The sequence below is a fragment of the Ambystoma mexicanum genome, chromosome 9 (assembly GCF_040938575.1).
Source record: "Ambystoma mexicanum isolate Mex_15411 chromosome 9, UKY_AmexF1_1, whole genome shotgun sequence".
Lineage (NCBI taxonomy): Eukaryota > Metazoa > Chordata > Amphibia > Caudata > Ambystomatidae > Ambystoma > Ambystoma mexicanum.
In genome coordinates, this window is record NC_090931.1 from 85,051,927 (window position 1) to 85,196,105 (window position 144,179).

Sequence of the window (144,179 nt, forward strand, 5' to 3'; positions counted from 1 at the left end):
TACACACTATCAATTTTACTAATGAAAATATCCAAAAGCAAGAAGGTTTCCAGGGGAGTTTCACACTCAATCCATACATGTGGGGAACATAGTAGGATTGAAGTTGAAGTAAGCAACGTCCCCACTCTATCCTGAAGCAGAAGATATCAACTCTCGCAGGCCAACCATAGTACAAAATGCAAAACAGTGTCTGGCTTTCTTAAAAACCTCAGGCCCAGACCCTAACGAACCACATAACCCTAAGCACATGGGACACTGTTGAAGAAGGAGCTGGGGACAGGGGTTTGAATGAGCGTGGTGATCGAGTGGCCTTTTTGGAAGGCAGGAGTTCAGAGGTGAGAGTTGGATGTTGGGAGGTGCAAGTTATGTTGAAGGAGGAGTTTTATCGGGTAAAAATAAGTTACAGATTGAGGAGGGTTGACATCGGCAAAGGGGGTTCCAGTAGATGGGGTTGATGGTGCTACTCAACCACTAGGAGGCAGCTTTTGGAGAGCAGTATCTCCCAGAGGGGAAGACCATTACATCAAGCCTAAGGAGGTGGGTCGAGGACAAGCAAACCAATAATCCTAATGAATAGGGAGGTTTCAGCTGCGAGATTAGCCCAGGATAGACATTAGTATTGGATAGAGGGATGAGTCAGTGTCGTACCAAGGAGGGGTATTTATTTTTTCGTAGCCCATCGCAGTTGATGGTAACTACGGGGAGGACAGGAAGAGCAGGGTTATAGTGACATATTCCCTGTGGCCACTCGGAATTCATGGCTATTTGAGAGGGTGAGCAACTGCCTGGAGTGGTTGGACATCAGCTTATTGCTGTGCCTGCTGCTGGAGCACGAAGCCCAGAAAAACCCCAGAGCATCCTTGTTAGGCAGAATCATATGCAGTACCCTTTGGGAAGGAACACCACACACAATTAACACTACAAGTCCAAGTGACAGTAATAATTCACCTTTGGAACAAGCCTGTACTACACAGTAAAGTGGTTGCGATGGCTGAGCAGACAGACTTATCTCAAGAGTAAAGTGAGCAGTATCAGAAGTGACACAAAGAACAGCAATTGCTATGGTTCAAAAAAACACTGACTCAAGGTTTCTGAGTAAAAGAATATACATTTATTTGCACCATCACTAAAGTAAAGCAGCAGAAAATCACAATCTTAATATACTACACCACACCCAATGAATTCTGGACAAGTTAAGCCCAAAATGAAGTGTGAGCAAAATGGCACTCCAGCATTTTAAAATGGGAGGGAAAGACAAGGTTATTCACAATCAAGCAGCACCAACAAGTAAGTAACCAGGGCAATCTAGAAAAGGCTTGCTACAATGAGGATTCAAATCAATAGGCCTGGGCCAATGTTAATGGTTCACAGTCTTTGTAGAGGATCACACATTTCAGAGTAGTTCGCGGTTAAGTCTTTGCCAAGAGTTTGAAACGAAGTGGGTCGGAAGAAAAGTTACTTAAAAGAGTAGAGAAGGACAAGCCCTCGGATTGGTGAAAGATTTCAAACACTTTCACTGCGGTCAGACAGAACGAACAACTGGGTTTGAACAGTACCTTACTAAAAGAAGAATGCTGTAGCTGAGGCAGAAGTTCCTGGCAGATCCTGCAGGCTCACATTTCCTGAAGCGACTGTCGGACTGACACGAAGAAGGAAGACTGGAGGGTCCTGCACTGCCCATGGAAGAAACAAGCATCAGAGCAAAGCGACAAATAAAAGGTGTGCTCCTTAAAACCCAAACAGGGTCCGGTCCTCCTGGCTATCTGTTTCACTGCAGCACTGCACAGCAAATTGGACCAGGGGAGGGAGGCCTTGCTTGGTGGTTTGCGAACTGGTTGTTCCCATCAGCTCAAAGGAAGAAGATTTCTTGCAGATCTTCTCTGTCGTCGAAGTGTAGGCGATTCAGACCCGCAGCAAGGCTTCACTGGTAGGATCAGTAGTTGCAGCAGTCCTCTTCCTTCAGCTTCTCTTTGGTTTTCTCAATCCAGTGGCGACTCTGCCTTCCAAGTCCCAGAGACCTGCTTTTTATGCAGTTTTCCCCCATTCACACAGCCTGGCTGTCAATCACACAGCAGGGTGGCTGTCCTGGCAGGACAGTCACCTAGCCAATCAAACAAGAGTGCGACTTGGGTCTCCAAGGAGACCATGTGCAGGGGTCCTAAAACCCCTCCCTCACATCCTGTCTACCTAGATTCTCAGGCGCCTAAGGAGGGCTTCTGGGCACAAGCACGCCAAAGTACGGCGAACAAAGGAACCAGACCTTTACAAAAAGAAATGGCGAATAAACCCAGCCAATCCAAATAAAATTAAATGGAGTCCAGCGGATTACGATTTGAGGCTACTAACTTAGCCTAAAACAGTACCAAGGTCTATTTTCATAGACTGCGGTAGGAAAAATATAGTAGATACCACTGCCACCAGCCAAATCTTAAAGAAAGGGGAACGAAATAATGTTCCATGAGACACCGCCAAAAAGGGATAACTATTAACCGTTTCCAGTACTCTATGGAAGATAGTTTGCACTGGGTCTGTGAATTTAAAAAGACTAATAAAGTCAATGGCAACTTTACATGGTCTGGGGGACAGTAGTCACTGTACTAAAGGTGCTGTGTGATACACAGTAAAAAGATGATGCCTATGGAGTAGGTGAGGCTCCACAGTCTATGAACACAAAAAGAAAACACACAGCAAAACACATGCAAGAGTGGGAAAAAAAGGCTCACACTCTTACCAGGTGAAAAAATAAATCCTAGAAATCCATCAAAGCTGCTGAGGGACTCAGTGGGTAAGGGAAATTAGCCATTCTGGAGAATTCTCCCTAACAATCCTTACCCACTGAAGCAGGCTTGGGAACCCCTGGACACTTGAAGAGGTTCAGGAACACCTGGAAAACTGAACCCCACATGCAAAAAACAGGTTTCTTCAGTGGATGTTCAACCAGGCTCAAATGAAAAGCCACAGAGCTAAATGATATGATGTGATATTTATATCAAGGGAGGACAAAACAATGATCTTACTAGGCCCAGTGACATTGAGAATGGGCAAGTGCATGGGAGAGGGGAGTGGGGGAAGTGCAAGGGGCAGGGGAGGAGTGGAAAGTGCTGAACACGTGATCAAACAACAACAGGTAGTGCGGCCAGCAGGTGGCAAGTGCAAGAATAAGGCACATACAATGGGTGTCTAATAAGTGCAGGAGGGAGATTGTAGGATTTCAGAGACAGACCCAAGTGCAGGGGTTGCCAGGAGGCAGTTTGGGTATGCGGTTGGGTGGATAGGGATCTGGGCCCGAAATCAGAGGGTAGCCAGGTTCCCAGTGCCAAAACAGACAGAGATCAGCAACGGAGAGGAAGAGTGAAGGCAGAAGCAAAGATGAAGATCTTGAGGTGCTTCCGAAACCAAAGGAGGAGTGAAGAGCTCGAGTAGGAAGGTATTTCCGAAAGGAGAGTTGAAGGTATTGCGGCCCAGACCCCAGAAGGTTTAGTGGACAATGCAAAAGGTCTTGAACTTAATCATTGCAGCCACTGAGAGCCAATCCAGAGATTTCAGGGCTGGAGAGATACGAGCACTGGGTTTGAAGCCAAGGACAAGTCTCGCAGTCCTGTTCTGGATGAGTTGCAGAGGGCAGAGAGTAGTAGCAGGCAGATTTAGAAAGAGGCTGTTGCAGTAGTCCAGCCTAGAGAGAACCAGAGCTCTAGAGACAGTGAGCTTCTGGAGGAAGAAGAGGAACGGAAGAATACCTATGAGGAGGTGCAGTTGGTAGTTTGACCCCTTAGATGTGTAGAGAAAAGGAAAGCGTGGTGTCGAAGATGACGCTGAGGTTCTTAGCTTCACAGGGGAGCAGGGAGAGGGCCAAGGTAGGCCAGCCAGAGAGTGACAGGAAAGGAAGGTACAGGAGTGCCGATGAGGAGGATCTCTGTTTTACTGGCAATAAGGCAGACGTTGCTGGCGGCACACCACTCCTGGATTGCAGACAGACAGTCAGAGATGAGAGAGGGAGAAGAGGAGGCAGAGGGGAGCCTGTAAACGAGCTTAGTGTCATCCGCATAGCACTGAAAATTGGAGCAGAGAGCAGCAATACAGTGGGAAAGGGGTGCCAGGTATTGTTTGAAAAGCCAGAGAGAGAGGTTAGACTCCTGGGGAACACCACCAGTAGAGAATGAGATGGAGGAAAGGAAGAACCCAAGTTGGACCTGGGAGGGTCGGTTGGAGAGGAAGGAGGTCAGCCAGGGCCAGATCAGTGATACCGAGGTTATCTCGGAGGCGGTTGAATAGGATGGCATGGTTGACCGTGTCAAAGTCAGAAGAGAGATCGAGTAGGATGATGACAGAGGGGAGATTAGAATCAAGGTGGGAGAGGAGGTCTTCACGGATGTTCAGTAGAGCAGTTTCTGTGCTTTTGGCTGCTCTGAAGCCAGACTGAAGGTCATGGAGACAACCAACAGAATCAGTGTGAATATTAAGCTGGGAGATGGCCAGCTTTTCCTAGAGTTTGCCCAAGAAAGGAGTGATAGAGATCGGGCGATAGTTAGCCAGGCAGGAGAGGTCGGCTTTGGGTTTCTTGATAAGAGGATGCACAAGAGAGCGCTTCAGGGGGGGAATGCTCCTGAGGTGAATGAGTGGTTGCAGAAGTTGACCAGGGCAGGAGCAAGGGTGTCAATATAGTCCTTGATGGTTTTGGACGAACAGGGAAGAACCTGTTTTGATGAGACTTCCATAGATCTCACTTGTCTGGAAATATCGTCAGTGGAGAACAGAGGAAAGGAAGATAAGGGGAGAGGAGAGGCGGCTGCAGGGGGGCCAGAGTTAGCGGGGAGAGAAGAGAGAGGAGGAGAGGACGAGAGAGTGGATATGATGTCCTGGGTTTAAGAGATTAAATGAGAGGCCAGGGCCATGCAGAGGGCCTGGGAGGGGACAGGCGATGTAGAGACTGCAGCATGATTGGCCAGCTCCTTGCAGATTTGAAAGGGTTCGGCCGAGTTGTTGGATGCCACCGAGACACAGGCTTGGATGTGGGCTCTCTTCTTAGTGCGAACAGCGAGCCAGTGTTGCCTTTGGAGCAGCCTGCAGGCCAGTTTGTCAGAGGATGCACAAGATGCCTGCCATTTCTTCTCAGCCACCCTATACCTGCGTTTAAGGGTGACTAGGTCACAGTCGTACCAAGATTTGCACTTGGCTTTGGGCTTCAGGCGGATCCTCATAAAACGGGCAAGAACATCAAGAGTATCAGAGATAGCAGAGTGGAGATTGGAAAGGGCAGTGTCAGGATGAGAGTCAGCCGGAGATGGAGTAGGGGGAGAGAAAGTGGCTTTGTAAGCCTCAACTGACACAAGCTTCATGGGCCGGATGACAGAGAAGGTAGGTGGCAGTACTAGAGTAGGCTTGGCCTGCGTGGTCGAGAGGGAGAGATGGGAGGAAAGGAGAAAGTGATCGCTCCAGGAGAGAGAAGTGGTGAGGGGGTTAGAGACGGGGTGGTCAGAGGAGAAGAGAAAATCTAGGGTGTGCCCTTCAGAGTGAGTTGGGCCGGAGGGAAGAATAGAAAGAGAGAAAGAGTCGCAGAAGTCCCAAAAGAGTATAGATGAGGGACAGAAAGCATCCAGGTGGATATTGAGGTCTCCAAGGAGGAGGAGTTGAGTGGCCGGGGCCAGGAGGGAGGAGAAGAGGTCAGCCCACTTGGAGAGGAAAGAGGTAGTCGGACCAGGTGGTCAACAGATAGTAGCTATGGTGAGAGATTGGCTGGGAGAGAGAGAAAGCCTACAGACAAGGCATTCAAAGGAGGAGTAGGTGTGCATAGATATGATATGATATGGCATTTGTAACGCGCCTCTACACAAGTGTTTCAAGGCGCGACGAGGCAGGGAGGGGGGAACAAAGGGAGACAGACAACGATCCTACTAGGCCAGGTGTCATTCAGATCGTGCAAGTGCAAGGTTAAGGGGACGGGAAAAGTGCAAGGGGGAAAGGGAGAGGGGAAAGTGCAGTACACGGTTAGTAACAAACAAGATAAATAATAAGGGCCAGCTGGTGGCAAGTGCAAGATAAGTGCAGACAAGTGCTGGGAAGAGGGGCTGTAGGGATACAGAGACAGTCCCGCAGTGCAGGGGTTGCCGGGAAGGCAGTGCAGGGGAGAGTGGCTGGGCCAAGGACCGAGATTGGTGAGTGGCCCAGTTGCTGATTTAGTACAATTTCAGTGATTTAGCAGGGGAGAGGGGGAGAGAAAGCAGAAGCAAAGAGGAGGGTTTTGAGGCGCTTCCGGAACCGGAGATGGTTCTCCTCAAGTTTTAGGGAGGCAGGAAGGCTGTTCCAGAGGGAGGCCCCTGCAGCGCAGAGAGATTTCCCACCAACTCGTTGCTTAGAGAAGCGGTTGACCCTGAGGGAGTTGGAGGCGGATGAGCAAAGTGCTCGAGAAGGAAGATATTTAGGAAGGGAGAGTTGAAGGTATTTTGGCCCCAGGCCCCAGAAGGCCTTGTGGACAATGCAGAGGGTTTTGAACTTAATCCTCGCAGCCACAGGGAGCCAGTGTAGTGATTTCAGTCCTGGAGAGATACGGTCCCGGGGCTTGAGGCCAAGGACAAGTCTCGCAGTCCTGTTCTGGATGAGTTGCAGAGGGCGGAGAGTAGAGGCAGGCAGATTTAGGTAGAGGCTGTTACAGTAGTCCAGCTACGAGAGAACCAGGGCTCTGGAGACAGTGAGCTTCTGGGGGAAGGAGAGAAAAGGAAGGATACCTCTGAGGAGGTGCAGCTGGTAGTGTGACTTCTTAGAAATGTCAGAAATGTGAGGCGAGAAGGAGAGTGTGGAGTCGAAGATGACCCTGAGGTTTTTAGCCTTGCAGGTAGGAGCAGGAAGAGGGCCAAGAGAGGCCGGCCAGAGAGCTGCAGGGAAGGAGGGAGTGGGTGTGCCGATGAGTAGAATCTTGGTCTTATTGGCATTAAGGCAGAGGTCATTGGCAGTACACCATTCCTGGATAGCAGAAAGACAGTCAGAGATGAGGGAAGGAGAAGAGGAGGCCGAGGGTAGCCTGAAAATGAGCTGGGTATCGTCAGCATAGCACTGAAAGTAGGGGCAGAGAGCAGCGATGCGGTGGGCGAGAAGTGCCAGGTACTGGTTGAACAGCCAGGGAGAGAGGTTTGAACCCTGGGGGACACCACAGGTAGAGAAAAAGATGTCAGACAGGAAAGACCCCAGTTGGACCTAGGAGGGTCGATTTGAGAGGAAAGAGGTCCGCCAAGCCAGAGCCTGACCAGTGATACCCAGGTTGTCACGGAGACGGTTGAGCAGGATGGTATGGTTGACAGTATCAAAGGCAGAAGAGAGATCAAGCAAAATGAGAACACAAGGAATGTTAGAGTCAAGGTTCGAGAGCAGGTCCTCACGGATGTTCAGGAGAGCAGTTTCCGTGCTTCTGGCAGCTCTGAAGCCAGACTGATGGTCATGAAGACTACCAACAGATTCAGCATGGAGATTAAGCTGGGAGATGGCAAGTTTCTCCAGGAGCTTGCCCAGGAAAGGAGTGATAGAGAAAGGGCGATAGTTAGCTGGGCAGGACGGGTCGGAGGAGGGTTTCTTAAGAAGGGGGTGCACAAGGGAGTGCTTGAGAGGGGATGGGAAGACTCCAGAGGCGAAGGAGTGATTGCAGAAGTCAGCAAGGGCAGGAGCCAAGGAGTCGATGTGGTCCTTAATAGTTTTGGAGGAGCAGGGGTGGACCTGTGTTGATGAGACTTTAATAGATCGGACTTGTCTCGAAACCTCATCAGCAGAAAAAAGGGGAAAGGCAGAAAAGGAGAGAGGAGGGGTGGCTGCAGAAGGGCCAGAGGACGGGCAGGGAATAGAGGGGGGGAGGTGATGGGAGGAGAGTGAGGACAGGATGTCCTGAGTTTTTGAAATGAAGTGAGAGGCCAGTGCCATACAGAGGGCCTGGGAGGGGACAGGAGAGGTAGAGACTGCAGCAGGGTTGGCCAGCTCCTTGCAGATTTTAAAGAGTTCAGCCGAATTGTTAGATGCCGCAGTGATGCTGGCTTGGATAAGGGCTCTCTTTTTGGTGAGAACGGAGAGCCGGTAATGCCTTTGGAGCAGGCGACATGCCAGTTTGTCAGAGGATGAACATGAAGCACGCCATTTCCTCTCTGCACACCCTGCACTTGCGTTTGAGGGTGACGAGATCCGAGTCAAACCAGGAGTTACATTAGGGTTCCTCATGCAGAACCCTAATGTGCTCACAAAGGCAGGAATCCACTCAGGGAAGATCAAGCCTACACCCCCACCGGAACAGGTCGATCTGGGCGCGGAGAGGATCTTGTAGCCGTCAGGAAGGAGAGTGTCAAAGCTCGTGACGGAGCTGGCCGTAAACCATGTCTCGATGAGACAGAGGAGGTCGAGTTCTTCCAGGAGGTGGCAGATGTCAGAGGAGTGTTTCACAGCTGAGCGAGAGTTGAGAGTGGAAATATGGAGAAGGTTAAGGAAGAGGATAGACCTTGGCCACAAAGCCAGCAGTGTGGGCTGCACTCCCAAAATCCATGTAGGGGTTTAGAAGGTTCTATATAATTAAGGAACAGGAATCCAAGTGGAAAGACTTCAATTTGATTTATTCATTAATATTTATATTCTTAGTTGATTCATCTTTCATCAATGAGAGGCAGATGCATCATGGGGCCTATGCATTTCAGATTAAAATGTCCTTCGTCAGGGCCAGTACAATCTTTACATAAGGTCAGGTCATTGCAATTCATTATCCAATACCAGGTGAGTATGTGTCAGGTACAGCATGTTCCACATAAGCAAATTGTACAAAAATTGAAAGTCATGTAAATTAAGCATATATTACGCATCAGAGAGAATGTATAGAAATCCATTATATATAGATAACATAAAAGCACAAACATGATCAAGATATGCAAACTGTGCGTCGCAGAAATCAATCGCCACAATAAAAATAATATATATGTAGGTTTGAAAGGCAGTGTGTGGGAAGGGAATAGAGACAAGAAGAAAAGAAACCAGATTCATGTGTTAGCTTAGAAGAAATTAGAAGATTCTATATTTATCAAAGAGACACAGCTTTAAGAGTGTACTGACCTGCTGGTGCTTACTAAGCGCAAACATGTCTGTAAAAATAGATAAATAAACAAACAGAGTCTCATTCCTCGAACGTTCATATTGGTGCATAAAAACCACGTGTGTGTCCTCATGCAGAACCCTAATGTGCTCACAATATTTTACCGAAAAGCAAGAATGCGTTCTGACAGTGGCAGTCACTGGTGACTCGCAGGGTTCTTTCAGTTTGGGTGGGAATTTCAATGGCAGCAAATACTGCGGTGTAAAAAAATGTATGTTACTGAGGATCAAAACCAACCACATTCTGTGTGGTATCTTGTATGTGCTCGGATGAAGCACTCACCAGGAGTTCAATAGCGTATCGGATAGTGAATGCCGCAGGACGCGTTGCGGCGAACAGTGGATAGATATGACAACAAAACGTTGTCATGGAAACTGGAGAAGACTAGGACATGGAAAGCCACCGGACATCTTGAAATGGCTAGGTCGCTATCGGAATCACTATGAGTCATGGAAAATTATGTGAATAATCATACTAACTGAAATAGAGAATTCAAAATACTACTGGTGAAAGAATACCACTTCTGGAACAAAAATAAAAAAAAACATGGCACAATTGTTTGTGGCCGAATTGACTCTTACAGGCCGATTCATGTAATTCCTCTCAAAAGTGTCGCACGCGGCTGGCGCACAGCGTGCCCGTGCGAATGTCTGCACCAGCCGCGTGCGATAAAATCAATTTCCGCGCACAGCGTATTCATGGATTCTCACCTCCAAAAGCAGACGTGGCGCAGAGTGGCGCAGCGACCCTGCAGCAGCACCAGTTACGGCCCCAAGAATGCCCTCGTGCAAGGAAAAGCCATCAAGATCGCAAAACCATCGCAAAGGGCTGCGCCAACACTGTACCAGTTTACCGGACTGGCAAAAGCGGGGAACGCATATTACGGGTGTCGGGAACACGCGTGCGTGAGAAGATTCACACGCGATTGGGCCAGGGGGAGCGTGTGCGTGTATTTCAGGGGTGCTCGAGAAGTTCAACACGCGAATGGCCTGGGTGCGTGTATTTCAGGGGTGCGCGGGAAGTTCCACACGAGATTGCCCTGGGCGTGTGTATTTCAGGGGTGCGCGGGAAGTTCCACAAGCGATTGGCCTGGGCGCGTGTATTTCAGGGGTGCGCGGGAAGTTTCACACGCGATTGGGCTGCGTGCGTGTATTTCAGGGGTGCGCGGGAAGTTTCACACGCGATTGGGCTGCGTGCGTGTATTCCAGGGGTGCGCGGGAAGTTTCACACGCGATTGGTCTGCGTGCGTGTATTCCAGGGGTGCGCGGGAAGTTTCACACGCGATTGGGCTGCGTGCGCGTATTTTAGGGATGCGCGGGAAGTTTCACACGCGATTGGGCTGCGTGCGTGTATTTCAGGGGTGCGCGGGAAGTTTCACACGCGATTGCCCTGGGCGTGTGTATTTCAGGGGTGCGTGGGAAGTTTCACACGCGATTGCCCTGGGCGCGTGTATTACAGGGGTGCATGGGAAGTTTCACACGCGATTGCCCTGGGCGCGTGTATTACAGGGGTGCGCGGGAAGTTTCACACGCGATTGCCCTGGGCGCGTGTATTACAGGGGTGCGCGGGAAGTTTCACACGCGATTGCCCTGGGCACATGTATTACAGGGGTGAGCGGGAAGTTTCACACGCGATTGGGCTGCGTGCGTGTATTTCAGGGGTGCGCAGGAAGTTCCACACGCGATTTCATCAGGGTACGTGTATTACAGGGGTGCGCGTGGAGCACCACACGCGATTTCATCAGGGTACGTGTATTACAGGGGTGCGCGGGAAGTTCCACACGTGATTTCATCAGGGTACGTGTATTACAGGGGTGCGCGTGGAGCACCACACGCGATTTCATCAGGGTACGTGTATTACAGGGGTGCGCGGGGAGCACCACACATGAATTGCACGTGTGGGTCCTCCCAGGTGTTCCCTCTACACCCTCCATGGCCCCTGCAGGTGGCTCACACCACAGGGGCCTACCCTGCACATGTCCTGCAGGCACCCCATCCACCATGGCCATGCCCCCCAGCCAACCCACATGTCAACTTGCACTACTGCCCACCAACGCATGTCCCCCTGCACCCCCAGCCACCAGGGGCACCCTCCACCAGGCCCCCACCCATGTCTCCACCCCCCCACCCCCCAGCACTGCGGGGCACCTGCCAGCAGGCCCCCACCCATGTCCAACTCATGTTTCCCACCACCCCCACCCCCCAGCACTGTGGGGCAACTGCCAGCAGGCCCCCACCCATGTCCAACTCATGTCTCCCACCCCCCCCAGCACTGTGGGGCACCTGCCAGCAGGCCCCCACCCATGTCCAACTCATGTCTCCCACCCCCCCACCCCCCAGCACTGTGGGGCACCTGCCAGCAGGCCCCCACCTATGTCCAACTCATGTTCCCCACCCCCCCCACCCCCCAGCAGTGCAGGGGCACCCTCCACCAGGCCCTCGCCCATGTCCCATCCATGCCCCCCTGCACCTGTGTCCCAACAATCCCCAATCATGTCCGTAATGGCCATCCTCCCCTGCCAAAAGGCCCAACCAACTATCACATCCACCCACATATCAAAGGCAATTACATGTTACACACCCAATGTAAATAATGCAAATGAACACATGTCTGTCACACACAATGGCTGCAAGTGAATGTTAAAACACCCAACATGACATGCATGAAAGCAATGAGATGATACGACACATTGAAGGATGAAAATAAAAACGTATTGAAAATCAACTTGAATGGAAATGAAATGAGAAAAACCACAAAGCAAAACAACCAAAAGAAGATGAATGTCCATGAAAAAAATCAAAAACACACAGCACAATCAAAATGAATGTTGTCCAAAGTCACAGTCAGAAAAGTAATCCAAGTGTAAATGATAAACAAAAATCATTGCTCCATGGCGATGAAAAAAATCCAAAAAATAAAAGAATCCATTGAAGAACTATTTACACGATAATCCCAGGTCCATGAGCCCAACCAAATGAAACCTAACTATGACAACTAACTAAAAACTGAACTATATACAAAAATGTGGCGCATTGTCCAATCGCAACCAAATAAAAAAAAAAAAATTAAAGGAAACCTAACACTAACTATATAACTATATACAAAGGCGGCGGGCAAGTCCAACGGCTCACTCCGTGGTGTTCCGGGCCAGGGCATCATCGAACTCTTGTTCGATGTCCCGGAGGCGGTCCTGTTCCATGGCCCCGAGGGTCCGCAGGGACGACGCCGTCTCCTCCTCCAACCCCCTGCGGATTGCCTCGAGGCACTTGGCCCGCCTCAGGGTCCTCTGCATGGAGTTCTCCGCCCTGACCATTTTGAGCCGCGCCTTTTCTGCCCGCTGCCGCTCCGCACCTATATGCTGGCCCAACCGCTGCCACACGGAAGACACTTCCCGTCCTGGGTCCTCCTGCCCTCCGGCCGATGCCTGCCCCTCCGATGTTGATGGCCACGAGCCATGATGCCTCCACGTTGACTCCGCTGCTGCCTCCGACGCCACTGCCTCTGCCAGCACGACGGCATCCAGGCTGATGGAATCCACCGACGCCGTTGTGCACGTGCCCTGCCTGATGATGCCGGCACATCCTCCATCTGCTGGGGTACACTTGCTGTGGTGTCCAACCCTGCTGGACCTCTGACTCCCGACTGTGGCAGGGATGGGATCCCCACCAAGCTGGCTGCATTGGTCAGGGCAGGTCCACAGGGGGCCCTGGTGGCATCTGGGCAAGAAGACGGCAAGGAGAACGACTGACGTATAGTCTCCACAGAGGAGGAGAGGGCCGCCAGATTGGCTGACACATGCAGGAAACCCCCGAACATGGATGATCCCAATTGGGCCACGTTGGCACGGTGCTCTTTGTGATGACGTGCGTGCTCCTCCTGGGAAGCACGCACGGCATCACGAATCACAGCCATGCGCATCGCGACCCCAATCAGGACCTTCTCCATACGGCCAGGGGTCCCCTCGTCCGCAGGTGGAGGGGAGTCAGATGACATGGACATCCCCTCTACCTGCGGACGGGCCTCGGACGGGGCATCCCTGCTGGTGCATGGTGGTGCACCCATAGGGTCCGGGACAGCGACATGCACAGGCCCCTCCATGGTGACCTGTGCTGCCTCCTGCCCCTGCCCCTGGACTGCACCACTTGCACCAGCAGGGATGCCCCCACCAGGCCCCATGTGCGCCTCAGTGGTGGCCTCCTCCTCCTCTGTGGAAACCACCAACCTGGATGGCTCCTCACCATCTTCCGTCGTAGCAGGCCCCTGTGGGGGCTCACCCACCCCTTCCGCTGCAGCCGTGGGGGCATCCCCGCCACCTTGCTCCACAGCACCGTCTCCGCCCTCTGCTTCACTAGCCGCTGCGTAGAGGGAGACATAGAACACAAGCATCAGGGTAGTGTACAATGGTCCCCTAGACAGGAAGCAATAGCAGATGAGTGCCACTGTCAAAGTACACTTCCATCATGTCCCTCCACAGCACATGTGTCAGTCCAGGCAAAACACACACAGTGACAGTCATGGTGCATGCCATGGACATTTACATACATGTCCAATGGACTCTCGAAACATACAATGTAATGGAACTCACATGCATCATGGGTCATGCCTATCACATGCACACACTTCACCTCAGTCACATCCATCTGGTCCCGTACACCCCAATCACAGTGGATACAAGGATGACTAGGCTGCATCAGTGAATCTGTAAATTGTCACAGACATGTGTCATGCATCCATGGCATTCACAAGTCACAGACACGCAGGTCAGGCACACAGACATGGATACCATATTTGTACCTGGCATCAGCACCCATCCCTCACCCCCACCCATGTCCAGGAACAGAGACTGCCATGCTCTCATGTGTACAATCTGCACAGGGCTCCCCATGTCGCATTTAAACACATGCAACAACCATGTGGTTCACAAATTATTGGTCGCACATGCATTACCATGATGTCCCTGCACACATACATGCGTACATGGCCTATGTCACACATACAGACAAGTATCAGACAACCAGCACACTGCAACATGCCCTGTCTCACACAGCAATGCTTGGCCACTTACCGCTCAACTCCAGACGGGTCTGCCTCTCAAGGACCTGGGCGTGGAGCGCTGGGTGTACGCGTTCCAGGACCCTCATCTGGATGGAACTCATGCGGCCCCAGCCCCCCTCCACAAGGCGCTGGGCCTTTATGAGGGTCCTGGACCTCAAGTCCTCCCAGCGCTTCTTGACCTTCTGGATGGTGCGGGTTGCCCCCCCCTCCACGTTGATGGCAACCACACAGTCGGCCCAGATCCTCTCCCGTCCTTCCTTGTTGGCGCGGGACGATCCGAAGAGGACATCATACTGCCCCAGGACTTGCTCCACCAGGACACCAACTTCGGTGGCAGTGAAGCTGGTGCCCCTCTGCCCCTCTGGCCGGGGGTTGCCACTGGTGCCAGATGTTGATGTGCCCGACATGGCAACCCCAGGGGCAGGAGTGGGTGGGCAACTGGGTCCTGGGGCTGGGCTGTGGAGCGATGTTATCCGAGTCGGGATTCTTCTGTTCCAGCAGGGGTGGACACAGCAACTGGACCCCTGCAGATGGCTGATGTGCAGGCACCAAATGGCAGGGCACGGTGGCAGCAGGCAGGCAGGCAGGCAGGCAGCAGCAGATGGCACGTGGGAGGCTGCTCGGGGAACTGGGGGGCAGTAATTCGGCCTTCTGGGCAGGAGCGTGGTCTTCCGTGTGTTTTCGCGTGGCCAGCTTGATATGGACTGATTTGGCACGTGAAAATCCTGCACGTCAGCGTGAAATTCGAGGAAAGGGCCTTAGCGCGTAAGCGCGTCAGCACGCGTACGCGATTTCATTGGACCAAAGGCCCTTACAGCGTAAGCGCGTCTGTGACGTTTCGCGCACGGGCGTTGCCCTGGCAGGGCTTGGAGATCCCACGTGCCTTTACACTGCTCTGTACGTGTATTTCGTGCAGTGCGTGTGTTTTCCATCCGTTGGGGTTCACACGCTATTACTTCACAGCGGGTGTTGGCTACGTGTTATTCTACACGCAAGGCAGACGGTGAGTGGTACCCCGCTCCCCCCCAGGCCCGATCGCGTGAAAAACTTCACGCGAACCCCTGGAATACACGTAGCACGCTCCCGCAGGCCCGATCGCGTGTGAAAACACCCACGAGCCCCTGAAATACACGCGCCCAGGCCAATCGCGTGTGAGAAACTTCTCGCGCACCCCTGAAATACACGCGCCCAGGCCAATCGCGTGTGGAACTTCACGCGCACCCCTGAAATACACGCACACGCTCCCCCAGGCCAGATCGCGTGTGGAACTTCACGCGCACCCCTGAAATGCCCGCACGCAGCCCAATCGCGTGTGGAACTTCTTGCGCACCTCTGAAATACACGCACACGCTCCCCCAGGCCCGATCGCGTGTGAAAACACCCATGAGCCCCTGAAATACACGTACCCCGCTCCCCCAGGCCCGATCGCGTGTGAAAACACCCGCGAGCCCCTGAAATACACGCGCCCAGGCCAATCGCATGTGAGAAACTTCTCGCGCACCCCTGAAATACACGCGCCCAGGCCAATCGCGTGTGGAACTTCACGCGCACCCCTGAAATACACGCACACGCTCCCCCAGGCCAGATCGCGTGTGGAACTTCACGCGCACCCCTGAAATGCCCGCACACAGCCCAATCGCGTGTGGAACTTCTTGCGCACCTCTGAAATACACGCACACGCTCCCCCAGGCCCGATCGCGTGTGAAAACACCCATGAGCCCCTGAAATACACGTACCCCGCTCCCCGAGGCCCGATCGCGTGTGAAAACACCCGCGAGCCCCTGAAATACACGCGCCCAGGCCAATCGCATGTGAGAAACTTCTCGCGCACCCCTGAAATACACGCGCCCAGGCCAATCGCGTGTGGAACTTCACGCGCACCCCTGAAATACACGCACACGCTCCCCCAGGCCAGATCGCGTGTGGAACTTCACGCGCACCCCTGAAATGCCCGCACGCAGCCCAATCGCGTGTGGAACTTCTCGCGCACCCCTGAAATACACGTACCCCGCTCCCCTAGGCCCGATCGCGTGTAAAAACACCCGCAAGCCCCTGGAATACACGTACCCCGCTCCCCCCGGCCCGATCACGTGTGAAAACACCCGCGAGCCCCTGAAATACACGCGCCCAGGCCAATCGCGTGTGAGAAACTTCTCGCGCACCCCTGAAATACACGCGCCCAGGCCAGTCGCGTGTGGAACTTCACGCGCACCCCTGAAATACACGCACATGCTCCCCAGGCCTGATCTCGTGTGGAACTTCTCGCGCACCCCTGAAATACACGCACACGCTCCCCCAGGCCCGATCGCGTGTGGGCCTTCTCGCGCCTGTAGGACTTTGGCGCACATTTTTTTCCTGCACAGGGACGCTACCGCCTGCTTTCGTGTGGCGGACATGTATGGGCCTGTGCGCGTCCTTGGCCGTGCGCTGTTTTTCCCTATTCGATTCCATGAATACGTGTTGTAGGCGAGCGTGTGGGCATTCTGCGCACTTGACTCCTGTACTTCCCCGTGACGCCCACATTTTCACAAGTTGTTCCCCATTCAGCGTGTGACGCCCCGTGTTACGCCTACTTTTGTTATGTGCGCCGCGCTATGTGCGAATTCGCTGTGGCCTTATCGCACGGCGTTCGATGAACCGTGCGCCACCGTGCGCCGCGCACTTTTTCAGCGCACATCCCACATTTCGCGCGTGCACGGACTTCCATGAATTGATGTGCGATGTTTTCTGTGCGATAATCGCACTTGCACTGCGATTTTCGCTATCTCTCTGCGAATCGCACGTTTTCGCACGCGTGCACCGTTTTTTCGGCGCACATTAATTCCATGAATCGGCCTGTTAGCCTCTTCTTGTGCATACCTCTCGTGATCATCCTGTGACACAGACCTCATGTTGAAAATTAAACAGAGATTTACACATCTCTGTGAAATGCAGCTTTTCGTCAACTTTGACAGGTGTATACTTGGCAATTAAAAAAAGCACACAAATAGAAAAAAAACGAAAAAGGGATCATCTGATCAGAAGCCACAGTAGACAAACATTGTCTTAGACTGCTGAAAGGAATTGAGAATCAGGCTGAAATCACAGCCATAAAAAGACATCGTAAAGATGTCAATTCTAATACAGCTTTCCTTGCCAGGCAAGGGTAGGCATCAGAGATCTCAGGATGGAGAACACAGTCCAAGAGCAAGAGATCACTAACTTGAGCCTACAAGAACTGCACGAAAAAAATCTGGATGCAAAGGGGATGTGGGAAACATACTATAGGAAAGGAGCTGGATTTCGTGAGGACAATTTACACCAGATAATGACCTGTTTGATGAAAATCTTCTCATCGGGTATGTATGATTGACATTTCCCTTGACATTTACATGCTGTAGCCTGTTATTTCTAGGTCTGGCTTTACAAATCCAGAGCCGCCAACAGCAGTGATAGCGTCTCCGTGCTTGACCAACAGGAACTCCTGATTATATGTGACCACCAGATTTTTCTTGGTAACGGTCATGTTAAACCTGTTCTAGTTTACAGAAAACCCTGTCAGTGCAATCTGGGAGGCGGGAGAAGTGGTGTTAAAGTTTGCTGTATGCCTTAACAGTCCTGAAACAAAATGACTGTTGTCATTACCATTATAATGTCTGTTTTTCTGTTCATGATGAATGGCGTCATTGCTGTGATGTATTTTCATCAATGTTCACATAATAGGGACATTCTAGCTGGGTTTAATTTGACCCAAACTTTCACTAAACTGTGCTCTAGTCCAGGGTGCACCTCCGGAGATGGGGTTAGGTTTCAAAAGTGACTCTGCAACCCCTGGATGGGATGGAAGACCCGTGAATCTTGGTTGGTCACTTCTGGCTCAGAGGTTCCACCAGAGATCCACATTTGTGTTCTGGAGTCCGCTAACTCCAAATGGATCCACACTACAAATTGTATTTCTATGAAGTTAAGAGATAGGTAAAATGAAAGAAAAAATAAACTGTGCCCCACGGTAGTTACAGGTGCCGGGTTAAAGTAATACTTCACTCACAAAGTATTTATTTTCTGTCTAGAGGTGGAAGAGTTCAGATTAACTTTTCAGGGTTGAATCAGTTATTCAGAAAGCACAGAACCATCCGGTAATTCAGGTAATTCCACTTTTCCAGAAATAACTTAACCCTGTCCTGCAGTGCAGGGATTTATAAACGTATTTCTGTACAGTACTGTTTTACTTCCTGTGTTGCTTGCAACATTTATAAGCTTAAACTGTTGCAATAGAGTACAGATAGGGTGGATTGGTATGTGAGGAGGGACACAGAGGACTGACATATGAGGAGCGACACGCAGTCTGTAGGTGTTGTTTGGTTATCAGCTCACCCATTTACTTCCCACGGCCATACTGGAAGATAGCTCAGCGGCAACGTGCGCGCCTTGGAAGCAAGGCGACATGAAGAAGCACAGGTTCGATCCTCGGGTCAGTGCTTAGAAACCTCTGGGTGTTTAAGCGCATTATAAATACAGCAACTAAGACAAAAAACTATTACGCAAATAAAAAAGAAAAACAATTCCTTTAACAGTACCTCGATGCCCGCGGGCTGTGTGAGCGCTTTAAAAATGTAAAATAAAAATAAATACTAAACACCCTCGCCTGATCAAAGCATCTCCTCATGGGAACTCCTTGAGCTCGCTTTAATTAAGCTTTACCATCAGAGTTTGCACTTAAATTGTCTGCCAGGGTTTTTTCAAAGCAGTCCTCTGAGAGTTGATAATTGGAGTTGTAAACACACGCTGCTGGTGCAATAAAAACATCCTACCAGGCCAGTCTTCTGACTTTCCTTATAAGCACTTAGCATGTCCTTAACTGAAATCCTATTATAAAGTCCAAACTATCCCAGGCTGGACAAGCATCGGCTGTATTATCGAGTGGAAGTTCCACAGGGAAGCTCAGCCTCCATGTCCCACCACTATTCCTCGGGCCATTCTTACACGTTGGGCGTGGGGGAGGAGTGGGGTATCAGAACATCATGGCTGGGGGCCCTCTTAGCTACAGCTGTGAAAACGTGCCTGTATAAATTCGTAATAAAAAGGATTGATCTGGTGTAGTCTTAGGATTTCAAATGCAAAGGCACAGTTGAAAAATGGTAAACACGTTTTTTGGGGCACTAGCAGTTTTTTAAAAAAAAGTCACTTTTTATTAACAGTTTATGGTAATACAAGAGCAAGCTCCCAGGCTGGGAAAGTCCCACTGTAGCTCAGAATACACACAAAAAAAACATCATAACACCCCTCCCTGCCCCGATCATCCCAGCCACCCTAGTATGAACGAACAGGTTCCTCCAGGCCCAGATAAAGTCCAGAAATGACAAGTGCAGTGCAACATAAATCATGGAAAAAACAAGCAAAACATTGCCCGGGCCATTTCCCCCCAAATTCCCAATCCCCTCCATCTAACCAACTGCAAACCAACCCCACAGACCCCGCATTCCAAGTGACTATATTCTCAAGGTGGCATGTATCTGGCACAAACTTCACTGTATTCCGGCTTAACACCTATACTGCTCCCATAGATGGCCGCTGTAATTCTTTCCAGCACGTCATGTTCTTGTCCCTTGCAACCCATTCAACTTTTCTCAGCAACAGCACCCTCTTCCAGTGCATGGCGAAGCATGCTCTCCCTGCCAACAATTGACAATGCACAAGATGTGTCATGCCACAATATTCTTCATCAGCCCTCTTCAAGCCAACAGTGGCGTCCGATCACGAGAGACTCTGTCCAGTTCCTTGATCCATCCAAGCACTTCATCCCAAAACACCTGCACTCTCTGAGATCCCCACCACAGATGTCAATAATCGGGAAGCATTTCACACACATACTCACTCACGCAAACATTTTGAACAGGCACACCGGGCCATACTGCCGCCGATGTAACAGCTCAATAACATGGAGTTTGTACTGGCATGCAATCACTACTTGAAATGCCCTATGGCACATCTTGTACCACAACAGTCTGTTCAGTTCCAATGCCCAGATCCCTTTCCCAGCAACTCCGTAGTCTTTCCTTGCTCCCTTTCCCAACTTCAACCAGACCTCATACAACAGAGGAATCAAGCCTTTCATTCTCGTCTGGGCATTCAACACTTTCTCCAGCGGGGTGAGATCCTGCAGCACCCTTTCTCTACCGAAAGCCGCAGTTCTTACCACATTTTCCATTTTTACACAAGGGTCCAATCCTTGCTAAGCCTGCCTCAAACCAACTCTGGAAACTTTCTAGGTTTGGGATATTCTCCCTTACTCCCAGGGCCCACAAGGGGCTTAACGGGGAAGGCCACGTCGCAATGCCCACAACTTCATGCCCTTTCCTCCAGATCCTCCACATTACTCCCAATATCGGGTGTTTCCTTATCTACCTCGTGATCTGGTCATTCGGCACTCACAGCCATTCCCCCACAGTCACCGGCCAAAGCGGATAATCATCCTATTCGATCCATTGGCGGTCCTGCTGTACTCTCAGATGAGGTACCAAAAGGTGGTTGGCCTTGTAATACAAATACATACAAGGTGCCCCTTTATATCTCTAAACATGGAATCTGGAATCTGAATAGGGAGCATCTGGAATAGGTATAATAGTCTGGGGAGGAAGTTCATTTGTATGGCATTAAGGTGTCCCATCCATGGTATAGTGAGTCTGTCCCACTTTATCTTATCCAAAAAAACAACTTCTGCACCGCGGGGGATAATTCACTTCATACAAGCCCTGCATGTCGCTTGTGATCATGACTGCCAGATCCTGCATTTAATCCTCTCTGACCTCCATTACCAGGCACTCCAATCCCCCTGCATCCCCCTCCCCAGCCCATCAAAGGGAAAGAGGATAGACATACCCTTACTAATTTTGAATCCGAGAACACACCATACTTTTCATTCAATTGACAGCCGCTTGGACCAACATTAACCGTTTCTACAGATGTAACAACACATCATCCTCATATAACCCCAAATTGTATTCCACCCCACCTATCGTGATGCATACCACCCGTGAATCATTCCGCATCGCTGGGCCAGCGGTTCCATAAAAAGTGCAAAAAGGAGCGGTGAGAGGGGACACCCCTGTCGTGTTCCATGGCCCAAATCGAACCAGCAGGAAAACCTTCCATTTTTTCCCACACACCCCATTGGTCCTGCGTACAAGCCATAATCCCATTCAATATCTCATACAAAGTTACGCAGGACCACTTCCAGGAAGCCCCAGTCAACCCGATGAAAAGCCTTCTCGGCAACAATCGACAACAACGTGGGATCTACTCCTTTACATTTCACCCAATCCATCAAGTGCAGGATTTTCTGCATCGTGCCAGGGCCCTTCCTTCATCTTAGAAAGCCTACCTGATCTGAATGGACCAGCAATTGCATATATGCGTCCAATCTCTACATTGAGAAGCAAGATGGGGAGATAAGACCCACAAACTTAAGGATCCTTACCCTCCTTGGGCACCATTGAATTAAGAGCTTGCAAAAACGACCCAGGCACTGGACGCAACACCAGAAAATGGTTAAACAGTCGGACCAAGTACAGCACCAGAATACCCACAAACGATGTATAAAAGTCATGGGTATAGCCATCATCACCTGGGGAATTTTCCAGTTGTAGGCGCCTGGTCGTAGCTATGACCCCCTCCCCCGTAATAGGGCCATTCATCCCCACCGCCTCGGATGTCAACGTCGGAAGGGACACCCCCATTAGTTAAGCCTCCAAACCCCCCACATCAGAAAACTCCTCTCCCATATAAAACCTCTCATAGAAGCAGGCAAAATTCTTTACAATCTCCACAGGCTAACTGTCAAGCCTGACCCTCTGGTCCCTCCAATGCCATTATCCATCAATCGGCACGCTGCCCACAAAGGCGTGCTGCTAGAAGAGCGTCCTCCTTATCCCCTTTTTAATAATATTTTTGCCTCAGAAACGGACGTTTCTGGACTATCTTCCCTTCCTCCAACAACCTCAATTCCTCCATTTTATGCCTTACTTCCTCAATCTTTTCTGTCACTTCCTGAACCGATACCTGAATCTGCTTTTCCAAGGCTCCGACCTCAGCACGCAATCTAGTTTCCACAGAGGATCTTTCCCTCTTCTTCCGATCACCTTCTTGGATCAACAGCTCCATCCATGTCACTTTAGCTGCATCCCAAACAGTACCCATATCCACCTCCCCCTGTCATTCAAAAGGAAGAATTCCCTAATGGCCCTCTCAAGTTCCTCTCTAAATACTTAGGGGGTAATTCATAGAATTTAGCGCACAAGTGGCGACACGCGGCTGGCACACAGTGTGTGCATGCGAATCTCTGCGCCAGCCGCGTGCGCTAAAATCCATTTCCGCGCACAGCGTATTTATTGATTTTAGCTACCAAAACCAGCCGTGGCGCACAGTGGCACAGCGACCCTGCAGCAGCGCCAGTTACGCCCCCAAGAACGCCCCTCGTGCAGGGAAAAGCCATCAAAATCCCCAATCCAGCGCAAAGGGTTGCTCTAACCCTGTACCAGTATACATGGCTGCAACACAGCACACGGCAAGCGGGGAACGTGTATTACTGGGGTGCGTGGGAAGTTCACACGCGATTGGCCCTGTGCGAGTGGGGTACGTGTATTACTGGGGTTCGCGGGAAGTTTCACACGCGATTGGTCCTGTGCGAGTAGGGTACGTGTATTACTGGGGTTCGCGGAAGTTTCACACGCGATTGGCCCTGTGCGAGTGGGGTACATGTATTACTGGGGTTCGCAGGAAGTTTCACACGCGATAGGCCCTGTGCAAGTGGGGTACGTGTATTACTGGGGTTCGCAGGAAGTTTCACACGCGAAAGGGCCTGTGCGAGTGGGGTACGTGTATTACTGGGATTTGCGGGAAGTTTCACACGCGATTGGCCCTGTGCGAGTGGGGTACGTGTATTACTGGGGTTCGCGGGAAGTTTCACACGCGATTGGCCCTGTGCGAGTGGGTACATGTATTACTGGGGTTCGCGGGAAGTTTCACACGCGATAGGCCCTGTGCGAGTGGGGTACGTGTATTACTGGGGTTCACAGGAAGTTTCACAGGCGAAAGGACCTGTGCAAGTGGGGTACGTGTATTACTGGGATTCGCGGGAAGTTTCACAAGCGATAGGCCCTGTGCGAGTGGGGTACGTCTATTACTGGGGTTTGCGGGAAGTTTCACACGCGGAAGGGCCTGTGCGAGTGGGGTACGTGTATTACTGGGGTTCGCGGGAAGTTTCACATGCGAAAGGGCCTGTGCGAGTGGGGTACGTGTATTACTGGGGTTCACAGGAAGTTTCACACGCGATTGGCCCTGTGCGAGTGGGGTACGTGCATTACTGGGGTTCGCGGGAAGTTTCACACGCGATTGGCCCTGTGCGAGTGGGGTATGTGCATTACTGGGGTTTGCGGGAAGTTTCACACGCGATTGGCCCTGTGCGAGTGGGGTACGTGTATTACTGGGGTTTGCGGGAAGTTTCACACGCGATTTCGCTGTCAGAGCAGGTACGTGTATCTAGTGGGGTGCACGGGGAGTCCCACACGTGAATTGGCAGTGTGGGTCCTCCCAGGTGTGCCCTCCACCCCATCCACGGCCCCTGCAGGCAACCCACAACACAGGGGACTACCCTGCACCCCTGGGCATGCCCCCCAGCCAGCACATATGTCACCTTCCACTAGTGATCACCAACTCATGTCCCCCTGCACCCCCACCCCCCAGCAGTGAGGGGCACCTGCCAGCAGGCCCCCACTCATGTCCCCCTGCACCCCCACCCCCCAGCAGTGAGGGGCACCTGCCAGCAGGCCCCCACTCATGTCCCACACATGTCCCCCTGCACCCCCACCCCCCAGCAGTGAGAGGCACCTGCCAGCAGGCCCCCACTCATGTCCCACTCGTGTCCCCCTGCACCCCCACTCCCCAGCAGTGAGGGGCACCTGCCAGCAGGCCCCCATTCATGTCCCACTCATGTCCCCCTGCCCCCCCACACCCCAGCAGTGAGGGGCACCTGCCAGCAGGCCCCCACTCATGTCCCCCTGCACCCTCACCCCCCAGCAGTGAGGGGAACCTGCCAGCAGGCCCCCACTCATGTCACACTCATGTCCCCCTGTACCCCCACCCCGCAGCAGTGAGGGGCACCTGCCAGCAGGCCCCCACACATGTCCCCCTGCACCCCCACCCCCCAGCAGTGAAGGGCACCTGCCAGCAGGCCCCCACTCATGCCCCACTCATGTCCCCCCTGCACCCGCACCCCCAAGCAGTGAGAGGCACCTGCCAGCAGGCCCCCACTCATGACCCACTCATGTCCCCCTGCACCCCCACCCCCCAGCAGTGACAGGCACCTGCCAGCAGGCCCCCACTCATGTCCCCCTGCACCCCCACCCCCCCAACAGTGAGGGGCACCTGCCAGCAGGCCCCCACTCATGTCCCACTCAAGTCCCCCTGCACCCCCACCCCCTAGCAGTGAGAGGCACCTGCCAGCAGGCCCCCACTCATGTCCCACTCATGTCCCCCTGGACCCCCACCCCCCAGCAGTGAGGGGCACCTGCCAGCAGGACCCCACTCATGTCCCACTCATGTCCCCCTGCACCCTCACCCCCCAGCAGTGAGGGGCACCTGCCAGCAGGCCCCCAATCATGTCCCACTCATGTCCCCCTGCACCCCGACACCCAGCAGTGAGGGGCACCTGCCAGCAGGCCCCCACTCATGTCCCCCCTACACAAAATAAAGAAGCACAATCATGGGCCACTTCTACACCAAAAAAACACACCACGCCACCCCATTCTTGAGACGCAATGATTTCCATATCCACCCCACGCTGACATGCCTATCTCAAGACACAAACCAAAAGTCAACTATGTACATCAACTCATGTCCCACTCATGTCCCCCTGCACCCCCACCCCCCAGCAGTGAGGGGAACCTGCCAGCAGGCCCCCACTCATGTCACACTCATGTCCCCGTGCACCCCCACCCCCCAGCAGTGAGGGGCACCTGCCGGCAGGCCCCCACTCATGCCCCACTCATGTCCCCCCTGCACCCCCACCCCCAAGCAGTGAGGGGCACCAGCCAGCAGGCCCCACTCATGTCCCATTCATGTCCCCCTGCACCCCCACCCCAGCAGTGATAAGCACCTGCCAGCAGGCCCCCACTCATGTCCCCTGCACCCCCACCCCCCCAGCAGTGAGGGGCACCTGCCAGCAGGCCCCCACTCATGTCCCCCTGCACCCCCACCCCCCAGCAGTGAGAGGCACCTGCCAGCAGGCCCCTACTCATGTCCCACTCATGTCCCCCTGCACCCCCACCCCCCAGCAGTGAGGGGCACCTGCCAGCAGGCCCCCACTTATGTCCCACTCATGTCCCCCTGCACCCCCACCCCCCAGCAGTGAGGGGCACCTGCCAGCAGGCCCCACTCATGTCCCCCTGCACCCCCAACCCCAGCAGTGAGGGACACCTGCCAGTAGGCCCCCACTCATGTCCCCCCTACACAAAATAAAGAAGCACAATCATGGGCCACTTCTACACCAAAAATCCACACCACGCCACCCCATTCTTGAGACGCAATGATTTCCCAATCCACCCCACACTGACATGCCTATCGCAAGACACAAACCAAAAGTCAACTATGTACATCAACACATGTCCGTCACACAGATAAACTGCTTGGCATTGATTGTGTAAACACACATTTTCACATACATCAACCCAATGACCGAATCCCACACATGGAAATAAAATATGAATATGTATTATGTACAAAAATAAATAAATGTAATGAAATCATACAAAAATAGCAAACATGAAATGAAAAGCATGTGCAAAAGATGAGTGAATGAAAATTAAAACCAATCCAAAAAAATTGAAAGAAAAACAGTCCAAGCTCTCCCTCCACCAACGCAAATCCAAAGGAAAGGTAAAAAAAATCCATTGCTTCATGTTCATAATGAAAAAAAAAATCAAATTATTCCATAGTCCAACTATTTACAATACATTGTCCCAAAAAAAAATCCATTACTCCATGTCCATAATGAAAAAAAATATTCTAATTAATCTATTATCAAACTATTCACAATCCATTGTCCAAAAGAAAAATCCATGAATCCATGTGCAAAATCCAAAAAATACATCAAATCAATCCATTGTCCAACTATGTAAAGGGTCCATGAGCCCAACCAAACAAATGAAACCTACCTAAGAAACTACATAAAAGTAAAACTATATACAAATGTGTGTGGCATTGTCCATTGACCACAAATAAAAGGTAAAGGAAAAGGAAACCTAACTCTAAAAACTATTTACAATGGCAGTGGGCTACTCCGACGGCTCACTTCCCGATTTCCCGGGCCAGGGCATCATCGAATTCCTGCTCGATGTCCCGGAGGTGGTCCTCTTCCATGGCCCAAGGGTTCGCAGGGATGATGACATGTGGACCTCCATGTCCCTGCAAATTGCTTCGAGGCACTCGGCCCGCCTCAGAGCCCTATTCATGGAGTTCTCCGCCCTGACTATTGTGAGCCGTGCCTCTTCTGCCCGCTGCCGCTCGGCATCTATAGCATGGCCTAACCGCTGCCACACGGAAGACACTTCCAGTCCTGGGTCCTCCTGCCCTCTGGCCGATGCCTGCCCCTCCGATGTTGAAGGCCCCGAGCCATCATGGCCCCCACCTTGTTGCTGCTGCTGCTGTGCCTCTGCCTGTGCCCTGGCTCTTTCTGCCTGCACATCCTCCTCCGGCTGGGATGCAGTTGTTGAGGTGGCCACCCCTGCTGGACGTCCGACTCCCGACTGTGGCAGGGATGTGTCCTCCACCAGACTGGCCGCAGGGTCAGAGGCAGCTCCACAGGGTACCCAGGTGATACATGGGTGGGAAGATGGCATGGAGGACGACTGGCGCATAGGGGGTTCAGGTGAGGAGGGGGTCGGAACAAGGTCCAGCAAACGGAGGAATCCGGCCCTGGTGACCCATCCCAATAGGTCAACGCGGTCAACGAGGCATTCGAGATGACGTGCAGTGTCCTCACGAAAACACTGCAGGTCACCTCTCATGCTCCGTTGATGCAACGCCATCCCACTCAGGACAGGATCAACCCGGTCCCGGATAGCCACGTCCGCAGGGAGAGGAAGGCCACTTGTTGTAAGCGGATCCCCTCCCTGAAAATGTGTCTGGACGTAGGCATCCTTGCTGGTGCAGGATGATGCAGTCACAGGATCGGGGACAGGATTACACGTAGGCACCTCCGCGGTGGCCTGTGCTGCCTCCTGTCCCTGCCCCTGCACTGCACCACTAGCACCAGTGGAATCCCCATCTCCAGACCCCGTGTTTGTCCCTTGCACGGCCTCCTCCTCCATCAAACCCTCCACCAACCTGGATGACCCCATGCCATCTTCATCTGTCGGACCCTGACCTACCCTCGTCAGCTGCGGCCTGGGACGTGGCACCGGACTCCTCACTCCCTGACGAGATGACAACCTGGGAGGGGAGCCGGGCCTTGCGTCTCCTCTGGCAGTGCGATCCCTGCCGCTGTACTCCACAGCACCCTCTCCGCCCTCTTCATCAGTTGACGATGCAGACAGGGAGAGATAGGACACAGGCATCAGGGCACTGTACAATGGACTGATACACACATGACAGTTGCACATGAGTGGCAGTGTCAAACTTCAGACATGGCAACACAATCCCCAACACACATGTCATTTCAAATCACACACATGAGCAATTCAACAGCCATATCACAACAGCCAGCACCATCCATACACATACAACAGCATGAGCATCCAAAGGTGAGCCAGACATCACATGAAAAACAGGAAGTGCAGTAGACATGCACACACGCCACCACACTTACATGCATGTCTACATCTCCTCCAACTGTTGCAGTGATGAGATCACCATACATGTGAGATTTGTCAATCAGCCTTCTACATATCAGTGTCACATGCATCCATGTTGCATCACAGTTGCACACTTGTCAAATACACACACATGCACATGTACACAGTGCAGATACATGCATTAGGAACCACCATCCATGCCACAACAATGCCAATGTACATACACAGAAATTCAAACATGTGTGCTCCCACACCTGCATTTGTCCAGCATGCTTACCAACACATACACCATCAATGTGTCTCACACCTGAGAGGACACACATGTGGCAGCCTCACGCCCATGTTCATACACATTCCTACATGGCCCTACAAAAACACATGTGCAACCTGCACACTACTGGCACACCACGACACGCACAGCGTCCAATCACCCTGCATGTACACTTACTGCTCGACTCCAGACGGGTTTGCCTCTCAAGGATCTGGATGTAGAGCGCTGGGCATATGCATTCCAGGACCCTCATTTGGTGGTCCGACAGCTGGCCCTGGTGCCCCTCAGCATCCACTGCCTTCGCGAGGTGCCGGGCCTTGTTGAGGGTCCTGGACCTGAAGTCCTCCCAGCGCTTCTTGACATGATGTAAGTCGCGGACTGCCATCCCCTCCGCGTTGATGGCAGTCACGATGTCCATCCAGATCCTGGTCTGTCCTTCATTGTCGGCGCGCAAACATCCAAAGAGGGCATCATACTGCTCCAGGACTTGCTCCACCAGGACACCAACTTCCCTGGCACTGAAGCTGGTCGTCCTCTGCCTCTCTGGCTGGGGGTTGCCAGTGCTGCCAGATGGTGTTGTGCTGGACATGGCAACCCCAGAGGCTGGAATGGGTGGGCAACTGGGTACTGGGGTTGGGCTGTGGAGCGATGGAATCCCAGTCGGGAGTCTTCGGTTCTAGCAGGGGTGGTCACAGCAACTGCACCCCTGGCTGACATGCAGGCAGCAAATGGCAGGGCACGTGGGCAGCAGGCAGTCAGGCAGCAGCAGATTGCAGGTGGGAGCGTGCTTGGGGCTCTGGGGGGCAGTCATTCGGCCTTCTGGGCAGGAGCTGGTTTTCCGTGTGTTTTCGCATGGCCAGCTTGATATGGAGTGATTTGGCACGTGAAAAAATTGCACGTCAGCGTGTAATTGGAGGAAAGGCCCTTAGCGTGTAAGCGCGTCCGCACACGTATGCGTTTTCATTGGACCAAAGGCCCTTAGCACGTAAGCGCTTCTCTGACGTTACGCGCGTGGGCGTTTCCCTCGTGACGTGGGCATAGTGGTTCAGCGCGTGTGAAAGAACTGCACGTCCGCCTGTGAATGCATGTAATCTGAGGACAGGGCCTACACGTGTAAGTGACGTGACGCGTGTGGGCGTTTCCCTCAGCACGGGTTAAAGGTGAGCGGGGCCAGCAGTTCGCTGTACGTGCCTTTCGTGGAGACCGACGTGTGTAGCTGCTTCGTGTTGTTTCGCGCGCCATCACATCTTCACAGCGATCGAGGACGTACCTCTTCTTTTGGCGGGGGTATTGGCTACGCGTGTTTTTCATTATCACGCTAGTCAGACGGTGAGTCGCGCACGCTTTTTTTCCCACTGCGGGTGTCCCTGTGTATCGCACCCATTTTCGAGGTCATAGTAGCCTGCGTGTCCCACGCGTACTCGTTTTTCCTGTTACTGGGTGCCACCGCGTACTGCGGGAGGTTGATGCCACGCATGTAGGGTGCAGGGTTGCGTGCACGGTTTTACTGCAGTTTTGGGGTGCCTGAGCATAGCGTGACCCGTCACTACATCACCGGGGTCACATACAGCCTTGCAGGTGCAGGGGGGCTGTTAACATCTTGCATCCCACCCTCTTCACCCCAATTGCCCAGGTCAATTGTGGTGTACACCTCCCATTGGCACTACTCCATCTGTGCCAGCACTACTCCATCTGTGCCATGGTTGGGAGGCCACCAAAGGTGAGGGGCGCCTCAGCTGGGCATACTCCTCGTGGCGGGCGTGTTCAGGGACGTGGCCGGGGTGACCAGGAAGTCGGGGGACTCCAGGGTGTCCAGGATGGCCACAGAGGGGGAAGAGGCAGGGGTGCGCCACTTGAGCACGATGTTGTGCCATGTGTCGGTGCAGTCATGCCACCACCCTCTGTGGTTCTGGGAGATGCAGCTTCTGCATCTGGCACTGGCGCCCGTGTGACCCGGCAGTCCGTTTCATCGACTGCCACGGGCACCAAGGGTAGTGGTAGCTGCAGGTGCAGCTGTGGACACCACCACCCAGGCTCAGGGTCTGCCAGCGCAGGCTGCGTTGGCGATTGAAGAGCCCTTGGAAGATTTCCAACAGGACCAGAGGGAAACCGTAGGGGCACGCAGGGCTGCCCTGACCAAGATACATGTCCCTGGGGCAGTAATGTCATCTGCTGCCCCGAACAGCCGGGTGTTGGCAAGTGCAGGGGCAGATGCAGCCAACAACACCCCGGTTGTGAGTCTGCCAACCAGGACAGTTGCAGTCAATGACCCTGCCACAGCGGATGTTGATGCGCAGGGTCCATTAGAGGGCATCCAGCTGCCACTGACACAAGTCAGCCCTTTGGTCGTCCCTCCACCTGCCACTCCCTTGGCTCAATCCACCAGTCCCACTGGCCAAAATGATCAGGGCGGCATCAGCCAGCCAGGGTCTGCGCCACAATCCAAGAGAAGGAAGGTTGCACCTGCAGCACAGGCTGGGACCCCACACACAGCCACGCCCTCCTGCAGGTCGAGGAAGAAGCCTTTCTGCAACCAGGAACTGGACTTCCTCGTGGGCTATGTGCGGAAACACAGCCGTGACATGCTAGTGGGTGCTAATTGTCAGACTACGGCTGCCCACCGTGATACCCACTGGAAGCAAGTTGCGGAACATGTGAGTGCATTCGGCCATGAGGTGCGCACGGCGCAAGAGTGCAAAAAGCGTTGGAATGACCTCAAACGCAGTGCTAAGGCTAAGCATGCCTCAAATTACAAATTCACTCTGGTGACTGGCGGTGGGCCTGCAAAGGAGGAGGAAGACCTCACTCCGCATGAGTCACTCGTTGCGGAGTTCATATCTTCTGAATCGGTTGAAGGAGTGGGAGAGATGCCGGACTTTGATGCCCAGTCCGGTGAGTGTTGATGTATGTTTGTCGAGAACGTGTGTGTTTTACTTGTGTGATGTGTTCTGCATGACTTCCACTACATGTCACGTGTACATGGTTATAATGTGTGAGTAATGCAATGCTTCCCTGATGCATGCCTACTCTGCTGGATGGTGGACATGTGGAGCAGATGGGGACTGTTCACATCACCACTTTTGCACCGTAGTCACATGTTGGTTACCAGTATGCCCGCTCCAGTCCATGTTCCAGCTCACTGGCACTTCTGCATGTAGCGTGGGGTGAGCTTCCTCTCAGCCCAGGAACTATGCATAGCATGACTGACGTGCATGTGTCCTCTGCCTGCAAGGGGGTAGCCAATGTAGGCATGCTCCCTTGCCCCTCAACCCCCTGCTCTGCACCCCAATTCCATCTTAGCACTGGTCTGCTACAATATTGCTGTTGGTTACTTCCCTGGGCATGCCTCCTGTGTACATTCTAACATCTAGCGGCCAATCTGCCAGACATATCCATTGTGATACAGGCTTAGTACTTGATGCAGGGTGTCTCACTTGGACTGTGCAGAGGTCAGATGCCCTGCAGGGACATGAGTGCCCATTCATGCTCCATGTGCATTCCACGCATGCCCATATGTGTCCATGACTGGATGATCACTGTTACACAAGTCCATGATGACCCAAATTGCATGGCATTTCATCTGCCTTCCCATGTCAACTGTGGCTCAGTACTGTGTTGCACACATGTTTACGGTCTGACAATCTGTGAGGGTCACAGGCCTCAGCCTGTTTAATGGCCAATGACTCTGTCCAACTGGCGTAGTGTCTTCTTCATACGTGGGTGGACTCCAGAGGTTTCATCATGTCCTGCTTACTGTCCCATCATCATTTGCAGTGTTGCCACTTGACTCACATGAAGCTGTTGATGCTAGTCAACACTGTCTGTTAATACACATGTCTATGGTGAGCCTTTTGATACCATGCTAGGCATCCCTGCTTTTGCACTTGGGTGGAGGGGTGCTTTGCTTGTAGATATGCTACCCATTGAATGCACATTGCACATGATGCCTGAAGTTGACCTTGCACTGCCTTCACATTTTCTGACACACACCATGGAGTCCTTGTACATGTAGGTAGTGAGTAGCATACACATTTGCTGCACTGCATAGACCCACTTCAATGCAGACTGCCACCTTTCAACAGGTCTGATCACAGAAGCAATTCCAAGTTGACCCAGCATACATGCCAGGTTCTATTTTGTGTGTCACATGTCTGCCTGATGTGTTTGTTGTCGGTGTGTGTGTGTTGTGTGCTTCTAACATGTGTAGTGACCTTTTCTCTCTCTATTCTTCAGATGATGACGCAATGGAGCCTGAGGATGATGTTGTCATGCCAGGCACAGGGTTGTTATCACTACATCAACCCAGCACAAGTGGGGGTAGTGGGGTGGTAGGCCACGAAAACCCCCAAGTGCTACAGTCCATCTTGTCTCTGGCTGCCTATGAGTCCAGCCCTGAAGAACACTCTGACGACCATGTCGAGTTGGATAAGCAGCAGGTCCATATGTCAGGGGAGAGTGATTCTGATGTGGACACTCCTCTGTCCGCGACACCTGCACTGAGGGGTCAGACAGTCTTGGAACCTCCGCCCGTGGTGGATCGGGATGCAGGGTCACCCTCCACACCAGTCACTGATGTGCCTGGGTCATCACGTCGACAGGGCATGTAGTCGTGCAGCGGCGGGCGGTGCCAACACATCGAGGACACACGGTCCTTGGGTCCCGCAGGGGTCAAGCCCAGCAACGTGGTCGCCGCGCACAACTACAGTATACTGAGTGGGAGCAAGACATGACTGCCAATTCTGAATGGCAGGGGGCAGCAATGGAGAACATCGCTGAGAACATGGAGCGTGTGGCCCAATCTGTAATCCCCCCTGCTAGGCAGGAGCTTCTCCAGCAGCAGGCGGCACAGTCCACGGCCCGCTCGCTCAGGCTGGGCATGGCAGCCTCAGACAGGGCACGCCAGGGTGAAATTTTGTCTCTGCGTCAAGCAATTTCTGCTCACTCAGTGCACACATGAAGGCCCTGAGGGAGGAGCATGCTTCCCTCAGATCCACTCTGGGTGTCCTTCTGATGTCCCAGAGGGAGCGGGCAGAGGAGAGGTTTGCACAGCTTGAGCGTACCATCTCGGATGAGCTACATGCTTGCCGGGAGGTGCAGCGGTTGTCCAGCCAGGCCTTGCAGGAGGAACTCTGTGTTACACGTGCTACCTTGCAAGAGGAAACACGTGTATCATGGGAGGTTCTGCATGCAGACCTACATGTCATCGCCACACAGAACCAGGCTCACTCGTCCGGCAGACCTGCTGCCGACGAGGGGCAAGCTGCGGCTAGGCATGGTCATGCTCCTGTGCCACGTCCTCCTTTCCAGGAAGAGCCAGACTCGGACGACAATCTATCTCCCACATATGTCGGGCTGTGCAGGCGTTGAGCCCATGGAGGTTTTTTTTCCTCAGCATCATCGCATGTGGGTGTTGAACAGCACCCTGTACCTCCCCCCTCCTGGTTGCCTCCCCCCCGGTCGTATGTGGCCATTTTTGATTTTTCTTTTAGTTTAGTTAGTTAGGTTTCTGTTTTATAGTTAGTTTAAATAGGTAATGTAGGTTTTTCATAGTTAGTGTAATTAGTTAATATAGTTTAAAATTGCTAGTCTATTGTGCTTTCATGTGACGTTGTGGTGCTTTGTGGCTTTTGAAAGCATCCACTGTCTGCTCCAGCTGGGCCCTTCAAGCTTGTCTTGTGTATGTATTTGCTGCTTGGGGTCCTTGACTCACATATGCCACTCCTGCTTCCCTTATCCATAGGCTCGCAAGGGCAATGGACTGTCATATCTGTGGCATGTCTGCTGCTGTGGAACTTGTGTTAACACCCCTAGTGGGGATGATTGGGGTGTAATTGACCACTGTTCTTCTTTTGCTAGATGAGGTGTTTAATGATTCATGTGTACATTCATTGCTATGCATTGTGTAGTATGATTCTTATCTTTAATGAACATGTGCTTGTTGAAAATCATGCTGGAGATAGTGTGTTCCACACTGTTGCTGTGAAAGACGGACTGATGGTGTGATTTCTGATGCAAGTCTCTGACATGGTCCACTCATGTAAAGCCTGAAGAGACACACACAGATGAATATTAAGCATTAATCATGTGTTTCATGGACTTTCTGCAGGGTGATGAGCCTCAAGACCACTTTTGCCAGCAGACATGGGCCATTGGACGTCTGGAATCCGGACACGTTTGGTGATGCCGACATGCGCATGTGTGCGCAAGCAGAGGCACAGGGATTGCGATCATACATCCAATAAATGATGACGTGTTTCAAGTGACTCCAGGCAAGGTGAGCAGCACAGGAGGGTCACAACACAGCAAACCTTCCACCTGGCCAGTTGAACATGCATGCTTAGTAGCAGCACTGATGGTGAGCTTGGACAAATATTGGTGTTGAAGCGCACAATACAGCTCAGATGTGTTGGTGGACTGATGGCTAGTTGATGGGAAAGTTGTCTGGGGTACCTGCATGGGCAGTGGCACATACCCTCCGTTCCACCATGTTCCATTGAGGCACTTGTATTAGCCATGTAGCGTTGCAAGACATGGAATGAAGCAGCTCACAGGGAGAGACAGCAAGGGACAGACTCAGGTGCAGTGCATTTCATTTCCAAGTAGAATTTGATACATGCACTGGCTACTTTATTTTGATCATGGTGGTACAGGACTTGTTCTGAAGTCAGACCTTGCTATATGCGTCTGTCTGCTTACCCAGGGAACATTGCATGTTGTGTGAATCGTGACACATTGGTGTTCCATTTGCCACGCACCCACCGGTTCCTGACTTAATGCATTGACTGTGTATGAACCATCACAGGGGTAATGTTACGTATGGGTATGAAGCATCCACACAAGATTGTCTTTATTTTGTTACTTTGGGGCATATTTGGTGGTGTGTTTGTGTGTTTTGGGCATGCACAGATTATTAACTGTGGCTTTCTTTGCAGCATTGAACTGCTCCTGTTACCGGACCGGAGAGTGCGCAGGCAGGAGGCCAGCACTCACCCCAGAGATAAGTTTCTCTTTGACTTCCATTTGAGTAATTTGCTGCTATGTGCATGTGAATAAGTTTGGTCTATTTGTGTATGTGTTAATGTGTGTACTACATTTTGGTGCATTCCCTACTTTCCCATGTCAATCCTACTCCCCTCTCCTGCCCCTCATTCCGGTTATCCAGTATGCCAATGCCTGTGCCACCTGCATATCCCTGACCCTCCTTCCCCACCAGGGTCTCAGAGGCCTGTGTGAGTTAGACCTTGCAGGCACCCAGACCACGGCTGCGCCTGTACACGGAAGCTGTGACAGTAGACATCCGTTTGTGTTGCATCATTCTATGTTATGTACCACACATGGTTCAGATCCTGTTGTGACATTGTTTTACTGTGCTACCTTGGTTGTTAACATCATTGTGGTAGTACTTGGCCTTTGTGGCGTACTGTTACTTGAAGTCATCTACTGGAGGCTGTTCTGGTTTGTTTTACTGCCTGCAGGGTATTTGCTTGGCTTCTGTGTTGACCTGCTTTGAGTTCTCTTGGATTTTGTGCTTTTGCAAATCTAGGTGGACTCTGAGAGTGCTGGTAACTTTTTACACACAAGGTGGGAGATGGTGACAAAGGGGAAGGGTGATCCTGTGGCCAGGTGTAATTCAAGGATGTCGGATGAATAACCCAGATGTAGTTGTTCAGTGGGTCGTGGTGATTTGTGAGGGAGGGGGGGTATTTTGTTGTTGATAGTTGCCTTGCCCTGCAGTGTGATGGGCACCCTGAAATTGTAATTGTGCTTTACTATGTATATGATGTATTCTGCTCATCAATGCCTGTTCATGTGTTGTTTTTACCTTTCAGGTGTGAGGGGATAGTTGTGGTTTGACATGCTGAGGTATACACATGGTGAATGTTCACATGTGATGTGTAGAGGACAGTGATGGTCACTTAATTTCACATGCATATGCTGAGTGCATGTCCCTACTGACCCACACACTCACACTATGATCCACTACATGTAAAACCACCCTTACATGTCCACGTGTACACTCTGTTTGCCTTCTGGTGCCCACTGTGTCTATGACCATTTATGGATCCTGTACATGCGTAATTTTGTTATTTTATGTAGTTTGTCGCTTAGATGTGATGCTCAGGGTGTGCATCACACACAATGGCTGTTCACTGTGCTATGCGCTGAGCAGTGTGTTGCAGGAGGTGGACATGGCACAGAGTAGCTGCAGTGTTGTTTATGCAATGCACATTGTGCATGTGGACAGGCATTCATTGTTATGTTTCAAATACGACTTTTGGAATTCATTTGGGTATGACTTATTTTAGGTGGGAGGTTGTTGGTCAGTCATTTCATCTGATTCCATGTCAGGCATCATTGTCTGATGCCCATTTACATTTTTCACATGGCAATGTGTACCTTATTGGTACTGTGTTGGTGTATGACTATTGCTTGCCATGTCATGTTGTGGTTTGGGAGGGTTTGAGTGACATACCATGATAGTCATGGCCTGTTTTGCAGGTCTTTGTGATCCACACCTTGCATGTGTGCCTTTTGTTCACACAGGATTGCTTGTGTTTAAGTAGCTAGGGATGCACACAATGTGGCAATTCCATGGCAACAATCTCAGGGTGGTAAGGTTGTGACAGTTGACTGTCTCTTTGTCATCATCGATTGTCACCTGGTATGTGCCAGGTCTGTGTGCACTCATGCACTCGCAGGGTTGGGAGTTTAGGTGAAAAATCTGGCCACAAGCTGGGACTGGGCTTCCTCGCCACATGCCCTATCCCCTCCCATGGGCAGCGGCTGTGCCTGTGGTTGGGGATGTGGGGGCACCACCATGTCCACCGGTACGCCCTGCCGTGTTGCAACATTGTGCAGGACACATGCTGCCACAATGATCCTGCACACTACTGGGGGTGCATAGAGTAGCTGCCCGCCAGAGCGGTCAAGGGAGCGGAAGCGTGACTTGAGCACTCCGAATGTGCGCTCCACTATGGCCCTGGTTGCAATATGGGCCACGTTGTATCTTACCTGGGGTGGTGTGGTGGGGGTTCCAGATTGGCGTCATCATTTGGTTGCTCAGAGGGTAGGCACTGTCCCCTGGAGAGGTGATAATGGTTGTGATTATTGGGGTTTGTGTATTTGTGTGTGTGTGTGACATGCATGCATGTGCACGGCCATTTGTACTCACCTAGGAGCCATGTGTCGCCATGCTGCCCAGCTTCCAGGGCCCGGCTCAGGGCAGACATTCTGTATATAAAACTGTCATGGGTCGAGCCAGGTAGCATAGACAGAGGTGATGATTCCCTTTGCATCGCATACCACCTGTACGTTGATGGAATGCCAGTGCTTGCAGTTTTGGTAGATGTGCTCAGTGGCCCTAGGTGGACGTAGGGCCACATGGGTGCAATCTATGGCACCGAGACTTTGGGGAAAAGTGCCACCCTGTAAAAGTCCTGGACAACGGCCTGCCTTTCTGCGGGTGTTCTGGGCATGTATATGTGCCTGCGGACTGAGGGGCGCGCTGTCATGATTGCCAATACCTGGTGTAGGCAGCGTGACTGCATGGCCTGTGAGACCCCACCCACTATGGCAGTAGTCCGCTGAAAAGACCCAGTGGCCAGAAAATGCAGGACATTGAGCACCTTCTCCAAGGGTCTCAATGCTTGGGAGCAGAGGGTGGGGGATGTAAGGTCATCTTCCCACTCCCTGACCAGGTTTAGGATGCTATGGGGTGGAAACCTATACCTGCCATAGACCTGGTCATCAGGCATCCCAAAAAGGCTTGTCCGTGGTGAAAAAATGCGTTCCCTGGCTATTCTCCTCCTCCTGCGTTGTCCCACGATCAGTGCTGCGACAAATGGGGCATTCATCGTAGCTGTATATACGTGTTTGTTGTTTGCACGCACTTTTATGCTGTGCGCGGGGACGCTTCCGCCTGCCTCGTGTGGCGGACGCGTTGACATCTGTGTGCGTCTTTTGCCGTGCACGGGTTTCCCATATTCGAAACCATGCATATGGGTTGTTCGCGTGCGTGTGGGCGTTCCGTGTAGTTCCCTGCAGTACTTCCCCAGTTACGCCATCCTTTTCACAAGTTGTTCCCCATTCCGCGTGTTACGCCCACTGTTTCGCCCACTTTTGTTGTGTGCGCTGCGCTATGTGCGCTTTTGCTGTGCGGGAAGCACTTGCCGTTTGATGACGTGTGTGCCCGCGTGCGCCATGCACGGATTTGCCGCACAACCAGTGGGAAATTAGCGCAGCGCCTTCCTTGAATCGCACGCGTGCGCTTGCTTTCTCACGCTTGCGCCTCCTTGCACCTGCTTGTGCTGGGATTTTCGGCGCACGTTTGTTCCATGAATCGGCCCCTTAATCTCTACAGAGCAACTAACTACATCTCCACAAAGAGCAACTGGCACTCAATCCTACCCATGATAATTCCAGTGACACCATATTGTGATCCGACCAACTAATTGGGAGAATCTCAGATCCCACAGCACTACCCCACTGGGCACCTGAGACACAAATATAATCAATGCGGGTATATGTCCTATGAGGCGGGGAATAAAAAGTGAAACCCCTATCCTGGGGATGGAAGAGACGCCAGGCATCACATAGGCCATGAATGTCGAAACAGACAGGTAAACCTGTGGAACCTACCAGGGGAACACAGACAACCGGGCCCACATATTGAAATCTCCACTGATTATCACATGTCCTTTGCAGGCACTCACCACCCTTGTCAATGTAGCCTCCAAAAACCTAAACTGCCCCTGATATTCCATCGCAAACATAACACACATTCACCTAATGAGCACCAAGCCTTAAGATCTCTACCATCCTTACATTTCCACGACTTCACCTCCTCCATCCTCAGATGCCTATGAAACAGGATGCCCACCCCCCTTTCTTAACATCACCTGTGGCCCAGTACACCTGACCAAGGAGCCCAGAGGGGATGCTCATCTCCTCTTCCTGCGAGAATCTCATCTCTTGTAGAAACCTGTCCTTCGAAACTCCCTGGCCACTAAGGACCGTTTAGTCTGCGAGTTTGTTAGGCAGAATTATATGCAGTACCCTTTGGGAACACCACACACAATTAAGACTACAAGTGTCAGTACAATTACACCTTTGGTACAAGCCTGTACTACACAGTAAAGTGGTAGTGATGGCTGAGCAGCTAGACTTACCTCAAGAGTAAATTAAGCAGTATCAGAAGTTTCACAAAGGACAGCAATTGCTATGGTTCAAACAAACACTGACTCAAGGTTTCTGAGAAAAAGAATATACATGTATTTACACCATCAGTTATAAAACAATTCACTAATATAAAGCAGTAGAAAATAACAAGCTTAACACACTCCACCGCACCCAATCAATTCTGGACAAGTTAAGATCAAAAGGAAGTGTGAGCAAAATGGCACTCCAGCAATTTAAAAAGGGAAGGAAAGAACAAGGTTATCAACAATCAACAATACCAACAAGTGATAGGCAGGGCTATCTCGGAAAGACTTACTACAACTAGGATTCAAATCAATGGTTCTGGGCCGATGTTAATAATTCAGAGTCTTTGCAAAGGATCACACAGTTCAATGTAGTTCGCGGTTAAGTCTTTGCCAAGAGTTGAAAACGAAGTTGGTCGAAGGAAAAGTTATTAAAAAAAGTAGTGAAGGGCAAGCCTTCGAAGAGGCGAAAGATTTAAACCAATTTCCCCGCAGTCGGACAGAACGAAGGACCGGATTTGAACAGTACCTTAGATGAAGAAGAATGCTGTAGCTGAGGCAGTAGTTCCTGGCAGTTCCTGCAGGCTCACGGTTCCTGAAGTGACTGTTGGACTGACAAGAAGGAGGAAGACTGGAGGGTCCTGCGCTGCCCAGGGAAGAAACCAACAGCAGAGCAAAGCATTGAATAAAAGATGCACTCCTTAAAAGAATGAAGAGACCCTCTCTCACTGGCTATCCGGTTTCCTGTAGCACAGCAAATTTGACCTGGCTGAGGAGGAGGTCCAAGGGCTGTGTGAGCTGGTTGGTCCCACCAAGCTCAATGGGAGGAGACTCTTTGCAGATCTCTGTCGTCGAAGTTTCAGGCGATTCGGACCTGCAGCAGGGCTTCACCGGGATGTCCAGTAGATGCAGCAGTCGTCTTCCTTCAGCTTCTCGTTGGCTCTTTCGATCCAGTGGTGACTCTGCCTTCCAGTCCCAGAGACTGGCTTTTTATGCACCAAATCCCCCATTCACACAGCCTGGCTGTCAATCACACAGCAGGGTGGCTGTCCTGCCGGACAGTCACCTAGCCAATCAAATTATAGTGCGACTTGGGTCTCCAAGGAGACCCTGTGCAGGGGGCCTAAAACCCCTCCCTGACATTCAGTCCACCCAGACACTCAGGCACCTAAGGAGGGCTTCTGGGCAGAAACCCACCAAAGGTCGGCGATCAAATGAACCAAACCTGGTTTGGCACGCAGAGTAAAACATGAGAAAGACCTTTACAAAAATAAATGGCGAATAAACCCAGCCGTAACTGAAATAAAATAAAAGGGGTCCAGCGGGTTTAGAGTTTGAGGCTACCACCATAGCCTCTAACTATACCGAGGCTATTCTCATAGCTCGCGGTAGAAAGAAAAGGGTAGATGCCACTGCCACCAGCCAAGTCTTAGAGAAAGGGGAACAAAACAATGTTCCATGAGAAACAGACAAAAAGGGATAACTATTAACCTTTCCAGTACTCTAAGGAAGATAGTTTGTACTGGGTCTGTACATTTAAAAAGACTAGTAAAGTCAATGGCAAAATTACATGTTCTGGAAGACAGTAGCCAGTCCCAGAAAATGGAGTTTAAAGTGGGAAGTCTGAAAAGACAACCCTGTGTCACTGCACTAAAGGTGCTGTGTAACACACAGTAAAAAGATGATGCCTATGGTGTTGGTGAAGCTCCATATCCATAAAAACCAAAATGTACCGCACACAGCAAAACACATGTAAGAGTGGGAAAAAAGGCTCACACTCTTACCAGGTGAAAAAAAACAAATCCTAGAAATCCAGCAAAGTTGCTGAGGGACTCAGTAGGTAAGGGAAATTAGCCATTCTGGAGTATTCTCCCTAACAGAGTTCAATCCCTTCACATTCAGTGTAGAAATCCACAGGCAGTCCATTCTCCCCCCCCTTGCCTTCATCTCAGCCACCCTGCCATAAAGACCAGTGATCCTGTCTGCACACTAGCACCACATCACCCAAGTCACCTCTCCGGGCCCCATCTTCCCCCTGAACCACTTCCTGTATATCAGACCCCCAAAACCCTGTTGTTAGGGAGAATTCTCTGAAAGGCAAATTTCCCAAACCTAGTGAGTCCCACAGCAGCTTTGCTGGATTTGTGGGGTTTATTTTTTTCTCTCCTGCTAAGAGTGAGATTCTTTTTGCTCCCACTCTTAGACATGATTTGAGGTGTTCCTTTAACTTTCCATGTGTTTTATGGGCCATGGGGTTTTTTACTCCATAGGGTCTCATGTGTTTTTTTGATGTGGGTTACATAGCACCCTCCGTGCCGTAGCCCAGGGGTGTCGTAGCGACCCCCCAACATAGACTCCATACCCTGGGACTGACTACTGTCTCCCAGGGCATGTAAAGTCACCATTGGCTTTGCTAGTCCCAAATTATGAACAGAAACCAGTACAAACCATCATATTGTGGATGTACTGGTTGGGGCAATTTGATTGCCCCGGGGTCTGTTGTTCGAGGGGGCACGTCTCCGTCCCCCCTGATCGAGTTTTGGCTGGTGGCAGTGGATACTACTGTTTATATTCGACCGCAAATATATCTCTATGGGATTTTCCCATTGTTCGAGGCTACCAACTTTAATTATTTAATTCTTATAGCCTCGAACATACCACCGGTTTATTTATTTAATATTAATTCACCGGTTGGTATTTTTTGCCAGAACTCGATTCTAAAATGGCGTTTGTGTTCTCTTCTGTGACTCCAACCCAAGTCGAGCCCTTTGTTCCACTTTTTGGCGGGCTTCTCCACAGAAGCCTCCAAAAGTGGTGCCACTCTGTATGGGTACCAGGGGGTGAGGGAGGGGGTTTAGGCACCCTGGACTGAGTTACCTTGGCCGGCTCACCACTTAGCAGGTTTGATTGACAGCTAGGCTGAGTGAATGGGGGTGTGCTGCATAAAAGCAGGGCTTTGGGGACTGGAACTTCAGAAGTCGCCACAGGACCTAAGAATCCGAGGAGGGAGAAGCTGAGCCGACCTGCAACGACGACACCACCGGTGGAGCCCTGCTGAACCGTCTCACCACTTTTCCCGACGACAGAGGAGATCTCCAGTCCGAGGAGTCAGCTTCCTTTGACTGGTGGGGATAACCAGTTTCGCCTTCTTTTCACCTTCCTGGAGCATCTCGTGGCCGCCTTGCCCGTGCCAAGCACCCGGCAACCAGAATACCACGATTTACCACTACCGCGAAGAGAAGTGTAGTACCTTTTAACCGGAGGACTCCGCGGCTGGTTTTTTCCCTGGCAGTGCAGCGACCTTCATCTTTCCTCCACGGCGAGACCTCTTCTTCCTCTGGACGAAACACCGACGTGCACCTGCTGCCAGGAACAACTGCCCCCGCTGGAGCTTCCTGCACACTTAAGGTACTGTGTCGCGCCTGGCTTCCCTTGCGACAGATCGTTCGGGGTGACAATAAAGCCTCGACTTTGTAACCTGGGCTAGCCTGGGACAACCTAGCTAACTCTTCCTGACTTGAATTTCATCCTTTTTGTGTGAACTATCTACAAGACTCTTTGGGCATAACCCCACTGTGTGAACCTGGACCCTTTCTGCTTGCTCTCTCCAAGAGTGGGTCTTGCAATTGACTTCCTTGCTCTCCAGTAGAACTCTGCCTATCCTGCCTTACTGTGGTTCTTTGTAAAAGTATTGAAACTTGTGTGCTTCCTTAACCCTGCCTTTTTCCGCCCTTTCTTTACAATTTATTAGAGTGTCATCTTATGTTAAGCGCTCACCTCTGTCTGAAAATAAGTGGTGTTTCTCACTAAGACTTGTCTAATAAGTGAATACGGTTGTATATATATGATAGTGACTGTGTGCTGAATTTACTCACCTCGTTTTTGCTAGTGTAAATTACAAGTGTGTTTTTAAATAAATAATTATATACTTTTACACCAAAGGTCTGGTCAGTGTTTGTTTGTACTAGTGTGTCCCTGTACCTATTGTGTATACCCTGCATACTGCCTAACTCTTCTTGAGGGAAGTCTGACTGCTCAGCCACAGCTACCAAGTGAATCTGTGTGGTACAGACTGCTACCAAGTGGGTTTACTGCCAAACACCTGTAGTCTTAAATCTTTTGCAGTGGTCCCTAAGGGAACTGCACAGGTTTCTGCCTAACACCTGTCAACCCAGACAAACCCCCCAACTCCCAACTCCGCCCCCCTTGCAGGCTCCAGCCCCATCCCAGTAGCATCACTGGACAAGAACAGGACGCACAGAGTTCCCAGTACACAAGGCCTCTTCAATATATACCTCTCATTCACAAGCTCCCCCTGCCCCTCATCTCCCATCCAGCACATCACACAGCCCATAAAGCCTCAATCTCCCATCTCCTGCCCCCACTTTACTTGGGTCCCACAGGTGCCACAGGTCCCAAGGAGAAGTTTCAACCTCCCCCAGGGGTACCCCCAGAACTTGGCCGCCCATCAAGTCACAGATGACAAGTGTTTGGCTTTCAAATGTTCCCTGCAGGCAAGGTATTTAGCTAGGTAAAGCCACCCACCTGGTCAAAACCATCTACAATAGAGAGCTCAGTTTCCTATTCACCACATTGGGAGAAAACTCTGCTCAAGAGATAGCGTGTTACACCCCCAGTGGTCGGTAAACCCTGCACTTCCCATTATTGTTACTGCATTTCTGTCTCTCTATGCAGATAAGTGGGTGTTAAAAAAACTACACAACACAAGACAACCTGGCCAGATGTAGACCACCGAGGCCCACACCAGTCCCAGCTCTGGTCCCTACCTGGTCCTCCACAGGCTCAGCACATCACAGACCAGTAGGCCACCAGGACACTTTCACACCAACCCCACTGGAAGGGGACCAGGAGAAACACCCCCAATGCATTGATGGCAGGGGGGCCACTGGGTCCAATGTACGAGCCCCCACACAGGCACCAATGACTTTCCACCGGGCACCTCACTCCAGCCCAGGCCCCGAATCACAGTGGGCCCGCTGCTGCAGGATTCGCTGTTACAGCAGAGTAAATCCCCAGTGCTAGACAATGCAGGTGGGCCCTGCATTGCTTCTCTCACCAAAACGAGTTCTCAGGCCTCCATGCTGGTTCCCAGCGCGGTCCGCCCGTCCAGGGCGGTACCCCATCGTCTGGAGGACCCCGGTAGGATGAAATCCACACCATACAATTTTCCCGATTAGGCCATCCCTAATTACGTGGATGGTGCACAGGGTCTTCCTCCAGGGCTCTTCCTGTGCCCCGGCGCTCCAGTGCTCTGGTGAACGGGCATCCTTGCTCGGAAACGAGCACAGCTGACGGCCTGAAAGTGTGTCGCTGGCCACCCCCAGGCATCAAGACCCAACTGGCACCGCCAATGTCATCTTGAGGATGTCCAAACGAGGGGCTGGCACAAGTCCCGATTCGACACAAGTCCGGGAGCAACGTGGTTATGCTGCTTTCGTATCCGCGCCTCCTAATGGCCTCGTCGAGTTTTTATTTTTTAAACTCCCCATAGCACATATCTGGTCACAAAATCCATGTATCATAAGGAATGGGAAGAGTAAATTCAGTGCAACCCAGGTAAGGGACTTCTGTTAGGGGAGGCAGCTGCGGGGTGCACAGATATAGTATGATATGATATGATTTAATATGATGAGTCATTTATAAAGAACCTGTACACAAGTATTTGTAGGCATGACAAGACAAGCTAGGGAAGACAGAGGGAGGACAAAACAAGCGATTTTACTAGGCCTTCTGTCATTCAGATTGTGCAAGTGCAGGGGGTAGAGGCAGAGGGAAAGTGCCGGGGGTATAGTAGGAGAATACGTTTCCTAATTCAAATTGAATGAGGGATTTCCTTGGTTATGGCTTTAAGGCTGGATAGCTAGATGAGTTTCACTCTTGAACTTTATTAATTTCACAGCATATTAGCTTCCCCACTCCAAAGAGCTAAAATAGGGGTGAAACATGTCTGTGATTACTGAACAGTTTTTGGAAAGGTCTGTCTTTGGCCAACAGTATTATTTCATTCATTTATTTGTAATTTCTATAAAGCGCTAGTCGCCCATGGGCCTCAAAGCGCACAAGTATACAATTCAAGTTCACCAGCCTTCAGTTTGTGAAGATTAATGTTTCTTTAGGACATATGTACATACCTTTGGCTCCACCTTGTGACCTCATCCTATGGTAAACCCTAGATGTAGCAATTGAGAGGATGGTAAAACTACAGATTATCGCAGGATAAATGTACAGGCTGTGGCATAGAAAAAGCAGAAAAAAGGCAGTCAGCAGGGATGCTTTAAACCCCAAAGGACTGCTTAAGAAAAGCTTATAACTTTCTTGTCGAATTCCAAGAGGGGGCCACAAAGACTAGAGTCCCATTCTAACTGATTAGCTTCAAAGGCCCTGATTCCAGGCCGGTTTCTGACAATTTTTGATGCACAGACCCAGAATCCCTAGGCTTCCTCTGGGTCAGAGTCATGCCTCATTACCACCATGTGAGTCACCTCACCAGGCTGGTTGCTTGCTGACTGAGCATCTCTGGAAGTCTTTCTAGTTTTTGAAGTACAGTAGTACAGTACAGAAGTGGATGAGGCTGGTGTAGTGGAGTCTCTAGGAAGAGCGGCAGACCCCTTCCATGGAACATGTCCTCACCCCCTTTAGCCTTCCCTGCACTGAGCAACAAGAGGCCTGGCGCTGGGGACATGCAGCACACAGAAACTGTGTTTGTTTCAGATTTGAATCAGGTAAAATGTGTGCACTTTGCATTTAATGCAGGTTCCAATTTGACATTAACACCACAATCCCCCCGCTAGGAATTCCGGCTATCGTTCCCTGGCCAGTGTGTGCAGATAATGTTTGTCTATTCAGGGCATGCAGACTGGATGCTCCACTTCAAGAGCTTCTTATAAAGAATCAGCCTTGCTGTCTTGTCTTTCTGTGGCCTATCATTTTGGGCATCCCAAAATACTCCATGTTGAAGCTACTGGGGTCTAGAGTGTCCCTAATGCTTCAAGAGTGCTATATTATATCACATGTTTATGTATAGCGCTTCACGCTTGAACCCTCACACTTCTAAGTGCTGTAACAATGGTGGAATTACTACAAAATGAAGGGCTAATTACATACTGCCAAGATGTGAACTTGGAGAGTGCACACAGGCACATGTTACAGTTGAGCATTTGAGTTATATACTTATTGCAGATGTAAATGAACATGTGTCATACTCTCTCCTGACCCCTGTTCCCCCAGTCCTCTTTGAATACAAAAACTATTAATACTATCACATTTATAAGAAGTGAGCCATGATATATCCGTCCTGCTTCTAAGCACTGTAGTAAAGAGTGAAATAATAGGTGTTATATTAAAAAGAAATGTAATCCCCACAGTCAAAGCATTACCAAAGGTTGTGGGTATGCACATAAAAAGGAGAAATTATATGATATGATATGATATTTTATTTGTATCGCGCTCATATACAAGTGTATCAGAGCGCGACAAGGCAAGGGAGGGGAACAAGGGAGAACAAATAACGATCCTACTAGGCCCAGTGACATTGAGAATGTGCAAGTGCAGGGGAGAGGGAAGGGGGAAAGTGCAGGGGCAGGGGAGAAGTGGAAAGTGCTGAGCAAAGGGTAAAACAACAACAAGTGGTAGTACAGCCAGCAAGGTGGCAAGTGCTAGGTTTAAGGCACAGAGGGTGTCTTGTAAGTGCAGATAAGGAGACTGTAGGGTTGCAGATACAGGCCCAAGTGCAAGGGTTGCCAGGAGGCAGTGCGGGTGTGTGGCTTTGGGAACAACACACACAATTAAGACTACAAGTGACAGTCCAAATTCACCTTTGGTACAAGCCTGTACTGCACGGTAAAGTGGTAGCAATGGCTGAGCAGCCAGACTTATCTCAAGAGGAAGTGAGCAGTATCAAATAGTTACACAAAGGACAGCAATTACTATGATTCAAACAAACACTGACTCAAGGTTTCTGAGTAAAAGAATATACATTTATTTACACATCAGTTGTATAACATTTCACTAAAGTAAAGCAGTCTAAAAATCACACTCGTAATACACCACACAACTCCCAATAGGTTCCAGACAAGTTAAGCTCACAAAATGGCACTCTAGAAATTTAAAAGGGAGGGAAAGACAAAGTTAGGCAGAAATTGAGCAGCACCAACAGGTAAGTAAGCAGGGCAATCTAGAAAGAGGAACTTCAATGATAGGATCAAACAAAATAGGCTTAGGGCCAAAGTCAATTGGACAAAAGTCTTTTGTTCAAGATCACACGGTTCAGGGGAGTTCGCGGTTAAGTCTTTGCCAAGAGTTCCGGACGAAGTTGGTCGGCAGAAAAGTTAGTTTGAAGAGGAGAGAAGGACAAGCCCTCGGATTGGCAAAAGGTTTCAAGAACCTTCACCGCGGCTGGACGAAACGCACAACCGGATTTGCACAGTACCTTTAAATGGAGAATAAGCTGTAGTTGAGGCGGACGTTCCTGGTAGTTCCTGCAGGCTCACGGTTCCTGAAGCGACTGTCGGACTGACACGATGTAGGAAGACTGGAGGGTCCTGCACTACCCAGGGAAGAAACCAGCAGCAGAGCAAAACAACGAATAAAAGGTGCACTCCTTAAAACCCAAGCAGGGTCTGACCTTCCTGGCTATCTGGCCCACTGTAGCTCTGTACAGCAAATTCGACCAGAGGAGGGAGTCTTGGCTTGCAGTTTGGGCGAACTGGTTGGTCCCACCAGCTCAGGGGTAGAAGATTCCTGGAGGATCTTCTCTGTCATTGGATTCTGAAGTTTCGGACCTGCAGCAGGGCTTCACCGGGCGGTTCAGTCGTTGTAGGGGTCCTCTTCTGTCAGCTCCTCTTCGGTTCTTTCGTTCCAGTGGCGACTCTGCCTTTCCAATCCCAGAGACCTGCTTTTTATGCAGTTTTCCCCCATTCACACAGCCTAGCTGTCAATCACACAGCAGAGTGGCTGTCCTGGCCGGACAATCACCTAGCCAATCAAACAGGAGTGCGACTTGGGTTACCAAGCAAACCCATGGCAGGGTCCTAAGACCCCTCCCTCACAGCCTGCCTACCCAGACTTTCAGGAGCCTAAAGGAGGGCTTCTGTGCAGAAGCCTGCGAAAAGATGCAAACAAAGGTACCAAACCTGGTTTGGCGCGCAGAGTAAAACACGAGAAAGACTTTTACAAAAAGAAATGGTGAATAAATCCAGCCGGAGCCATATACAAAAGTATATGGTCAAGCGTATTTAAGTTTGAGGCTACCAAGATAGCCTAAAACAATACCATGGGTATTTAAGATAACTGCGGTATAAAAAATAGGGTAGGTACCACTGCCACCAGCCAAGTCTTGATGAAAAGGGAGCGAAACAATGCTCCAAAAGAAAAAGACAAAAAGGAATAAGAATTAACCCTTTCTAGTACTCCATGTAAGATGAGGTGTACTGGGTCTGTGGTTTAAAGTGACTAAATAAAGTTAAAGGTAACTTTACCTGTTTCTGGGAGGCAGTAATAAGTCCCAGAAAATGGAGTCAGTGGGACGTCTAAAAGACAACCCTGTGTCACTGCACTGAGGGTGCTGTGTAACACACATTAAAAAGATGATGCCTATGGAGTAGGTGAGGCTCCTTAGTCCAAGATCACACAAATAGGAACAATACACACAGCAAACCACATGTAAGAGTGGAAAAAAAGCTCACATTCTTACCAGGTGAAAATAAATAAATCCTAGAAATCCAGCAAAGCTGCTGAGGGACACAGTAGGTAAAGGAAATTAGCCATTCTGGAGAATCCTCCCTAACACTGGGTGGACATGTACCTGGACCCGAAATCAGAGGGAAACCAGGTGCACAGTGCCGAAGCAGACAGATAAGCTTGGGAGAGGAGGAGAGAAGGCAGAAGCAAAGAGGAAGGTTTTGAGGTGCTTCTGGAACCAGAGATGGTTCTCCTCAAGTTTCAGAGTGGCAGGGAGGCTGTCCAGAGGGAGGCCCCAGCCGAAGACAAAGATCTACCCCCAACTCGTTGCTTGGAGAAACTAACCCTGAGGGAGTTCGAGGTGGAGGAGCGAAGAGCTTGAGTGGGAAGGTATTTACGGAGGGAGAGTTGGAGGGATTTTGGACCCAGGCCCCAGAAAGCCTTGTGGACAATGCAAAGGGTCTTGAATATAATCATTGAAGCCACTGGGAGCCAATGAAGAGATTTCAGGGCTACATAGATACGATCCCAGGGCTTTAGGCCAAGGACAAGTCTCGCAGTCCTGTTCTGGATGAGTTGCAAAGGGCGGAGAGTAGAAGCAGGTAGATTTAGAAAGAGGCGGTTGCAGTAAACCAGCCTAGAGAGAACTAGGGCTCTAGAGACAGTAAGGTCTGGGGGAAGGAGAGGAAAGGGAGAATAACTTTGAGTAGGAGCAGTTGAAAGTTTGACTTCTTGAAGACATCAGAGATGTGGGCAGAAAACGAAAGCGTGGAGTCGAAGATGATCCCAAGGTTCTTAGCCTCACAGGTGGGGGTAGGAAGATGGCCCAGGGAGGCTGGCCAGAGAGTGACAGGAAAGGAGGGTGCAGGTGTGCCGATAAGGAGAATCTCTGTCTTACTGGCATTAAGGCAGCGATCATTGGCGGCACACCACTCCTGCATAGCAAACAAACAGTCTGAGATGAGAGAGAAGGAGAAGAGGTGCCGAGGGAGCCTGAAAATGAGTTGAGTGTTATCCACATAGCACTGAAAATCTGAGCAGAGAGCGGCAATGCAGTGGGCGAGAGGTGCCAGGATTGACACTTGGGGAACACCACAGGTAGAGAGAGAGATCGAAGAAAGGAAGGACCCAAGTTGGACCTGGGAGGGTCGATCAGAGAGGAACGACGTCAGCCAGACCAGAGCCTGATTAGTGATACCCAGGTTATCACAGAGATGGTTAGCATCAATAATTCCATACAAAGGCTCAGAATGATGTCATATTCTTACAACAGTGCTGTCAGTGTTGATTTTAGTGTGACTGCTGTGATTCTTACTAAATATCAGAAACTCCCTACAAAAATCATATCCCAAGCAGTTGCTTTGCTTCCGTGGGATATGTACTAATCTAATTAGTTTAGGTTATTAGGTGGCACTTGCTCCACTTATAGGCTGAAACTACTGCATTAGAGTACAGATAGGCAGCAATGCATATGAGGAGGGATACACAGCGTGTAGGTTTTGTTTGCTTATGTGCCCACACATTGACTGCCCATGGTCATGCTAAACAACATGGCCATTCCCACACAGTTCCCCCACTCCCTGAATAAAACACCCTCTCATGGGAACTCTTTGTGCTCACTATAATCAAGCCTTACCATTAAACTTTGCACTTGGAGTGCCTGTCAATGTTTTTCCAAGGCACTCTGAGAGTTAATGGCTTAATTGGAGCTGTAATTGGAGATGTCATTTATCTGACAATGGAGATAAATTACATCTATTAAATGCCCAGGTACTTGCACCATGTTCTGTCTGCTACCATAAATGGCCAGTTAATACCACAATGGCAGTGCCTGGCAAGTGCATTTCCTATTCCGACACAAAAGCCCAAGCTGTTGGTATTGCCGAAGCTTGCCTTGTTTTGTAATGGACAGAATGAAGAAACATTCTGTTTCAGGGCACTTATGTTAAAAGTAAAGGGAATAGGGCATAAGGACAAAAAGGAGGAGTATGAGGAGGGCGGAAGGGTAACTTCATTCAATTAAACTCCAGAATTTGCATTGCTGAAAGTTACAGATATAACACAAACCGTTAAATGCATGCAGCCTGCATTTGTCGAGTGCGAATGCACGTGTACCACGACCAAAGAACGTTGGGCCGTGATTTGAATTCCGTCTATAGCATCTGGCTGAAAAAAGAGGTAGCCTCTAACAGGTCTTAGAGGTAAGCTTTGGCCACTTCTTTGGGGAGGGCCTCCATGCACAAGAAAACGTTAAGCATTTTCTTGAACCGCAAGTGACGGCCACAAACTCTTTTCCCCAGATCATTGACAGTGATAGTGGGCTTAAGGATAGACAGTTTGGGCCATGTGGTCATGTGTGACCACCATGTATTTCTAGATGAAAATCTGTCAATAAAATGGTGAAAAGAAAAACAGGGAATTAGTTTGCTATATAGTTATTTTAACAGTCCTGAAAAATACCAGCATTGTTATTACAATGTCAGTATGCACACTAATGAACGAACACTGTCAGTTGTGAAAAACATGAGGGTATTCTAATCTCCTATTCCCCATGAATCCTTTGCGTAGGAGGCCGGGGAAAAGCCATTGCTCTTGGATTCTGGCACTGTGGGTGGAAAAGCGAGGGGAGATCACCTGGGTGGAGCATCTTTGGGCACTGGGAGTGGGATGTCTTTAGGCGAGACATGGTATCCTTCTTTTCCTATTAAAGAACAACATAACCCCCCATAGCCTTTATGGGCTATTACAAGACTTCTCCCCTCATTTCGATATGAGGACAAAGCAATCAAGAGTAGTAAATACTAAAATCCAGTTCACCACTCTGGTACTAAGACGAAGAAGATGCTTGTAGGGATGTGAGAACCAGGCATGTCCAGCTAAACACTTTCCAGAGGGTCAGGCACTTAGGTTTAATGAGCAGCACCTGAAAGTGATTAAGAACTATATAGAGCCCACCTCAGAGTCAGACAGAGAGTCTAACCGGGAGTCCAAGTGGAAGTCAGAGTGGAGATTGGAGCAGAGGCCGAAGGGGAAGCCCTGATTGAGAGTAGCTGCAAAGATACCTTTGAAAGAGGGAGGAAAGCGAACCACTGCTGGAAGCTGCAGGAATCCGATCTGTGAAGCAGAACGCACCAAAACGCCGAAACCACATGTGTGTGAATCGGGTCTCATGTCTGGCGCAGGAGCTCCTTTCTGTATGGTCAGTGCAGTGGGGAGTGAAGCTGGTGAAGTCCGTCCAGAAAAGCCCTCAGAAGAAAGCTCATTCTCTTGGGGCCTGCTAGGAACCCCAGAGTATCCTCAGGGTGGAGTGAAGGGCCCTGAAGGTAGGAGTGGAGCACAGAGCAGCACACGTGGCATGGAGAGACATGTGCAAGTACTGGTAGGTTTTCCTGTGCTCAGAAACACTGGTGTGTCTAATACGCATATGACACTGAATGAAAGCCCATTTCTGATAGCGTTTACATGCAGAAACAGTAACCACGAACGGTTATTAAGTTGCAATCCATTATCGCAACAGTTAAAAGGTCCCGCTAAAGGAAACCCTTGTGCAAATTAAATGTTCTTTAATAATGAGCTGGGATCTTTGTATCTAACATCACTCAAAGATAATGAAAACACAAATAATGAATGTTTAACACACCAGAAGTCAAGAAAGCTGTTGGGTAAATTAAAGAGAGGCTGGAAAACCCACCTAAACAAATTACAGGCGAAAGAGTGAATATATGATTTAAATGTGTGGTGTAAAAAGCAACCCTCCCTCAAATGTACTGAGAAATCTGCATTGTCCAAGCCAAGAGCTAATCATGTGACTAGCAGAGGGGAAGGGACATGCTGTGAAAAAGCCAAAAGGCTATACAGGCGAAACAAAGACTGGTGAATCTATATCTAGGGTTCGTGGTTGCGTGACCTGTGATGGGTGGCCCATGCAGTCTGACAACTACGCCTAGACCAGGGAACCCAGAATTGTGAAAAACAAAGACAATGTGAATTTAGGCTTCTGGGTTGCGCCTACCTGTGATGTATGGACCATGTGATCTGACAATTCTGCCTCAACCAAGGAACTCTAAAATTGGAAACACACAATGAACAAAGAATTCCAAAAGAAGTATCCACTTGACTTGGAAGTGTGCTTTGTTTTCCTGTAAAAGTCTGGTGTTTTGAATTTACGAATTGGAACCCCGAGACCCATCTGTGACACTGCTTTGAACTTGGGGAAAGGAATCCCGAGACGTATCTGCGATACTACCTTGACCTTGGGGAAAGGAACCCAGAGCGTTGTTTTTGAACTGTATCACCTTGAACTGGAGAAAGGTAATCTTAACACTTTTTTGTGGAACTTTCTTATACTTGGGGAAGGAGATCTGAAAGAAAGCTGTGAGGTGGAAGAAGCTCAGAACTTTGAGTTGACCACAATTTCTTTTGATTTTGATATCCCTACTCATTGGTTAAATTTAGCTATGAGGTCAAGTGTAGGTTTTCGGACACAGACAGACTTTTAATTTAAACTCTTGGACTTTCCTTACCTTCATGCAGATAGGGAAATCCCACTTTATCATAGGGCATGTTAGGCCTTTTACCATACTGGCATTTGGTTTAATAAAGTATTTTACTTTGAAAATTAAGTGTGTTTTCTGTGCCTTGCTTCATGATGCCTTCACACAGTCCAATGTCCATGTTGATGTTGCTGTCAGATCTATGGTCTGATAAGTCTGACTCCTTCTGTTCGTCACTTAATACAACTTACCCCTCCACCTCACCTGTGTCTTCCGATGATGAATAACCTCAGGATCTTGGTCTCCTTCGTTCTTTTCACCCTTTTTTGAAGAGGTATGGCCTCCCACGGATAGAAGCCACTCTGCCGACTTGGTATGACAAGGTAGGCAGAGGACCTCTACCCGAGAGCGCCAGTCAGAGGAAAAAGGCAAAAGCCTAAAAAAAACCTCTGTGGTAATTCCTTTACGTTTTTCTGATAAGCAGAGGTTGGTCTGTAGTATTTCAAGACATGGAGGTAGAGTTCCAGAAAGAATATCCCAACCAGTCCAAAGGCGCCCAACTGATGTTAAGTAAGCGGACGGTGGAAGGGTCTGTTACTGGAAGAATGGAAATGGCGAGGAGTTAGGAGTCCACCGTGAGAATAGCACATAGCAGTGGAGTAGAGGAAGACAGAAGTACAGCGAGGAACGCTGAGGATAGGCACCAGGGCTGGACCCGGAAGAGCGAGAAAGCCGGAATGGGGGTAGCGAGAAAAAAAAAAAAAGTGGCAGGGCTGCAAGAATGAAGGGCGGGGAAACTGCTAAAGAGCAGTCGATAGAAAGCTGACTGACTCCAAGTGACGGAACGGAAAACTAGCGTGTAAACCCCCGAAGGCACCGAAGCGGAAAGGGTTGCAACGCAAAGACGCTAGCGTTGAACGTGTAGTTAAAGGAAACATTTACAATAGAAGACGGACAACGGCTAGACCGTAACCCACACGAACAACAGAACCTTGAACACAGAAGAAGGACAACAAATCAGGTTGACCCGCAAACCAGGAAGAGAACAGGGTAGAGTGTGTGTAAAGCATCAGCTGGAACCGGCAGCGGGAGTTGAGGCAGTGGAGCCTTGGATGGGAACTAGACACGAGCCTGGGAGCTGTGCTCGGTGGCCACAGTCTTGCGTATGGTGACGTGGGCTGTCAGAGCTGGAGTTTGAGCCGCCGCCGGGCGGTTTTTTCGAATGGAAACTAGACACTCACTGGGCTCCCCGCACAGTGTCTGAGCTGCGGATTCCTGTCTCACTGCGCATGTCTTCTGGAATAGTGTGTTGGCAGAGGAGAGGGGACTCTCAGAGAAGGAGGACCAAGGCAGGCCGGAGCAGTGACTGGGTGGAGGGTGCTGGGTTCGAGGAAGAGGAGCGGTCTCTGGAGACGGATGCAAGGAGTGAGAGTGCTCAGAGGAGGTGGTAAGAATGGGTAAGGGGAAAGGGAAGGTTGGAAAGAAAGGGGGGGTGGAGGAGGCAAAGAAGGGGAAGACATCATCTGTGAAATCTACACCTGTGGAGAGGGGGAAAGGGGGAAATGAGGGACGGCATCGCAGCAGATCCTCTCAGAGGGATGATGAAGGGGGGCTGGTCCGGGACATCTCGGGGTCGGGACTCCAGAAAAGTGCGCTTTGGAGGGGCTGGAAGCCTCAGTGAGAGATATGTCTGAGGAGAAGATGTAGTCTGATAGTGTGTGGAAGGTAGTGTTGAAACCTGAAAATCGTGACAAGACGTTTCTGGGGGTGAATCCGACGGAGATTGCTAGATGGTTGAAGGCAGCAGTGGGAGATGTTTCCCGGGTACAAGTGGTGGCTGGGGGTCGGTTGTTGGTGGAGGGGTCGGATGCTGATAGCAAAGCAAAGATTCTGGAGGTGCATTGTCTGGGTAGACATGCGGTAAGAGTGTTTGATCAAAGTGGAGTGTCTTGTAAGGGGGTGCTGTATGGAGTGCCAGTGGTTATGAGCATGTCTGAGGTGGAGGAGCAACTAGCGGGAGTGGGGGTGGTGGAGGCGTTGAGGTTGGGGAGGAGGGATGCACATGGGGATGTGGTGTCTACGACTGTGGCAGTGAGATTTGAGAGAACGGAGTGTCCGGAGGTGGTGGAGATGGCTTATCAGAGGTATCGTGTGAAAGCATATGTGGCAATGCCATTAAGGTGTTATAAGTGTCAACGATTTGGACATGTGGCGAGAGCATGTAGGAATGAGAGACACTGTGGGAGGTGTGGTGGAGATCATGACATAAAGCAATGCAAGGTGGGGACTCCGGAGCAATGTGTGAATTGTGGGGGGGAGCATTCTTCCGCGTTTAGGGGGTATGAGAGTTACAGGGTGGCGAGAGAAGTGGTACAGGTGATGGCGGCGGAAGGTCTGTCTTATGCGCAGGCTGTTGCAAAGGTGAAACCAGTACGGGTAGTGAGTGAGGTGAGTGAGAAAAAGTTGGTGGTGGATGAGGTTGTGGGAAGAAAGAAAGTGGTGGGTGAAGTGAAAGGTGTAGAAATGGTGGTTGTCCCGAAAACTGAGTTTTTGTGCTTTATAGTGAATGTGCTGGATCTGGTTCAGGGGAATACGTCTATGAGTTCATCAGATCTTACGAAAGGAGTGGTGGAAGCTGGGAGGAGGGTTTTGAATGTTGTAGATGTATCAGAAGAAGATGTGTTTAAGAAGGTTGCTAAAGTGCGGAAGCTGAGTGGGGTGCCAGCATGAGGATTTTGCAGTGGAACGCGATGAGTTTGTTGAGGAATGGATAGGAGTTGAAAGCGGTGTTGTGTGAGGAATTGAATGTTGACATGGTTTGTATTCAGGAGACGTGGTTGAGGGGTGATTTGAGATTTGTGATACCAGGTTTTGAGTTGTTTCGTAAGGATAGGTTGGAGGGGAGAGGGGGGTGTGTGGCTTTAGCAGTTCGAAAGGGGTTGATAGCAAGGGAGATTGTGGTAGATGGAGCAGTAGAGGCGATTGGGGCAGGGATTCGGGTAGGAGGATCGGAAGTATTGGTGCTGAATTATTATAATCCGTGTGAGGTGGTGGAAGTGGGTGTGTTGATTGGAGTGATAAGAGGACATGTGGGACCGTGTGTTTTGTGTGGCGATTTTAACAGTGCCAACATGTTGTGGGGTAGTGATAGGACAGATACGAATGGAGAACTGTTGGAAGACATGGCGGATGAATTGAGTCTGGTATTGCTGAATGATGGGTCGGGTACGAGGTTGGATGTGAGGACTGGGAAGCTGTCGTGCTTGGATTTGACCAGGGTGACTGCTGCAATTGCGGGTGAGTGTGATTGGGAGGTGTGTGAGGATGGAGACATGGGGAGCTATCATTCTGCTATTTTGGTGACTGTGAGGGGTGAGTTAGGGATCAGGTCACGTATGACTGGGAATCGGTTGAATTTTAGGAAGGCTGATTGGGAGGTGTACAAGGGAGCGTGTCGAGATTTGATTGTTCCAAGGGGAAGAGAGGGGGGGTGGATGAATGGAATGAGCATCTGGTGCAGGGAATGAGAGCAGCGTCTGTGGCAGAAATTCCAGAGGTTGAGAAGGGGAAGGGTGGGAAGATCGAGGTTCCTTGGTGGTCGATGGAATGTTCAAGAGCAGTGGCGGCATGAAATGTTGCTGGATCTGGTGGCATATAAGAAGGCTAAGGCGGTGGCGCAGAGGGTGATTAGGGAAAGAAAGCGAGGATATTGGAGGGGCTATTGTGGGTCCCTGGGGAGTGATTCTGGTGTGAGTAAGGTTTGGAAACAGTTCAAGCGGATGTCCGGATTAATGAGGGTGGTATGTCTGTGTTGTTGAAAGGAGAAGAGGTGATTAGTGAGAATGGGGATAAGGCGAATTTGTTGGGGGAGTATTTTGCGGGGTTTCACAGTTTGAGGAACTTCCCAGAAGAGGTGAGGATACGAATGGGTGTGGTAGAGGAGGAGACGCGAGAGGTGGTGACGAATGTTGGGCCTTGGGAGGAGCAATATGAGGTTTCATTTTCGATGGTGGAGTTGAATGGAGCGATTCGGAAGGGGAAGTGGTCTAGCCCTGGGGTGGATGGAGTTATGTATGTATTTTTGGAGAAGTTGCCTGACGAATGTAAGTTAGAGGTATTAGCGCTGTTCAATGAGATCTGGAAGAATGGAGTTTTGCCGAAGTTGTGGAAAAGAGCGATTGTAGTGGTGATTTTGAAGGGTGGCAAGGTTCCTACAGAGTGTAAGTCATATAGACCGATTGCGTTGACTGTTGTGCTGTGTAAGGTTATGGAACGGATGGTGGTTGAGCGATTGGGGTTTTATTTGGAGTCGAATGGATGTTTGAGTGACTTTCAGAGTGGGTTCAGGAGGAATCGGTCGGTGGCTGATCCATTAGTGAGATTAGTGACTGGGGTGGAGGAGGCATTATGTGATGGAGAGTTGGTGGGAGCGTTCTTTTTGGATTTGGAGAAGGCGTATGATATGGTGTGGAAGAGAGGGTTGTTAGTGAGACTGTTGGAGATGGGTGTGAAGGGAAGAATGTTTCGGTGGATCAAGGCATTTTTGGCAGATAGGACCTTTCAGGTGAGAGTGAGGGGGGTGCTGTCTGAAGTTTGGAAGATGGAGAATGGGACGCCGCAGGGGAGTGTGATTAGTGCGATGCTGTTTAATGCGATGGTGGATGGGTTGATTCGGGCTTTGGCGGGAATTGGGTGTCAGGTGGATTTCTTCGCGGATGATGGTGTGGTCTGGGTAAGAGGGCGGTGTTTGTTGTTGGTACAGAGACGGTTGCAAGCTGCGATAGTACGCATGGAGGAGTGGTGTGGGAAATGGGGTTTCTCAGTGTCTGTGGATAAGAGTGTGAGTATGGTGTTTTCAAGGAAAAGAGTGCAGCAGGAGTTGAATCTGGTTTTGAAAGGTGTGAGGGTGAAGAGCGTGGAAGAGTTTCGGTACTTGGGGGTGATTCTGGATAGAAAGTTGAATTGGAATGTGCAAGTGGATGGTGTGGTGGATAAGTGTAAACGCAGGCTGAATTTGTTGCGGGCGGTGACTGGGAAAGAATGGTGTGCGCAACAGAAGTGTTTACGAATGTTATATAAGGGGTTGATTTTGAGTGTGATGGATTTTGGGTGTCAGGTGTCAGTGGGTTATACGTCGAGTCAGAAGTTGCGGTTAGATAGGGTACAGGCGAGGGCATTGAGAGTGTGTTCGGGTGTGATGAGGTCCTCTCCAGTGAATGCGGTTCAAGTGCTTGTGGGAGAGATGCCATTGGGGTTGAGGAGGGATGCTGAATAGGTTGAGGATAGGTCATGTGGGGCTGAATGACTGTCTATTTCGAATAGGGAAGCGTGAATTAAGGGACTGTGCGGTGTGTGGGGTGCCTGAAACGGTGGGACATTTTTTGATTAGGTGTGAGAGACATGTTGCAGAGAGAGAATTGATGAGGGTTCGGTTGACTGCGTTGGGTGTGGCTGAGCTGAGTGGGAGGACTTTACTGGGAGGTGATGGAGAGAGAGGTAGGAGGAGGAGTAGTGTGATGTTGGATTTTGTGAGGCAGACGAGGAGGTGGTAGGAGTTGTGAGCTTAAATGGAGCTAAATAATATTTAGTGGGTACGGTGCACATCATCCTATAGGATGGGGAAGCGCCTGCGTGGGTCCGCCCACGCCTCCGATAATTAAGAAGAAGAAGAAGAAGGAGAACAGGGTAGAGAACATAGAAAAAGGACAAAAAGTAAACAAGCCCATACAATAGGAGGAGGAAGATAGCACAGAGAAGAAACAGAACCTGGTGGTGATCCTAATGACGGTGGAAACGCCAATTACTCCATAATCTCCAAGCAGGCAGGTGCATGACAGTTGCTGTGAAATGTTCCTATCAGCAGGTCAATAATTGGAACATTCTGGTCGGGTTTTATTTTCCATTAAAATGTACCAAACTGTGCCTTAGCCCTAGGTGAACCTCTGAAGAAGTCACACATTTTAATTCAAAAGTTCAGCCCCCTGAAATTCTGCCAACCACAGTATTTTCTCAATCACGTGGACTCCCACGTTCCATGACAAACCCATAGGTTTTTTGGAAGCATACCAAGCCCAGATATCGACACTAGAAATAGATATAAAAAAAAACAAATTTCTAGCCAGGAAAAGGAGAAACTAAATTAATAAAAAATGTAAACCCTGCCGCCATTTTAGCATGTGCAAGAGGTAGTTGGCCAGGACATTTTTTAAAGCCATACCTTACTCGTGTTTGACAGAGTATTTTTCTTTCAAGAGTTGGAATGGTTTAGATTAACTTTCTAGGGTTTAACCACCAACATTTTCAGTGATTAAGAAAACCTTGAATCACCAATTAATTCTAGAAATTCCAATTTTACCCACATGACTTAACCCAGATCTACTCTGCATGGATTTAAAAAAATAATTGTTGTGCTGCACTTATTTAAGTAAGATGCTAAGTACAAAATACAGTTGTTGAATTGCACCCTTTGAGGGCAGGGATTGCTCAAACATCCTCCCTCCTTAATGATCAGATTGAGGTTGTGGGGTTTGGCCAGAGGTTGCATCTACAATGGCAGCCATATTGGTTTTCTGCGGTCATCAGGTTTTATGGAAAGAAACTTTAAGCCTGTTGTCTGTGGGTAAGATATAATAAACAGCGTTTTCAAGGGTTCTGATTTTTCCCTCAATGTGTTCTTGAGTTTGTTGGAGTTTCCACTTATCCTTCCTGTGTTCATGCATCAGCGGACTGTGCGTTCGGTCCCATAGTAGTCTCTGTTAGTTTCTCAGACCTGTGCCAGATTGGGGACTCACTGTTCTTGTTGGTGAGAGTGCGTGCTTCCACTAGCACTGTGGTCAGACATGCAGCCCTGTTGGTGCCCGCAGGCCTTAGATACACTTGTGGTCAGGTTGTGGATAGCTTGGTCTTGCTGGGCACGGGGCCATGTAATGCTGATATCTGAGAGGGGTTTCCTAGCATCTGCCCCACTCAGGGGAGAGACTTTAGTGGTTGTAGTGTGACTATACCCTGTACTGTGTCAATCATCCACTTGCTGAGAGGGCATCTGGCTTAGGGCCCCTCTCCTGCCTATACACAAAGCCAGCCAGGGCACTATGTCACACAGCTTAAAACCTATGAAGTTGTATGTACTTCATATTTTGCGTGGGCCTATCAGAGACCTACTCCATGATGTCTTTTTTGAGGTAGAGATTGTGCCAGCCTTAAGAGTATAATCTAAAAGTGCTTCTTGATGTGCTACGTCATTGGTCATTGAGCTTCATCAGCATCTGCATTTTTCACTGAAGTATTTTGGTGCAATTGCAAAGACTTTTGTAACAATTGTAGGTTCCTGTTAGGTCAAGACTCCTGATTTCAAACAAAAGTGGTTTATTTTGTGGCTCATTTATTTCTGTGTTTTGTGGCTGTGTCCACTTGATGTGCACCAAATGCACTGGTGCGCTGGGAGAAAAAAATATCCATGACGCAATTATCAAATTTGAGTCCAGGTGAATGCTGTATACCTGAGGCATGACCACACTGCTCTGATAGATTAAAACAGAGGCAAGTACCTACTCTAGGTATAAAGTAGAAATTCAGAGTCAAACTCTACTGTAGGCAAATCACTGTAGGGAACCTGCAGAAGACAAGTCTTCAGAATAGCTTGGACCACTCAAATAACCTGAGCATAGAACAACTGCCAGGGCCGCCCATGGGCAGTGACCCTGGAGCATAGGAGTGCCTCCAGGGGCACTCATGAGCATTGATGGTAGAGGATAGTGTTGCGAAGGAAATTAACCTATCCCACCCCCCAGGCGCTTTAGGGTGAGGTGAACCCCATGAGGAGACCCATGATGTGCAAGGGGGGAGGGTGGGTGTACTAAAAGGCCCTGAAATTACATAATACTATGTAAATTGTAAATGTTTAGCCTTACTGCGCGCATATAAACAGGCACCATTTTGTAGCTATGGCAGAAACATAGGGCCTGAATGGCAGCGTGTTAGACACAGACAAAGGATGTATCCTGCAAGGGAATGAGATGGTGCTAGGCGCCTGCTGTATGTATTATCACAACCAGGCCAGAGCAAGCCTCCGACCACCACCCAGCCCACGACAAGCTATAGCCCCTACAACTGTTGAAGTTCCAAGACCCCTGAATTCCAAGATTCCAGCTTACCCCAGGCCACCGACCATAAACCGAACAACCATAACATATCTAAACGAATGGTCACCCTCTCTGTACTTTACAATGGCATGATTTGTAATACGAGGTGCAGGGAGGGTTACATTATAGTTCCAAAGCAAGGATGGGAGCTTTGGACGCTGGACAATGCATCTGGGATGAGTGAAATGTGTGCGGGTCACAGTGCCCTTGAGCCTCCCCCTGTACCAGTCCATGATCATGCCAGGTGCCCTGTTTAATAATAGAGTAGCACTGTTATAATAAAACTTTTAAATGTCTTATTGACCTTGCTTCCCTGGAGATGATGAACCCGCTGATCCCACGTAACGGAAGACGGATGGACAGGGCTGGGGCCAATGGTCTGGCATCCCTTATGGATTAGGCTTACCATGCATAGGACCCCACCAACCAGCCATGTGGGTTTTTACTGTATACCGATTATGCTGTGCCCCGTTTTAAGCTCTTGCTTGCATGCTTTTTGCTCAGAACATTCCTGAGCAGCAAAGTTCTTTGCTGGACACCTATTTTTTTACAATAAAAACTTGTTATCTTTACAAGAAGTCTCTTGGCCTTTTTCCCTAGTGTGTTGTATTTTTTTCTGGTGTGTGCGTTTAGGGGCTTGCCTTCAATAGGAATGCCTTGAGGGGCTCTCATGGGCAGTGGCACTAGAGGATAGGAATGCCTCCAGGGGCACTCATGGGCAGTGACCATAAGGGATAGGAACGCCTCCAGGGGCACTCATGAGCAGTGACACTAGAGGATAGGAACGCCTCCGGGGTACTCACAGGCAGTGACCCTAGAGCATAAGAGTGCTACCAGGGGCACTCACGGGCAGTGACCCTCAAGCATAGGTATGTCTTCAGGGCACCCATGGGCAGTGACCAGAGGCATAGAGTCAAGCAGATTTCCTGGCATGGAACTACTCAGGGATTTAGACATTGTCAAATTGGATTCTGGTTCAAATTCAAGCTATGGGAATATCTGCAAAGCGAAAGAGGCTTTCTGACAAGAGGTCAGTCAAGAAGAGCTTTTCCAAATACTGTGATACTGCAGTCATGGTGCATTTTGAATTATAGCGAATTGACCACCTGGAGAAGGCGGCCTATCGCTTGTCTAACGAACCAGTCAATCTGCTTTGGCAAATGAGGACAATTGTCAAGGCATGGGGAGAGTGACCTGACAAGGCCCAGCTGGAACTACCAAGGAAACGATTTCCAGGCATTCTGTGAGACAGTAACTGATGGCAAGGTTTCCCTTGCTTTCAACCAGGTTTGCATCAACAGAACCAATGTATTCCTTAAATCTCTTGTGTTTGACCTTTATATCCTACTGGGGGATTTTTACATTATTTCTTAATTTTCATTTATTTAGTTTGCTTTAACTGTTGGACTGTTTGATGTCAGTTTGTGTGATTCTGACAGGGTCACATGTCACTTGATGTCACTTCCTGTGATCATATCTGATATTGGGGAACCAGAGAACAGGGACTGCTACTTCTGCCGCCATATGATCTAGATTAAAAGGCTGAAGTGACAACATTATCTATCCTGGAACCCATTTGATTGGTTCACACCTTGAATATCAGTGTGACTTGACGTTTCAAAGCATACCTTATGCTAATCTGCCATTGGCATGGGGGAGAACCTTCAAGCGGTAGAGAAAAGCCCCCACTAATGGTAGAGCTATTTGATTTCAAAGACATTGCGCCTACACTTCCTGATCTACACTGGCTTTTTAGGAGCTTTATAATTTCACTCCAAAGTGACTTCATTAGCCTAAAATCAATGCTTGTCATGGGTCTGATATATTTATAGAATCACATTTGTTAGAGCCTAAGGGATGTGCGTTAGTCACCATTCATCCCCCTGGGTGTTCATTTGCACATGTGTGCAGTAAGGTGTAAGTCTCCCTACTCAGGTCTCCTACAAGAGGCTGTTCACCCATTCCTACAGGATCAAGGGGAGAAACACCTTGCACAAGGAATCAGGAAACAACAAGTGGTGCAGCCAACGGGTGGCAAGTGCTATCATTAGAAGTGCAGACAACAGGTGTCTAATAAGTGCAGGAGAGGGGACTGTAGGGTTACAGATACAGACTACAAGTGCAGTGGGTGCCAAGAGGCAGTGCAGGTTTGCAGTTGGACAGGCAGGGACCTGGGCCCGAATTCAGAGGGTTGCCAGGTGACCAGTGCGTGTATCAGTGTATCAGACAGGAGATCAGCAGGGGAGAGGAAGAGAGAAGGTGGAAGCAAAGTGAAAGGTCTTGAGGTGCATCTGGAACCTGAGATGGTTCTGCTCAAGTTTCAGAGAGGCAGGGAGGCTGTTCCAGAGGGAGGGACCAGCTGACAAAAGAGTTCTGCCCCCAACTGGTTGCTTGGAGAAGCAAATGACTCTCAAGGAGTTGGAGGTGGAGGAGCGAAGAGCTTTATAAGGAAGATGTTTCGGTAGAGAGAGTTGGAGGTATTGCAGTCCCAGACCACAGAAAGCCTTGTCGATGATGCAGAGTGTCTTGAACTTGATCCTTAATGCCACTGGGACCCAATGAAGAGATTTCAGTGGTGGAGAGATACGATCCCTGGGCTTGAAATCAAGGACAAGTCTCGCAGTCATGTTCCGGATGAGTTGTAGAGGACGGAGAGTAGAGGCAGGCAGATTTAGAAAGAAGCTGTTGCAGTAGTCCAGCCTAAAGAGAACCGTAGCTTGGAGACAGTGAGTTTCTGGGGGAAAGTGAGAAAAGGAATAATACCTCTGAGGAGGTGCAGCTGGTAGTTTGACTTCTTAGAGACATCAGAGATGTTAGGAGAGAAGGAGAGTGTGGAGTTGAGGATGACCCTGAGGTTCTTAGCCTCACAGGCTAATTGCATTTTATAAATAAAATGAACAAACAAACAAACAGTCAGGAGCAGGAAGAGGGCCCAGTGTGGTCGGGCAGAGAGTGAGAGGAAAGGAAGGTGCTGGTGGTCCGATGAGGAGCATCTCCATTTTACTGGCATTAAGGCAGAGATTGTTGGCACACCACTCCTGAATTGCATACAGACAATCCGGGATGAGAGAGGCAGAAGAGGTCCCTGAGGGGAGCCTGAAAGCGAGCTTAGTGTCATCTGCATAGCACTTTAAATTGGAGCAGAGAGCAGCTATGCGGTGGGCGAGAGGTACCAGGTATTAGATGAAGAGCCAAGGAGAAAGATTAGACCTCTGGAGAACACCACAGGTAGAGAGAGAGATAGAGGATAGGAAGGACCCAAGTTGGACCTGGGAGGGTCAGTCAGAGAGAAAAAAGGTCAGCCAGGCCAGGGCCTGATCAGTGATACCCAGGTTATCACTGAGCCAGTTGAGCAGGATGGCATGGTTGGCAGTATCAAAAGCAGAAGACAGATCAAGGAGGATGAGGACATAAGGTTGGTTATTGTCAAGTTTTGAGAGCAGGTCTTCATGGATGTTCAGGAGAGAAGTGTCTGTGCTTCTGGCCGCTCTGAAGCCGGACTGATGTTCATGGAGACAGCCAACAGATTCAGTGTGAAGGTTAAGCTGAGAGATGGCCAGCTTTTGCAAGAGTTTGCCCAGAAAAGGAGTAATGGAGATCGGGTGATGGTTGGCCAGACATGAGGGGTCGACTGAGGGTTTCTTAAGAAGAGGGTGCACAAGGGAGTGCTTCATGGGGCAAGGGAATGTTCATGTGGTGAAAGAATGGTTGCAAAAGTCGGCCAAGGCTGGAGCGAGGATGTCAATGTGGTCCTTGATGGTTTTGGATGAACAGGGAAGAACCTGTTTTGAGGAGACTTGCATAGAAACATTGTCAGGGGTAAACAAAGGAAAGGAAGAGAAGGGAGGACGAGAGGTGGCAACAGGAAGGCCATAGTTGAGTAAAATGTAGAGGAAGAAAGAGGAGAGGAAGAGAGGGTGGGCAGAATGTCCTGGGTTTCAGAGATGAAATGTTAAGCCAAGGCCGTGCAGAGGGCCTGGGAGTGAACAGGAGATGTAGAGACTGCTGCATGATTGGCCAGCTCCTTGCAGATTTTAAAGAGTTTGGCCAAGATGTTAAATGCTGCAGAGACGTAGGCTTGGATGTGAGATCTCTTCTTAGTGTAGAGAGAGAGTCTGTACTGCCTTTGGAGCAGACGGCAGGCCATTTTGTCAGAGGGTGCACATGATGACAGACCTTTCCTCTCAGCAACCCTAAACTTGTGATTAACCGTGATGAGGTCTGAGTCACATCATAAGTTGCACTTGGCTTTGGGCTTCAAGCGGATCCTCATGACAGGGGCAAGTACATCAAACATGTCAGAGATAGAAGAATGGATTTTGCAAACGGCTGTTTCAGGATGTGAGTCAGCCAGATGTGCAGGAGGGGGAGAGAAAGTGGCTGCGAAAGCCTCAGCTGACACACGCTTCATGGGTCGGATGACCGAGAAGGTGGGTGGCAGTGCTGGAGTTGGCTCGGCCTGAGGAGTAGAGAGAGACGAGAGGAGAACATGGGCAATCCAGGAGAGAGGAGTGATGAGAGGGTTACAGAGGGAGTGGTGTGAGGAGATCAGAACATCCATGGTGTGCCCTGCAGAGTGAGTCAGGCCAGAGGAAAGAATAGAGAGAGACAGAGAATCACAGAGATTTTTTGATATAGCTGGTTGAATCTCAAATTTACAAATATAAATACAAACAATTACATTATTTTACATAAACAAATTTGATTTACCCATTCAAAAGGAAGATAAAACAATATTCATTCAATATGCAAAAAAGTAAAAATTACATCAACAGTCATTAAAAGGAAGAAAATAGGCACATGTTAAAATGTTGCGAGTTCTTGTACTCGCTTGCTGCTTAAGAAGGCAACATTTTTTTTTATTGCAGGTTTCATTATTCTCAGAATTCATTAAATCTAAACGTAATAGATATTGTGCTACAGCCACATTTGTTTTCTGCTATTGCCAATTAAAAATAACATTCCAAAGTTCATCTGAGGTCTCAATTGTGTAGCTTGAAAATATCTCAAAAAAGAATTGCTTCCTTTTGTTCAATAAAGCCGGATACTGTACCAACAGATGTTTGATGGTTTCCTGCGACTCTAGATTAAGACAATATCTGCATATGTTTTCATGGGTATCCAGTTATTTCTTCGAAAACACATTTTCGACATGCCATTTTGTCGTCACCAAAATGCCGAAATTTTTTATCTGAATTTATTATTTTTTATTTTATATGTTTTCTTTTTGTTTAGGTAGTAAAAAAAAATTCAATAAAAAAACCGAGGTTTGGGGGGAATTTTTGTTTAAAAAAACATTCAAAAAACATTTTTGGGGCATTTTGGTGTCCACAAAATGGCATTTAAAAAATGTGACGTTCGAAAATGTCACTATAAACCGTTTTCATGCTGTTTTATAATATGTCTCTTGGCTAATACATCTTTGGTTGGCCAAAGACCAAGGCGAAATCACAGATATCGATCTCTTAAAAGTTTCGATGGGAATCTATTCAAATATGGCTCCAATCAAGTCCATTTTTTAATGCAAAAGTATGATTTCTAAATAATTGCAATTGCTGACAGTTGGCTATTGGAATGATCCAGTCATGCCATAACGATTTAGATTTGGCAAGTTCCGGATTATACAACAGTAAATCTTGAGAAATATCTGCTTTTTCCATATATTCAATTATGTTTTTTCGCCAAATTTGAATTTGTAGGTTATCACATTTCAGCACATATGCAGATAGTGTAGTCATCAGGCATTTTTTTGTTATATCCTGTAACAGATATTTCCTATATGTTCACAGACGTCTCCACATGTATTTGTTAAACAAAGAAGGAATGCCTATTTCATGTCGAATAGCACAGATTGATGTGCACATCGGAAGATTTAGAACAGTTTTCCAGTATTTACCTTCGATTCACGTACAAAAAGGTTCTGCATGCCAAGATTTTGTTTCAGCGCCATAGAGCAGGACCGCTGTGGCCTTCTGAGTATAAAATGTGATAGCCGGTTTCACTGTGAACTTCCCAAATTTCGACAGAATTACCCGTGTCTGGGAGATTACTGTTTTCAACTTGCAATTAAGTTCGGTTATAGGGGAGATCAGCTGCATGGTTGCTAATGATTACACCAAGATAGTTAAATTCATTGACAATATGTACTGGTTGTTGTTGTAATTTCCATACGTATCTGGTGGTAGGCAAATTTCTTTTGCCTGTGTCGATGATAATTTTACATTTTGCTTGATTAATGGTTTTAACGTATATATCCAGCTGATTTAGGAGTGTCTGCAATCCCATGGGTGTCCTTGCTAACAATACAAGGTTGTCGACGTAGAACATCCAGGGAATGCCAACAGTTCCCAACCCTGGAGGATCTGAGATTTTTTTCAGAAAATCACGTCTCATGTCTGCTGTGAAGAAATTAAAAAGAGCAGATGCCAAAAGGCAACCTTGTTAAAGGCCTCTATTAGTGTTATTAGGATCTGACAATTTGCCATCCAAGGTTAATCTGATTTGGATGGTTGTTTTCTGATGAAATTGGTTGATCCAATATATCAAATATGCGGGACACAATGCTGCACAGAGTTTTCCAAGTAGAAGTTCTTGTGAAATCAAATTGAAGGCAGCTTAGAAATCAATGAATGCCATGTAAACTGGCTGCCCTCGATCCCGTTCCTGCTGTTTTATTACGTGTAAAGTGTGCAAATTTACTGCAGTTTGAAGTCCCATGGTAAATCCAGTTTGATTAGGATCTGGATAATCAATAGATGTTAACCATTTAGAAAAGTCCCTTTGAAGCAATTTAGCAAAAAGCTTACCCGGGGCATCCAATAAGGCTATCGGTCAATACTGTTGGGGTAAACTCTGATCACCCTTTTTATAGATCGGTATGATGACTGATCGCGTCCATGAGTGTGGTATTTGTCTGGACTGAATAACTTGTGTGAATATTGTCATTGGGCCTCATTACACGGATGGCGGTAGGGATTTACCGGTACCGGTAAAATACCGGTACCGGTAAATCCCTACCGCCTTACTACGAGGTCCCTTTGCGGGTTGGGGGATTTAACGCCTGCTTTTTGCAGGCGTTAAAATCCAACCCGCTAAGGGACCTCGGAGCTAATTACGGCACCGCAAAATTGCGGTGCCGTAATTAGCGCCTTCCCCATTCCCATAGAGCCCTATGGGGCAGAAATGGGAATGGGGAAGGGCAATGGCGCAAAGGGGATTTACCGCCCCTCCAACCTTGGAATGGGGCAGTAAATCCCCTTTCCGCCAAGGCGGTGCCGGTATTTTACCGGCATGAGCCATGGCGCTAATAGCGCCATGGCTCACCGCCTACCGGGTAATGAGGCCCATCATCATTTTTGCCCATGCTTCAGGATGCTTTTTGATCATGAAATTCGTGAGCCCATCAGGCCCTGGGGCTCTAGATGAGCTACATTTTTTAATGAAGATCATGATGTCTTCTATATCAAAATCAATATTAACTGATCCATGCCAGGTTATGTTAATTGATTCTCCTGAGTAAGGTGGTACATACAGTGTATGATAGTAGTCACTCCATATCTCCTTAGGGACTGCGTTTATCTGTGCGCCCATTTGAAATGAACCAAAAGGATTATTGAAAAGACCCCAGATCAATGCAGATTTTTTAGATGCGATGGCAAATAACATGGCCTCAGCATCTTTTTGATATAAAAGATATTTACGTCGTCTTAGTCAATTATAATATTGGCATTTGAGCGACCTTAGCATATCCATGCGGGCAGAACCCTGAAGATGTTTTGTTGAGCGACAATTTGCTCTAAACTTGGCTTTCCTCCTGACCACATCGATATTATATGTATGCAAATGTGTGGTGTTCTCTTTATTAGAGACTCCGGAATTTTTCTTAAATATTTGCAGAATTGCTACATATGAATTGTCAATGAAATTCAAGTGTGGCTGTAAATAGGAACTCGATGATAAAATCGCAGTATTTAAAGCAATCAAGTCTTGCAGAGACTAATAAAATCTATTTTTCCTTTGAGATATAGACAAGTTATAGAGAGTTGATTTCTCATTGGTATTTTCTGTTTCAAGCCAAACCCATGTCATTTCCAAAATATCATGATTGCTAATTGATTGAGACACAACTTTGAATTCACTAACCAAAGAAAACATCTTTTCATCCAAATACATATACATAATCGATAAAAGCAGTTTGATTGGCACGATGCCAAGTATGTACAGGTGAACAATCTCCTGCGATCGCTCCATTAAGGATGTAAGAATGGCGATCACTCATGAGATTAGTCCATTTAACAACAGTGACATTTTTAGTTGAAGCATTATTCATAAAACAGTTCATAATTAAATAGTTGACAGACAAATCCAGAGAAATCAAGTCAAAAAGGCTTTGTAAAACATCAAACAAAACACTTCATTCTCAATACCAAGATGATTCCAGTACAAATTTAATAGTGCAATTTTATGAGTTGGAGATTTAATTCAAACTAGTTGGGTATATATGTTGGGTGCTGCCCATGAAGAAAGAGACAATTGCGATGTAGTTTTGACAGCCACCATCAGGCCAGACATAGGTCGACCTTTAGTTTTTTGGCAGGGACTAGTGATATTTGATGTTGGCCCCAAATGGGGGGAGTGGATAACTACGCTTCTTGTAAAGCTAAAATGTCATAGTCCATGATGGGATTGTCTTTTATTTCGATAAGATGTTTAAATCCTCTAGTGTTCCATGAGGCAAATTATTGTCTTGTGATCTCAAATTATTTTCAAAAACATGTCTTCGATTTTCAGTGGTATTACTATTATAAGTCACAGCAAGTGATGATCTTTTTAACTTATCAGAGGTTGCAAAAGAGTCTGGAAGAAGAACAGGTAGCATCCAGGTGGATGTTGAGGTCTCAGAGGAGGAGGAGTTGATTGGTAGAGGCAAGGAGGGAGGAAGAGAGGACTGCCCACTCAGAGATGAAGCTGTTTATCTGGCCAGGTGGCCGGTAGATAGTAGCCACAGAAAGAGAGCGGCCAGGAGAGAGAGAGAGCCTGCAGACCAGGTATTCAAAGGAGGAGGAGACCTGCATAGGAATGATAGAGGCAGGGATCCACTCCTGGAAGATCAAGGCTATACCCTCACTGTGATGGTTAGATCTGGGCACAGAGAGGATCTGGTAGCCATCAGGGAGGAGAGTGTCAAAACTCTTGACAGATCTGGCTGTGAACCACGTCTCGGCCAGACCGAGAGCATCAAGGTTGAGTTCTTCCCGCAGACAGCAGATGTCGGAGGAGCGTTTGACAGCTGAGCGAGAGTTGAGAGTGGCAATGTGGAGAAGGTTGCCACCCTTGAAAGACTTCTGTGGAGCGGTAGAGGTCAGAGGTACACCGAGCGAAGGTGTAGAAGGAGCCCGAAGGTGGGCAGAGGAGCAAGGAGGAGAGGGCAAGGTAGCCAAGAATGGTATACATTCATTAATTTCAGTGGGAAATGAAGTTCTTGTAATTATTAACATGAGAGATTTGCCACGATGTGACGGACAACGTAATTGCAGACACTACTGAAGAGACATGCACTGTTTCCTGTAACCCGCATCACTACAAAAGCACCATTTTGTGTCACCCGCATTACTTATGTGAGTGCCGCTAATGACAGCTTGAATGCTGATAGTGTGGGCAATTTAGGAACAATGAACTGCTGAAGTTTACGTAGAACTACGGCCCAAAGAGCCATATGGCAGGGGAAGCATTGCAGAACGCTTTAAATAAATAAAAATTTGAAAAATTTATATTTTATACTCTTTACATTGTCTACAAACCATGGAACCTAACCAAATGCCGGAATTCAGGGTTGTAGCATGTTGGGAAATATGCTGAATATTTGGAACAGACACACACACATTTCCACATATGGCAGAGGTAAGCATTGCAGACCCCTTATCTTTTACACTTTTTACATTGTCTAGACCATGGAACCTACCCACATGCCACATTTCAGGTTTGTAGCATGTTGGGAAGAATGCTAAACATTTCGAACAGATACACACGCATATCCACAAATGCCCCTTGTATATATTTAGAGACGTATTTATTAAACATCCATTTGTTTTTTCATGAATCCCTAATCTATATATTTGGTACATATGTAATAAAAACATTTGGAAAAGGGAGTTTTATTTGTTTTAATGTACTTATCTATTTATATTAAACTATGTTTTGTTGCTTTCTCCATGTGAAACATGTTTCTTTAAAGTTCTATTCCATATGTTGCACATTTTTGACGGGAAGAGATGTGCCTTTTATGGGTGGATACAGCCAGTAAAATAAATTTGACAATTATGAGAGGAACAGACATGTTAATTTGGTCACATGTGCTAGAATGAAATGTATTTGCTTTGCACTTTTAATGTATTCAGGTCTGATGTCTATTTTCTCAATTTTTCTAACCAGGTTGCGTGAAAGGAAATACTTTGATTCAATTCACTGTGGCACCCTTACTCCAATACAGCTTAGCGGCCTGTAAATATTTTAAAGAAATAATCGTTGCAACCTCGACTGACAACTGCTTGCGGGAAATAGAGAAATGGCGGAAGAATGAAGTCGATGCCCTCGACATGTGCCACGTAGCTCAGTTTGTTTGTGACGTTGAAGGCAACAGGTATGCACTCAGCAGTGATGCACTTATCTGCATATAGGTAATACATAAAATCACCAAAGTTGGACCGACTTGCTTCCAACTTCACCTACTTCATGAATATGCCCCTTTGAGGTTCACCCTTTCTCTCCCTTTCATGCACCACAACCGTTCCTAACTATTTCTATTCCCACGTGTTGTACCGCACTCAAATTCCACCAAATATAATGTATTGCACATCTGAACATTCTCATTGACCGCTCTTTTTAATTAAGCAATATGACCCGAGCGCCGGGGGGCATTACTGACTCAGGTAATGCTGCTTGGGCCTTAACGAAGGGAAAACAGAGTCCATTTTCCCTTTCCATGGTGGCCATCGGGAGCGGATGTGCTGGAAACAGAAGTGTTTCCAGCGCGTCCACTCCCAAAAAAAAGGAGAAGAAGGTAAGTAGGGTTGGAAGGGTTAAAAGGAGAGAGGGGGCAAAAAATAAAAAAAATAAAAACGACCTGTGTCCTGGGGGGGGGGGGGGGGGGGTGTGCGGGGGGGTCTCCACACAGCTGGAGGCTGCCACCGTCCCCTGCCGGGGACAAAGGGAGCAAGAAGGTAAGTGGGGTGGGGAGGGCAGGGAGGAGGGAGGAAAGGGGAGGAAAAAAAACCTTACCTGAGTCCCCGGCGGGGTGAAGGCAGCCTCTGAGCGTGGGGAGGTTCGGAGCAGGATGGCCCCGCTTCGAGCCTCCTCATTGGCTGAGGGGCTGCCACACACCCCCACCGTGGACAAGGAGGCTGGAATTCCGGCCGAGATCGAGGGTTTCTCGGCCGGGTAACAACCCGGCGAGAGCCAATAAGAATGCGTGTTGTATCCTGCTTGACTCTCGCCGGGTACTAATAAGTGTTCCAGCTTAAGGTTCAAGAAGCAGTAGGACAGGAATAGCCTGATGCAGAGAGAAACCAAGGCCCACAAAAGACAATGGAGGTCAATGGTTGACATGGGGCCATCATAGCCCCACTGATCCCGGTCCCAAGTGACCCTTGAGAATGTATCCACATGCAGGACAAGGGTCTAAAAACTCTCTGAAAGATACTCACTGGGCATCAAGTTTAGGCATTGACTAGCAGTGGTCGGGGGTTCTACTTGGTGTAACTTGAACCCATGATGCACCAAGATCCTAGATGAGGTAAGCTGAATGGAGAAAGATGACAAATGAGTTGAAGAACTCGGAATACACCGAAAAATATTTCCAGAGATTTCATCTTGAACACACATTGGAGCAAAAGTGGATAGGCCGTGAGCAGATCCGATTGGCACCTGCTCCCTTATTGGTGATTCTCAAACAATAAAAGTCGAGTATAGCTGGGAATTCTGGGGAATCTTTGAGATGCTCATCTTCAGAATTTAAATGACAAAGATTAGCTGATCAGATCACCCAAAACCCATAGTTTATTGCCTACACAGCTTCCCTTTACTGGTAGCCAGATTGGTGCACCATCAAAAGGGTTCCACTTATAGTGAGACTTAATTTGTAGCCCCGCTCGTCACAAAAGAAAGAAAAAAAACATGGAAGACAGAACAAACTTTAGGGTACAAAAGTAATGGAGATAAAACACCAAAAATGAAATTCTTCCCAAACAATGATGTAAACTGAATTCATCTCTGCATGCAACGAGACACAGCTGCAGAACATATATCATGATAAATTATATATATGACATACTCCTTTTGCTGAAAAAAATTTGACAGAGATGATAAAGGGGAACTGTTATGAAATAGTTTATTTGAAACCACTATAGTATTTACCAGTGGCACATTGAGAATAATAACATACTTGTAAAACGTGTTAAATAGCTTCAGAATTGAGTGCTAAATTTGGCCACCAACTTGCCCACTGCCTTCCATGGTGCCAAGGCTTCCGTGACAAAGCATCAACAATACACAAACCTAATCACTATGGGACACTTTCTACAATAGTGAGACCACAAGGATGCTCCTCACATGTATCAATAATGGGCTTAATGACAGAACACGTTTTAACTTGGTATTGGTCCAATTCTGATGTTGACAATTCACATGATGTACATGTATAATAACATTTTGACTGTCCTTCCACCTGCTATTTCCTTTTCCCTTTTGTTCACTTTTTACTATCTTAGTTTTCCTTTCCTTTCCTTTCCTTTCCTTTCCTTCCTTTCTTTTCATTTCCTTTCCTTTCCTTTCCTACCCTTTCCTTTCCTTCGGTAAACATTGCATTTGTGCTAATGTCCTCCAAAATAGAACTTACACTGGTGCAATGTTACTATAATCCGGCCCCTGATATGAAAAAAAGACTACTATCATGAAATGTAGGTTCAACCTATGGGATGCTTTGGACGTTTTGAGACCTTGTTTAAAAATAACAGAAGATTTTGGATTCGGCAGGTTATGCAGAATTAAACTCAATTTGTCAACTCTTCTCCAATTGTGATAGTTTGAATGATATTCAGTGTAAATTATTCACCTAATTTTATCATGACATTCAATTTCTTTGCAGTAAAATATGCTTTGAACGTTCCACCAATGGTAAACAAATATCACTTACATTTGGTTCACTTAACTTTTTAGTGGATGTAATGAAACGATTTTATGGGATGTCAATTTTAGAAGCAAGAACATTTGATTGCTAAGAATATTTAATTATTAAGTACATTTATATAACTGAAATGATTCTAACACTGGTTTTATTACTTTAAACTTTCGGGCATTATAAGAATATCAATATAAATTATTGATACACTGTAAAAGCAGCAATAGTGAGACAGTTGGCAGTCAATTGGGGAGACATTTTTTTTTCCAAACCTGTTAGTGTTTCTGAAGATACTGCAGATAACTATATCAATGCTTCCAAACAAAACATTTTATGGAAGTTTCTCTTCAATAGACACTAGGTCAAATGCGTATCCCCCACATTGTACAACGTGTTCACAAAGCCCCTGTTTGATGATCTTGACAGTCTGGGTATCACCTACACTGATTGCGCCGATGATACCCAGATCCTCATCCCGTTGACGGGAGATTACAATAAGGATTTGGCCTGGGTGAACAGGGTGTACCTCATCATCCAGGCATGGATGGCCTCCCACCGTCTATGCCTGAATGATGACAAGACCAAACTCATTATCCTCGGTTCTACCCCAACTTAAACACATTGGATCATAACTGCACCAACTACATCATAGCTGGCAACTCTATCAAGGTAGCCAAGGAAGTTAAAACCATAGGAATTTACCTAGACTCTTCCCTTTCCTTCCGCAAACAGGTTAGTTCCATGGCCTCCTCCATAGCCCACACATGCAAACTAATAAGAGCAGCCAAACCCTTCCTTTCCACCCAGGGCTGTACTACCTTAGTCAGAGCCCTTATACTATCAAAATTTGACTATTGTAATGCCCTTTACGTAGGAGCCAACAAATATATTACAAACAAAATCCAGACTCTGCAAAACAATGCTCTTAGAGCAGCGCTTAGCATTCCCAAGAGAGCACACATTTCCAACATCAGGAGAGCGCATAACTGGCTCACCACCACTGACAAAATCCTGTTCAAAGTAGCCTCCTTAACTCATAAATGCCTCAACAATGCAGCCCCCCGCTACATAGTCGACAGAATAAAAAGATACACCCCCAACTGACCTACCAGAACCGCCAATGCCAACCTGATCCTAGTTCCCAGGTTCAAACAAACCAAAACAGCCCAACACTGGAACTCCCTGCCACTCTCCTTAAGGGCACCGCAAACTTACCCCCACTTTAGACACAACTACATTCAGTGGATAAAGGACAATGACCAATAACTCACCTGCCTACCCTATGTATACCTGTGAATATGTATATTTGTAAACTGTTTATCACTGTCGTAACTGCTGTACCTATGCACACTCTGTAATTACTGTACAGCAATGTAACCAGGCTGAGAATAACCCTGCTGCTCCTGCGCCCTCATACCTTCGGGTCTGGCGCGCAATATAAATAAACAAACATAAACATAAACAAATGTGGAGGGGCCTGTGAGCAGCTCTGATTTGCATCTGCTTCCTTATTGGTGGTTCTCAAACACTGAAAGTGGAGCAGATCTGGGGATGCCGGAGTATCCTTGAGTATCTTCCAATCTGATTCCCAAGGATTTGCTGAAGGGCATCTCAGACATGTGACACTTGCTCCAGTTTAAGAATCAATTATCAGTTAATAAGGACCAATCTGAGATGCTCACGTAATATAAGAATAATAAAGGAGGTTGATGTGAAGGGAGGTTTACACATTTTTCAACACTTCTTTTTTATCACAGAATCTTATTCTTTCACATAGATTTCTAAAATATTTCTCACAGTATGACTAGATCTATTTTTTTTTTCAAATCTTTTTTTTTTAATTCAAATCTAAGTAATGGTAAACATGCTTAAACTCAAGTGCATGTTTTGACCTGTGCATCTGATTGTCTGAGACTGATCTACATCTTATTTGCACCTGGGGAAGTGTCTTCAGACAATCAAATGGCTGGAAACGCAGGAAACAAATAACACTGTGCCGTCCATGTACCACTAGCTACCCAAGCCCATTCCCTGGGTATCGCCATTCTTTTCAGGTGGCTTGGCAATTTGGCCCTAGCCCACGACAACCACCAAGCTCGGATCCCCTTCACTCATGCATCATCCCTCTAACCGCCTCACCCACCCCTCACTTACCTCCCGTCCTCAGGACTCACTGCACTGGCTCCATGACTCCTTCCCTGTCAGGCGTTCCCTTTTCTATTCACTATGGTGCAGCCATCTAGTTTTTTTTATTCATGGCAGATGGGACTTGCACAATATGCACAGAGCCCATCTCCCGCAAAAACAAAATAACAGTATGCACACCCATGGGATAGCCCCTGGGTGCAAATAGCTTTCACCCCCACTTTGGGGAAGATACATCCCTTCACTCGGACCTGCCTAGGGTCAGGCTGGGTGCCATTACCAGTCCAGTACTCCCCCCAAAGCAGAGGACGATATCTATCATTTCAAAGTTAGGAGTAGGGATTGCTAGAATCTCAATCAACTTGGATAGATTTCCTAAATCTCAGCCCATTACTCCAATCCCTCCAAGCCTCTGTACAAATTCACTGAGCTTAAAAATATCATAAACAAGGGCTTATGGAGGGAAACCCCCTGCATGACTTCCCCTTTTCTGGTTATTTTCAGAACAGTCCTCTGTCTTAAATTTAACTAATAATCAATCAGGTATTTATTTATATTAAATATGTGTGTTCTTTTATTTGTGGATGAAGTCAATTTTTAAACATTGACATTAATATGACGGTGAAGTCTATTTTTCCAACAGAGAGAAGTGGAAATCGAGATAATGATGGCGCACACGGTACAATCTGGTATAATACAAACAACAAGACCCATTCAATCATTGACTACTTCTGGGCCTCACATAATCTATTTGAGAAAAACCTGTCTCTAACAATCTTGCCTATGTCAACGAGCGATCACAACCTTTTGCGACTTACCTGTCAGCTGGAATGGTCATTGGACACTCGTTACTATGAAATTCCGATTTCAGTGACGGCAGGTGGCAACCGTCTCAGAATAAATAGAAGGAACCTCCAGGAAATAAGTCAGAATTTTGTCAACAATGACGACTCGTTGATTGAGTATATTCCTTTACTCTCCGACTTTGTCACTATACGTACTTCCAATACAACTATGGGTCATTTACACAAACATGTCTCATCCATGACAATAACGTCAGCAAAAAGAGAAATGCGACGAGACGTGAGGAAGCTAAAGAAACTGATTAAGACCACCGACAATAGAAGCTCTATAATTCAAGACATCCAAAATCGACGACGATCGTATCGTTCCTGGCTTAAATCACAAAAAATCATAATTGAACAAGATAAAGCGGAGTTGCTACTGAAACAGCTAATTCAGAAAAATTCCCGCGAAACTTGGGCCATCTTAAACACCGGGAACTCCAAACATCAGCCAACGACGATAAATGTAATTGCCCCTGAGCAATGGACACAACACTACGCAAAAATCTTCAGTAATACACAACAAGAAGAACAAAGTGCTTCAGAGACAAATCCAACTTCTTGGGGGCTACGAGTCACCGCCGCCGACATAAAAACTGCAATACAAGCACTGAAAAACTCCAATGCCGCTGGACCCGATCTAATAACTAACATCATGCTAAAAGATAACGCGGAAGAATGGGCTAAATTGATAGAAATCCTGTTTGTCAGACTGTCCACAACAACAACAATTCCTGGATCCTGGCGAGAAGCAATAATAGTCCCAATTTACAAAAAAGGCAATCGGGCAGACCCATCCAACTATCGCCCGATAGCCTTGTTGGACACCATTGGGAAAATTTTTGCATCGTTTTTACGCTTACAGCTTACGTACTGGTCAACGACGAACTCAATCCCTGACATCCGGCAGACCGGATTCACAAAAGGAATCGGGGTGGAAGTAAACCTGCTCTTAATGACAATTCTAAAATTGGAAAGTATAAGGGCCAAAACCAAACTGTTCGTAGCCTTTATCGATCTACGTAGTGCCTTTGACACCATTAATCGCTCAAAACTCTGGGCCAAACTAAAGAAATGGAATTGCCCAAGTAACCTGATGGATCCAATAAAAGCGCTACACTCAAACACCTCAATCAGCATTCGACTAAACAACCAAGGTGTTCTCTCTAACCCTATACCAACAAACACAGGGGTGAAACAAGGTTGTCCACTAGCAGCCGAGTTATTTAAACTGTTCATTGCCGACATACCTGAACACCGGAAAAACGTGAGACATTTTCCTCCAAATTTAAATAACATCGAAGTCGGTCATTTAATATACGCAGACGACATAGTCCTTCTAGACAAAACCCAGATAGGCCTACAACGGCAATTGTCCAACCTTAATGAATACCTCGACTCCAACGATTTGTCAATAAACACCGACAAGACCAAAATTATCATCATCGGCAAACCAAAATCTAATAATCAACGTCCTTTCACCTGGCATATAAATAAAATACCACTAGATGTGGTCGATTCAATTAGATATTTGGGGATATCCTTTAACAACTCACTCTGCGAAACTCCGTGGAAAGTAGACTTGAAAGCCCGCATGGTGCAATTTGGAATTCAAGCCCAGCTTCTGGACAAATCTTATGGCAAATTCGCACTCACCCCAATCCTGAAATTTTATCTGCAGAAAGTCGTTCCGGCGATTACTTATGGATCTGAAGCAGGGTGGTCCATAGACGCAGTCTTTTGGCAGAAGCTTGAAGCTATTTTTTGGCGACGTGTCCTGAAGTTACCAACCTACATCTCAATGATCCAACTAAGATACGAACTTTCCATAAACTCGCTTCACGCTTGCGTAATATGGAAATCTCTGATGGCTTTTAGAAAAATGATTATGCCATCTAAACCACCTGCCTATCAGCCCTTTTCCATCAGACCTGGCCCGGGGAATTCAGTATTACTTGAAGAGTGGAAGCAACGTCTGAAAAACATTCTAGCCCACGCTAACTCAAACACTGATGAATTGATAAAGCGACCGCAATTGGTTAAGAAAAAGGTCGACACAATGCATTGGATCCAGAACTACGATCAACGTTGTAAGATGGTCACAACTCTAGACACCGGAATTGGACAACATAAGTTGGGTGTTCTATGTAAATACTTGACAAACTGCCCTTCCCGCCACCACCGGGCTCAGTTTTTACGAATTCGGTTAAATGCAATCAACACAAAAGCAGCACTGTGGCTTCGTCATTCAAATAAAGTAAACAACGACAGATGCCGTTTCTGCATGAAAGAACCTGAATCCATCGAACATCTGATAACTAAATGCACGCTGCTCACAACAAAACGAGCCTTACACCTAGGCAACTTTTATCCAGCGGATCCAGAAGCACGTGATTGGTGGTCGCAGGCAATGGCCGGGAATGTTGTAAAACTTTGTTGTGCGATAGTCAACTTCATAGACGCACTTGATTTAGAGAATATAGAAGGATGCTCTTAATGGAGAGCTCATCAATCGAACTTTTGTCTACAAAGAAACGGACTAAAGGAAATGAATCTTCGGATGAACCTCGTTTGTAACAAAAGTCTGATGTCGCGGCATCATACTGCGACATATTTCGACTGATGTTTCAAAAAAAAAAAAAAAAAAAAAAAAAAAAAAAAAAAATACAATTTATGCGTTTTAAATGTACAAAGCTGTCTAAAAATGACTAGAACTTTTTCAATTAGTAGAACATGGGTTGATTTTTTTAAACAGCAAGTGAGTCCTCCTTATAGAGATTACATGATATAATTAAGTTAAACAATCCATTTTATGCACCACAGAAAGAGTTCCTTATTTCAATTGAATTGCTGAATGACACAGGTTATAAAAAAAAACATTTAAGTAAGCAAGCTTACTGTTTTTTATACGATCCATGCCCTTTTACATAGATTCCTAGATGGAGGGGAAGTGCATAATGTAAATGCTGGTACAGATCATGGGTTTCTACATTCTGTGCCTGTTATATATCAGCATCTGCTTCTGCATCTAATCCTGTGCAGAGCATGGACACAGGGGGACCTACACTGAACTATCCTTCAGCTGTAAAATCCAGGGAGAAACCACTGAGATTCATAATAATGCCACCTGCAATGCAGGGGCGCACATGGTGGCGTGCATAACCACTTCTTTAATGTTCAGGGTGGACAAAAGGCAGAGGAATCTGGGGCATGTCAGATTCCAGTATCTTTTGTCAGTAATTGAATAAAATCATGGCCAGTTTCACAGAAGTGTATACAGTCTTTTCTGTGAGATTAATTCTGCCTTTAAAATAACCCCCAGTGTGTCTATTTATTTAACTATTTAGTTAAAAGATTGAGAAGGAAACGTGAGAAGGCAACAGGGGAAAGAAACAAGAACACACAAAGGAGTGTCTGGATTTGAAAAGTAAACACACGTGTTGCTAGTGTCCAATGATAGGTTAGGGAGGTCTCGTCTTGCCAAAGTGCTGATGGTACATAATTCCAGAGGATGGAGGCTTGGACTGTGAACCACTTGTAACCTAGTCGTTGATTGTAGAATTTAGCAAGCAAGAGGGCACTGATATGTGTCAGAATATATTAGTTGTTGTTGAAGTCAATAGTACTTCACATAATTCAATGTCAAAGGTAAATTGTGCATTGCTCATGGATTGCATTGTGGGTGAGCGTGTAGTTCGTGAATTCAGGAGAAGTAGATTTGAGGTATTTGTGACAGTGATAGGTGTGACGGTGAGTCCCAAGTGCAGACATGGGTTTCAAGTCATGTAGCCAGGCTTCACTGTGTTGCATACTCAGAAGCATGGATAAAGATGACAGTGTAAGGTCCAGTACGGAGGCTGTTTGCGTAGCCAAGTCTTGAGTGGATGATGGCTCTATGGAGCAAATGGCAGAAAGGAACGTTGGGTGTGACAATGCAGCCCAGATGAAGGTGGTGGCTGGGGGGTTAAACAAGATGATTTATGTTGCTGGGCATTGAGAGCTTGTCATTGAAGAGTAGTATGAGGTTGTTACCTGACTTAACAGGATAAAATGTGGGTGTAATTTAGGTGCCAGATAAGGGTGGCATGAAAGGGTGGAGAGTCAATCAAGCATGATTAATTCTGGTTTCTTAACATTGATCGAGTCGAGCTATTGTACATGCACCCTAGCATTGCTTTGAAGCTACCGAAGAGGGACTAGAAAAGTGACAAGAGCTTACCGATCTGACTCAACTTTACGTGCCTGGTTCACACAACATGCTAGTAACTTAGCCAGAGTGAGGGCAGAACAGGTGGAAGTTAACCAGTCTTGTTTGTGTCTTGGGGTGAACGATGTTGTAGAGCATTGATAAATCCTGGAGGTTTAGCATTCGGTTGATCAGCTTCCAGCTTGCTGTCATGAATTTCGAATCTTCCCTTGAGAGAAAGGGTGTCTTGGTCCACACTGATTACCTTGTGATCAATATTTTGTGAACAGATGGATATGCACTCATTCCAGGGCATAGCGGGTAGTGGGCTTTCAAATTTGCTTTTGGGTAAAACGGCATCTCTTCTCTCTACATCTTACATGCTGGGGTTGGAGAATGTGAGAGCAGGCTCTTGAGCTGGGAATTCCCTGTGAGGACGAAACAGAACTCTATTTTCTTCTAAAGGTTCAGCTCCAACCAAGTAGATCTGTTCACCTCAAGTGGGAGCCCCCATCATTATTTCTCAATCCAGTGAACCAGTCAATCAGATTTATTTCAGCAAAGAAAAATACCTTGAAGTCTCAATATTAAATCCATTACTTTAACAACACAGTAGTTAAACTCAAATTAACAAGCATTGAAAATCAAAAAATAATTACATTAAAACCACAAATTGTATTGCAAGTTAAAACATTGCTCCCCATGCACATTTGTTACTTCGAAATGACGAGTATTCTGTCAGCTATTATCTTATGGTAACTTGATTTATCTCCGCTGGAATCTTTCTTCTTTTAATTCTTCATCCATTTTTCAAATACTGTGATGTCCCCCACACTGACACCACAGGTACGGATTGATAACAATTTCTTGTGCAACTTTTCTAATGGATTGATTTCTAAACATTGCACAGAGGCATTTGGCTCTCATCGATGCATAAAGTGGGCAGAAAAGAAAACGGGTTTGATAATATTCTTCAGTTCCTAGGCAGAAACGACATTCTTTCATTCCTGCTCTGCCCCATTTGTTTAGAAAATCCCTGTATGGAATTTTAAAAAGAGCCATCTGGTCTTGCAACCCTCTGTCAAGGATAAGTATTGCTCTTGTCCCAAACTTGATTTTCAATTTAGGTACTGGTAAACTAGGTCTGAGAGATGTATTGAAGCAAATGTGCAGATGTTTTTTTGTTGAACATTTTTAAAGTCCCTAAGGTGTGCTGTGTCCAAATATTTTGTCAAATTCCTTATATATCTGAACCAGAGAACATTATGCAAACTCTATTTGAACAATACATCAATACTTTGCAATAGGAGAGTAAATCAGCACTAGACCATGGTCTACTGCAGTAGAGTAGTGTCCTTCCTATAGCTTTGTAAGAAATTCCATCAAGCCCCCACTCAAGCAGTAGAAGTACAGTGGGAGTACTCACTTAGAGATTAGGTAATTCTTTGAGCAATTTTAATACTCTAGGGATACCAAATTGCCATTCTTCCAAATCTCAGCACCATAGAGTGCTGTGGATAGTGCCTTGGCATGATAAACTTCCAGAGCTTAACTGACAGCTTTCCCTCCAAAGTGTTTGGAAACATATTAAGTGTTCCCCCAGGCCTGGATAGTTTTAGTTTACTTTTTAATATTTTTTTAGTCCACGCCTTCTCATCTATGCATACACCTAAATAGTCATAAATAAACACTGTTTCCAATATTGAGTTTCTTGAACAAAGCTTTAGGTTATTCATCATCTTTTTTGCCTAGATTAAATATTTGCATAATTGTCAAAGTAAATATTAGCTATAGCTGTGATAACATTTGTGGGGGCACCTAAAATATTCGCAGTATTCCACAATTCTCTTTTGGGGAATCAAAAGCAGTCTGAAGATCTCAGAAAAATCAAGTATAAAGGATGACTATCAGAAAAGGTGAATTGTTTGTTGCAGTAGTGATGATTGCAAAAACCTGTTAATTTGTGCTGGTGCCAGCTCTGAAGCCTGCTTGTAAATCTGATAAAACTTTTGTGAATTTGATTTCTATCCTGAATGTCATTATGCAACTTACATAAAAAGGGGAGTTAGTTGTCAGCTTCTGATTGGAATAATTCAGCTGACAATCTATCAAGGCCATGTGTTTCATTAGAGCCCTGAAAAAGCAGTGTCATATCAACTTCCGTCATGGTGATATATAAAGGAGGAGACATTTTAAATATATTTCCATTACTACTAGAGAACCCGTTATCATTTGAATTTTTTATTTTGTTTATTTTACAGACCCGAAAAGCAGAGCTTCCAGATTTCTTTTGCAATGTCAATGGGCCTCATTATGAGTATGCCGGTCCGATAACATCATTGCCGGTAAGCTACCGGCACCACTGTTACCAGACTGGCATACTCTGAGTTCTGCCTGCTGATCCCTTTCTGCCTGTCGGCTGGCGGGTGAAAAGGCATCCGCTCGCTGACCTTGACGGATGCACCGGCACTGTGTGCAACACTGCAGGTGCATCCGTCCTCCCCATTCCCACTGTGTCCTATGGGACTGGAATGGGGAGTATTTTTTTCTGGTGACTGGCTATGGGGAATTACCAGGACCGCCTGGGCTGTAATGCCCCGGTAATTCCCCATTGCCAGGCGCTGGAAAAAAAATGACTCCGGTGGCAGTCATGCTGTTTTTACTGGCACGGCTACCGCCAGGGTAGTACTGAGGCCCAATATCTATTTTAATATGATCTTGTTTCGAGCCATAAGGTACTATTAGCCAATATTTCTGAGTACCTTCGTTAGTGTTAGCGTTTTCTGGTTTTCCTGCTACCAGTTATTTGCTGGTTTTGTTGCCTATTTTTCATATTCCTTCCTCAATTCTGTGATATCTGTACTTCCTCGTTGCAATACGTGTTTAATTACACCTATAAGACAAGTTTTACATTGTCGACATTCCTGATCACACTTGCGATATGAGTGGGAATTATCTAATAACTTTGGAGCTAGTAGTGAATATCGGTTTTAGCATCTCAGTAAGTGTAGTGCATATGCTATCGAAGATTGTTCTAGAATGGGTAAAATTGCCAGATACACATCAGTGATTTTATTGCAGGTGATTACCTTAGCCCAATTCATCTTAATTCTAGAGCAAATAATGAATTTCTTTTTGAGATATGTAACTTAATCCGGGACTTGTTATCAATCAGACAATACAGGTTGGAGAGGGTAATAATCACTCTTGAAACTTAAGATAACCCTAAATGTATTGACCATTTTCCAACTCTCCATATTATATTTTATCACAAATTCATACACTGGTTATCTAAACGTGGGATTCGCTACCGTATTCTTCAGAAAGTGTCTGTTGCATCACCTATACATCTCGATAGGATGTTTTCAATTACAGCATTTACAAAGGTATTTCAAGGAAAAGCTTTTTTGCCATCTGCTTCTGGAATATTCCAGAATTCATCACTATCATAAAGCACCTCTGAAAACTCAAGCTGACAATTCCAATGGCCAACTTTAGTAATGTGGACCTGTTTGTCTTCTTACTTTATATGTTCAAGGAAATCTAGGAATGAGGTTAAATCATCAATTGTCTCCTCTCTATATACCACAACTGAAAACATTGGTCAAATACTCGACACTTTAATGTGTTAAAACAATTTGTCTTATCATGTTTTTATACATTTTTATGATAAGCAACTTGTCACCAAAAGATCAATTAAGTAACCCTCCTAGCCTAGCATCTAACACCCTCCAGGTAGACATCAACACTATCCTCTCCTTGATCCACACTTCTCCACTTTGTAACTTTACAAAACAAGAAAAGAGTTATTTGTTTTCAGTTGTGGTTTCTGGTTGGTGGGTTGGTTGCAATATTAAAGGGAAGGAAATGTTTTACATAAAAAGTCCAAATGCATTATGAATAATATGAAAGGCTTTCACTTATTGGAATATCGACATTACTTTTATATATGTAACACCTCTACATTGATGGTTGTTCTTTGGGAAGCAGAGCAGGAGATGGGGATTGGGGGCAACAATTCTGGAACTCAAGTTGTTTCCAGGGAGAAGGCAAATAATTGGAGATAAAGGTGCACAAATCGTGTACTAGGGCTTTCGGGTGCACCTTATTAAACAAAGATAAGCTTACGGATATCTTTGCTAGTTAATAATGATTTCATAGTCATCAACATGGAAGATGGATTTCGGAATAAAAGTGTGATCCTCAGGCAAGTTCTGCTTACCGTTCATTTTTCCAAAGAGTCCTTAGCACCTGCCTGTTGTTTTCCATTGGTGCCAATGGTGATATAACCCTGTGGGTGGGATGACGCTGTCGCTAATGGCAAGCCACCCTTGTCAGGAATTCTATCTTTGCTAGGGTCCTTAACTTGTGTGGTGGGCTGTTACTTTTTGGACTGCTCATCCTAGGGTTAAATGACCTCATTATGCACTGCATTTTGGTTTAGAGGGTGACTTCCGTTTTCTAACAGTTGCTGTGCCGTCATTAATAAAGAACCAGGATGAGGAAAAACAAATGAAATTGGGGATTTACATTTCTCCTTATGCCAGACTCCAGACACTAAGCACGGGACCAAGTATTGAAAGCATGCAGCTCGACATTGCCTCCAAGACAATTGCATTTCCTCTAAACTATCCTCCTGGCCCTCCCAGAAGATATATTAATTAATCAATGTTTTATTATGTGCTTAATACCAGAATCCAGTCTGTAAACGCGCAACTGGGATTCTAACCTGTTTTGCTCTGCATTGTCTTGCTTACAACACAAACGTGTTTCTCCTGAGCTATTCTGCAAGCCCAGATATGAAGTGGGTATGCCCAGAATATGATTCTAGGATTTATGTTTTTCATACTGTCCTCAGGAGAGAAAATGAGGGGGTGGGGGAACTAGGTACCTGTCTCTAGCAGTGAATCCCTTTAATTATTGAATACCTGGGTTGAGCAAGAGGATAACACATTGTAATGAAAATTACTGTTGTCATAAGCAGGGACGTCAAGATGGCTTTTAATACTTCAGCAAATAATCAATACAAAGAACAAAATCTACACCAACATGTTTAGTGAGAGACTGGGTGATGCAGGGTCACACATAATTGATATACAGTTAGCATTGGCTTCATTAGAAAAGAGAGATTTTTCCATTGACGCATAAAATACAAAAGGGTTGCTGGGAGTCACTTAAGGGGCCATTTTGAAACCTTGCCTGGGGATCATTATGAACCTTGCACAAGGGGCAATTATGAAACCTCTCATAATGCTTTGTATGCATAGCAAGCATCATGTTGGTTGAAATTGAAAACAGCAAGTTTTATTGAACATATCCATTCATGCTAAGTATTTCTTTTATTGCAGGGAAACATGGATGGAGAAGAAAAGCATGCTGCAAAGCAAGATGAAGAAAGTACTCAAATATAATGTCAACAAAAGTAACCCACTCGCTCCCATCGTCTTGCCCCAAGTGGATTGCCTGTTACTCACACACTGTGTGGAGGTCAATACCCTAACCAAAGAGGCCTTCTGCAGTGTCCTGAAAAATATCTCATTACAGTTAAAACCTGGGGGGGCTCTAATAATGATTGGTCTCAATGACTGCACATTTTACATGGATGGCAAATTCAAATTTCCTCACCTGTGTCTTGATGGGGTTTTTCTGAGGAAAGCTGTTACCAATATTGGTTATCGTATTGAAGAACTAAACTTGATGCCACGGACATGTGAAGAGTTGTTTGATGTGAATGATTACGGGGGATTCATTTTGTTATATGCACGCAAAGAAACGGTGGGTTAGACACGTGATAAGTATTCATGCGTAAAGGAGAACTTTGGGAGCCAGGTCATGTGTTAGATTCATCCCCTTTACTAATTTTCCCTCAAGGATTCAGCAGTTTTTGTTTTGTAGTAAATGGGAGAACACAGATAACATTGAAAAATAAGCTCTGCAACCATAATTAGGCTACGAAAAGATTTCAAATGGAAGTCACTACTTGCAGTGTGTAAACTCAGAATTCAGAAGTAGGACATTATTTTCAGACTTTCGTCTCCCTACTTTCATTCTAGGAACCTTAATTACAATCCATGTCTTCCTGTAAAGCACAATCAGAAAGGTACCTCTTTTCATCTCAGAGAGAATAGGCTCTACTAGGAACATTCAGCCAAATTCCAAACAACACATTTCTTTCAGATATTCAGAGTTTGACTTACTGGGCTTTCACAAATTGAGTCTTGCTGCCAGCCATGAATGATCGCTATGGTAATATTACCAACTTCATTAGTACTTGTGTAAGTAACCTCTAAAGGATAAATGGGGTCATTGTGCATGACTCACATGTGATTGGCTCTGTTACCGATCTGTCAACCTTTCACAGGTAAGCTGAGTCTATCACTATTCCCTCCCTCTCACCACTGTCAATAGAGGACCAATGATTCTGAGAAACTTAACCCTACACCACCCTTACAACAAGCCAAAGCACCTTGATCTGCCTCTTCATTACACTGTACCCTGCTCTCTGCAGAACACTCCAGTGGTTAACCCCTAGGTTTGCGCTACACACCTCCTCAGACACACATACCTGCAATGCACTATTTCTTTGGTATATTAAAAATCTTGATGGCACTCATCTTAACAACCTCAGACATATGGAGGGTTGCATCATCTGTGCTTGATGTGTCACTGATGCTCCCCCAGCCCCAATTGCCTTTGTGAGGTGTATGTCTGCCATGAACCCTGCCTCCAGTAATTTGACTAAGCTCAACGGTTCTCATGTAATCAGTCTATTAACTCCCCTCATGGCACTATTACCAATCTAGATGGTACACATGTAACAGTCATCAGAAGGAGTAATATTAAACACTGAAATCTTGACACTTAAATGAGCCTGCAAATTATTGCAAGCCTTTCAGATGTACATGTATCCCATGAACTCACCCCTACTTTAATATGACCAAATATTTTTTTACTCATTTAAGTGCTGTTAGAATGACGACTTCGCTCACAGTGAAGTGAGCCAGGTGAGCGGTTTGGGGGCAGCAATCTACTGTGAGCAAGGTGATTTGGCAGGCACCTCTGTGATCACCTATTTTCCTACCTGAAGGTAGATAAATTGAAGGTCCTCGCACTCATGCATGTGCGCTCACAGTGAAGTGAGCCGAGTGAGCGGTTTAGCAGTGCAATCTACTTTGAGCAAGGTGATTTGGCAGGCACCTCTGTGGACATCTGTTTTCCTGCCTGAAGGAAGATAAATTGAAGGTCCTCGCGCTCATGCGCGGGCACTCACAGCGAAGTGAGCCAAGTAAGCTGGTTTAGCAGCAGCAATCTACTTTGAGCAAGGTGATTTGGCAGGCACCTCTGTCAACATCTACTCTCCTACCTGAAGGAAAATAAATTGAAGGTCTTTGCTCTCATGCGCACATTCTCACATCGAAGTGAGCCGAGTGAGTGGTTTAGCAGTGCAATCTACTTTGAGCAAGGTGATTTGGCAGGCACCTCTGTGGACATCTGTTTTCCTGCCTGAAGGAAGATAAATTGAAGGTCCTCGCGCTCATGCACGGGCACTCACAGCGAAGTGAGCCAAGTAAGCTGGTTTAGCAGCAGCAATCTACTTTGAGCAAGGTGATTTGGCAGGCACCTCTGTCAACATCTACTCTCCTACCTGAAGGAAGATAAATTGAAGGTCTTTGCTCTCATGCGCACATTCTCACATCGAAGTGAGACAAGTGAGCGGTTTGGCGTCAGCAATCTACTGTGAGCAAGGTGATTTGGCAGGCACCTCTGTGGACACCTATTTTCTTACCTGAAGGAAGATAAATTGAAGGTCCTCGCACTGATGCACACGCACTCACAGCTAAGCAAGCCAAGTGAGTGCTTTGGCAGCAGTAATGTACTTTGAGCGAGGTAATTTGGCAGGCACCTCTAAGGACACCTCTTTTCCTACCTGAAGGAAGATACATTGAAGGTCCTCACGCTCATGCGTGCACGCTCACAGCGAAGTGAGCCAAGTGAGAAGTTTGCCGGTTTGGCGAAATCAGTAAAGAGGACAACATATGCTGTCTGTGAACCCACGACTCTCGTCATTGACTTAATTATTGGACCACTTTAAGATTTGGGACACCAACTTGTTAAACACTGTCTTTGTCCTTTGCATAATTTCAAACACACTCTGCTGGACTTAGATTCCTATGAACCCCTCATGCGGCATCTGACCTTGCATTTGGCATCAGCAGGTCACTACCAAGACTGAAACCGCTGTGTCAAAGCAGAGTATTACCTGTGATTAATACGTGTTTCATCTCGGCTCTTCGAATCTGGCATGCATATTATGTCGAGGCTGCGTAGTGGCAAAAAGTGAGAACGTGACACTGGGGAAAGAAAACACATTCTTTTAACAGCCTTGCAGCTAATGCCAACTCCCACACGTACAGTAAGTAATGAACACTATGCGTATCAATCAAACGGAGACTGAAGTTACACGCACGCTTCTCTGCCCCGATGATCAGCTCCAGCTCCAGCTCCTCCCCAATCTGGCGGAGTGCAGCTCAGTGTTGCTGCAGGATGCAAAAAGTCCTCTCGGACAAAAACAAGCTTCCCCGATGTGGAGGGGTGGAAGGGCATCAAAATGCCTTCAAGAGAAGAGGGTCTAGAGCAGTCCCTAAGACTTCTGATAGAACAGTGAGCAACAGAATTCGGCTGCCCAGTTCAGCTTCGACGCCTAAAGCAGTGGAGGGAATTTGCGATCGCGCCCACCGACTTTGAATATTGTTTTAGCATCCTAACAAGAAATAACTGAGCTAATAATGCTATCGTAACAAGGTCTGCACACAATACTAGCCCAGACAAAAGTGCACACGACTGCGCAAGTGCACCACGAAAGCACGCACAAATCTAATCACACACTTTTCATTTTTGGTAATATGTCCTAGAAAAACATGAAGGACTTTTTTGTAAGACTTGGGGCAAGATCATCTATGGGCAAAAACACTGTGCAAAGACCTGTTACCCAGCAGGGAAATGCACCCGAGATAGGGGTCTCTGACCGCAGCCTATTAAAGACCTATTGCTCTGCAGAGGACGATAGTAAGGGCAGATCTGTTAATTGCTATAAATAGGATAGCGAGGTGAGCGTAATCAACCAATCGGGCATAGACCTACACACCAATCCCGCCTCCTTTCTGACTGAGCATCTCACATTCAATTCACTTGATGAATCCAATAAGCAAGAACAAACTCCTCCTCACAAAACTTTAAAGGAAATGGACGAGAAAGTCAAACTATTGTGCCCCTCAATTTCGGCTCTGAATATAGTGTTGACTTCTTTTGTTAACCAATATGGTAATACTAAAGATGTGATTTCACGACCATCTACCAATCAGCCAAAATAAAATTAGCTATTGAAATGATGAACAAGGTTTTACGAAATCATTGCCATCACCATAACCATGTGATCTTGGAAGGTAAAATTGTTGCATCTTTGCAGGACCTCAAATTAGAGATTGATCCCTGCCAGCTCCAATGAGTGAACAGCTGCCTTCCAATGAAAGTGTATAATATAAAGTTCAAGACAAATGTTACTGCAGGGAACATTATGAAGCATCATATTACTCTTTGTATGCACAGCAACAATGTTTGTTAGCTTCGCTTTGCAAACAATTTTAATAAATGATTGAAACCATGTAAATGGTGTTACGTTTTTATTTTAGGGCAAATTAGCAACTTGTCTCGAGAATCAAAACATTTTACAAAGTGAGGCCAGACGAGTTTTCAACTTCAACATCACCAACATTAACCCATTGTCCACGATTGTACTGCTGCAGGCTAAGTCTCTGCTCCTGCCACATTGCTTAGAGCTGAGCTCAAAGGCAACGACACAGAGATTTGTAGCTATTTCCTCAATGTCCTTGTAACTATTAAAAGCCTGAGGGCACCCAGTAAGGACCTTCCACCCTCATCTCTAGTTTTAGAACCTTATTGACTTGTCATGTCCTCCTTTCAAGCACAGTCCTAGAGGTCCATCTCCCCATCTCTGTCACCATAGGCACTAGATATGAGTAAACTTACTAAACTATCTCTCTCTGCAAACCAAACCCTTGGCCTGTACACAGTTTAATGAGAATCTCAAACTTTTAAGAGGTTTGGGCTTTTACAGTTCGGCTAAACTCATGATCCTCACATAGATGACCACTGACCTCAGAATATTTAACCCTGTGCTTATTTCTGAAGACGTCCAGTCATCTTGAATTGTATTCTCTTATTCCAGCTTCTAAAGATGAACATGCGCCTCGACCTCCTTATCATGCAAGCTGCAGAGTTGCATCTCAGTATCAGACCTTCTGTACCCAAGTATGTCTATAATAAGCCTGCCAGCCCAATGCACTCTAATGGCACCCAGATGTGCACCTTGTCATCTCCACCCTAAAGAGGGAAAGCAAGAGGTGGAGACACACTGCCACCACAGGCTATGTATCAATGCAACACTATATAGGTTCTGCGGATTAGATAAATGACTTTGGACCATGCTGTGCAGCTGCCACCTGCACGTGGCTATTACTCCTGGTGAAATTATGTGTCTTGTCCTCTGTGTGGTAAATCCACCATGTAAGATCAGGATTAAAAAGCCAATAGATTCAAAGACACAAAGGGTGTTGGTATTGTTTAAATTGTTTACTGCATGGAGTGGACCATTTACGTTTGCATTTAAGTGAAATGGTCCTTCCTTGCAATTTTCTACTTTTTGACTACATAGTGGAAAATGTAAGAGTAAAACAAAGTTGAAATCACCTCTATTCTTCACTTTTACACTGCATTGGTGGATAAGTGGAAAAGTCTCCCAGAATGAATGACTGTGTCAGGCATTTAGAATGGATTTGTATAGAATAGTCCTGCTTTTACCAGGTGGTAAATCCTTGAAGATTCCATAGGAATCTATTAATTTTCTGCCATCATGCTGGTGGAAAAAACCTAGCTGGCTTGACTGGCGGACCAGGAAAAGCTCGGGGACATGTTTAGCTACCTCTGCTCTGCAAATCCACCTGCCAAATCAAAAAAATCGCACAGATGGGAACAAATGGTGGTAGAAATGGTATATCACTTATACCGTCATTTTTGCAGATCCTCTGGACTTAAACGATGACCTGTGAAGCAAGAGTAATTTCACCAATCTCATCTACCTTTTCTACCTTTTCAGTCTTGAAAAGTTATATGTAGATCACAAGAGAATTAAAAAAAATGTCCGATGACCATTTATCCTGTAGATGCATTTTGATTAACAAGCTCCAATGTTAATTCCCTTTGAATCTGGAAATCATGTAATGCATGACATTAGATGGGCTGTCATCGTTCAAGCTCTCGTGAGCAACCTGGTCAGCAACATTTACCATCGCTTGCACAAATAGAAAGAGAAATGTACTTGCCGTCTTCAGGCACATTACCTACGGCATAATGGATTGGTTAACTTTAGATTGAATGTAATTGCTCCTAGTTTCAAATATTGTTTTAAGGAATATTTATGCTTGACTAGCTGGGGTACCCGGTATTGCCCATGTCCTGATCGAGTGGTGTCTCATGTGCCCTGGAGCATGTTGCACTTGTCCTCTTGTCGCCAAGTCTTGTTTCAGTTTGCTCTGGTGTCTCATTTGCCCTGGAAAAAGTTGCTCTTGACCTCTGGTCGGCAAGTCGTGCTGCTGTTTGTTGCTGTGTTTTAGAAGCTCTTCATATTGATTTTCGCTTTGCATCAGATGGAGCTTTTCCAAGTGATGTTCGTTTTTTGTGCGGCATGTTTCAGTCACTCAATGGCTTCCGCACATTTGAGAAACTGTCCAAGAAAGATTGATTGAGTGTGCTCTCTTCTTGTGAATGAACTTAGGTAAACTATAACCTTGCCATTTTCCATATTTGGAGTGGCGTGATAAAAATAATTTACTTTTTGTTTTAATTCTATTTAAAAATACTTTAATAAACACTTTTCAACTGTATACAGTAGTAATACATTTCAAAGGAATAACCAACACATCAAACATGTTGCTTCAGACACTATAACAAATGTTACCTCCTTCTAGTACCTACTGTAGAGAATCGGGTGAGCATCAGTAAAATAGGGTGTCTATAGAGTGCATTTTTTGTATCCAAACATAGACTGCAATCTTGCCCCAGACAAATGAGGAATCCATGCAAAATTTGGTAGATGTGGGTTCAACGGTGTGGATTTGTATAGCCTGATAAACATGCACACATACATACAGTCATATTTATATATAAAGATTATCCTCATCCTTGGCTGGGCATGGCAATTCCTACAGTATTGTTACAATTTTCTTGAAGTATTTGCAGGTTACATAATATTTATAGAACACTGATGCAGAAAACAATATCTGGTTAAAGTATTAAACTCTATCCTATTAAGATAGTTTTAAAAATACAGAGACCCCCCACCCACTCTTCTATACATGGTGAGAGTAGAATCAGCAACTTCAGTTAACAGGTCACAATTTTCACAGCGCAATGAAAATTCCCGTACAATTCCCGTACAACACAGCAATGCATTGTGGCTATGCACACTATATGAAATGCTTGCATTTTGGCTCCATATCAGATCAGCATCATTACCTTGTCTTTTCGATAAGCACTATTTCATACATAGCTTTATCTGCCCAAGACTGTCCTGTCCAAGAAGAGAGTCCACATCCAAGCCTGTGTCTCTGTAGCCTCTAGCAACACGGCCCAACTCTTTAAAATCTGCAAGGAGCTGGCCAATCCTTCTGCAGTCTCCACCTATACTGTTCCCTCCCAAGCCCTCTGTATGGCTCTGGCTTCTCACTTCCCCACTAAAATTCAGGACATCCTATCCTCGCTCTCCTCTTCCTCTCTCTCATCTTCCTCTCCCTCTACCTCTCTCGGTCCCCCTCTGGCCGCCTCTCCCTCTCCTTCTCCTTTTTCCTCTTTCTCACTGACAACACCTGATGATGTGCCTAGACAAGTCTGATCTATGAAAGTGTAATCCAAATAAGTGCTCCTCTGCTCGTCCAGAACCATGAAGGACCACATTGAAACCCTCGCTCCAGCGTTGTCCGATTTTGGCAATCACTCTTTCGCCACTGGATGTTTGCCCTCTCCGCTCAAGCACTTCCTTTTGCACCTCATCCTTAAAAAGCCTTTGGCCGATCCTACCTGTCCGGCAAACTATCACCCGATCTCTAGCAATCCATTCCTCGGCAGTCTCCTGGAAAAGCTGGCCATCTCCCAGTTTACTCTCCACCCTGAATCTGTTGGTTGTCTCCATGACCATCAGTCTGGCCTCAGAGCAGCCAGAGGCACAGAAACTGCTCTCCTGCACACCTATGAAGATCTGCTCTCTAATCTTGACTCCAGTCTGTCCTTATTCTCCTTGGCCTTTCCTATGCTTTTGACATTGCCAATCACGCCATCCTGATCAATCAACTCTGTGAGAACCTGGGCATCATTGATCAGGCCCTGCAGTGGTTGACCTCCTTCCTCTTGGACTTACCCTCCCTGGGTCAATTTGGATCCTTTCTCTCCATGACCTCTCTCTCTCCACATGTGATGTTCCCCGGGGCTCTATGCGCTCACCCTGGCTCTTCAATGTCTACTTGGCCCGCTTGGCCCACCTGATCTCTATGTCCTCCTCTAACATCCAGCGCTATGCTCGTTTTCAGGCTCCTCTCCTCTCTTGCTCATTCCTGACTGTCTATCCACGATTCAGGATTGGTGCGCCTCCAACGATCTCTGCCTTTATGTCATGAAGACAGAGATCCTTCTCATTGGGAGCCCTGCTCCTGCTTTCTCTCTCTCACTCTGGTCTCCCTCCTTGGGCCCTCTTCCTTCGGCTTCCTGTTAGGCACAAAACCTTGCTGTCATCTTCGACTCTACTCTCCCCTTCTCTCCTCACATTACAGACCTTGCCAAGAAAGCCCAGTACCATCTGCACCTCCTCAGAGGAATTCTTCCTCTTTTCACTTTCCCCCAGAAGCTCACTGTCTACTGAGCCCTGGTTCTTTCTAGGCTGGACTACTGCAACAGCCTCTTTCTCAATCTGCCCTCCTCCACTCTTTTCCCCCTGCAACTAATCTAGAACAGGACTGCAAGACTTATCCTTGGCCTCAAGCCCAGGGACCGTATCTGTCCAGCTTTGAAATCTCTCTGCTGGCACCCAGTGGCTGCAAGCATCACGTTCAAGACCCTCTGCATCGTCCACAAGTCTTTCTGGGGCCGGGGCACGCACTACATCCAACTCTCTCTATCAAAATACCTTCCTTTTCAAGCCCTTTGCACAGATACCTCCAATTCCCTGAGGATCAGAGGTGTTAGGTCACCCTCCAGCCTGGCTACATACAACCTATTGTTATACAATTTACTATTTTCAGCCTGGTTGTTCTGTATTGAGTACCTATACTATCACTTGTTACTATAGGTGGAGGTTACACACTGATATTAAAGCACTACTATGTTTTAAGCAATGTATATTTACAAATCAGTTGCTAACTCAGTTAGATTGAGGATTTGTGAAGACTAAAGATTAATTACCCTTGATGTACCGTACCTTTTACTTTCTACAAAATCACAAACATTATAAATGCATGATTTTGAAATGCATTCAACAGCAAAATAAAAAAAAAGCTGTATGATTTACATCTATTATTGCCTGAATTTTTCCATTTCCAGAGTACTACTATATTTAGAGTGTTCTTGCATGCATGTGACTTAATAAAATAAGTCTAGGCCTACTGCAGTCAATAAGTAGACCCCAGAAGTTCAGACCTCAGAGCAAACCCCTTTTTTGTGTACCTAGAGGTTTCTTCAAACAGAGAGTTGGGGGTACATCTCGATCCTCTGCTGGTGCCTCCCTCTGGAATGGCCTCCCTGCCCCCCTCAAATTTGAGCCAGATCACTTGAAGTTCTGTAAGCAGCTCAAGATCTTTATTTTCTCCTCTGCTTTCTCTCTCTCCCTCCCTTGCTAACTTTCTTGTCTGCTGCACCGACTGGTTGCTTGGTAAACTCAAATTCTCAATTTGTTTGGCAGTGGAGAAGGAGAAGCTCTGTTACCTTTACCCTGAAGGAAGGAAGCCCCATTTTGGAGTCTGTTGGAGTCTGTCCTTTGTTTCTACTACTGGAAACCATAAAGACTACTCACAGGCGCAGAGCGTAGCGGAGTGTTTGCCGAGTGTTTGGCAGTGGAGAAGGAGAAGCTCTGTTACCTTTACCCTGAAGGAATGAAGCCCCCTGTTGGAGTGTGTTGGAGTCTGTCCTTTGTTTTCTAAAACTGGAAACCATAAAGACTACTCACAGACGCGGAGCGTAGCTGAGTGTTTGCCGAGTGTTTGGCAGTGGAGAAGGAGACGCTCTGTTATCTTTACCCTGAAGCCCCCTGTTGGAGTCTGTTGGAGTCTGTCCTTTGTTTCTACTACTGGAAACCATAAAGACTACTCACAGACGCAGAGCGTAGCGGAGTGTTTGCCGAGTGTTCACCGATGTGCGAGCAAATGGACCCTGAAATGTACTCACAAACTCGGAGCAAGGTACGTGCTCTAGATGTGTCAGTTGAAAAGCAGACTTTTGCTATACCATTAGCTCCAAAACCTACAACATCTACTATAATGACTGTCATGAAAGTCACTGCAAAACAAATTAAAAAACCAACTATAAACTTAAATTTACATTCTAACAAACTCTGCGATTTGGACATAAATCAAACGCTATCGCCAATCTCACCCAAAAACTGTTCCTCTCTGAAACTTGATGTTTGCCTGGCGCCTGGGGGGTTGGCGGCGTGTTGCAGGGAGGTGCAGCCTCTGTGGCTCCGACAGCCCCAGCAGCGCGGCGTGTGCAGGCGGAGTGGAGGGTGATTTGCATGACCAGCATGAAGTTGGGCGTGCTGGAGACGCGGTGAATGGAGGTGCGGATGTGCTCGCGGGTGCCGCAATGTTGGTGAGCGCATTGGGGGCCGCTGGGGGGCCCTCTCCCTGCGTCGTGCTGCGGGTGGGATGGGGTGCGCGAAAAGGAGGGAGCGGCTGATGAGCCCCCGCGCTGCAGGCCGATGAGCGATCAGCTTCCTGGTGTGGGAGGAGCCTGCAATGGAAGCGAGCCGGCCCAGCCTCTCGCAGGCGTGGAGAGCGGGTTTCGCTCTCTGCTGCCTAGTGCTACGGCCGGTGAGTGTGTTGTCCCTGAGAAGCAGGGTCCGAGAAGCCACTGCAGTGAGGAAAACATTGCCTTACTGACCGGCAATGTTCAAAATCATAAAATCACGCACACATCTGAAACACCAAAAGCAATGGTATTTCAGTTTGAACTTTTAGAAAAATCTGAAAACACACTCATACCTTAAGCCCCAAACACGTACGAATGCGAAGCTGAAAGCATGCAAACACAAAAAGAAAACATCAACAGCAAATCATCAAAAAATATCATTACAATAAATAAAAACACTTGCATAGATGGTGCACGACCAAAAGGCCTGGAATTATCCGGAATACAAAATCAGATGAAACATGCGAAAAAAAGGTGCCACTCCAGTTCCGAGACTGGAACATTAAGGTGTAATTTTAACGGAAAACCACTGCAAATTGATGCGACAAAATCCACAAATAAGGGCAAAACGCAAATATGCAATAACAGCCAAGAAAGCTTAACACCGAAAATAGTGCTAGATGGCAGAAGCACTGCCTTAAAAGGAAATGTCACTTTGGAAATAACAGATGATGATTTATTATCAAATACAGCGGAGATGATTGATACGCAAAAAATAAATCTAAATTTAGAAAAATCTAGCTTTAAGACCACTAATCTAGAAAAAATACCAAATGAGATAATCGAAAAAGAAGGCCCATCAAAGCAAAATGTGGAAGAGGCTCAAAATGAGTCATGGGCTCCTAAACGCCCACGGATACATTCATCTGCACAGAGCACTTTAAAAAAACATACAGTGCGAACTCCCAGATCCTGTTGAAGAAGTAGCTTTGACAGCCGAAATTACAAATAAAACCAGTGCTGAACTTGAAAGCCAAAGGCCAAGGTCATTCGAAGACGGAGAGATAAACAGACAATGGCCCTCATTACGACCCAGGCGGTAATGGTTTAACAGCGCCGTAAAAGGCGGCAGCGCCGTTAAACCATTACCGCCTGATTACAAGGTCCCTTTGCGGGACCCGTACCTAATGGCTGCTGTAGACCAGCCGTTAAAGTGGGTGCCGCAAAGGGACCATGGCGATAATTACGGCAACTGCTATTAGCGGTGCTGTAATTATCGCCTTCCCCATTCCCATTATGCCCTATGGGGCAAAATGGGGAAGGGCAAATGGTGCATGGGGAATTACCGCCCCCGCCAACCTTGTGATGGGGGCGGTAATTCCGCCATCCACCATGGCGGAGACCGGCATGGACCATGGTGCTAATAGCACCATGGTCCAACGCCAGGGTTGTAATGAGGGCCAATGTGCCCTAGAAATGAAAGCATTACAAGAACAAATAAAAAAAGTCTACCCCACACAAATAACTGCCCAAAGGAGACTATGCCATCGGATGATAACACCTCGTCATCATCAGAGCATAGCTCAAATGAGAGTAACAGAAACAAAGGAACTAACTCACAAAGACTCAAAAACTTTGCACTCAATAGGGCAACAAAAGAAACTAGGTAGCTGAAAGAAGCACAGGAAGCCATCATCTCCTCAGTATCAATAACTATGGCTCCTTTTCTAAAACTGTATGAAAGCCTAAATGAAAATCAATGAGACCAAAAAACAATGATTGCACTAATGAACAGCAAAATGATCCATGTAGAATCAGTCATGGAGGCAATCAAAGAAAAGCGAAGCCGGGAGAAAGAAATGGATGGAGTCATCCTAAAAACACTGATAGATTTACTTCAAGATGCAAAATCCGATAAACATCACTTCTTAGAAGGAATTCGAGAAATCATCACGATTCTAGCACCTCAAATGAAAAGTGCTGAAATAGGCCCTGATACTATGCAGCCCACTGCATGCGAAGAACAAAGAGTCGACTCATCAGTCACACCGGTGAGTGAATCTGATACCATGAAGCCCATTGCATGCGAAGATCAAAGAATTGCTTCCCCTGCTACACCAAGTGCGAAAACGATTCAAAAACCAATACCAACTGAAAATGAAAACGGTCAACAAATTCCATGTGAGATTTCCGACAAATCAGTGAAAATTACAGATTAAGAAGTTACAAGTGCCTTTTCAATAATAAATCAAAATGCAACTAAAAAGGCAGAGGAAACAACATCAACAAATATACAAAAGAAAAGCCTAAAAAGCACCTGCAAAACAAAAAATGTGAACAATAAAGAAAAGAAAAAGATCTGTGGGTCCGGGAGTTTCTTAGGAAATTTAAAAACTACAGCGGAAGATGAGATACCAAGTACCTCTGCTATGCCTCATTTTAGCAGTAAACCTACAGAGACTCTGACCCAGTTGGAACAAGGTAAGATCTTGACTGTATCTGTGTCTTCCGAAGAATCCAGTATATATGATGGCAGTCTACAAGAACTTCTGGACTGCTCGGTCTATGGTGCCGAAAACTCGCAAGCAAATGAAACCCAAGAACCAGTGATTATGGATTTCAATATATACGAAGCCAAAGAAGTATGTATTGACCTATTATACAAATAAAAAAAGTGAAGAAAGCTCCCTAACCTTAAGTGACGAACTAAAAGAATGCACAGCTAAAGATTCAGAAAGAAATCTCCCTACCGAAAGAGTCGCCACCTGAAAATTTGAATAATGTCCATCAAAAAGATATAAGAAACGAAACAAGAACACTGAGCGAAAGACAAGGAATCTCAAGAAAAACTGGACAAAACAACAAATGGATGAAACAAAAACCAAAGCCCCCGAAAAATATGGTTGTGATACTTGAGAAAATGGTAAGAAACTTGGACAGGCTGATATTAAACAGATCAGCAGTCATGAAACTCCTACAATATATTCCTCAATTAAAAATTATAAGATCAGAGAAGATTTTGTCAGTAAGTTTCCCCGTTGAAGCTCGTGTTGATCTAGTTGAAATTGTGACACACCCGGTCCTACTTGCCTCTATTATGCTAGAGGCTCACGAACATTTCAGAGTTCTGGGCTTCAAGATCACAAAACTAGTAGAAAACCAAAACCTCGACGCAGAGACAGGGGCTTGTGGCAATAACAAAACTGAGTATTTCAACAGAGATCTCTTCAAAGACGAGAAAGCGAATCATAACAAACCGAGAAATGAGAACGTAAAGCCAAAACAGAGAGAGAACTCTGAATACGATCAGAGTCACATTGGTGGCAGCATTGATCCAACAAGGCAGATTACAGAACCAATGAAACGACAATTAAAGGAAGATGAAAATGGAGAACAAATTCAAAAGCATGAAAAGGAACACTTAAACAAAATAAAAATAACCATAAAAAGAAACTAAAAAATGGTTGATCCAAACAATACAACTCAAACATTAAAAGAGGATCTGAAGTATTGGAATTGGCTAGCTGGTACTCTTGCCATAAACCCGAAACTGCAGCCATCCAAAAATTCCCACGCAGACCAATGGAAAATAGGAAGTTGGAATACTAGAGGATTTCGCCATCTTTTCAACGATTTCAACTCAACCTTAAATAACATTGAAATAATATGCATACAAGAATCATGGTTAAAAATTGCACCTTGTAAGGAAGGACACACTGTGTTATGCAATCCAGCAAAAGGAGGCTTGCTTGGAAGACCATCTGCAGGCCTATTAACCTTAATTAAAAATAGGTCTGGAATAACGATGCTTGAATCCACAAATATCAACTCGTACATACAGGCAACAGTAGTGCAATTTCAGTCGGAAGCCCCAAAGCCTGCACAAACGTTGCTAATACTGAATGTTTATTGGAATCTTTTAAAAAATGAATCAAATAATTCATAGATCAAATAATGGAATGCTTGGATTGCAAAAGAGAAGGGCACCAAGACTTGAACATTATCATCTGCAGTGATCTTAATGCAAACTGCTTTGAAGAAAATAAATTAACACAAAATGAAATAAATCGAATAAATGGCCAAAAATGCAAACGTGGGCAAACGTGGAATGACGAAATGGAAGCGAGGAGATTGCATAGATTAAATGGAAATACAAAGGGGGACATATCGCCCTCTAAAACCTGGACTAATGGCAATGTGAGTAACATACTGGATTATATGTTTGTCTCCGAACAGCTGTTAGCGAAAATCCAAAGCTTCAGGGTAATACCATCAATTCACAGTGACCATGAACCAATTATCGCTGTGATTTCTCACTGGAAGACAAGAGCAAATCCGATATGGGATACCAAAATCGAGTTGGAATCTGGATTAAATCGTCTAAGGCTGAAAAGAAATGACTTTGACACTGTTCTGAAAAATCTGGAAAAGTGGCAAGTCAAAGAAAAAATGTCTGTAGAATATGATACATCTCTACAGATATTCAAACAAAGCAAAGGAAAATACATGAAACCAAAAGCCTAAAAATGACATGTATATGATCCAGAGGTGACGATACAAAAGAAACAACTGAGAAAGGATCTATACGTATTAAAAACAGAAAAGAACAAAGGAACAAAAATACAAAAACTGGCAGAAATCCCATAAAATAAAATTGTTACAACAGGATGCTGAAGCCATGCAAAAAGCCATGAACAACATAAATAGCAGGACATTATGGGACCTGCTAAATGAAAAACAATCATCAACGGCAGTGCTCATGAACCCTATACCAGAAACTGTTTGGATGGAGCACTTCACAAAATTGTTCAATGAGATAGAAAAACCGGACTTCGAAAGCAATACTAACGAAAATGAAGCAGGATCCTGGAATATCCCCTTCGATAAAGGAGACATAAAGTTGTTAATCCTAAAAGCAAGCTCCTCAAGAGCCCCAGGGCCAGATGGCCCATCGAACACAGTGTTAAAAGAAGATCCAGAGAAATGGGCAATTTTTTGTGAGAGACTGTTCAAGAGAATTATCAAGCGGGGACAAATCCCAAAATCATGGAAGTCGGCCATCGTTGTTCCAATTTTTAAAAAAGGTAATAGGATGGAACCCAAAAATTACCGTCCTATTGCTCTGCTGGATTGTGTTGGAAAAATCTTTGCTACCCTCTTGTTAAAACAACTGAAAAAGTGAATACAAGATACAAACACGTACGATAAACGGCAGTCAGGCTTTGTTGAAAATGTAGGGTGTCATTTAAATCTCCTGATACTAGGATTGATGAAAAAAAGAGCATATACAAACAAACAAAAACTATACACAGCCAGCATTGATTTGCGCCAAGCCTTTGATAGTGTAAATAGAAGACATCTTTGGGAAAAACTGGCCTCTAAAGGCTGTCCTACAGATCTCCTGAAAGCAATGAAGGATTTGTATGCTAAAACCTCAACAAGAGTTAAATTAGACCAAGGTGGCAACCTATCAAAGGTTATAAAAACAACAAAAGGCCTAAAACAAGGATGACCGCTTACAGCCACTCTTTTCTGCTTTTATATCGAAGACCTGCAATACTGCCTGGAAAACAGTAGAACCTTTCCACCAAGACTAAATGGCAGACCGGTCAACCATCTGTTGCATGCAGACGACCTGATAAATTTAGACCACACACAAATTAGTCTACAAAGACCTCTAAATCAGGTTGAAAAATACATAGAAAAAAAGGACCTAGAAATAAATGCAGATAAGACTGAAATACTGACATTCAGTGATAAAAGATGGAAAGAAAAGCAAGAACGAGGAATGGACAATGAACAAAACGCTAATAAATCCATGCAATGAAATGAGATACCTGGGCATCCAATTAAGTGGAATAAAAAATGAAGAGCCCTGGAAAAAGATGCTAAAGACGAAAACAAAACAACTAACAGCACAAGCAAATATCATCAATAAAAGATAAAGAAAATGTTCCCTCCGACCTGTAATAACATTCTACAGGCTCAAAATAATACCAACACTAACATATGGAGCAGAAACTTGTATTAATATTCCAGAGGAGTTCTGGAATACCTTGGAAGGGCTCTTCTGGAAAAATATCCTACCGATACCGAAAGCAACACCAATGACGGTAATTCGCCATGAACTTGGCCTGACTGCTCTTTACGTACACATCTGTTATAATAAGCTGATGTTGTATAGAAAAACAATGATCAACTTGATGACTCCCCAATTCGAAATATTCTGTGAAAACAACAATTTCGAAGAAAAGGTAGTGGAGGATTGGAAAAGAGAAAATGAATGAATTTTAAAAGAGTCAACTCTAGAAATTCTAACATTTGTAGAAAACCCAATAGCCGTCAAAAGAATGATATGGGCCGAGGACTGGTCAAACACTGAAACAAAAAGAGCATTGTCAAAAACTCACACAGTCCTGAAAACAAATTGCGGTGTGATGTCCATTACACCGGATTACTTGAGAAAATTCCCAAATTGTAAGCAAAGAGATCTATTACTACGTTTTAGATTGAATGTTCTCTGAAACAAAACAACAAAGGCAAGATATACCAAAGAAAAGATATGCACAAGGTGCAGATTGTGTAAAAGAAGTAAAGAATCTGTCAGTCACTTGGTGCTATTTTGCACAAAGCTAAGAGATCTCTGAAATCTGTATTTAAACAGCAACATCGTTGATTTATGTGGCCTAGACTCGGAGACATGGTGGAGTCAAATATACGACTGTCGAACCCCAAGAATAAACTTTGTAACGGTCAAATTTTTAGAACAAACCCTTAAAAGGCTAGACCATTTCAACGAAGAAGATGCAATGCAAAAAAGTTAATTTGGTATAGATAAGAAGATGTACCGTTTTATCTTCAAACTTGTTCAAAACTTGTTTTTAAATACTCTTCAAGTAACTCTTGCGCAATTTGGAGGCTTCTTTTAAGTTAGATTTTACTAAGGGTTTGTTTTGTTCTTGATCTTTTTCTTCAATTCTTACGTTTGATTTCTTTTAATTATGCTTGATCTCTTTGTTAAAAATGTGTTAATTGTGAAAGGTTTGTAAAAACCAAATACACTTAATAAAAAAAATGTTACAAAAATTCTCAATGGGTAACATGCTCCTGCATGATCAGTCTCCCTTGCAATGCCTACGTGCCTACCGTGCATTTAGGTGCTGTAACTGTAACCTCTACATTCCCCGACATCCTTGCACTTACCCAGAGCCATGCTGCCCCAACTGCACCTACTCACAGCAGTGCTGCCCTGATTGCACTTCTCCCTCTCTCTCCCTGGCACTTCCGCCTCTCCCTTGCCTTTTGCATTATCACCACTGCCTACGGGCATACTGTGCACTTAGGGGCTACAACTGTAACCTCTACAGTCCCCAACATCCTTGCACTTACCCAGAGCCGCGCTGCCCAGCTGCACTTACTCAAAGCAATGCTGCCCTGATTGTACTTCCCCCTCTGTCTCCCTGGCACTTCCCCCTCTCCCTTCCCCTTTCACGTTGCATTATCACACTTGCACGATCTGAATGACACAAGGCCTAGTAAGATTGTTTGTCTTGTCCTCCCTCTGTCTTCCCTCCCTTATCTTGTCACGCCTAGAAACACTTGTGTACAGGCGTGTTATAAATTGATGTTGCTATTGATATTGATTTTTTTTTTATATCGCGCTCGTACACAAATGTTTCAGAGCGTGACAAGGCAAAGGATGGGAACAGGGAGAAACAAAACAACGATCTTACTAGGCCCAGTGACATTGAAAACATGCAAGTGCATGGGAAAGGGAGAAGGAGAAAAGTGCATGCAAGGAGTGGAAAGTGCGGAGCAGCAGAGAAGCAAATAAATTATAATTAAAAATAATAATAAATAATAAATGCAGAAGATAAATATTAACGGCAAGAAACAATGGTAGTGCAGCCGGCAAGTGGCAAGTGCTGGCTTTAAGGTAGCAGACAAGGTATGTCTGATAAGTGCAGAAAGAAAAGAAAGGGTTGGGGGACAGTATGGGTACAGATACAGCCCCCAGTGCAAGGGGTGTCCCGGATGCAGTGGAGGAGGGTGGCAGGGCAAACAGGTACCTGGACCTGGGGGACAGAGGGTGGCCAGGTGCATGGTGTCGAGAGAGAAGCAGATCAGCTAGGTAGAGGGGGGGGGGCGAAGGCAGAGGCAAAGAGGTGGGACTTGAGGTGCTTCCGGAACCAGAGATGATTCTCCTCAAGTTTCAGAGTGGCAGGGAGGCTGTTCCACAGGAAGGCCCCAGTCGAAGACAGAGATCTACCCCAGCTTGTTTCTTTGAAAAATGACTGACAATGAGGGAGTTAGAGGTAGAGGAGCGAAGAGCTCGAGAAAGGAGGTATTTACGGAGGGATAGTTGAAGATATTTTGGATCAAGGCCCGAGAAAGCCTTGTGGGTAATGCAGAGGGTTTTGAATGTAATCCTTGCATCCAATGAAGGGATTTCGGAGCTGGAGAGATATGATCCCAGGGCTTGAGGCTAATGACAAGTCTTGCAGTCATATTCTGGATTAGTTTTAAAGGGATACTTAGCCTCACAGGTAGGGGTAGGAGAAGGGCCAAGGGAGGCCGGCCCGAGAATGAGAGGAAAGGATGGTGACGGTGTACCGAAGAGGAGGATCTCAGTCTTGTTGGCATTTACAGAAAGATGGTTGGCGGCACACCAATCTTGAATGGCAGTTAGGCCATCAGAAATGAGAGAAGGAGAGGAGGTTCCCAAGGGCAGCCCAAAAATGAGTTTAGTGTTGTCAGTGTAGCACTAGAAATTTGAGCAGAAATGGCAATGCAGTGTGCGAGAGTTGCCAGGTATTGGTTGAAAAGCCAGGGCAAGAGGTTAGACCCCTGGGGAACACAACAGGTAGAGAGGGAGATAGATGATAGGAAGGGCCCAAGTTGGACCTGGGAGGGTGGATCAGAGAGGAAAGAGGTCAGCCATGCCAGAACCTGATCAGTGATACCAGGATACCACAGAGACAGTTGTGCAGGGTAATATGGTTGACCATGATGAATGCAGAAGAGAGATCGAGTAGGGTATGGACAGAGGGAATGTTAGAGTCAAGGTTGGAAAGCAGATCTTCATGGATGTTCAGGAGAGCAGTTTACGTGCTACTGGCAGCTCTGAAGCCAGACTGGTGGTCATGGAGAGAGCCAACAGAATCAGAACAAGGGTTAAGCTGGGAGAAGGCCAGCTTTTCCAGGAGTTTACCCAGAAAAGTAAGAGAATTTGAGTGATAATGACATATAGTATCATAAGACTGACAGTTGTCAAGGATGCAGCAACTACATACATATTGTTCACCTATTACGGATTTAACAAAAGCAATGTTAACATTGTGGCCAATATGGCAGTTCTGTAGGAGCACAGGGTCACAGCAGGCTCGGTCTATTGTTTTCTCTAGAGTTGGTCTGCTGCTGTCTCCCTCATGGTCTGAAAGAGAGCATTTAGGATAAAAAGGTGGTCCTTTTTTACGTCCCCTAGTTGTGTTATTCCTCTGCGTGATGAAGACTTGTTTCCAGACATGAGACTTCCTCTGGTTCTGAATTGCTTTTGAGTGAGATACCTTGAACTGACCATCATGGGAACAATGTCAGGAGCAATCATTTATGGTGCTGGTTTGGAATCCTGACACCCTTTTTGGAGATTGGCAACAAAAGATCCAGCTATGCTTAGACCTGCCACATGCAGGGGATGCTGCTGGTTTTGCTCAGTAGAGTTCATATGATCATTTACTAGATACTCATCTTGTTCTAATGCATGTTCCCATCTTCTGTTTTTCATACATACTTTTTATATGGAGCACACACCATTCCACAATAACTTGGCACACACTTTTAAGTGGATTATGTCATTTATAAACCACATATGTTGGTTTAATTACCAAATGATTTTGCATGCACTGAGTTTTCAAGGTATCTATCAGCATGAGGATATGCAGAGCTATAATTTAACGGATTAATGCCATTGACTATGTTGCATATTGTCAGAGCTCTATTTTTCAAGATACACTCATCTGTTGTCTCTTATTTTCATCATCTCTGCCACAAAAATATGTGGAAATAGCATGCACAGCTCAATGTGGAGCCACAGAACACTGCATGCAGAAATGCCATTCATGCCACCCATACTACTCTGCTCACACAAGCATTGAAGCTGGTTAGGGGAAGGAATGGTTCTCTACAGAACACCACATGTGGCCCCAGAACCCGCTGTGCTTAATTAACAAAGTGGCTTTGTTTGGTGGCTGACCTACAGGTAATATTCAGATGTGAATTTTTAGATTGTGTCAAATCACAACTAATTTCTCCCCTCTGCAATTCTTTCCTGCTTGACCCCAGACTCTTACAAGGTGCACAATTTTAAATATTCGACCAGCTAAATTAAATTGCCTTTCTAGTCATGTGACAAACATTATGGGCCTCATTATAAGGGTGGTGCTCTCGTAATGAAGGGGGCCGGTATAGGACCTGCCCCCTTCACTACGGGAGCACCGATTACAAGCTTACAAGCTTCCCTTTGCGGGACCCGGACAGATGCCTGGTAAAACCAGGCGTCCTTTCCGGATCCCGTGAGGGGAAGAGGGAGGTAATAACGGGCAAGATGTAATCTGCCCGTTATTACCTCCCTCCCCATTCCCATTGAGCCCTATGGGGGCTCCAATGGGAATGGGGAATGGTTCCTGCAAGGAGGAATTACCGGGTCCTCCTATGTCGGAATTACCCGGTTATTCCTCATTGCAGGAACCCGGTAAAGGAGCCCGGTTTACAGGCAGCCATGGAGCTAAAAGCTCCATGAGCTAAAAGATCCATGGCTACATCCAAACTCGTAATGAGGCCCTATGTGTCTGGTGGTAATTTGGTGGTAAATCCATGAAATTACTGCAACACTGTTTTATCGTTAACAGCACTCAGTCCCTTTAAATTACCACAGGTGTATGAGTAGTGGTATGAGGTGTAATTCCTCATTTTAGGAGTCCATCTGACTCCATCAGGATTTTTTCTGGGATTAACAGGAGCAGTAATTACTCACAGTTTTGCGGGGTTAAGTGGAAAATCTACCTCCAGCGCGATGCCACTAATCCAATAGGACAGTGTTGCAGAATGGTGGGAACAGAATTGCTGCAACTTTACCAGCGTTTTTATTGCACCACCATATTCTTAGTGAGCCCATGTTGTGTCTATTTAATATAGCGTTGGCTCTTCTCAGGCACAGGGCACACTGTCTTATTCCTCTTTGTTATTCCATCTACAATAATTGATAGGATGGACTACAGCCATTGCCCCAATGTGGGAATTCAAATACATTCAGCCCTCAAAGTCAATTTGAACAAAACATGGCTTGTTTTACACAATTAATACATGGAATTCACTAGCCTGACACATTGAAAAGAAGGAGATATGCCGTTGGGGTATGGACCTATTTGTTTTTCTTGGTAAGCGTTTTCTGATGATTTTGAGACCCCGAGGAAGTCCTTGAACTTTGAGATCAGTAAGCCGAAACTAGTACCACCTTTTTTTTTCTTTTCTAATTGGTCTCTTCAAATGTAGTCACATAACCATTGTCTGAAGCAGGTAACTGTCTTTAAAATAGGACAAAACTAATAACAAATGTCATCCTTGCCTTTAAGTATCCATTGTTTCAAATGATAATTCATAAACATTTGGACTTTTGTAAAAGTGCATATATTTTATGGTATTTTACTTTCTCAGCATCATTTTTATTTTAATAAGAGCACCTAATTTCTGCCACAGTGGATTGTGTACTGAATGACATTGGCATGCATGGTATGGTATGAGTAAACCTTTACTATCAACTTATGCAATTTCATGTTACATGATATATGGCGAAGTATATGAAATTAATTCTCCACAGTAGGGTTTCTGAAAAATAAAATTATGGTTGCATGAATTTCTTCTGCATTGATCAGATTTCTTTGCTACATTCAGACCATCATTCTTCAAAGGGTTTCAGTAAGTAGTCCCTCAATTATTACAACACCAGAGGTAAAATTCCTTGTTGGCAGATGACTTTGGAATCACAGATAATTTGTTATCAGAATGAGTCTGAGACATCCCTTAGACCTAAGAAAGGCCTAAAATTAAAATCCACGGATTGCCCTAAACATGTTACATGTTGACTTTGTGGATCAGATGCCATCCATGAGCATCCTCGTAATTATATTATCATTTTATGATTGACAGGAACCACACACAGTAGAACCTACAAACAGAAGTTGGACGGCAGCTTGATTATTTGAATCACTGTCCTTTTCGAATCTGAATATTTGTATGTGTCTGGAATCTGTATGTAGCGTAGTGTGTTTTTGGAATTAATTAATAGAACTGGTTAGGAAGGGATTAGGCGATAGCTGGCGCGCACACTTGTTCCCTAGTGTGCACTTATTCCTCCTGGCACAGTGTGGTTCCCCCAAGTGAACTTGATTGGAATATGATTGTTCTCTTTATCTCTCTGTTTCTCTCTGTCTCTCTTTCTCTCTCTGTTTCTCTCTCTCTCTTTACTCTCTCTCTTCCTCTCTCATAAGTATCAGAGGATCCTTTGTGACGATTAGTCTGCTGCATACTGGTATTACATATTGGTTCTAGATTTCTATCAGGGACATTATTTCCGGGTCGCCAGAGGTCGCAACTGCGACCTCTGAGGTCTCCCTTGCAACTTCAGTGGTCTCCCTTGCGACCTCTAAAAAAAAAAAAATATATGTTTTTTTTTTTTGGTAATGCAAGCTCCTGGCCTGTGGCCAGCACCATGTGGCTTTTTACTTCTGGAGTGGCTGGCTTTCTTGTTCAGGCCCCTTAAAAAAAAAGAAGACAAATAAGAACAAGAGTGCCACAAGTCTAACACTTTCAGCACTGACCCTAAATAAGAAAGAATAGAAATACCAAATAATGTGTCTTTCTGGAATTCTATACAATAATTGCTAGACTCATTAAAGGTTTATTTCAGGCACACTTCAGGGGGTGAGTCACTGATTTAGTCTGTTCTTAAACGCCTCAACTCAGCCTTTCATCCTTCTGAGTTCGATAAATGAGTACCAACACAGGTTGGGTGATATTGGGTGTATATCTTTTCTATATAAAGCGCTTAAGTGCTATATAATAACACATCATTACCATTTGGTCATGGACGTCTGCTTGCATTCACAGTAATTTGGTAATATGGGCCTATACACACTGATCTTAATGCTTCATATGGCGATCCATTCTTGCATGAAATGTACATCACATTATAGTGATATCGAAACCATATTTTTCGTAGTGTACAATGATGTGATGTCACTTCCTGTTTTGGCAACGGGTGAAAGGTCGGGTTCCATCGCTTCCCGCGATATCACGTCGTGGTGGGGTCAAATGACATCACTTCCTGTGATTTCATCAGGGGTCAAGGGTCGTGTGATGTCACTTCCGCTACCCCTGGCATTTTGGTGAAATGACGTCCCTGACTGTCTCCTGTGCCTATGTTATGTTTGCACCAAGGTGTCAAACCAGGGGACTGTGAAAACAGGGGGGAAAATTGCCTAAGCAAACTTTTCACCTCAGCCTGCTGATCAGAAGACAGGTGAGGGGTCACTCGGACACCCTCAAAGGAGCTATCTGAAGGACTGCTTTGAAACAGGTCAGGGAGAGGTTCAGACTCCTCTTCCTCAACATCTAAAGCCAATAGCAGTGCTGCGATTTCAACTCTTGGGATGAAAGCCTTCAGCCTATTTACGTGGAACACTTTTGGAGCCTGTACAGGCCTTCCAAGGTCCACTGAATAGTTGACCTCACCCAGGGGCTCCACCACTGTGTAAGGGCCTGACCATTTATCCTGTAACGCTCTAGGCCTTATGGGATTCATGATCAGGACTTGCTGACCAGGTGTGAAGTTGATGAGGGAAGCTTTCTGGTCATACCAATGTTTCACCAGGGCTTGTCCTGCCTTCAACTTGTCACTAGCCAGACCCATCAGGAGTACCATCCTTTTTCTGAGCCCTAACACATAGTCTACTACGTTGGTAGTAATAGGGGGAGTGGGCATCTCCCATCCCTCCTTGACTATGGCTAAGGGTCCCCGCACAGGGTGACCAAACAGAGGTTCGAAGGGGCTGAAGGCAACACCCTCCTGTGGTACCTCTCGGTAGGCAAACAGTAAGCATGGTAAAAGAAGATCCAATTTTCTTCTTTGAGGTTCTTCCAGAGCCCCAATCATACTTTTTAACGTTCTGTTAAACCGTTCCACCACACCATTGGTCTGGGGGCAGTATGCGGAAGAGAACTTGTAGGTGACCCCACATTCTTTCCACATAGCCTGCATATACTTCGACATAAAGTTGCTGCCTCTGTTAGACACAACTTCTTTAGGGAAGCCAACCCTAGTAAAGATGCCGAGTAAAGCTTTTGCGACTGACTTGGCAGTCACAGTTTTCAATGGGATGGCCTCAAGATATCGGGTGGCATGGTCGACCAATACCAGGATAAACCTATTGCCTGAGGATGTTTGGGGGTCAAGGGGACCAACAATGTTGATCCCTCTCCCCTCGAATGGTACTCCCACAACTGGGAGTGGTACCAATGGAGCTTGGATTGTTGAAGCACTCTTAGCAGATATTTGGCAGGAGGCACAACTCCTACAGTGACTTTCTAATTGCACCCCCATGTTGGTCCAGTAGAAGTGCATGGATAACCTTTGCTTGGTCCTCTTAATACCAAGGTGACCAGCAAGGGGCACTTCATGTGCCAGCTGCAGGTGGAAGGGTTTTACAGCAAGGGGAACCACCAACCTCCTATGGTGTCCTTCTGTAGATTCTGTGGGCTCACTATACAGGAGTCCACCTTCCCAAAAAATATGATGCTTCCCAGGAGGTTCACCCTCAAGCTGGGAGCAGGCCTGTCTCATTAGGCCTTCCAGAGATGGGCACTCACGTTGGCCTTTACTGAATTCTTCCCTGTCAGGACCACCTTCTACTAACAAATTGTTTAGTTCAGGATGGTCATTGGGGTCAAGTACTTCAGGCATCACCACCTCCTCGTCAGGTCCGGGTGATTGACCAACTACCTCCACCGCAGTGGTAGGCGAGTTAGGGGGAATATTCTCTTTCCCTCTTCTTGGTTTCTTGACTCCTTTAGCCTTGAGTTTCCCCTTTGGCTGGGGCAGAGCATTGGTCTTGGCCAGTGCTGCCCTGGTTTGAGACCTTGTGTGTCATGACCACTGCCTCCAAGGTGTCAGACCTAGCCCAACATCCTTGGAAGCAGGGTCATGACCCTTATTTCAGGCACAAGCCGGCCCCCTTAGGGGCCTTTTGGACCTTGTCCTGGCGCCAGCGGCGCCAGGCTCATGCTCATAAAGGGACCCAGTCCCGGCGCTGGAAGCGCCGGGCTCATATAAAGGGGATTGGTGCTTGGGTGGACTTACCTCCTGCAGACCATGCTGCCTTCCTACCTGCAGGATGAACTCTTCATCCAATCCTGCTAGAACTACTTTAACTGCTGGGTGGGGCCAGCACCACTCCCAAGACTGGAACTCTTTTCTTACCTCTGAAAGCTGTGGAAGGAGACGCCTAAGCACTACTGAAGGCTATTTAAACCACACCCGATTGGTTTCACGTGCTTCGCGTTATTCTGCAATAGCAGCAGGACGCTCACCGTGTCGGCTCCAGCTGATCCTTTTTCTTCTGCATCTGAAAACAGGAAAATCTTCAACTTACCTTCCTGAACTCCAGCTCCAGCCTTCCGCGACATCTGAAAGGGAAAACGAAAACATTAGAATAGCAGGAGAAAATACCAGAGTTGCTCTTACCATCTTCCGGCGCATTCCAAAGCCTCGTGCCGCGATTCTTCATTCTCCAGCATCTGCAACGACAAAGAATACAGGTTAGCAATAACTCCGCGACATCTTCTTACCTGTGTCTCGATCGCCGCGAGCTCCGTTCAGCGCCATTTGTCCGCACCTGCAAAAAGCAAGAAGGACATTATTGAGCTCAGGATTCAATTTCAAATCACGTGCCTAAATTGGTGTTACCTGTTCATCCTCCGGCACGATCTTTTGGCATCAGTCTTAATTGCCGATTACACCTCGACCTGTAAAAGAAAAGGGAAAAGACATTTGAAAAGTGCATTTCAATTCAGATGAACCTTTTACTTACTTGCTAAACTCCGAACTTCTCCACTTACCGGATCAGCATACCGGACCTGTAAGGAGGCAACATTTTGAAAGGACAATTTAAAAGACTCATATAAGGCACTCACCTTTCGTGCAGCTAACGACGGGCGTGCCTACTGGACTCTACCACTGCAATAAAGGGCTGAGCTATCATCCAGTGAAGTAACTGGCTACAGCGCCCCTGCACAGACGCAGGATGGAGAGCGCCGCCTTTTCTTACATAAGGTGAGCACGTCCGGCCTAGGGGAGTTGTAGGAGAGTCAGTAAGGGGAAAGGGCTGAAACCCTGTCAGGCAGACGCTAACCCCAGTTTCTTCTCTGCCCACAGACATCTCACTCTCCAGATTAAGATCACAGTAAGGAGGGGGCCCTTCCAGGGTGGTGCCAAAGACCTGCGAGTGACTCTGAAGGGTTCGGAGAAGGTCCAGACCAGATCCGCGCCTCCGAGGGATTCAGGTGAGCGTTACAGAACGCGAAGCCTACCACAAATATCCCACCCAGGCGCAATGGAAACCTCGGATACAGACCAATTGGCTCAATTGCTTGGGGAGCTGAGGGCCGAGGTACATGCATCTCGTCAAGAAACAAATGCCTTACGAAGGGAATTGATCGTTTCCAAAGAACGAGCGGACGACCTGGCCAGGCAATTGCTACAAATTCAAGCTGGGCAAGCACCTTTGACTACCTCGGGAGGGAGTTATCCACTTACAACCTCAAGTAATCCGGTGCAGATTAATCTGCCAGGGAATGTGCCCCTGGCTCCACCAGAACGTTTCTCAGGTGATCCTAAACGTTACGCAGTATTCATCAACCAATGTCGTTTGCACTTCTTGTGTAGACCCGCTGCATTCACAACTGACCAAGCTAAAGTAGCGTTTGTACTTTCCTATCTTAGTGGCAACGCGGCGGACTGGTCCATTCCTTTAGTGACACAGGATGATCCGATCCTCCAAAACTTCCAAGACTTTCAGGCCAGTATGGAAAAGTTGTTCGCACGACACTCACAAGGGCAGGCCTTGGACAATGAACTCCTATCGCTAAGACAAGGTAACCAAGATCTCCTGGCGTACATAGCGTCTTTTAACAGACTGGTGGTTGAAACCAGGTGGCCAGAAGACAAGAGGATCACGCTTTTCCACAGGGGGCTACGTGGAGAACTTAAAGATGTCTTAGCGCAGGTGGTAAATCCTCCGCAAGAGTGCTCCGATTATATCGACCTAGTAGTTCAATTAGATCATCAACTACAGAACAGAAAGGCCGACCGCTCCAGATTTGAAACCAGGACGTTCTCAAAGACTCAAAACCCTGCGAAAGGTAATGATTCCGTGGAACCCATGCAGATAGGCATTGTGAAAGGACCTTTAACTCAAAAGGAACGAGAAAGGCGAAGACAGTTACAGCTGTGCCTCTACTGTGGGAAGTCTGGACACTTCCTTCGAGATTGTCCAGTGAAACCGGTCAAGAAAGCCTTGGGAGCTTCCGATAAGGATGCAAAACAACAAGAATCGGGAAACGACCTCGCCCGGTAAGCGTAGAGGTCCGCTTGCCGAGCGTAAAAGCCAGTCCCTTGACCTCGCATTTCGCACTGCCCATGGTCCTCATAAGCCCCGACCAACCAAATCGTATGCATGCTATTAAAGCGTTCATTGATAGCGGATCAATCGGTAACTACGTGGATCAAGATATGGCAGCTAGGATGAATCTTCCTTTATGTCCTAAATTGGTAAAAGATGTAATCACTACCGTGGATGGTACAGAAATAGTTTCCGGACCAGTCTCTCACACCACCGTGGAAGTGACGCTGCTCTGCCAGGACGGACATCGGGAAGGAATCGTGTTTGATGTAATCAAGGCCCCGCAGTTTCAAGTGATTCTAGGAGTTCCTTGGTTGGAAAAACACAATCCTCAGATCGACTGGCGAGCCAAGGTAATCCGGTTTCCAGAGTGTGCCCAAACTTGTTATTCTCGGCCCGACATCAGGCTGGCAGCCACCGCTTCCGAGAACCTCCAATTGCCTCCCGAATACCAAGAGTTTAGTGATGTCTTCCAGAAAGATCAGGCCAACACCTTGCCCCCACACAGATCATACGACTGCCAGATAGACCTGATACCCGGATCCACTCCACCGTGCAGTAGAATATATGCTCTTACTGAGCCAGAAAATCTCCACCTCAGACAATACTTAGACCAGTACCTGGCTAACGGATTTATTCGTCCCTCAAAATCTCCAGCCTCTTCAGCTTTGTTCTTCGTCCCAAAAAAGGAAGGTGACCTGAGAACGTGTATAGATTACCGCGCCCTGAACCAGATTACAGTCAAAAACAGGTACCCGCTGCCTCTGATTCCCGAACTATTGGACCAAGTAAAAGGCGCCTGCATTTACACAAAACTAGATCTCAGAGGAGCTTACCACTTGGTACGAATCAGGGAGGGTGACGAATGGAAGACGGCCTTTCGCACAAAGTACGGATTGTTCGAGTATCAAGTAATGCCTTTTGGACTATGTAATGCACCGGCCGCCTTCCAGTTCTTTATGAATGACGTTCTCCGAGAGCTTATTGATGTTTGTGTAGTCGTCTACATTGATGACATCCTGGTATACTCCTCCTCAGAAGCTGAACACCGACGACATGTCACCGCAGTTTTGCAGAGGCTTCGCCACCATCGTTTATTTGCTAAGTTGGAAAAGTGTACCTTTCATGTGAAGGAAGTCGAATTTTTGGGGTTCATTTTGTCACCCAACGGTGTTCACATGGACACAAGAAAAGTGGATACTATCACCAAATGGCCGTCTCCGACTTCGGTAAAAGGAGTACAGAGCATGTTGGGCTTCGCTAATTTCTACCGAAGGTTTATCCCCGAATTCTCTCGAATAGTCCAACCTATCACGGCTCTTCTAAAAAAGAACAAAAAATTCGAGTGGACTCCAGAGGCCGAACAAGCCTTCCAGGATTTGAAAGCCAAATTTATTTCTGCTCCAGTCCTGAAACATCCTCGTCCAGAACTTCCTTATATTGTCGAGACCGACGCATCTAGCCTTGCAATGGGGGCGGTTTTATCACAAAGAGATCCTGAAACACACCAATTGCACCCTGTGGCGTTTTGGTCCCGTAAATTTTCTGCCCCGGAAATCAACTACACAATCACGGACAAGGAACTTCTGGCAATCAAGTCCGCCTTTAAGGCCTGGCGGCATTATCTCCTAGGAGCCCGGCACACTGTCACTGTAATTACTGATCATCGTAACCTACAATATTTGAAGTCAGCCAAGGCCCAATCTTCAAGACAACTCCGTTGGGCTTTATTTTTCGCGGAATTTGATTTTGTGATTACGTTTCGGCCGGGCGTCAAAAACGGAAAAGCGGATGCCCTTTCACGAATAGGCGTTAACGAACTCGCAGCTAATCCAGAACCAGTACCCATAATCCCTGAACAAAAGATTTTGGGAGTTATCAACACAATGTCTCTTGACGACATAAAAGAGAAGATCAAGCAAATAATAACTCCCGAAGATTCCTTGACTTGGCTGCAGAAAGGAAAGAATTTTACGATAGATCAAGATCTATTATACTTCCAAGGCAGACTTTATTTACCGTGTGATGACTTACAGAAACAGGTCATCACCTGCTATCATGATTCCTTAATAGAGGGACATCCGGGTGTAGCCAAAACCTCCGAAAAAATTAAAAGACATTTCTGGTGGCCATCCTGGAGAAAGGATATCAAAGACTTTGTGGCCTCATGCGGCATCTGTGCACAAAACAAGAGCCAGAGGGAAAGACCCGCCGGGCTACTACATCCGATAGACATTCCACCATGCCCGTGGCACACCCTCTCAATGGATTTTATCACGGATTTACCCCCCTGTTCCGGATATAACACAATTCTGGTAATTGTTGATCTTTTTTCAAAGATGGCTCATTTTGTTCCATTAAAAGGATTACCCACAGCTTCCATTCTAGCCCGAGAATTCCTTGAAAACATTGTTCGCTTGCACGGGTTCCCTTCAGTCCTAATCTCTGATCGAGGGAGCCAATTCATTTCCCATTTCTGGAGGGGTTGTTGTCGTCTTGCACAAATTGACGTGCGGCTCTCTACCAGCCACCACCCTCAAACTGACGGGCAGACTGAGAGGACCAACCAAACTCTGGAACAGTATCTTCGTTGCATGTTACAACAATCAGAGGGTACTTGGAGGGACATTCTTTGGATTGCTGAATATGCGTACAACAACTCAATACATACCGGAACAGGTAAAACCCCTTTCTTCCTGATGTATGGGGTTCACCCTCGGACCTCTAATTTAGATCCGCCTCAAGATCTCGGAACACCCGCTGTGGACCATCTTCATGCAACCATAACTCAAACATTTAAGGAAGCCGTCGCACACCTTCAACGAGCCAAAGAATCTTATAAGAAAGGTGCTGATCAACATCGAAAAGAGGCCCCTCAGTACCAAGTAGGAGACCATGTCTGGCTGTCTACTAAACATCTGTCTCTAAAAGGACCACGCACCTTCAATCCAAAGTACTTGGGACCCTACACGATCACGGCTGTGATAAATCCTGTGGCGGTTAAATTAGAATTGCCTACTCGAATGAAAATACATCCTGTTTTCCATGTTTCACTCCTGAAACCTATGCAACCCGGAACCCGCCTGACTAAACCTCCAGAGCCAATCCAAGTAGACGGAGAAAACGAATACGAGGTTCGGAACATCTTGGATTCTAAGTTTTTCAAGTCAAAACTGTATTACCTGATTGATTGGAAAGGGTATGGGCCCCAGGAGAGATCTTGGGAACCTTCAGAAAATGTCCATGCTTCTCGTCTAATCAGAAGGTTTCATCGGACCTTCCCCAACAAACCAAAGCCTCCGGGGAAGACCAATTTGGGAGGGGCCTTGAGGGGGGGTGCTGTCATGACCACTGCCTCCAAGGTGTCAGACCTAGCCCAACATCCTTGGAAGCAGGGTCATGACCCTTATTTCAGGCACAAGCCGGCCCCCTTAGGGGCCTTTTGGACCTTGTCCTGGCGCCAGCGGCGCCAGGCTCATGCTCATAAAGGGACCCAGTCCCGGCGCTGGAAGCGCCGGGCTCATATAAAGGGGATTGGTGCTTGGGTGGACTTACCTCCTGCAGACCATGCTGCCTTCCTACCTGCAGGATGAACTCTTCATCCAATCCTGCTAGAACTACTTTAACTGCTGGGTGGGGCCAGCACCACTCCCAAGACTGGAACTCTTTTCTTACCTCTGAAAGCTGTGGAAGGAGACGCCTAAGCACTACTGAAGGCTATTTAAACCACACCCGATTGGTTTCACGTGCTTCACGTTATTCTGCAATAGCAGCAGGACGCTCACCGTGTCGGCTCCAGCTGATCCTTTTTCTTCTGCATCTGAAAACAGGAAAATCTTCAACTTACCTTCCTGAACTCCAGCTCCAGCCTTCCGCGACATCTGAAAGGGAAAACGAAAACATTAGAATAGCAGGAGAAAATACCAGAGTTGCTCTTACCATCTTCCGGCGCATTCCAAAGCCTCGTGCCGCGATTCTTCATTCTCCAGCATCTGCAACGACAAAGAATACAGGTTAGCAATAACTCCGCGACATCTTCTTACCTGTGTCTCGATCGCCGCGAGCTCCGTTCAGCGCCATTTGTCCGCACCTGCAAAAAGCAAGAAAGACATTATTGAGCTCAGGATTCAATTTCAAATCACGTGCCTAAATTGGTGTTACCTGTTCATCCTCCGGCACGATCTTTTGGCATCAGTCTTAATTGCCGATTACACCTCGACCTGTAAAAGAAAAGGGAAAAGACATTTGAAAAGTGCATTTCAATTCAGATGAACCTTTTACTTACTTGCTAAACTCCGAACTTCTCCACTTACCGGATCAGCATACCGGACCTGTAAGGAGGCAACATTTTGAAAGGACAATTTAAAAGACTCATATAAGGCACTCACCTTTCGTGCAGCTAACGACGGGCGTGCCTACTGGACTCTACCACTGCAATAAAGGGCTGAGCTATCATCCAGTGAAGTAACTGGCTACAGCGCCCCTGCACAGACGCAGGATGGAGAGCGCCGCCTTTTCTTACATAAGGTGAGCACGTCCGGCCTAGGGGAGTTGTAGGAGAGTCAGTAAGGGGAAAGGGCTGAAACCCTGTCAGGCAGACGCTAACCCCAGTTTCTTCTCTGCCCACAGACATCTCACTCTCCAGATTAAGATCACAGTAAGGAGGGGGCCCTTCCAGGGTGGTGCCAAAGACCTGCGAGTGACTCTGAAGGGTTCGGAGAAGGTCCAGACCAGATCCGCGCCTCCGAGGGATTCAGGTGAGCGTTACATTGTGCAGGGTCTGTCAGCAGTATCTCCCACAAGCCCTAAAGCTCTGAGATCATTGCCCAACAAGACCTTTCCTGGGACACTCCTCTGAATGCTCATTGGAATCCTGACTGCTGTACAATTGATAGTAAGATTTACAGGTATTACTGGGAACATGAGAGGTGGGCCGTCTGCCAACTTAGTGGGCATCAGAGTAGCTCTGGCCACTTCCCCTGAGTCTACCAAGGTAGAATCCACTACAGTTCGACTGCACCCACTATCCCTAAGAGCTGGAGTATCTACTCCATTGATCAGCACTCTGTCTTTAAAGTAGTGCTTGGTGTTATCTGGAATCCTAGCATAGGCCTCTGCGACTTTAGGCTCCCAGGAACCCAAGGAAACTAAAACTTCCTCAGCTTCTATCCCACTGGGGAAGGAGTCGGAGGAGAAGGATGCTCCGGTAATCTCTTCTTCCTCGTAGGAGGAGAAGGCCAGATTAGCAGAGTGGACCCCCAAGGTTTTGACCTTACATCTGGAATCCCCCTTGACGTGGTCAGTTGCTCCACAAGCAAAACAAGATCCATTGGGTCTGTTTACATAGGGAGGCTTATTATAACCAGAGTTCTGTTTTGGAGGCTGACCTCCACTACCCTGGGAGTTCTCTTGTGTCTTACCCTTATTTTTCTTTTTGTGGCCCTTTTGGGAAGAAGATTTATCAGTTTCCCCACCCTCCTTATCTTTGGACTTTTTCCCTTCCTCCGGCTTACCAGGATGAGTCTTGTCCTTATGGGACACTCGATGTGACACCCATAAATCTGCTGCAATGGCAAGCTTCTTAGGATCGATCTCCTTTCAATCTGCCAAATGCTGCTTAAGCTCAGGGGAAGAAGATGCAAAAATATGTTTCAGCATGACAAGACTTACCATATCTTGAAAGGTAGAAACCTTATAACCTTCGACCCAGCCAGTCAAGTTTCTTAAGGATTCAGTGACATAAGATACCCAAGTACCACCTTCTTTTTTCTTATACTCTCTGAATTTTTTTAAGTATTGGGCAGGAGTCTTTCCAAACTTTAAAATGAGAGTCTGCTTCAACATTGCAAAATCTGCTCTCTCAGCTTTCGGCATTTCAATAATGGCACTGCAGCCAGAATGGGGCAGTCTGCTAAGTAACCAGGCAATTTTATCAGCATTGTCAACTTGTTGAACTTCACATGCATACTCAAATGTATTTAGCCAGTCCATAATGTCATTCTTTTCCTCATACACACTGAGCAGATCTTTTGGAAACCTTGGATGAGAGGAGGCCCCAGACCCCTGTCCAGGACCCTTGGATCCATTGGCAACTTAGAGCTTGGCCAGTTTCAACTGGTGATCCCTGTCTTTCTGTTTTTTCTGCCTGTTCAATTTTTAGTTTGGCCATATTGAAATGAAGCTCCTTCTGCCTAAACAGCAGCTCTTGCTTCTTGAATTCAAGTATGGCCTCCCCATCAGCACTGGCAGAGGAAACATTGGACATTTCATCCTCCCTGTCCTCATGGTCGCTGTAGACCAGTGCAGCGGCAGAACTGTCAGTTCTACCAGTGAGAGCAGCCCCACCTCCTTCTGCACTGTCCTCTGAAGTTATAGCGCTAAGCTGAGCTTCTTGCCACGCCATGATTCTGTGGATCATTTCCATTTTGGTGCCTTGAGAGGGGACACCTCTCTCAGCACACATCTTTTTCAATGTTTCGGATTTAGAAGCATTTAAAGTTAACAAGGTACCTGTTTCCATACTGTTTGATAGGACTTTGGCCTTTAAAGAGTTATACTACGACAATTCACTATGTGTCCCGTTAGAAATAACTTGAAATGCCTTCGCTCGTGCGCAACACTGGATACCTTCAGTCGTATCCCACCGCTGTACACCAATTTGTTAAGATGGATTTCTGATCTCCGACCTGGAGGGGCAGAGGTTCAGAAGGCCAACCTAGTTTCTTGGAACAGGGTAACCTCTGGACAAGCCAGACCAATCAGGGTAGCGATGGCGGCAGTCAAGACTAAGTCTCAAGAGGGGTGAGGGTGACGGAAAGACCTCAATGAGCACACAAAGCAAGGACACTTACAAATTACTCCAGACAGGTGTTATATTAAAAATATAGACACATTTATTACAAGGCCATTGTAATATCGACCATTGCAAAGAATCACAACAATACTAAAGTAAACCAACACATCACAATCAATACAATATATATACAAGACCGAGGGGTCTAAGGAGTTAGGAGCACGTAATATGTAAACCACCTAGATGGGGAGGAAAACAGGCAGTGCAAGTAATCATTAGACCCAGTTCGACATCTGAAATACACCTAACTAGGAGGAAGTCCGAGCCCTATGAAGAGAGGCGCCTTATGCTCAAAAGTACCTGCACGCGCTGGTGCCAATGGACAAAAAAGGGCCTCTTCAAGGATATCAGGCAGTTCAGGAAGGTGAATGAAGCGATGCAGAACAAGTCCCCACTACTCAAGCAAGGCCTCCACTTGTGGGCAGAGGCAGGGTGAGAGTGTGGGATAGAGTTTCTATTTCACAACAGCGATAGAAAAGAAACGGGCTCTTGTGCGATGAGCCACCAGTTGCGGTATGGACTACTCACCGGTCCCCGACGCAGGCAGACCCAGACTTCTCCAGTTCAGTTCATGTTGCTGGCAGGTTCAGCTGCAATGATCAGGACGTCTTGACACCGTATATATTCTGCGTAGCAGGATGCAGGGTCGAGGGTGTCCCAAATGCAGCGGATGTGCACAGGTTGTTACCACAGCAGGGCAACACAGCAACTGCGTTTACTCTGGTCCGGGCGCACTCGTCTCACTTCAGACCTGGGAATGTCAAGTGTACGAAATTCGGTGTGAGGGTGCCATGGACGCAGAGCAAACAGTAAACCAAGTTTCGAGGGCTTCCCCGAAACGGCGGCGATGACAGAGCAAAGCGTCCTGCGTAAGCTGGTCAGCCCACTGGTTGGCCCAGGGACACTTCCCAAGAGGCTTACTTGTAGGGTTTGATGAAGGTGCCGGGAATAGTTGTTCCCACTATTCCAATGGGTCAAAGCACCTGCACAGACCTTCTAGGACGATCAGATGCAGAGGGGTCTCGCAGGACGACAGCAGTTCAGGGTGCCAAACCTTCAGCGGGTCACCAGCGGTTCCTCGACTCAGCTTCTTGTTGCAGGATACTTGGCTCCTTACCCTTGTTCGGTGTGAAGTCAGGAGATCGACCTGGTAGTGGTGTTTCCAGCCTCCTCTTATCCAAAGTTCCCTTTGCGCCAAAGCGGAGAGGACCCAGTGGGAGATCTGCTCACAAATACTCACACCATACGTGGACCTATCACGGACCACGGTGGTCCCAGACATTCAGGACACTCCAGACTCTCTGGCACCCAGGATGTGTATTCGGACCAGACATCCCAGCCCGCATCCTGGAGGCACACACAAGGCATGCAGAAGCCCGCGAAAGCGTGTTTCGCGGGAAAGTGCATGACCAAATAAGGACTGCCCCGGGTCGTCTCGACCTGGGGGAAGGTGAAGGGGCAAGACGGTCAGCGGACAGGACAAAGAACCTCGTAGCATGGCCATTTTGGAACCAGCCCACTCATTTGTGCCAAAGGCGGTAAGCGCGGATAACATGACGAAAAAGGGTTCAAAACACAAGAGAAACGATAGCTGCTACCAGTCCCGTCCGTGACACACTTGCACAGTTCATAATAAGTCCAGTGATAGTTTCTAGGGCCTTTGGAATGACTAGAGACCCAAGAGCGCGGTAATGTAAGTTACGGTGCACTCTTGTTTCATGTTGTACAAAAGCTGCAACATGAGGAAAGGACTAAGGGAAACAAAGTCTCCCAGTACTGACTGTCTTAAGGGCATGTCAGTTTCCCCATAAGAATTGAGCGAAAGCCCAGAGGAGTGCTGCGGAAGGCTGCGCTTCTCTGGCAAAGTCTAGATCAGGGTGTAAAACAACAGCAAAAGGTTTGTGGGTTGCCACATGGAGGGAAAATTACATACAATATGAAATCTTTCCTAACAGTAAGCATATTTTTCGTAGTGTACAATGTTATGTGACGCCACTTCCTGTTTTGTCAATGGGTGAAAGGTCGTGTTCCATTGCTTCCCATGCTTTCACTTCAGGGCGGGGTCAAATGACATCACTTCCTGTGATGTCATCGGGGGTCAAGGGTCGTGTGATGTCACTTCCGCTACTCCTGGCATTTTGGTGAAATGACGTCCCTGATTTCTATTTAAACGGTAGGTGTATGTCTCTTGTTGATGCCGTAGAGATTATTCAGTTAGTTAATGCCCTTGCAGTTCAGATCGTCGTAATCCTTGAAGTCAACTTTTTAGCTTTGTAAGCATTGTTGGTTACCCTTGTTGCAAAGCCTAACAGTTGCCTACCTTTTTGCTCCTTGGCCTCTCCTAATGGCCCCCGCCCCGTCCAGGCCTAATGAGCCTTGCCATTGGACCCAACAAACATTGTCTTCTGAACTTAATGGTACCTTAGGCAAGATAACGTCTACAGTGTTGTGGAACCAAATGGTCCTATTTTGCATGTCCAAAACTATGGTACAAGTGCCTTCACACATCTTAGTGCATGGATTTCTAAATCTAATCAGTCTAAATGTACCCATTTTCCTCATGGCAATTCCTCGGCATTGTATTGTAGGAGCATGTATCCATGTTAAGCACAGATGGGTAAAGGGCTGATTGGCTGGTTTCATCTGGGTGCTCTGCGCAATCATGATAATTTCCCTTCTGCCATAAGATCCATGAGTCAACATAGCTGACCCCAACCTGCTGCTCTAATGTCTCTTTGCACTTTGCTCACCAAACGTTCAAGAGCGCATCGTCACTTCTTGAGTTTGTGAATGGCGCAGCCTCCGGCAGCGGTCAATGGATATGGGGGTGCCAACGTTGGCAGTCCAGCAGGCAGAGCTAAATTGCTCCATGGACAGAGTCCATTTCTGTTTTGTCCTTGCAACAACGATCAGACTAGTTATTTATCAGACAGATTATGACAGTTTTAGAAATAATATTAGAAAAAATGTAGGGAGCCGCAGCTTTGGTGAAAGTGCTATTCATGGCACGGAGCACCGAAATGCCACAGTTTGTGCTGGTAGGGCTCACTAGTTAACATAGCATTTATCGTGCATATTCTGGGGTTGCAGGGGGAATCCTGTGCATATGCATCACATTAGATCACAAGTACGAAGGTCACCTACTGTGTGGCCTTCTTGTTTATTGGCAGGCACATTACAGCCCTCATGCCCCACTTCCATTGGCAGGAACGCCAATGCATCTGAGGGCTTGTAAACAGTGACAGGAACAACCGCACCTTATCAGTTCAAAGTGGGGCATACTATGTAGTGCCAAGAAGTGGTCGCTGAGAAGGAACCGCAAGGGTAACTACTTAGGGGCCAGATGTGAAACACAGTCAGAAGTGTATTGGGAGCGAGGGGTGCTCGACAATGGAAATTGCATTATTGTGTCACCACGACAATCATGTTGCACTGCACTGTACACACACAATCACTACAATCACTGTAACATATATAAATCTATGTATGCATATGGCTGCATGTATATAAACACGTGTGTATATATACATATATATTTTTACAAATAACATAATATATACGTATTAGACTGTGGAAATGAAACTCTATCTACCTTGGGGGAGGTGGACCAATCTGATCCCCCGTTATTGCCTGCAAAATATATCCCAGCTAATCTATATCTCAGGATCTCAGGGCGGTGTGCACTGGCACTGTGTTACTGCCAAATAGGACATACACGACAAACCAAACCACACACTAAGAAATTACACTTCAATGAGATAATGGACACGAAAAGAAAACACACAAGTTTGTGCAATTACAACAAGAAAACACACTTATTCATGCACAGCAGTGTGCATGGTAAACAGTACTAGCAAAGCATGGGTGCACTTTACTGGCTTCTATGCAAGCAATCTAATAACAATTATCCAGTCCTGCTGGATCTATAATGCTAATAAAAATGCATGCCTAATAAGTACAAATGCGGCCTAGTAACAATTTGCAAGCATCAGCATTTCTCTCTCTCATCACCACACATCGCACATCAGCTCTCTATCTCATAAAACAATCTGCCTGCATGAATCTCCCCTTAAATCAGTGTGTCAATCCCATCTCTAGTGTATGTGTGTGCCCATCTTCCATGTCCCATCAAGCCAGTCAATTCAACAATACTCCCCATTTGCATGATGTGATCAATCTGCTCCCAGCACGACTCATCTCTCTCTCTCCTCTCCAGCTCCCTTGCAGCCAGTCAGCCCCTGCACAGCCTCACACAGGGCCTCTCCTTGGCCTCTCAGTGGTCTGATATCCTCTTCTCTTTGAACTGCTCTCTCGAACTGCCACAAGCTTCTTCAAAACTCATCTGATCTCCTGCCAACGGCTCTCCCAGCATGCTCTCAAACTCTGCTCTCCCCTTGCTGCATCTCTGCTAAAGCCATCCAATTCTGATTCTACTGCAAAACCCTTCCCCTGGATGTAATATTCAATGACGTACTTACATCTCTGTGGTAACATATCTCTTCTGCAAGCATTCACTCTTTCTGCAAGCAAGCATTTCTCTAAAAGCAGACAGCGCATAAAGGTCTATCAACGTCAGTCATGTTCTCTCTTAGCTCACTATGTTCTTTGTCATTGTGACATCGCAAAGCAAGATGGAACCTCTTTCAAACTGTGTCTCCCCTATCTGTAAACATACCATCCTCCCATCCAGCTCTGTGCTTCAGCTTTAAGCTTGCTCTACAAAATACTGTGCAAAGGCCTTACTCCATTCAAATACCTCCCACCTTTCTGCTGTCTGCAAACCCAAGGATGCCTGATAAGCCAGCCCATCTCAATCGCTTCTACTAGGCCAAGAGCTACGGCTGTATCTGTCTGCCTGCCAGCCTTTGTTTACATTCCAAACCTTTCGTGCACAGAGTGGAGCTGCTTCTCTGTGTCTCTCAATGAAATGGCTTCAGAATGGCATAGGCTGCATGCATTAATTCTGGCGCTTAGCGCATTCTCTCAAACCCAAGTGCTATATAATGGACTCAATGTGTTCATACCTAAGGCACATACATGTGTGTCTAAGTTCTGACATCACAACATGTGTGTAAGCAGGCCTAAGCAAGGCCTCTTTATATGACAGGCCTATTTCTCTCTTCAAATGCATACAAAATGAGGCTTTCAAATGTGGCTTAACAATGTGGATATAATGGATAACTAACGTGTCACTAATATAAATGAATGATGGATAAATGCATTACTAATGATAACATAACAGGCAAGCATAATATCTGGTTTTACAACATCAAGACTTGTAATATCTATTAGATATTTAGGAAGGATTTCAAAATTAATGAGCAAATAAGCTTCATTGCAAGTTACGTGGCCTGGCCCTAGCGTCCACCTTGAAGGCAACAAGCGAGAGCAGCGCCAGCCCCAGAACGAAGGCCATCTTTCCTTTTGGATTCTGTGATGTTATTTCCACACTAGAAATTTAAGAAAACCACAAGTCGCAGAATTACAAGCAAAAAAAGGACTGAATGGCTTCTCGCACACTGCCATGGGAAACGTTAGAGCTCTGCTCTCTAAGGCAGTGTTGTTAATGTCGGCTTTGAAGTACACAATTTCAATATTTGTACAAAGTGCAGAATGAAAGGTATGTGTTTAAGTGCCTAAACTGTGCAGATGATTACAATTCCAGCTACACTGTTTAAAGAAACTATGTTATCCTGGGCAAATAATTGAATCTCTTATAGTAAAGAGCACTGACCTGAGCAGAGCCAACATTCATTTCCTCTACTTTTTCTGCCAGCCAAGAGGCAGTCACCAAAGGACATGAGCTGTCCAAATTACTACCAGACAGTAGGGAATGACTGAGTCACTTTGCTATGCCCTGTTATGCTATACTTGTAAGGCACACAGTCTACCATTCCCACTGTTTCTTGGAATTACTGGATCTGCAGGAGGTGGGGTATGGGACTAATTTAAGAACAGGCAAGGTTGATTATTTTATGCTAATGAGTGCTGATATGAGAAGATAGGGCTCTCTGTGGTGTGTACGTTTTCTAAATGTCATGTCACAGTAAGCAAAGGTGTGTGTGTGGTTTCTCTTAGAAAACTTTGCAGAACTTGTATTTAATGAAAAATGAGTAATCCCATGGGTTTATCTTTCTTCATCTCCTGTGCATCATGGCAAATAGAAAGAAATTGTCTAGGTCACAGTGTAGTAAACTCAGAAGAAAAAGGGAAAAAGAAAAAGCAAAACAAAAAGTATTTTCTCAAATTGTATCGAGGTGATCCACTGCAAGATCAAAGATGAAGATCGTTCAAAGGATCCACCTGACACTGAAGTTGAGATGGCAATATATAGATACTTTTAGGTTTCTCTGTGTGCCAACAGCAATATCAAGGTAGGAAGGACTGCAAGAGAGAAGAGGGAGGTGTGGGTGTGTATGGTACTGTTTCCCTACAGTGTTCTATCTTTGCTTTATTTCCTGTAGCGATGGTCACATTTTCCTGCCCCTGCCTTTTCACCTGAGCTCCTGGCCCTGTGTTTCCACTAGTATTCCCATGTGCTGCTCTCTCAGGAGGAAGGTCTCCCTGTAATAGGAGACCAATTGCCTGTCTGTTTGGGTTCTGTGAGGCGGTTAGCTGACAGCCAAGGGGGATCGCGATAAAGTGGCCTGTGCATTAATGAAGCTATGGGCTTTGGCTGAATGGTGCTCAACCCCTCCTCTTCACTTATTTCTACAGGAATCAATGCTGGCCAGATTTGTTTCCCTGAAGGTTATACTTACTTCAGTCATAATTTTTGGGATCCACAACATCCCTCTGAGGAAAATGTAACAGGACATAATAACAGCTTTCAGATTTTGTTCCTCAAATGGCGTATAGGAGCTATGCAGGTTAAGAGAAAAAGTGAAGAAGCCTACGTAGTACTCATTCCTATTCCCTTCTTCAATGTTTATTCGCCTCTGCGGCAACTCTCTCTACCTCGTTACCCTGCTCTGCGCCTGAGGATTGTTCTGCATCCACTTGGAAAAGTGTATCTTCTCTTTTTAAAGAGACGATTGAGAACTCTATCCAAAGTCTTAAAGGAATTCTTTCCTTTTCTGAAATATGGTTAGAGCGTAACGTTCGAAACAGTTCTCTCGTAATGAACTGATTTACATTCTTCTCCCTGGAATGAAGTAGTTCTTTGACTTGTAAATTGTTTATTTCACAAATAAATATAAGTTCCTAAAATTCTAGCAGGTTGCCTACTGTCCCTGAGTCTCTCTAAATCTAACTTACTATGCATATAAGCCAATCCAATATATTGTGATGGTGGTTAACGTTTTGACCTGACATTTCTGCTGCTCTCAGAGGCACGTGGATAGTGTATGTGCATTATACATTCTTCTAAATATGCTACACATGCCCCACGTATTCATGGAATCGAATATGGGAAGCCCGCGCATGCCAAAAGACACGCACAGGCGCAAACACGTCCACCACACGAAGGCAGGCAGAAGCGTCCCCGCGCAGTATAAAAGTGTGCTCAAACAACAAACACGTATATACAGCTACGATGAATGTCCCATTTCTCACAGGACTCATCGTGGGACACCGCAGGAGGAGGAGACTATCCAGGCCCCACATTTTTTTGCCTAGGACCACCCTTTTTGGGATGCCTTATGATGAGGTCTATGGCAGGTATAGGTTTCCACCTCGTATCATCCTAGACCTGGTCACTGAGTGGGAGGATGACCTCACATCACCCACCTTGTGCTCCCAAGCACTGAGCCCCTTGGAAAAGGTGCTCAATGTCCTCCATTTTTCAGCCACTGGGTCATTTCAGCGGACAACTGCCATAGTTGGGGGTGTCTCACAGCCCACGCAGTCACGCTGCCTATACCAGGTATTGGCAATCATGACTGCGCGCCCCTCAGTCCGCAGGCCCATTTACATGCCCAGAACACCCACAGAAAGGCAGCCCGAGATCCAGGACTTTTACAGGGTGGAACACTTCCCCGAAGTGCTCGGTGCCATAGCTTGCACCCATGTGGCCCTACGTCCACCTAGGGCCACTGAGCACATCTATTGAAACCGCATGCACTGGCATTCCATCAACGTACAGGTTGTATGCGATGCCCATGGAATCATCACCTCTGTCTATGCAAACTATCCTGGGTCTACCCATGACAGTTTCATATACAGAATGTCCGCCCTGAGCCGGGACCTTGAAGCTGGGAAGCATGGCGACACATGGCTCATTGGTGAGTACAAATGTCAGTGCACTTGCATGCATGTCACACACAGACAAATACACACACCCAACTAATGAAAACCATCCTCACTTCCCCAGGGGACAGTGTCTACCCACTGAGCAACCACATGATGACGCCAATACGGAACCCCACCACACCACCCCAGTAAGATACAATGCTACCCATATTGTAACCAGGGGCATAGTGGAGCACACATTTGGAGTGCTCAAGTCACGCTTCTGCTCCCTTGACCGCTCTGGCGGGCAGCTACTATATGCACCCCCAGGCAGCATGTGTCTTGCACAATGTTGCAACAAAGCCGGGCATACCGGTGGACATTGCGGTGCCCCCACATCCCCAACCACAGGCACAGGCACTGCTCATGGGAGGGGAAAGGGCACATGGCGAGGCAGCGCGAACCCAGCTTGTGGCCAAATTTTTCACCTAAACTCCCACCCCTGCGGTGTGCACACAGGCCTGGCACATACCAGGTGACAATCGATGATGACAAAGAGACAGTCAACTGTTACAACCTTACCACCCTGATAATGTTGCCACGGAAGTGCTACATTGTGTGCATCCCTAGCTACTTAAACATAACCAATCCTGTGTGACCAAAAGGAACACATGCAAGGTGTATATCACACCACCTCCCTGCAAAACAGGCCATGACAATCAGTGGTATGTCACCCAAACCCCCCCAACCCACATCACCCTTGTTGGCCACACCATGACATGGCATGTAACAGCAAAAGAGCAAACCAAAAGCACAACCCATGACCAATTAGATACGAAGTGACACGTGATAAATGGAAAGATGCCTGTGACAATCACATCTGACATGGAATCAGATGAAATGACTGACCAACAACCTCCCACACATTCAAGTCATTCGCGCCTTGAAACACTTGTGTATAGGCGCGTTACAAATACCATATCATATCATATCATATCACAAATGCATGCCATCAGCGGTACCATCAACAAAAGACAGAATGTCTGTTGGCATGCACATTGACCAATCGAAATCCGCAAATCCCAAACCCGTGTGCTGTGTGTGTCTCCTGCAACACACCGCTCAGCACACAGCACAGTGAGCAGCCATTGTGTTGGGGATACATCTTGAGCATCATATAAAAAGGACAAGCAACAAAAATAACCTATTGACGCATGTACACGATCCCCAAATGGTAAGTGATCATGCGCTGCAGGGACACAGCATGCCAGAGAAGGCAATATGTGTGCACGTGTGGGCATTGAAAGGTGGTTGTATGTGTGGTGGAGAATTGCGTAAGTGCGTGTGTCAGTAGGGACGTGCACTCAGTACATGCATGTGCAATCAGGTGTCCCTCAGTGTCCTGTAGACATCACATGTGAACATTGGCCATGTGTACACCCCAGTATGTCAAACCACAACAATCCCCTGACACCTGAAAAGTAAACCCAACACAGGAACGGCCATTGACCAGCAGAACACATCATGTACATAGTACCCCACAATGAGAATGTCAGAGAGTGCCCAAACACTGTAGCCCAAGCATACTGTCCGACAACAAAAGGCCCTCCCTCATTTACTCATCACCATGACCTTCAGAAGAACTGTGTCTGTCGTCCGTTGGCTTCTTCCATCTAGTCTACCTGGCTTCAGGATCCCCTACTCCTTGGTTTCCTTGTTCTACCTTTTATGTAAATAGGGTCCAGCCCCCTCAGAGGCCACCTTGACCGGTAAAAATACCAAATTGCAGAGAACTCTAAGGAGCCAAACCCCCAAACCAGGGATAAAGTCTGTAGCCACCAAAAAGCACTGGAAGAGTCTCCAGTAGATGACTTGAAGTTGCTGAATATGGCCAAGCACATGTCCAAGCAGAATGATAGAATAACATCCAAGGTAGCACAGTTGAACAATGGTTCAACAGGATGGGTAGTAATTTCAGTACACAATAATCAATGAGGATTGAACAACTGATGGGAAGTGTCACAGCTCCGGTCTCCAGGCGCAGGTGTGGCACTAACCAACCACCCCCTCTGCGGTCTGGGTGCCTTCAAGGTAAAACTGAAACAGGCCTCCAAGACTCCAGCGGGGAAAGAGGGTTAGGAATCTGTTGGTTGGATAGGCATCGCTATTTAGGAAAACCGAAAAGAGGGTCAGGAGAGGGGAGGAGGATGGGCAAGGGAAAGTAGGCAAAAGTCAAAATACAACAATTGACAATTACACATACTCAATCAGAGAAACCATGTTCTTCATGCACATTGCACAAAATGGCAGAAAGGTGAGCCAAAGAGACACTTATCTCTGGGGTGAGTGCTTGCCTCCTGCCTGCGCACTCTCAGATCCGGTAACAGGAGCAGTTCAATGCTGCTAAGAGAGCGTGAGATACTACTCTCTGTGTGTTTTCTCCACACACACATAACACCATTCATGCCTCGAACTTAGTGAATGCTCCCCAAACAAGCACTCTTGTCTGCTGCTTTGTTCGTATACTTTTGCTTGGCCCCGTGATGGTTCATACACTGTTAATACGGTAAGGCAGCCGCACGTGGCCCCACGGTAAGAATCACACATGATAGAATGGGCCTTGGATGAGCTGCAAGTCGCGTGTGGCGAGGTGCGACTTCAGTACAAGTTGCGTTCTGCCAGCCGCGGATTTCTATAGGTAGCGCACGTGGCAAATTGCATATGATAATGATATGCACTGCACTCGAGTTTGTGCATCGCTGGGTTCCCCCCCCTTGCGCTGTATTAGTTTGTGGCTAGGAACGGTACTGCGCTAATAACTTAGCTTCTATGGAGCAGGGGGGACTCGAGGATATGGGCGATCCCCCCTGCGTGTGCCCCTGACAACTTGGAAAGCTTCTTGGCATTTGCTCCTCAGCGCGGCTTAGCTGTACTGTGCGCATCTTCCCCAACGCCTGGCTAAGCTCCCCAGCACTGGCGCTACTTAGCTTGCATGTGCGAGGGGCCTGGAGGAAGGTCGGCTTTGGCGTGGCCCCTCGTGCTGCTCACCTTGCTCAGAGCTCCTGGAAACACGTCTGCTTCTGTCGGACGTTTGAGCACAAGCCTGTGCTTCTGTTTGCGTGCGCATGCGCACGTGTGCCCCATCCAACGTGGCCAGGGTTTTGTAGTTCTTGGCCCGGTGTCTGCTGGGAAAGGTAGTCTGGAAGCTCCTTTTCCTGCAGAATGGGCATACAAGCCTTTAATAAGGCTGGAAAGTTTTCTTTGTGTGTCTGTCTTTATGCTGCTTGTCACTGGGCCATGTCTGAGACCTACATCTGACCTCCTCCCACACAACCCCAGGTTCTGTACCCTGACAGGTAGAGCTGGAACTTGAGTAGAAAATAACCAAGGAGGCTGGCACAACTGGATGGTTGAGCTGAAACCCAATCAATCCTTGATAGCGCGAACAAAGAAAGGCAGAGACAGCACAAGTCTGGAAAGGCACAGGGAATGCGAGATAGCCAGAAACAGCTGACAGCAAGTTAAGAGCCACAACAGTTGAATAGCATTGGTAAAAGCCAACAGTCAACATAAAGGGATGGATGTAATAGATGAAAGACAGGAGGAGCGACAGAGAGATGCTGTTGAACAGAAGTGTACTGAGGCAAACCGAGGCAGTGTACGAGTATGTCGAAATAACTGCCCGAGAGACGGGCAGAAGATCTGCAACAAGGAAAGTAGCAGGAAGAAGAACAGGGACTAAAGGTACCAGAGTGTGAAAAACAAGTTTTTAAAAAGCCGTAGTCCAGTAGGAAAACTGTGCCGTCAGGCAGCATCAAAGTCCAAGAGGGAAGACAGACACAACGTGCCATCCAAATGGAAAGGAGCGTAGTAGTATAGGCAGACATCTCAGGTGAGGACTGGACCGTGAGGTGTGCCTCTTGGGTCCCATTATTAATGCATCCTCTTTTGCCACAATCCCCAGGGGCTGAACTCAACACGTACCAACTTGACATTGTCACCACCCGGCCCCCTCGCACCATCAGTGTGACTTTGACAGCTAAAGGGTGCAGGCTAACGTCTACAGCATGAAGTGCATCAAGCACATATACAGGCAAGAAATGAACATACATCGCAATCAACATCAATAAATGGACAGTTCAATAATGTACTCACCAAAATTGATTGCAGACATGCCGTGGAGAAAACATCCATAATCCCCACTAGGGGTGTTAACACAAGTAGTACAGCAGCAGACAGGCCACAGATATGACAAAAGTCCAATGCCCTTGTGTAAATGGTTGTCACACTGAACCATCCTTGCGAGCCCATGGATAGGGGAAGCAGGAGTGGCATTTGTGTCAGGACCCCAAGCCGCAAACATAAACACGAGACAAGCTTGAAAAGGCCCAGCTGAAACAGACAGTGGATGCTTTCAAAAGCCACAAAGCACCACACGGTCACATGAATGCACAATAGACAAACAATATTAAACTAATTTAACTAATTAAACTAAAAAAATGAAAAATGGCCACATATGACCCGGGGGGAAGGCACCCAGGAGGGGGGAGGTACAGGGTGAACCTCAATACCCACATGCGATGAGGTTGAGATGAAAAAAAAAAAACGTCCATGGGCTCAACGCCTGCACGGCCCAACCTGTTTGAGGGATAAGTTGTCGTCCTGATCACCCTCTGGAGGGAAAGCAGAAGGTGGACGTGGCACAGTACCCTGACCACGCCTATGCACAACTTGCCCCTCGTCGGCAGCAAGTCTGCGGGACTGGTAAGCCTGATCCTGAGCGGCAATGACACATAGGTCAGCATGCAGCACCTCACGTGATACGCATGCTTCCTCTTACAAGGTAGCACGTGTAACACAGAGGTCTTCCTGCATGGCCTTGCGTGATGTCTGGAGCACCTCCCAGCATGCACGTAGCTCAGCCGAGATGGTATTCTCAAGCTGCTCCAACCTCTCCTCTCTCCGCTGCCACTGGGACATGTTGAACACACCCAGAGTAGATCTGAGGGATTTATGGTCATCCCTAAGGGCTTCCCTGTGTGCCTCTGCATGAGCAGCAAGTGCTTGAAGCAGAGACACCATTTCAGCCCGGCATGCCCTGTCTGAGGCCGCCATGCCCAGCCTGAGTGAGCGGGTCGTGGACTGTGCTGCCCGCTGCTGGAGCTCGGATTGGGCCACACGTTCCATGATCTGAGCAATCTTCTCAAATGCTGCCCCCTGTTCTGAATTGGCACACATGGATTGCTACCACTCAGTATACCCCAGTGGCGCACAGCCACCGCGTTGCCGGGCTTGACACCCGTGGGGCCTAAGGAGCCGTGGTCCTCGCTGGGTTGGCACCGCCCGCCACTGCAGGACTACATCCCTCCGTTGATGTGATGCCCCAGGCACATCATCAACTTGTGTGGAGTGTGACCGTGCGTCCTGATCCACCACAGGCAGAGGTTCCAACACTGTCTGTCCCCTCAATGTGGGTGTCGCGGACAGAAGATCGTCCACATCAGAATCACTCACCGTCGACAAATGGACATGACGCGCATCCAACTCAACATTGTTGTCAGAGTGTTCATCCGAGCTATACTCATTGACAGCCCTGGACACGATGGTCTGGAGCATAAGTGGGTTTTGTTGGCCTACCACCCCACGACCCCCACTTGTACCAGGTTGCTGATGTAATAGCAACCCTGTGTCAGGATTGACATCACCATCCTCTAGCTCCATTGCGTCATCATCACATATCAGAAGCACATAACCCACACACACATAGACATCACATCAACTGCCAACACATGAAGCAGACATGTCACACACAAGTGAAATTCTGGCATGCATTCAGTGGCATTGCTATGCAAACACATCCCAAAAGCAGAAATGGATGTGTGTAAATAGCAAAGCCTGCACATGTACAGAATGTAGTATATCACTTCCATCACATACCACCTCTGTCAGGCACATGTCACAGGCAGAAATGACAGATGGCAACAAAGAGATGGCACATACCATAAGCATGTCTGAACTGCAGAATGGCCACAGCTGCAAGTGAATCCAAAAACACCATGATACACGTAATATGCATGTACACATGCATCACTAAACCATCATCACCAACATAGCTTCATCCATCTGCAGCTCGGTCCATACCAGGCGTCATGGGCCATGTAGATATAGTGAATGTCCCGAGCAAAGCGAGGGCCTGCTACCAGGCATGAGGGACCATAACGCCCAGTATGGTCTGAGCTGCCAGCCATGAAGCCTCCAGAACACCCCTCAGGGCCTGATTGAGCACATTCTACATTGATTGTGCCCTAAAACATTATTCAGTGTGTCAAATTATCACGGCCAGGCCCCACCAGATTAGCTAGGTGGGTCTGGGCGTACACATACTGCACCACAGTGCACCTTCAGGATTGTGCCAGTTGAATATAACGGGCGGAATGCTGAAATCGCAGCAGCATTAACGTTAATCAACTACATTTCAGTCATTCAACAAAAAAGCTGCAGAGAACACATGTGTAAATGAACACCTTCACACACACATAAGTGAATAGCTGCAATGTTGCACTACACGACGTTGAAGCTGCTTGCATATGTACATGTGAAAGTGATCAAGGACACCCGTGTTCATATACACCCGTATGGTGATTATGAACAGCAACCTATACAGCAAAGCAAGCAGCTACAACGCTGCTTGCTTCGATGTATGTGAAAGTGTACACATACACACGTGAAGGCAGCTCCACAGTCATTACAACCCGATTGGCAGGCTATAATCAATCTGCGGCCTATACCAATTGGTATAGGCCGCAGATTGACCAATCACATTTCCTAAACACCAACTAGGGTGTTCCAATACTGAGTGCGTGTGTCACAGGATGCACCTGTGCCCATGCGTTTCATAACAGTGAAGGGATTACAATCTGACCATACATGCCAGGTCACTTTGACATTGCAGCAGTGAGTAGGCATGTAGAATGGTGTAACATGGCTCAGAAGTGGGTTGGTGCAGTGCAGAACATGTGTACGTTACCGACTATCTACATCAACAAGTACATTATGATGTCAATCAATAAACATGACGGCAGTGTAAATGCAAGTTCAGGCATCACGTGCAATGTGCATGCAATGGGTTGCATGGCTACAGGCAACCCCCCCACCACCCCTTAGTGAAAATGCAGGGAGGCATTGCATGGCAGTGAAAGGTTGACCAGAGAACTGTGTATTGGCAGACAGTGTTGACTAGCGTCAATTGCATCATCTGAGTCAACTGACAACACAGCAGATGAGCATGGGGCAGTAAGCAGGACACATGATGAACCCTCAGTAGTACACCCATTTGTGCAGAAGGCACTACACCAGTTGAACAGTGTCAGGGGGCCTGAAACAGGGTGAGGCCTGTGCCCCACACAGACTATGACACCCTAAACATGTGCGTGATGCAGGACTGAGCCAGAGTGGGCATGGAATGGATGATCAAATGCCATTAAATGTATGTCATCCTGGACACGTACTACAATGATCATCCTGCCAAGTACACATAGGAGCATGCATGGAATGCACATGGAGCATGAATGGGCACTCATGTCCCTGTGCAGCATCTGCCATTTGCACAGTCTGAGTGAGACACCCTGCATCAAGGACAAAGGATGTACCCCACAGTATGTGTCAGGCAGGTTGGCAGGGGGGAGTGTGCATGTACACAGGAGTGTTGCACAGGCCATTGCAGTAGTCCAACATGATATCCACCAGTGCCATTGTGAAATTGGGGTGCAGAGGGCTCGGGGGGCAAGGTGTCATGCCTACGTGGAGTACCCACTTGCAGGCAGAACACACATGCACGCCAGTCATGCGATGACATAGTCCGAGTGCTGAGTGGAAGGACACCCCAGGCTAAATGCAGAAGGGCCAGTGAGCTGGAATATGGACTGGAGGGGCAGCCGGGTGACTAGCATGTGAGAAGGGTGCAAGTGTGGTGATGAGGACAGTCACTATCTGCTCTACATGTCCAGCATGCTGCACAGCAGGAACGCATCAGTGAAGCATTGCATGACTCGCACTTGAGAACCATGTACACATAGCATGTAGTGGCAGTCAAGCACAACACATCACACAAGCAAACCACACATGGGCTGGACAAACACGCAACAACGTTCACTGGACGGGGCATCAAAATCCAGCATCTCTCCCACTACTTCGTACAATTCTGCAGGTATGAACTCCGCAGCGATCAACTCGTGCGAAGTGAGATCTTCCTCCTCAAATGGTGGCCCACTGCCAGTCACCCGAGTCATGGCATAATTGGAGGCATGCTTTAGCTTAGCACAGTGTCAGAGGTCATCCCAATGCTTTTTGCACTCATAAGCTGTGCGCACCTCATGTCCGAATGCACTGACACACTCCGCAAAATGACTGCACCAACACGTGGCAGAACATCCTGCCGAAGTGGCGCACCCCTGCCTCTTACCCCTCTGCAGCCACCCTGGACACCTTGGAGTCCCCCTACTCCCTGGTCACCCCGGTGTTAGGGAGAATTCTCTGTAAGGCTAATTTCCCATACCTAGTGAGTCCCCCAGCAGCTTTGCTTGATTTTTGGGGTTTATTTTTTTCTCCTGTTAAGAGTGAGACTCTTTTTCTCCCACTCTTAGGCATGATTTGAGAATGTCCTTTGACTTTGTAATGTTTTTTATTGGCTATGGGGTCTTTTACTCCATAGGGTTTCATGTGTTTTTGGTAAGTGTGTTAAACATCACCCTCAGTGCCGTAACACAGGGGTGTTATAGTGACCCCCAAACATAGACTCCATACCCTGGGACTGACTACTGTCTCCCAGGGCATGTAAAGTCACCATTGACTGTACTAGTCTTAAATTGTGAACAGAACCAGTACAAACCATCATATTGTGGAAGTACTGGTAGGGGTAATTAGATTGCCCCTGAGTCTGTTTTTCGAGGGGGCACTGTGCAGTCCCCCCGCGTCGAGTTTCTGGCTGGTGGCAGTGGTTACCACGCAAAATATTCCACCGGAATATTTCCTATGGGATTTTCCCATCCATTTTAAACGCACCACTTTTTTGGTGCAATGTTAAAGATATCGCTGGGTTATTTATTTAATATTGATTCCCCGGTTGGGTCTTTTTGCCAGGACTCGGTTTTAAAATGGCATTTGTGTTCGCCTCTGTAATTCCAACCCAAGTCGAGCCCTTTGACCCACTTTTGGCGGGCTTCTGCACAGAAGCCTCCAAAAGTGGTGCCACTCTGTCTGGGTCTACAGGATGTGTGGGAGGGGGGAATAGGCACCCTGGACTGAGTTGCCTCTGCAACTCAAGTCGCACTCTTGTGTGATTGGCCCAGTGGTGAGCCGCCCGGCTCACCAGTTAGCATGTTTGAGTGACAGCTAGGACTGATGAATGGGGGTTTTCTGCATAAAAGCAGGGCTTTGGGGACTGGAACTTCAGAAGTCACAGGACATAAAGAATCCGAAGAGAGAGAAGCTGAGCTGACCTGCAACTACGACACCACCACCGCCTCACCACTTCCCAACGACAGAGAAGATCTTCATCCTGGAGAGTCTTCTTCCTTTGAACTGGTGGGGTTAACCAGTTTGCCCTCTTTTCACCTTCCTGGATCGTCTCGTGGTTGAATCGCCCGTGCCAAGCACCCCGGCGGGCGGATAGCCACGCTTCACCACTACCGCAAATAAAAGGGTAGTAACTTTTAACCGAGAAACTCCGTGGCTGGTTTCTTCCCTGTCAGTGCAACAACCTCCAGCTTTCCTCTACGTCGAGACCTTCTCTTCCCCTGGACGAAGCACCAACTTGCAACCGCTGCCAGGAACAACTGCTCCCACTGGAGCTTTCTTACCATTTCAGGTACTGTGTCCCGCCTGGTCTCCCTTGCAACAGACTGTTCAAGGTGTCCCGTAAATCCTTGACTCTCTATCCTGGGGTGACCTGGGACCTGTTAACTAACTTTTCTGAACTGATTCTACTTCTTTTGAACTATCTGCAAAGACTTTTAAAGTGTACTTCAACTGTGTGATCTTGGGCACATTCCGCCTTGCTCTCTCCAAGAGTGGGCCTGGCCTATGAACTTTCTTGCTCTACTGTAGACTCTGCCTTTCTTGACTTGCTGTGGTTCTTTTAAAAGTGTTGGTATTGTGTGCTTTCCTAATTCTGCATTTTCCCTTCCTTTTTAAATAATTATTGGAGTGCCATCTTGGTTAAGCGCTCACCCCTGTATTGATAATAAGTGGTGTTCTTTTCCTAAAACTTGTCGAATAATTAATCAGGGAGGTGTATATATTTCTAGTGACTGTGCTTGACATATTGGTGCCAGTGTATTTTTATAAGTGTGTTTTAAATAAATAATGATATACTTTTATACCCAAGCTCTGGTCAGTGTTTGCTTGTGCTACTGTATTTTTGTACCTAATGTGTATACTCTATATACTGCCTAACTCTTCTTGAGGAAGGTCTGACTGCTCAGTCACAGCTACCAGGTAAATCTCGGTGGTACAGACTGCTACCAATTGGGTTTACTACCAACACCTGTAGTTTTAAACTTTTTGCAGTGGTCCCTGAGGGAACTGCACAGGGTTCTGCCTAACACCCGGCCACGTCCCTAACCACGCCCGCCACGTGGAGGATGCCCTCACCTTTCGTGGCCTCCCAACCATGGCACAGATGTAGTAGTGCCAAGGGGAGGTGTACACAATAATTGTCCTGGTCAACTGGGGTGAAGGGGATGGGGTAATAGATGTTAACAGCACCCCTTGCGCCTGCAAGGCTGTATGTGACCCCAGTGAGATAAGTTTCAAATTTGTGTATTTATACATATAGCAAAACAAATGCTTTGCATAACAATTTACATTTCATCATCACATATAGCCACAGGTTAAAAAGAAAATAAAAAACCAACATATGTCTCACAATTCATATATGTACAATACAGTTCGTTACATAGTCACTAAATACAGCGTAAAATCAATACAATCTGTTTATAAAAAGCAGTCATAAAATATACCAGATTTAGGTCATCACCACGCAAGAATTGGAGCCATAAATCTTCTCTTTCACTAGGATCATAATGAGTATTGTAGGATTTCATGTGTTTGTATCGTACAGCATTCAAACTTTCACATATAATTAATAAGTGATGTAGTGTCTCTGTAGTATTGTTTCCACATAATCGACACATACGCTTCCAATAGGGTAGTCCCATTTGTGCTCCATGAGTTTCAAGAGCCACTGATTTATTAAATTTGAGTAAAAGATATAATCGAACAGTTTGCGGACTTGGATACGCATTAATATAGCCTGGAGTGCATGTTCGGATCATGCGCTCTTGACAATTAAATCCGCTATGCGATTTAGTGGCAAGATCACTGTTGTTCATAACAGATTTCTTTCAATACTCTTTTTAGTGTTAATTTTATGCTCAAGAAACTGGGATTGCTTTGTGTGGCCAGTGAACCAATCCAATTAGAGTGTAATTTTTTTGATTTGCCCATTATTCGAAACGAAGCAGACCCATCCGAGCTCATTTTAGCAACAATATATGGTACGATTATGGTATCTGTCAGGGTCCCTGGATCCAGCGCAGAAGTAGCATGAACTCCTTCCTCCCCTCAGTGGTTTTGGCACCTGGGACTTAAAGCACACAGGACACCGCAACCACCACGGGGAAAGAGGGTTAGGGTCCTTGGATTGGATGGGTACGGGGGTTGTAGGATCACCGGCTAGAGGGTAAGGTAGAGGTTATGGATGGGTCGGGGGTTCGATGACAAACATGCTCCTGATCTCTTGCGGGCACTTTGGTATACACTCCAGATTCTCTCAAGGGGCACGCTCAGTTAACTGCACTGAGCATACCTGGGTACTCAGCCTCTTGACACTAATTCAGAAGCTGGCTCCCTCATAGCCTACCTTGGCTATCAGCATTAACACAATATCAAACAGTGGTACGTGGATTCAATTTACAGTGCTTCCCTGTTTTTATCACAGGCTGAACCCCTTGACACTGAACACAAATCTAACTGCACAACATGTGAATGCATACACCAACACACGTGCCCCCCAACGTTGGTTTTGTACTGGACCCAATGCCAGGCTGTAGGTTTACACAACACCGATTTCCCCCCAAGTAAAATGGTAAATGACTTAGCTTCGGTGCTTGTCTGAGGTCTAGTTCGTCGGTGGCCCTGGCGAAGCCTTTGAAACTGGGCGCTGCGTCTGCCAAATGAAACAGTATTAGTTTATGGTTGGCTATTTGCTAAGTTCACCGGTAATTAGCCCTTGAACACTTTCTTTCATGCGATTAGCAACGTGTGCCTGGTGCCAAACATGCGTCTGAATTCCAAACATGCACCTGATGCCTGTTATGCGCCTTTGGCCCTTCGTTAGTCGGGTGCCTCCCGAATTTCAATGCCCCCGTGCTGTCATGCAATTAGTAGTGCAGGGGGTTTACAAAGACTTTAGCGTTTCATGCAAGGGTCAATTGTACTTAGCTTTTGAGCCGCGGGGCCGCGGTGAAGAGTTTAGAACGAAGGATGGCCCCGCGTAAGAGTTTCACTTCCTCGGAGCTCAGGAAAGTGCGTCCGCCCGTGAGGAAAGTCGAGCACAAACAAGGTTTCGCCTTCTGTGCATGCACGATCCTTTTTCGCGCATGCGTGGTTGCTGGGGCGTTGTCCGCGTGGGGCTCTCGGCCCCGTATGCTCGATTCTGGGTGTGCCGCTCTCGGAGGCTGCTGGGGATCGTAGTTTAGGAGCCTTTTCCTGCTCCTGATGCTGCAATGGTCCAGCAGATGCCACTCTTCCCCATCTGAGAGTTCTACAAATGGGACAGAGATGGCATCTGCTGGATAAAAATGTTCCCATACTAGTAGCTGCTACACTGGGCCCCTGCCGGGCCCTGACAGTATCCACATTCAGACGAATTAACTTTTCAAAATTTAACACACAATGACTGATGAAAACATGTGACATTCCGAGAAAATCAAATTCTAGATAGACATATTCCATACTTATGGTGGCTGGTAAACAAAATAGTTTGCGTAATAGGCTAGCTTCAAACCGTTCCACCAGCTTAATGAAGTTGTGACCCCAGATAATTATTGCATACAATAATATGGCTCTAATTTTAGCTATATATATGGTCAATACTGCAGATACAGAATAACCACAGTTTCTGCCAATGAAAATGCTCAAGGCGTTGGTCGCAATAGTGCAAAGACTTTGAAGAGATGTCCATTGGGCCTTCCAATTCAAACGGTCCTCCACAATAACACCCAAATACTTATAGGATTTTACTTGTTCCACCTT

The 144,179-nt window shown here is 46.9% G+C and overlaps 1 protein-coding gene across 1 annotated transcript; it reads left to right on the plus strand.

Moving 5' to 3' along the window:
• The first annotated feature begins 17,255 nt into the window (after positions 1-17,255).
• Positions 17,256-91,812, plus strand: LOC138487684 (nicotinamide N-methyltransferase-like). Its single transcript, XM_069614210.1, has 3 exons — positions 17,256-17,502; positions 72,227-72,434; positions 87,494-91,812. The coding sequence occupies exons 1-3, from the start codon at positions 17,331-17,333 to the stop codon at positions 87,927-87,929; spliced, it is 816 nt and encodes a 271-aa protein (XP_069470311.1). The 5' UTR covers positions 17,256-17,330; the 3' UTR covers positions 87,930-91,812.
• The last annotated feature ends 52,367 nt before the right edge of the window (positions 91,813-144,179 follow it).

Excerpts from the sequence above, each read along its gene's own strand:
- LOC138487684 (XM_069614210.1), top strand. The coding sequence starts at position 17,331 with ATGGAGAACACAGTCCAAGAGCAAGAGATCACTAACTTGAGCCTACAA. Across the intron at positions 17,503-72,226 it reads GATGAAAATCTTCTCATCGG|GTTGCGTGAAAGGAAATACT; the intron begins GTATGTATGATT and ends TTTTCTAACCAG. Across the intron at positions 72,435-87,493 it reads TGTGACGTTGAAGGCAACAG|GGAAACATGGATGGAGAAGA; the intron begins GTATGCACTCAG and ends CTTTTATTGCAG.